At 34.0% G+C, this 127,621-nt stretch overlaps 14 protein-coding genes, 1 long non-coding RNA gene, 2 other non-coding genes and 1 pseudogene across 22 annotated transcripts; 10 read left to right on the top strand and 8 right to left on the bottom strand.

Moving 5' to 3' along the window:
* Positions 1-37,245: 37,245 nt before the first annotated feature.
* Positions 37,246-41,624, top strand: LOC106358270 (auxin response factor 5). Of its 2 annotated transcripts, none has more exons than XM_013798014.3 (13): positions 37,246-37,594; positions 37,705-37,966; positions 38,209-38,324; positions 38,420-38,518; positions 38,609-38,665; positions 38,742-38,897; positions 38,958-39,042; positions 39,124-39,379; positions 39,457-39,579; positions 39,667-39,878; positions 39,945-40,996; positions 41,070-41,260; positions 41,354-41,624. In XM_013798014.3, exons 2-13 carry the CDS (start codon positions 37,840-37,842, stop codon positions 41,478-41,480), a joined length of 2,601 nt encoding a protein of 866 aa, XP_013653468.1. In that variant the 5' UTR covers positions 37,246-37,594; positions 37,705-37,839; the 3' UTR covers positions 41,481-41,624. The 2 variants fall into 2 exon arrangements, with proteins under 2 accessions (XP_013653468.1, XP_013653469.1); XM_013798015.3 differs by having other exon boundaries at positions 37,286-37,541.
* Positions 41,625-43,950: 2,326 nt separating this feature from the next.
* LOC106358269 (protein RCC2-like) lies at positions 43,951-47,599 on the bottom strand. The gene is made up of 16 exons (XM_048736807.1): positions 47,133-47,599; positions 46,967-47,028; positions 46,812-46,879; positions 46,615-46,736; positions 46,415-46,538; positions 46,259-46,310; positions 45,768-45,885; positions 45,657-45,687; positions 45,553-45,576; positions 45,346-45,470; positions 45,175-45,256; positions 44,967-45,089; positions 44,829-44,882; positions 44,675-44,747; positions 44,564-44,597; positions 43,951-44,482 (listed from the first exon to the last, which is right to left on the bottom strand). The coding sequence occupies exons 1-16, from the start codon at positions 47,323-47,325 to the stop codon at positions 44,154-44,156; spliced, it is 1,614 nt and encodes a 537-aa protein (XP_048592764.1). The 5' UTR covers positions 47,326-47,599; the 3' UTR covers positions 43,951-44,153.
* Positions 47,600-49,736: 2,137 nt separating this feature from the next.
* On the top strand, positions 49,737-50,543 carry LOC125576140 (glutathione S-transferase T3-like). Its single transcript, XM_048735524.1, has one exon. It carries the CDS (start codon positions 49,737-49,739, stop codon positions 50,541-50,543), a length of 807 nt encoding a protein of 268 aa, XP_048591481.1.
* A 2,315-nt stretch (positions 50,544-52,858) lies between these two features.
* On the top strand, positions 52,859-55,544 carry LOC125576535. Of its 4 annotated transcripts, none has more exons than XR_007314955.1 (7): positions 52,859-53,418; positions 53,510-53,574; positions 53,652-53,750; positions 53,962-54,198; positions 54,463-54,514; positions 54,596-54,682; positions 55,085-55,544. It is a non-coding gene; the product is annotated as an uncharacterized LOC125576535 (long non-coding RNA). The 4 variants fall into 4 exon arrangements; XR_007314953.1 differs by having other exon boundaries at positions 52,862-53,418; positions 53,498-53,574; XR_007314954.1 differs by lacking the exon at positions 53,652-53,750 and having other exon boundaries at positions 52,871-53,418; positions 53,498-53,574; positions 55,085-55,211; positions 55,315-55,544.
* A 1,785-nt stretch (positions 55,545-57,329) lies between these two features.
* LOC106356455 (aldehyde oxidase GLOX-like) lies at positions 57,330-59,601 on the bottom strand. The gene has a single exon (XM_048736806.1). The coding sequence runs from the start codon at positions 59,496-59,498 to the stop codon at positions 57,678-57,680; it is 1,821 nt and encodes a 606-aa protein (XP_048592763.1). The 5' UTR covers positions 59,499-59,601; the 3' UTR covers positions 57,330-57,677.
* A 10,798-nt stretch (positions 59,602-70,399) lies between these two features.
* Positions 70,400-72,293, bottom strand: LOC106356454 (aldehyde oxidase GLOX-like). The gene has a single exon (XM_013796213.3). The coding sequence runs from the start codon at positions 72,276-72,278 to the stop codon at positions 70,608-70,610; it is 1,671 nt and encodes a 556-aa protein (XP_013651667.2). The 5' UTR covers positions 72,279-72,293; the 3' UTR covers positions 70,400-70,607.
* Positions 72,294-84,451: 12,158 nt separating this feature from the next.
* Positions 84,452-85,511, top strand: LOC106358263 (V-type proton ATPase subunit c2-like). The gene is made up of 3 exons (XM_048736805.1): positions 84,452-84,686; positions 84,770-85,055; positions 85,174-85,511. Exons 1-3 carry the CDS (start codon positions 84,608-84,610, stop codon positions 85,304-85,306), a joined length of 498 nt encoding a protein of 165 aa, XP_048592762.1. The 5' UTR covers positions 84,452-84,607; the 3' UTR covers positions 85,307-85,511.
* Positions 85,512-85,669: 158 nt separating this feature from the next.
* On the top strand, positions 85,670-85,742 carry TRNAE-CUC. Its single transcript has one exon. It is a non-coding gene; the product is annotated as a tRNA-Glu (tRNA).
* Positions 85,743-85,801: 59 nt separating this feature from the next.
* LOC106356451 (endoglucanase 2) lies at positions 85,802-88,740 on the bottom strand. Its single transcript, XM_013796209.3, has 6 exons — positions 88,389-88,740; positions 87,525-87,808; positions 86,843-87,277; positions 86,627-86,765; positions 86,363-86,529; positions 85,802-86,285 (listed from the first exon to the last, which is right to left on the bottom strand). Exons 1-6 carry the CDS (start codon positions 88,630-88,632, stop codon positions 85,953-85,955), a joined length of 1,602 nt encoding a protein of 533 aa, XP_013651663.2. The 5' UTR covers positions 88,633-88,740; the 3' UTR covers positions 85,802-85,952.
* Positions 88,741-91,546: 2,806 nt separating this feature from the next.
* Positions 91,547-92,030, top strand: LOC106356450. Its single transcript, XM_013796208.3, has one exon. It carries the CDS (start codon positions 91,642-91,644, stop codon positions 91,873-91,875), a length of 234 nt encoding a protein of 77 aa, XP_013651662.1. The 5' UTR covers positions 91,547-91,641; the 3' UTR covers positions 91,876-92,030.
* Positions 92,031-103,513: 11,483 nt separating this feature from the next.
* On the bottom strand, positions 103,514-105,229 carry LOC106386666 (ER lumen protein-retaining receptor erd-2.2-like). The gene is made up of 6 exons (XM_013826483.3): positions 104,910-105,229; positions 104,623-104,822; positions 104,360-104,500; positions 104,182-104,262; positions 103,960-104,093; positions 103,514-103,868 (listed from the first exon to the last, which is right to left on the bottom strand). Exons 1-6 carry the CDS (start codon positions 105,133-105,135, stop codon positions 103,820-103,822), a joined length of 831 nt encoding a protein of 276 aa, XP_013681937.1. The 5' UTR covers positions 105,136-105,229; the 3' UTR covers positions 103,514-103,819.
* Positions 105,230-105,879: 650 nt separating this feature from the next.
* Positions 105,880-107,766, top strand: LOC106358262 (annotated as a pseudogene).
* A 2,045-nt stretch (positions 107,767-109,811) lies between these two features.
* LOC125576797 lies at positions 109,812-109,902 on the top strand. Its single transcript, XR_007315221.1, has one exon. It is a non-coding gene; the product is annotated as a small nucleolar RNA Z161/Z228 (small nucleolar RNA).
* Positions 109,903-111,402: 1,500 nt separating this feature from the next.
* Positions 111,403-113,552, top strand: LOC106389650 (ferredoxin--NADP reductase, leaf isozyme 2, chloroplastic-like). The gene is made up of 9 exons (XM_013829968.3): positions 111,403-111,700; positions 111,834-112,083; positions 112,164-112,297; positions 112,374-112,452; positions 112,529-112,620; positions 112,709-112,786; positions 112,866-112,928; positions 113,010-113,244; positions 113,326-113,552. Exons 1-9 carry the CDS (start codon positions 111,596-111,598, stop codon positions 113,391-113,393), a joined length of 1,104 nt encoding a protein of 367 aa, XP_013685422.1. The 5' UTR covers positions 111,403-111,595; the 3' UTR covers positions 113,394-113,552.
* Positions 113,553-113,702: 150 nt separating this feature from the next.
* LOC106389651 (probable 3-beta-hydroxysteroid-Delta(8),Delta(7)-isomerase) lies at positions 113,703-115,187 on the bottom strand. Its single transcript, XM_013829969.3, has 4 exons — positions 114,898-115,187; positions 114,631-114,771; positions 114,244-114,352; positions 113,703-114,147 (listed from the first exon to the last, which is right to left on the bottom strand). The coding sequence occupies exons 1-4, from the start codon at positions 115,040-115,042 to the stop codon at positions 113,880-113,882; spliced, it is 663 nt and encodes a 220-aa protein (XP_013685423.1). The 5' UTR covers positions 115,043-115,187; the 3' UTR covers positions 113,703-113,879.
* Positions 115,188-115,746: 559 nt separating this feature from the next.
* On the bottom strand, positions 115,747-120,310 carry LOC106389652 (kinesin-like protein KIN-6). Its single transcript, XM_013829970.3, has 18 exons — positions 119,758-120,310; positions 119,490-119,692; positions 119,283-119,409; positions 119,097-119,191; positions 118,872-119,007; positions 118,534-118,599; positions 118,388-118,450; positions 118,237-118,287; positions 118,059-118,141; positions 117,870-117,972; positions 117,740-117,785; positions 117,492-117,634; positions 117,186-117,362; positions 116,708-117,105; positions 116,509-116,599; positions 116,292-116,422; positions 116,128-116,209; positions 115,747-116,025 (listed from the first exon to the last, which is right to left on the bottom strand). Exons 1-18 carry the CDS (start codon positions 120,238-120,240, stop codon positions 115,930-115,932), a joined length of 2,574 nt encoding a protein of 857 aa, XP_013685424.1. The 5' UTR covers positions 120,241-120,310; the 3' UTR covers positions 115,747-115,929.
* Positions 120,311-120,420: 110 nt separating this feature from the next.
* On the top strand, positions 120,421-122,091 carry LOC106386032 (DNA-directed RNA polymerase I subunit RPA12-like). Of its 2 annotated transcripts, none has more exons than XM_013825923.3 (6): positions 120,421-120,555; positions 120,950-121,077; positions 121,174-121,214; positions 121,560-121,628; positions 121,718-121,774; positions 121,843-122,091. In XM_013825923.3, the coding sequence occupies exons 2-6, from the start codon at positions 120,960-120,962 to the stop codon at positions 121,915-121,917; spliced, it is 360 nt and encodes a 119-aa protein (XP_013681377.1). In that variant the 5' UTR covers positions 120,421-120,555; positions 120,950-120,959; the 3' UTR covers positions 121,918-122,091. The 2 variants fall into 2 exon arrangements, with proteins under 2 accessions (XP_013681377.1, XP_013681376.1); XM_013825922.3 differs by having other exon boundaries at positions 120,436-120,550.
* A 1,706-nt stretch (positions 122,092-123,797) lies between these two features.
* Positions 123,798-125,031, bottom strand: LOC106356446. The gene has a single exon (XM_013796203.3). It carries the CDS (start codon positions 124,597-124,599, stop codon positions 124,018-124,020), a length of 582 nt encoding a protein of 193 aa, XP_013651657.1. The 5' UTR covers positions 124,600-125,031; the 3' UTR covers positions 123,798-124,017.
* Positions 125,032-127,621: the final 2,590 nt, after the last annotated feature.

Here is a 127,621-nt window from a genome sequence, read left to right as displayed (position 1 = left end):
TGAATTAACATTCTTAGCAAGAATATACATGTGAGTTCATATATTATAGTGAAATATATGCAACAAATTATAATGCTTAGGTATTTGCAAACATGATTGTAAAACATGTAGAAGTAAACCTAAACAACAAATAAAGGTGGGTCAATCAAGTGCATGATATGGAGGGTAGGGTGCATCCCCCTCATGCGGTACGTACACACCCCACTTGTTGGGTTTAAGAATCTTCCAATCTATTTTCAATTTTGCCTTCTTATCACCAAATCTTATTTGCCTCTGCATATTATTGCTTATAATAATAATTGCGTGACCATTCATCACTTACTTATTTTTTGAACAACAATAGATGGCATTAGGAAAGGTTCAGTACAAAGTAGCAGTCCCAATACAGTGCGCTCTTCGCTAGCAAATCAGCAACAATACTGAACTCTCTACGAATAAAGGAGAAATAAACAAGGGAGAAAGTAGAAGATAGAGATTCAATATCCATGAGAACTTCGTAGAGCTCTATCGGATAGATGTTAGAATCGATAGCTCGGATGATCTCCTGAGAATCTGATCGAAACCAGACGTTGGTAAAGGAATATTGGGTGGCTGCAGTCATTGCTTCTATAGGCGCCAATGCTTCCGCCAGTAGAGGATACCTCACATTAGGTGTAGCGATTACACCTTTAATGGAGTATTGTGGTTGTCCCGCATCTAGAACCCAGCCTAAACCTGCCTTTGAAGAGACTGGTGACCAAGAAGAACCAGGAGATGACATCAGTAAGTAGTCTGGTAAAAGTTAGTGAAACAGTACTCGACGTTTGGGAGAGAAACTGGGGAAAGGATTCAAGATTTGTGAAGTCCGGGAGGCCCTGAACTGGAGCGTGTGACCACACCTGCAACGCCAAAGGACATTGGCAAAACAGATGTACCACTGATTCAATATCCCTAGTGTGGACAAACAACAGAAGTACAGATTCCTCGCGATTGGAGATTAACTCCTAAAGGTAATGCACAGCCCTATGCAAATTTTCCACAAAAATAACTTTAGCTTAGGTAGTGTATCTTTTCCCCATATATGTCGTTGCCAATTGGAGTCTGCTCTCATAGGTAACGGTGCATTGATTGATCTTGGATTCCATTAATGCACAGTATCTAGACTTGACTTCGTAGGACCCAGATTTTGTCTTCTGAATTAAGAAGATAGCAGGGGCCAGTGCTGGAAGGGTGTCCTCCACTCTTTTCCGGTTCCATACATTGGTTCCTCTTATCAGGAGGTCTGATACCATTAAATCCTGATCCTTTTTCCTAATCAGTCCAAAAGGGATTAGCTAAGTCGAAGAAGAGATCCAAGAATCAGACTACAATTTGTCCTCACTTACTATATTGCAAAGATATACATATATGCAAAACATGCAGCTTAATACTATTTTGATTAAATAATTCGAGCAAATCGTACATAACTCATCAGGCTACTCAGCTTCAGATAGGCCATTCAATATTGAAAATATTGATTGTAAAAGTTATACAGAAGTCTATGAATTTTACCAAAAGGATGGCAAACTAATAGTAACAAATGGAGTTGGTACTTTTGCATCCCATATTCAATTTTTGGAATACAATTTTTTGTAAAATTGAAATATTTTTTGTAAGGAATACTGAAAAAGTATGAGATAAATATAATTTCACTGTTTAGATAAAAACAAATTTAGGTAGCTATACCATTCGATTTTTTCCAAATAATAACCATAGTAGTGTTTGTAGTTGGTCAAATTCGATCATTTATTTAAACCACTCATATATATTCATGCTTTAAAAAAATTCACGCTAAAAATTTACCTTGCATTTGTATTATATTGCCTAAATTGGATATTGGGTTCAACTTTAAGATTAAAAATGGAAAAAGCTATTCAAAACAAATCCTGATTTTTGTAGGCCATCCAAGAATCCTACAATTTGACTATGATCATGATATTAACATTTCCCATATAACAATAAAAGAAAATGTTAAAGAGTCAATTTAATCAGCTGATTCGAGTAAACAAAGTTTTTCTATCATTTCTTAGTCAGATAATTAGTTGGTCTTCAATGGTTTCGAGATTAGCTGCAGGCCATTCTCTCTAGCTGCTGCAGTAGCAGGCACGTATCGAAGGGAAAGAGGAGTCAGCGTAAAGTTACGCTATTTACGATCGATGTATATTTCATACTCAAATTTTCTCTACCACAACATAGTATTAAAATGTAAAACAATATACATATGAATGGGATGATATAATTCAACTACTTATGCATCAACAAAAAGGTAAGGTTGAGCACGTGAGCTATTCATTCTCATATATGTATTTCAGGCCTTCTTATACAAAATATGGAGAAAACGAAATGGGAGAAGATTTGGTGAAAAGCATAACTCAGTTTCTACTATGATTAACTTCATAGACTAGCAGGTAAGAAACCGCATTTCCAGCATGAATACACGACATGATTCAGTATATGGAAAGGCCATAGCAACATAGTTCTCGCTAAGATAAATTTCTTCTGTTTTTGATGTAACAATAGATTGATATGGCTCAAATTTTTTTAAATAGTTTCAGTAAAAAAAAAATTATTGAATTAATTTAACATTCTTTTTTTCAAAAAAAATACAAGCCAAATACTCTTTAACAAATAAGAGGATATGGTATATACTCTAGGAATCTCTCAAAAAAATGAAAATGTTAATATCTAATTATTTTCTTTAAAAAATCACTACATAAATAACATGTGAAAGATAAGTTTCTCACAAAGTTATGAGAGTTTCTCAAATAAAATTACTCTACTATTTTCACTGTTTTATTTATTCTAATTGTAAAACACTATATGAAAGACCTATTGCAGTAACAAAAAAAAAAGACCTATTGCTTATGCTCTAAACAGCACTAGAAGGAGATGTGTTAGGCTTCTGCTCAAATAATAGTCAACAGACAAGGGACACTCTAGCTTACTCAGAGGGTTTACGCACGAACAAAAAAGAGGGAAAGGAAACACTGCGCTTAGCTGTCTGTACCTACGGAACGTCTCCGTCACTCTGCTTTTTTTTTGTTATATTTTAAATAGAAATTTTCAATTTCCCTAAATGATTATGTATTATCGCTTTAAGTATTCTTCTAATTTGTTTTCATTATGAGTCGGTGATTAGCTATATCATAAGCAGAGGGGATGAACCTAATTAAAAGTTTTAGTCTTCCTCTTATCTCACAAGCTAGGAAATAACTAATCATAGCTTTCACGGACCATATGACATTGATTATTATCAATTAGGAATAACATTGAGCTCTGTAAACTCTGTTTCTCTCCTGCAAACTTATTTCTCCTTTTCTTCCTCTGTTTCTTCTTTGCGTAATGTTTTTTTTTTTTTTGTAATCTTGTAATGATGTAATAATAAGTTGCTAAGCAACAATGATAAATGGTATGAAATCTAACATGATTACCAAACAGAAAACATTGAGTTCGGTATCTTACCCTGTAAAATATAAGAAAATAGATAAAATGTTTGTAAAATTATAACCTAACACAGAATTACGTAACCAGAAAAAAGACATTGAGTTGACAGTTTGCAGCTGTGTACGTACTTCATCAAACCTTAATTGTGTTCTTGCTGCATCTCCAATCCCACTCTATTTTTTTCTAAGAAAATAGAGTTTAGAATTAAAATATTTCAATAGTACTCTATTTTATACTCTATAATAGTATAAATCTATTTTTTACTCTATATATAGAATAATTTTTATATTTTTTGTTCATCAATTTATTTTTCACTCTAAAATAGAGTATCATTAGAGCAACATCCAACTTTATTATAGAATTACTCTATTTTAAAGAAAAAAATAGAGTAAACAATTGAAAATGATGTTAATAGTATATGATTATACTGTGAATAATGGAGAAATCCTTAATTATCAGTAATTAAGTGGTCGTATGTGTGGTTATAGGTGGCACATGCCATGTTTACGTTTAGTGAAAGGAATTGAGAGACATACTTATCACTAAGACATTGATCAGGATTATACCATGATTAACTCTAGTTTCTTAGCTGGAGTTCTTAGCTTCTGTTAAAAGACATTCTTAGTTTTTCTTAGATTCTAATTAAAGAAAATTAAAAATCGTCTTTTAAACAAGAGATATAAAAACTGTTTTTTAACTGAAAAATGTAAAAAAAATAGAAAAAATAAAAAATATCAAATTATTAGTTAAAAACTCCTACTAAAAAACCGGATTAATTATGTCCGCTTTGTATTTAGGCAATCACCTTTTCCGCGTTTTCTAGAGAGTTTCTAAGGCTTCGACAAGTAAATTGCTTGTTTAATGATAAGAAACTTATTTTTGTTATTTTATAACTTTTTGTAACACTAGATTTTATTACATCACGGGACGTAGAATGGAAAACAAAACAGGCCAAAAGTTAAAAAGGACAATTTATATTGTAAAAAGAATGAAATGAGGAGAGCAGTGCAGCCTTGCATCGCTATTATACAAACAACGATGTTCTTTTTTTTGTTAAAATTTGGGACAATGATATGTTCTTTTGTAGATAAATTATACGTATTATTATTTTTTTAGAGAAAAGCATTTTTAATATATACATTCATAACTAGAAAATTATTTCCATACTGCTATTAGTCATAATTTAAAGAATCAGTCATATAACATACGTAATTATTGTATTTAATCATCTGTTGTAGACTACCACACTACAAGAAAACGTAAGCTTAACGAGGAAATTTAACGAAGAAAAATAATCTTCGTAAATGTACGTTGATTTTGTGAGGAAAGTACGTGGAAAAAGAAAAGCATCGTTATTTTGTCGTAAGGTCACGACAAAACATATTCGTCGTAAAGACAATGTAAATTGACGTGGCTTTTACGAGGAAACACTATTTCCTCGTATATACGACGTAAATTTCGCGAATTCTTTACGACGAAATATTTTACGTTTACTTAACGAGGAAATTTTGAATCCACCAACTTGGCAGGTGGCTCACGTTTTTTTTTTGGCCATCCAATTAATTTTCGTCGTAATTTCATAGTAAAATTACAACTACCAGATTCGAAATTTCCTATAAATATGGATGTTTGAACATCATTTTAAACACACCAACAACAAAAAACGTGAAAGAAAAAAAATGGCTGGCTCTGGGACTATTTACGAGTTGCGGAATTGGATGTATATGCATAGAGATGCTAACGGGAGAGTGACGAAAGAATACCTTGCGGGGCTGGAGACATTTATGCACCAAGCAGATTCAACACCGCTCGCCCAAGAAAGTGGTAAGATGTTCTGTCATTGTCGGAAATGCAACAATTCGAAATTGGCAAACCGTGAAAATGTTTAGAAGCATTTAATAAATAGAGGTTTCACGCCAAATTACTATATCTAGTTTCAACATGGGGAAGGTTTTAATTATGATCAGAATGAAGCTAGTAGTAGTAATAGCAATTTTCAGGAAGAACCGGTTAATCATCATTTGAATAATGAACATAGTTACCATCAGGAAGAGATGGTAGATTATGATAGGGTTCATGATATGGTAGTTGATGCATTCGTAGCTCATGATGAAGATGAAGAACCTAATATAGATGCAAAAAAGTTTTACGGAATGTTAAACGCGGCGAATCAACCACTTTACAGTGGTTGTAGAGAAGGTCTCTCTAAATTGTTGTTGGCTGCTAGAATGATGAATATTAAAACTGATCACAATCTACCTGAAAGTTGCATGAACAAATGGGCGGACTTGTTTAAAGAGTATTTACCAGAAGACAATGTGTCTGCTGATTCTTATTATGAGATTCAGAAATTGGTTTATAGTCTTGGGTTGCCTTCGGAGATGATAGATGTCTGCATCGACAACTTCATGATCGATTGGGGAGATGATGAGAAGCTAGAAGAATGTCGATTCTGCAAGAAGCCACGATTCAAGCCGCAAGAACGGGGACGTAATAGAGTACCGTACCAAAGGATGTGGTACCTACCAATTACAGACAGATTGAAAAGATTGTATCAATCAGAGCAGACTGCTGCAAAGATGAGATGGCATGCCGAGCATACTCAAACGGATGGTGAGATGACTCATCCATCAGATGCAAGAGCCTGAAAACATTTCAACAAAGTACATCCAGATTTTGCTAGCAATAGCCGGAATGTGTATCTCGGATTATGCACAGATGGATTTAATCTGTTCGAAATGTCAGGGAGACAATATTAATTGTGGCCAGTCTTTCTTACACCATACAACCTGCCACCGGAGATGTGCATGAAACGGGAGTTGATATTCTTGACCATATTGATACCTGGTCCGAACCATCCAAAAAGGTCCCAGGATGTTTTCCTACAACCACTGATAAAAGAGTTGAAGGATTTGTGGTCAACAGAGGTGAAGACGTACGACTGTTCAACGAAGACGAATTTTACGATGTGAGCTATGCTTTTGTGGACCATAAGTGACTTTCCTGCATATGGGATATTGTCTGGATGGACTACACATGGGAGATTAGCTTGTCCATATTGTAATGGAACGACATATGCGTTTCAACTGAAGAATGGTAGGAAGACAAGTTGGTTTGATTGTCATCGTCGATTTCTTCCCATTGGCCATCCTTACCGAAGAAACAAGAATTTGTTTAGGCACAAAAGGGTTGTGAGAGACACTCCTCCACCATATCTAACTGGAGAACAAATTAAAGCACAAATCGACTACTACGGAGCTAACGAAACAGTTCGTTGGGGTGGTAATTGGCATGTCCCTCGTAATATGCCTGATTCTTATGGTGTTCATCACAACTGGCACAAGAAGAGTATATTTTGGGAGTTGCCATATTGGAAGGATCTTCTTCTGCGCCACAACCTCGATGTGATGCATATAGAGAAGAATTTCTTTGAGAACATCATGAATACAATATTGAATGTCCCAGGGAAGACAAAAGACAACATAAAATCGAGGTTGGACTTGCCGGATATTTGCTCAAGAAGCGAGTTACATATTAAAAGCAATGGACAAGTTTCCGTTCCGATATTCAGACTGTCTTCAGAAAAAAAGTCGGTGTTGTTCAACTGGGTGGCATCAGAAGTGAAGTTCCCCGATGGGTATGTTTCAAATCTCTCTAGATGTGTTGAAAAGGGTCAAAAGTTCTCCGGGATGAAGAGTCATGATTGTCATGTCTTTATGCAACGACTACTGCCCTTTGCATTTGCGGAACTACTTCCAACAAATGTACATGAAGCACTTGCAGGTTCGTAGTGTATTATATCACAATAATTTTATAACGGTCTAGTTTGCAAAATAATATATGACTAACAATGTGTTTAATTGTTTTTGGAATATAAAAGGCATTGGAGCAATTTTCAAGGATCTAAGCACACGCACTCTTAAAGAAGAAGTTGTGGAACAGCTTCAGGAGAACATTCTCATCTTATTGTGCAACTTGGAGAAGATATTTCCTCCTGAATTTTTTGACGTCATGGAGCATCTAGCTGTCCACCTCCCATATGAAGCATTGCTTCGTGGACCTGTACATTACGGATGGAAGTATCAGTATGAGCGAGCCATGAAATATTTGAAGGGAAAAGAAAAGAACCTCGCCAAAGTTGAAGGTTCTATAATTGCTGGAAGTTTGACGGAAGAAGTTTCTCATTTCACATCGTACTACTTTGCGTCAAAAGTACGTACCCGGAGAAGAGCTCCAAGAAGATATGATGATGGTGGGGTTGCGCCAACATATGCAGTTGCTGGTGTTCCAGACATCTTTAGCCAGATTAGACGACTCAGTGGGAAGTCTAAAGAGGTTTGGTGGTCGAGTGAACAAGACGCTCATAGTGCACACACCTATATTCTACTCAATTGCGAGGATCCATTGATGCGTTATTTTGAAAGGTAACATATATGGACACTTCAAAACACATATAATTAATTATATAATTGCAAGAGATTCATTCCTATGAAATGTGATTAATTTTACAGCCTATTTGTTTCTCAAGTCGAAGAAACATTTCCTGGTATATCCACAAGTGACGTAGACAAAAGGAAAGATCAGCACTTCATTAAGTGGTTGCGGAATCAGGTATTATAACTCAAACTATTTTTTCATACATGATTTGTATTTTAATGTTCTCTTTATTTTTGCAGGTTGATTATGACGACGATTCAGATTATCCTAAGTGGTTACACGAAGTAATTCAATCTCCACTTGTAAAGGTCACCACATCACAGATGTATTTCACACAAGGCTACACTTTTCACACATATGAGTATGGTAGACAGCGGGCGACCAGTAACTATGGAATATGTGTGAAAGGGAACGGGAACGGGCCGATGCTTCACACTACGGGCCAAAAACCCCACGCCGGTGTCCGTTTGGAAATGGTAATTAAAAATTTAATTATATTAAATTTTTAGTAAATTTTTATATATATTGTAACAACTTTCTTAAATGTTTTTAGGCCAAAGAGACGGGAATTCTCCCGTCTCTTATGCAACTTTACGAGAGGACCCACAAGAACAAGGCGGACCGATTTATAGATGGCAAGTCCGAGCAAATCTACAACGATTTGGCTGCTCGGGTTGAAGAACGCCAGACCCAGCTGACCCAGCAGTCCACTGATGGATTACCCGTCACCTTATCCACACCTGAAGTGGATAAGCTTTACGAGGAGGTAAATTTTCTAAAATTTTATTTTTCTTAAATATTCATTTAATTTAACTTTAAATTTTTACTAACAAAATTTATTTTTTGTTTTTAAGGTTGTCCCTAAAAAAAAAGGGACGGACGTTGGGGATTGGTTCCGTCAACGATGTTCCGAAAGCGACATCGTCTTATGTTTAGCGACGGGATGATGAAGTCTCTCAGCTGCGTAGGGAGTCCGAAGAGCTGCGTAGAGAGTCTACTCAGCTGCGTCACGAGTTGAGCTCGACGCAATCTGCGTTCACAGCTCGTGTGGGTGGACTCGAGGGCTTCTTGGACGTTGTAACGGCCACAAATCCGGAATGGGAGACTTTGTTGAGGACCATGCGACAACAAAATCCTATCCCAGGTGAGTCACCAACCGACGACTCACATGCCGAGGCGGATGTAATGGCGAGGAGTGATGAATTCTACCAGGCGATTAACGACCCTTAGTTCTTTTTAATTTCGGTTTTTGTATTATGAATTCAAAACTTATTTATATATAAAATATTTTGGTTTTGATTTTTTTAGAATTTTAATTTTATTAATAATTTAAATAATTTTAATTATATTTTTAATTATAATTTTTTATATTTCTGTAAAATAACGAAACGAAGTAAATTAGTAGCTAATTTTGCGGCTTCTTTACGTGGAAGCTTAACGTGGTTTTTACGAGAAATTGTTTACAAGGAAATAACGTGGAAATCTATCAAGGTATTTACGTTTACTTTACGTGGAACGCTGTCAAGGTATTTACGTTTACTTTACGAGTATTTATTTATGTTGGTTTTACGAGGAAAGTCTTTCGTGGTATTTACGAGGAAACTTAGCGACGTCCTTACGTGGAAGCTTTACGTGGTCTTTACGACGAAATATTCCCCTTCGCTTTTACGACGAAATTATTTCCTCGCTATGTTACGACGAATTAGCGAGGATATATGCATTACGACAAACATATAAGGACGAAACGGGTTTCCTCGCTAATTCCTCGTAACACTGCTTTTACGACGAAGTCACGAGGAAAACTGCATTCGTAAAACTTGTGTTTTCTTGTAGTTCCAGCTGATGAAAATGTTAAGATATACTCTTTTAAAGCCTTGTTTACAAAAAAAAAAAGAAAAAGATATACTCTTTTCTGTTAACGATAATGTTTAGCTAACTTTTAAAGTCGTAACACTGATGAAAAATGAGTCGAGAAGAATAAACCGAATTTCTGGTGTAAAGAAGTAAATTGATCCCTGGGTTCAAGGAAATATAATTATTTAAATATTTTTTTAATGTAATGATTTAGTTAACGATTATAATGCACTGTCCAACATGTTTGATATAACTTAAACTCTTTCTGATCTTAAGATTGGTCTCACTTGATTTTATTTTATTTTTTTACACTAGATTTAAGAATGGAATGAAAACAAGCCGAAAGGTTAAACATAAAAATTAAAATCAGAGAATAACAGCCTTGAATCGCAATTATACAAATAAGGATTTATAGAATTGATTATAGGGGTGGAGGATTTAAATAGGCACTGACGTTTGTGATTTTTATAACTAATCAACTAGTAAATGGAGTTAGCTAAGACAAAATAGAATAAAATAAAAATTGACAATCCAGTTGTGTGCAAGAAAAATAACAATTTAATCAACGATAGCATTATTTGTTTCATCATCCAAAGTCCAAACTAGGCCTGGACATTTAACTTGGACCTGAAAATCCGAACTTGAATCGATCCAAAAATACCAGACCTGAAATCATACCGAAAATTTACAAGGACTTTTTATCTAAAAAAAACAGAACCGAAAGGAACCGACTCGAGTAGACCCGGACCCAAAAAACCGATCCGAATAGATCCGACCCGATAAGAATCGATTTGTACCCGACTTAAAAACATGTATATCCAAAACTATGATTTTTTGTGTTCTATATTATATTTATTATTTTATGATTTAGTTGAAATATCTTTTGTTAACAATATTTGTTTTATTTTTTAACATTTTTAAGTAATATGAAACTTTAAAATGTAAAATTTAGAGTTTAAAATGTTTTATTTTAATTATAAATAGTTTAAGTTAAGTTATTTTGTAAAATTTTAGATATATATGATAAATATCGATTAAATTTGATGGTATTTGGGTATGTCATGTCCTTTTCAGATCCTAAATACCCGGACCCGATATAGACTCAAAAATTACTAATATTTTATAGACATTTAATTATAGATCCGAACCGATCCGGACCCGAGAAGTACCGATTCAAACTCGAACATGAAATTTACAAGTACCTACTGGATCTAAATGTTTAGAACACAAAATATCTGAACCCGGGAAAAACTGGCCTAAGCCCGTTTCGAAGACCCGAACGCCCAGACCTAATCCAAACTATGTAATAAATACCTGATTTTGCAGGCGATACTAGTTTTTTGCTTAAAATGAATTAATTAGTTAAATAAATTTTCTTGTTTAAACATTTATTTTGTCAACTTCTTGTTTAAACATTACTCTATATATTTCTGCGGTCAAACAAAATTAGCAAAACTTAAATGTATATACGTAAACAAAAATATAGACCAAACTTAGAATTACAAAAATGTGAAAAATAGAACCAAGTTTCATCTGGGAAATGGTTAGTGCTTTTGATTGAGTCGTGAAGTACGTAAATGGGAAGCCAGTTCGTAGACCAGCTCATCAAAATTTAGTCTACGAAAAGTGAAAACTATAAATTTCAAAAGGCCTCATTTTAATATGGTTCGAATAAATAATTAATAATTAGGTTTTCCATTATCCATAAACTTTGAATATTTTGAATGATTGAAAAATATATTAAATAATTTGTAATCACCTGGTCAATTTTTTTTTAGAAGAACCGGATTTTTTAGTGGAATAAGATTGAGTAGAAAGTTATAAGAATGAGCAATAAAGGATTTATATTTACCCAACATGTGTAAACAATTTAAACAACAAAAGCCTTTTTTCAAAAAAAAAAAACAATTTATCCAACAAAATAAAATAGGAGTTCTAAACAATATCAAACGATACATAAGAGAAAAATGATTTTTCCATTTGTTAGAAAATTCCGTTTTTTTTTTTTGTCAAAGAAAATTCCGTTAAAATGTAGAAAATATCAGTCATTTTATTAACTCTCCAATAGATGAATATATATATATATATATATTACGTATAATACATGTATGACACGAAACTATACATATATTGGAGAACAGTGCGTTGACAAAAAAAAAAAGTTGACAAAAAAATATATTTAAAAACAGTGCCGTTTGTGGCCGGCGGCGGACAGTTAAATATACAACTCATTGATTTGGTTATACAGCTACTTGCTAATAGAGATGGCAATTGGGTCTTCCCGTCCCGTCCCGTCCCGCCCCGCCGCGGTCTTCAGTTCAAACGGGTCTCAGCGGGACAGGCCCGCGCGGGATGCGGTCTTGTCGAGGGCTGACCAATCCCGCCCCGCATAGTACTTGGGCTTTGCGGGTCGGCCCGCGGGACATCGGTTCATCATACCTGCATAAACGAAACAACATGATCAGACATAACTCACTTGCGTCTGGACACAAAAACTCTTGTTCGGTTATCAAAACTAGTTTTTTTTCATTAGCTCTAAACATCAAAACATGCACGATTGGTTGTCCAGCTATAGGAAACAAAAGGCTTTGGAATATTCAGGGACAAGATTTAGAAACACATAATCAAGAAACATAGCAACGTCTTGCTTGTTTCTTAACAAATCAGATGCCGCAAACGTATGTAAATTTCTTATTTGTTATATAGACGCTTGACACGTGCTGAATCATTCACAAATTTAACTTAAAGTCTAACAAATCAAATCCTATGAGACTAAACTATCAAGCAACCATTCAGACTCAGATCAGTATACTTAATTCATACAAACCTGATTTATCATAACATTTCAAGTCTAACCTGATTTATCATAACAGCTCAAGTCCTAACAACAATCAGTATTCTGTACGTAAGCAACCATTCACAATAAATGCAAACCTAAAGTCTATCAGCTCTTATCACCAGCTCCAGATTTAATTATCATTCACGTAAGACATATTCTCCTCTATAGCAGAGATGTACTATCTTCCCCTCTCCAGTATCTAAGAGGAAAAATAGAAGCCGTAAGAGATCAAAGAAGAGAAGCCATAAGAGACATGCTTTCTAATCGCCACTTCTCTCAGGTTATTTTGTCGGTGAGAGTTTGAAGACTGAAAGTGACGATGTCTTTGCGGACCCTGCGCGTCCCGCGGTACAAACCGAGCCCATCCCGCTTCTGGCCTAATCCCGCACAAGCTCAACCCGCTAGGCCTGCTAAAAATTCGGGCCTGAGTCTTTGTAACCAATCCCGCCCCGCAGTAAGTTCAAACGGGCCGGGCCCGTGGGCAGGTTCATGTTTTGCCATCTCTACTTGCTAATATGAATTTGACAACGCAAAAAAAGGACCAGACTTTGGGCCTGACTGGTTCAACCGCAGCGGTTGCGGTTGCGGTTGCGGGAGTTTGCGGATGCGGGTGGTTGCGGTTTTTAGCGGTTTTAAGAGATTTGTACGACTGGTTCTACGGTTAGAAATTGGTGCGTTTGCGTGATACTTATGACTGGTTAACTACCAAATGCAGCAGCGGTTAAATAATAAATTAACAATATTTACATTTTATACAATTATAAAAATATCAAAAATAATAATATTATTATAAATATAGAAGTTATATTTAGAAAGTTACAGTTTAATTTTTTAAAAAATATAGAAAATATTTTTATTTTAAAGTTTTATAATATTAATTAAAATATAATAGATATATTTTAGCATTTTTATAATTCCAATTTATTTTTTTTATTGAATATTTTTATTTTTGTATTTATATTGTTTTTGAAAAAAAAGAAATTTTTTTTATCCTCCCGCAACCGTCCGCAACCGCAAACGCTAGCTGGAACCAGCTTTTGAATTTATGAGGTTCAGAGCGGTTTGGAGCGGTTTGAGCGATTGTTGCAAAACGCCGACAACCGCTACCAATCGCAAAAGCTGCGTTTGCGGGTGGTAGCGGGAAAACCAGTCATACCACCCGCAAACGCAGCTTTTGCGATTGGTAGCGGTTGTCGGCGTTTTGCAACAATCGCTCAAACCGCTCTAAACCGCTCCAAATCGCTCCAAATCGCTCTGAACCTCATAAATTCAAAAGCTGGTTCCAACTAGCGTTTGCGGTTGCGGGCGTTTGCGGGAGGATAAAAAAAAATTATTTTTTTTCAAAACAATATAAATACAAAAATAAAAAAATTCAATAAAAAAATTAAACTGAAATTATAAAAATGCTAAAATATATCAATTAAATTTTAATTAATATTATAAAACTTTAAAATAAAAATATTTTCTATATTTTTTAAAAATTTAAACTATAACTTTCTAAATATAAATTTTATATTTATTATAATATTATTATTTTTGATATTTTTATAATTGTATAAAATGTAAATATTGTTAATTTATTATTTAACTGCTGCTGCATTTGGTAGTTAACCAGTCATAAGTATCCCGCAAACGCACAAATTTCTAACCGCATAACCAGTCGTACAAATCTCTTAAAACCGCTAGAAACCGCAACCACCCGCAACCGCAGCCACGCGCAACCGCAATCGCAACCGCTGCTGTTAAACCAGTCAGGCCCTTAGGGTATGACTGATTTTCCTGTTATTATCCACAAACGCAGTTTTTACGGTTGGTAGCGGTTGTTGACGTTTTGCAACAATCGCTCAAACCGCTCCAAACCGTTTTAAATCGCTCTGAACCTTATAAATTCAAAAGCTGGTTCCAGCTAGCGTTTGCGGTTGCGGGAGGATAAATTTTTTTTTCCAAAACAATATAAATACAAAAATAAAAATATTCAAACAAAAAATTAAATTCGAATTATAAAAATGCTAAAATATATCTATTATATTTTAATTAATATTATAAAACTTTAAAATAAAAATATTTTCTATATTTTAAAAAAAAATTAAACTATAACTTGCTAAATATAACTTTTATATTTATTATATTATTATTATTTTTGATATTTTTATAATTATATAAAATGTAAATATTGTTAATTTATTATTTAACCGTTGCTGCATTTGGTAGTTAAACAGTCATAGTATCCCGCAAACGCACCAATTTCTAACCGCAGAACCAGTCTTACAAATCTCTTAAAACCGCTAGAAACCGCAACCACCCGCATCTGCAAACTCCCGCAACCGATGCGGTTGAACCAGTCATGCCCTTAAATGTAAAAATGGGCTAACCAGTAGAAGTAGATTAGTATTGTGATAATAATCTAAGACGGGTCATGGCACGAATCAGGATGCATTGCGGGTTGACTAGCGGGTTTTAACTTTCAGCTCACTTTGATGATCAACGTCTTACTTAATCAAAATGTACTTTCAAGCTTCAGAAAAAGCTTCAGAGCTAATAACGACGATGAAAAAAGTGATGAGTTCCAAGAAATGAGAAAAAGATTATGAATGCCCATAAGAAGCATAGTACGTAGACCTCTTTCCATATTTATCTAGTTGCAAGCTCTGCCCTCCATTATATTTCATAATAATATAGCATTGCCATTATTTGAAAATAGTTATTTGTTTTTGTTAGTAAGCTAGAAAATATATGATTGGGTCTCATATGATTGGAATTCAGGAATTGAATGACACCAATATTTCATGAGATCACAAGCAGTTACTCCCTCCTTTGTTCATAAATATATGATATTTAGATAAAAACACGCATATTAAAAAAAATTATTTATTTATCTAGAAAATATCATTAAAATTATAAATTAATGTTATTCAATAAATTACAAAATAAATTATCAAATATTATTGTTTACACAATTTTTAATAAAATAAAAAATTACTTATAATAAAAACATCTTATATATTGGAACATCAAAATTCTTTAAAACATCCTACATTAGGAGTATGTAGTTGTACCCACATGGTAGGAGTCTACGGTTACCCGTTTAATGAATTTTTAAGCCATTTTTTCTCTGCACCAATGCTTATGAACTCACCAGTTTATTTGAGTTGCAAACCGTTTTTGTATCATTATTAGTTTTTGTTTAATTCTTCAATTCTCTCAAATGTCATGTAAAATGTCTTCTTGGCGTATTTACGAACTCGTCAATTTCTCCTTATTGCTTGCTGCTCTGTTTTTTTTTGTCTAAGCTAGTTCTCTTTATCTCAAGATGGTATAACTGTAACAAATAGGTTTGAGGAGGTTCCACAGTTCATTTTAGAGCTTGATCTCGAGTTAAACGGATCTAACATGTATGACATTTTGATCTTTTGTGCGTGTGGTTTAATATAAAATTGATTTTGTTTTGTTTCAGCAAACCTACAAAGAATCTATAACCAAAGTCTTGTCGGTTCGGTTAAAATGCTCTCCCCCATAAAATCAATTTTATTGTCACTCAAACTCTAAAAACGTGGAAATGAAATAGTCTTTTCACAACTAGCATTCAAAAGAAACCATATCATTGTATAGTTAAGTTATACCAAGGAAGATGCAATAGAAAATTTACAAATATTAAAATGATATTAAAATGCACTTTGAATATTCAAATCATTGAAAAAATGTTATACTGAAGGGATCAATCATACCCACAGTTTACAAATAAAAGTACGACTCATTATTATCTGTACGAGGAGGTCCTTTCGTTTATATTAGACGATGTTTTAACCAGAGTATCAAGATTGTAGAAATTTTAATAATTAAAAATCAATTAACCTGAAGATAACCAATTACAGATCTGGCATGGACATGAACGTGATCTATACCAAGATATAATCAGAATCGCCATTTGATATCCTATTTTTAAGAAAATGAAAAGGTTTAATGATAGAACACATTGGGCGACTTAATCATCATGAGAATCTAATCTCATAACCAAATCAAAGTTACATATATGTTTTATAACTTTTTTTGGTAGCTACTTTGTGTTTGTATGCTGATTAAAATCTTATAAATCATGTTAGTTTTCAGTCTTAACCCAATCATTGTATCGTAATGATTAGAAATGATTGAATGTTGAACATTTCTTTTGGCATTGGCACCAACTATATTAACTAATCCTTATTTTCTCTCTTCTTTCTTCAACTTCTCCCTTATTAGTTCCGACATGATTGAATATAGAGCAATTTGAAAGTACAAGACGAGTCTGTTACACATAATAATACATACACGTACAATACATTTATTTATTTCACAAAGTACTACAGCAGAATATAATGAAAGTTTATATTTACATAGATAAAGTGTCTTAATAACTGTCTTCTGAACTGACTAACATGTCACATTCCAGATAGAGTCATTAGCCTAACACGTTTCTAGATCAAACTACTCCAAGAACCCTTATGACCTCCTCATGATCCCTAGCCCTTATGCTTTGTGTCTACTCTAATTCAACACCAAAGTCTTTATGCTTACGGCCTTCTCTTGAGGTGGTACCTATCCCAAAGCACGTCTCTATCTACTTATACATTTAGACTTCGTAGCTTATCCTTGCCAACTTCTCAAGGAAAAGATATTCACAAATCTTCCTTTATGAAATATTTCCAAAACTTCATCAAAACTTTTTGGTAATTTTTTCTTGATGATTTACCCTTCTCCAAGGTAAATCATAGCTTTCTTAGCCTCCAAATATCTTATAGTTTAGCTCTACGTCGACTTCAAGTCCAGTCTTCAAGTCAGCTACACAACTTCACTTCAGCTTCACTTCACGTAAAACTTCTTGTATGACTTCATGTAGTACTTTACGACTGGTACATGGACACCTTGAGGAGTTATTTTTCTTCATCTTCTAAAACTCAGTCGTCACTGCACTAACAATCTCCCCCTTGATGATTGAGTTCTAGAATATAGCACCCATACACTGCTTCGGCGCTCATACACTGCTTCAGCTCAACCACCATGCTTCCTGTTGTACTCTGTCTTCAGTCTTCCCTCTTGCCTTCAGGATCACACCAGTAACTTAGGTGACCCGCTTTGATACCACTTGAAGGTGCAAGACGAGTCTGTTACAAAGAGTAATACATACAAGTACAATGCTTTTATTTATTTCACAAAGTATTACAACATGATATAATGAAGGTTTATCTTTACATAGATAAAGTGTCTTAATAACTCTCTTCCGAATTGACTAAAATGTTACATACAAGACAGAGACACTAGCCTAACACATTCCTAGATCAAACTAACCCAAGAACTCCTCTGGCCTCCTCATGACCCCTAGCCCTTATGCTTTGTGTCTACTCTAATTCAACACCAAAGCCCTTATGCTTACGGCCTTCTCTTAAGGTGGTACCTATCCCAAGGCACGTCTCTGTCTACTTATACATGTAGATTGTGTTGCTTATCCTTGCCAACTTCTCAACGAAGAGATATTCACAAATCTTCCTTTATGAAATATTTCTAAAACTTCTTCAAAGCCTTTTGGAAATCTTCCCTTGATGATTTACCCTTCCCCAAGGTAAATCATAGCTTGCTTAGCATCCAAGTATCTTGTAATTTAGCTGTACGTCGGCTTCAAGTCAGCTACACAGCTTCACTTTACGTAGCACTTCTTGTATGACTTCATGTAGTACTTTACGACTGGTACATGGACACCTTGAGGAATTGTTTTTCTCCAGCTTCTAAAACTCAGTCTTCACTGCACTAACACAATTAGTATACACATGAACCAAAGTTCAGTTGCCAATTTTTTTATAATAATTTTTTTTGAATGAATGTTAAATTTATTTTTAGAAAAATTGTTCTGCACAATGGTTGTAACAGCAGCCGACGATAGTTTTGCCTAACCGAATTTTAAATCTGAATAAAATCAAATGTCATCAGAAAGATTAGAATTTTGGTCCTTACCCATGTTCTAAAACGCGGACAACTCGGGCGTTTAATCGGCGAGTCAACGTTGATCGGCCATTAACCGCGTCGAACTGAACAAAATCGCTCAGAAACTTGGATCTTAAAAAAAAACTTTACTTTTTTAAATTTTGATGCTAAAATCAAATTTATAGTTGAAAACATATTACAATTGAACAAAAAACACACATAAATAATCTAGAATCGCGAAGAATCGTAAAAAAAATGGTAGGAGGCGGAAATTAGGGTTTGCAGATTGAAATTGGAGAAGATTAAGATAAGGATATTTTAGTAATTGAATGTTCATTAAAGACATGAATTAAAAAGTAAAAAAATCTACCCTACTTTGGGAGTTGAACCCGGGTTTAGAGCATGTCTAGTAAGAGTACTTACCACTAAACTTCAATATATTCTTTGTTTTTGTTGTACGAATACTAATATATATTATAAAACACTTAAAATTAATTCCCAATTAATCTCCGATTAATCTTCGATTTTTTCTTAAATCGCTAGGCCCGGACATACCGCACGCGTTACGCCTAGCGCGATTTCGAACATGGATCCTTACCATGTCTTCTTCCATTTATTTCTTTCCAAATGGTGATATTGTTGCTTACCTCTCATTGTCATTTACTAATTCAAATGCTGTACTACAATTAGGATTGAACCAGAACTTGTCCAGAAATCAGGTACTAGAACATTGTTTTCAGTTCAGGTTTGAAAAATGTTTAGTTTGTTTGTAAAATACTCAAGTTATCTTTGTGGAACAAACTTTGCTGAATCGATCAAATGGAAAAATCAACGATAGGTGATATCGTATAATGATGTAATTGACACTGACAAATGAATCTCCTCTGTGAAATTGAAGAGAAGGGAATACCCACTTCTCACTGACTATATATTCGTATTCCATACGGTAAGAAGCAAATTAAAAACAAAACAAAAAATTGTTTCAGATCTTCCAGATTAATCATGATCATATGTAAAGATCTTAAGGGTCTTTAACCACCATAATATTTAAATATCGTATCAAATATGTCTGCGTAAAAGATCTTCTAAATCTGGTTCCATAACATGCATACAGAGACACACGAGACAAAACTTGCTAATAAACTATTCCAAAGATTTTCTCTACCCAAAAAGTTTATTAATATTTTTTTAACTTCTACAAGCATTTCACATTGTATTGTCATTTATACTCCATTATCATTTGAGATGAATATGGAACCGAAACACTCGTAGAAAAGGCTTTTTAAAATGTAACTAGATTTTGACCCGCTCTTCGAAAGCGCGGGTTTGTCTTCGTTAAAAATATTGTTTTAAATGAAGTTTTATAAGATGATGTGTATGAACATACTCATTTGTAAGGAATATCGATTAAGAAGGAACATTTTAAAATGTATTATATACGGAGCCGAGCTAACGTGTTTTTATGCGGTGTTCGGTTTGAAAATGGAATTTGTATATTTAGTTTTAAAAATATTTGTAAACTGAACTAAAAATATATATGGAAACAATTCCACTTATAAATAATTTTCCTTCATATTAACTATCAAAATACAGAAAAATCAATAATATAAAATATTATTTGTTTTTGATTAAGAATCTAAAATTTTTAAAACAAAATATTGTTAGATGTTTAACTATTATGAGATGGGCTTTTGCTTTAATATATTTTTATGAGATGGGCTTTTGCTTTAATATATTTAAATTATTTTGTTTGTGTAATGGGTTTAAGCCCATCAGGTTTTAAATTATAATAGTTCTGGACCTTCTGGTGGTGGTTTCTAATTTTTAAAGTCGTCCAAAGTCCATCACGTTTTATGTGCATCATTTAGGATGAGTTCCATAGATTCACCAACACCTTTAACGAAAAATCTCCATGAATGGAGGATTTTCACTTGAATGCACCAAGCAGTCTTGTGCAGTTTGATTTTATTCAAGAAAGAGAGCTGCATATTGTTTGCCATTGTTTCGTATCAATATATTTTACGATGCTATGAGTTAACACAAGCTGTATTTATAATAGGAGTGATTTCCGTGGTTGTAGGGTACGCATATTTAGGGTTGAATATTAAGAAGATCCAATATGATTTTCTAGTTGGATGTATAAGGAATATTATTGGAATATAAATTTATAGGAATTAATGTTTATCCAGTTAAAGTAGGTAGCATATATTTTTTGCACACAAAGTTATCACGTATTGTAGTTAATACGAAACATGTATATCAAGTATTCTAAAATTTCGGATTTAATGTAATTAAAATCGTTTTGAACAGATTTTTTTGAAAATCCAGTCAGTTAAAATACATTAGAGAAATTTATGCTAGCAAATTATTATGGTTGTTAGTACAAAATTTGTAAATTAATAAAATAATGATTAAATCCTTTTTAAAATTAGTAACAATATTTGGTAACATATTCTAACAATAGTCAGGAAAACGTGGTTATTATAAAACTTATCCGATTTCTTAAAAACAGATTTTAACTTTGATAGATGAGAATGAAATAATAAAAGATGGACTGAGTATATAACTATTTAAGCACTAATGTTTTGGCAGATTGAGAATGAATGTGTTCTTTCATTGAGGTTAGGGTATAATATGCTCTCTCAATTGAATGAGAGTATTGACATCTTGTCGTTTGGGTCTAAAAGAGGAATAAATGTGATATGATTATTGTACAAATCTGTGAATAACGTATTCATTCACTCAATGAATGAACTATATAGTGTATTAGTGTCTTGTGTATAACATGTATTGTGTTCTACTTTATCGTGTAGAACATGTTTTGGTCTGTCAAATATAAAGTTGGTATATTAGCGGTTTATATGTGGCGAAATAAGTATGTTAGGTAAACGTACGGTTATAATAGTTAGTTAAATATACAGTTATAATTTGTTATTAGATTAATAGATGGTAAGACCAAATAAGTGTTACTTAAATGAAAGGGTGCAGTAATTTTGTATAGGTAGATTTTTTCAGAATGTTTCTCTTTTAATAATAGAACTAGATGATAACCCGCGCTCTGCGCGGAGTGATTTTTTAAAAATACGTTGTATTTAAATAGTATACTTTGCTATGAATAACTTTTTTTTTTACATTTGAATCTTAGGAGTAGACACTCGGGTACCATTTGGTTCGGTTCGATTTGGTTCGGTTCGGTTTGTTATGATCTTTGCGAGTTCGATTTAATTTGAATCTTTGCGGGTTTGGTTTGAGTTTGGATTCGGATATCTCATTTAACTTTAAAAACAAAATAAAATTCATATATACTTTAAATATCTCAAAATCTAAAAATAAAAATAATATATAACATATAAATTTGAATAATGTATGCCAAAATACCTAAACTTAAAATAAAATTTGGTTTACCTTAAATATTTGGATATGAAATAAATAGATATTTTAAGTAATTTTGGTATTTTGAGTATCCTTTAACTATTTTAAATATGTACTTTTAACTATTTATATATATTTTTAAGTATTTTGGACAACTTAAAAACATCTTATATATTTTGTATATTCTTTAAATATTAAATTTAAAAATAATTAATATATTGAAGTATATAAATATGGTTCGAATATATTCGGATACCCGAAATAGTTTGTTTCGGATCCGGTTCCATTCTGGTTCTCTAGATACCAAAATTTTGAACCCGTTCGGATATCTAACCAATTTTGATTAAAGTTCATTACTACCTTTCGGATTATATTTGGTATGATTTTTTGGATTCAGATTTTTTGCCCAAACCTATATTTTTTATTGTAACAAAATTTTAAACGAAATTGATGATGATTCGTATTGATTTTGAGTATGCAATCATTTTTAGGCCAAAATACATTCTTCAATGTACGTGACCCATCTAGTTAAGGAAAACAATGGACTGAACTAAAGAAAACATTACCATTTCAGATTTTTAATCGACACTTTCAAATTATTCATTTTCGGTATTGTGACGAAGAGAAAGGGAGTAAAGGTCACGAAAGCAAATTTGTTGTGCAATCCATATTCTCGCTAGGTGATTTCAATAGCTTCTAAATAAATCTTTGTTGTATCGACTGAGATTTAGTAATTTATAGACGTTTTAAAAAATTCAAAATATAACATATAAGAAAAAATCTAATTTTTTATTATATAGTTAATGTGATTGTTTAATTTATTTTAAAAATATAAACTTTCAAATATGAGAGAATCTCGTAATAAATAAATTGTATTAAGTTGTTATCAATTATTTGGTGTGCAAGTCAAGTTAGTATGAATAATATCTTGTTAAGAATCTTGTAGATAAGGATTATATTTTTGAAATATTTGCTGAATAATATCTTTGTAATTTTCTTGTAGATAAGGATTATATTTTCGAAATTAGTAGTTACAAATATTTTTTAAATAAATAATACATGTAATTCCTAACTTATACTCTCTTTTTTTTTAAATAGATTTTTATAAATAGATATCATATTTTGACACTTTTGAAATTATATTAAGGAAGTTTATATAATGACAGGTATCTCTAAGTCTCTAAGTCATGTGTTCATAATGGCATGTATCTCTAAGCCTAATACAAAATCAATCAACTTAGAGCCAAGTAACATATATACAAAATGAGGTGTAAAAAGAGTTATCATATCTAGTCTATTATAGAAGCAAAGAGGAACCAAACATATACATGTTCGGTATAGAGAAAATTATATGATGTTGATAAGAGAAAATTATAAATCAACTTAGAGCAAAGTTTAATCTATTGTAAAAGAGGTCCAAGTGAGAGTTATTGAATTGCTAGTATAATTGTAAATATACGGTATAGTTTAATAGAGTAGATAGAACATAATTCAATAGAACATAATTCGTTTGGTTGTTATAATATAATATATTGTTGGTTTAATTTAAGTTATTTGGTTTTAATTTTATTGTATAATTAATTGTAATTAATAGGATATGGTCCATAAATTATGTAACACACTAACAAACTTGAAACAGTCCAAAACTTAAATGATAACTTTAATGGTAGATAAATTTAGGACTCTATTTAATAGAGTAGATAGATAGGTACTTTTCCCATGGACTTTGAATGAATTCCGTATTGTATAAAGTCTATTAATCAAATAATGGGCTTATTTTGGGCCCCGTTTTTTTACATTGTCAACAGTGAAGCTAGAAGAGATTAATCAAATACAATCGAATCTTGTTGAACCAGCAATAAGAACAAAATATATATATACAAACAAAACCATTAAAGCACATCTCTATAGTTTTGTTTTTACTTCCAAATGTAGGTCTACCCCTTGGAAGTTTACGACCTTACGTAATTACTTAATCTAGAATCTAAAAAGGATAAATAAGTAGTGGCGATAGGATAAAACTAGGTTAATAATTAGTAAGCATGGAAATAAAGAGAGCCATGGCAGATCTTTAAGTATTTGACTAAAATATCTAATAATGTGGTCAAGAAACATAATTGGCCTACCAATAATACATACCAAAATGCCTATTCATTGCAACTAATTCACCCCTCCATCCACTAGCTGCTCACTTTAATTAAACCACAGACAAAAATTGCATCTCCTACACTTAATTATTACAATTATTATGATTTCTTTACATGTGTTTTGACTGTTTTCTGTCTGTTTAAAGTAATAGCTTATAATTATCAATCATACTTTGAACTTTATCCATCACATTTTACTGTGAGTATGTACTATGTAGGCACTGTAGACGGTAAAATTGAGTTTTATGATGGCCATGGACGAAAACATACAAGTATATCGCTTTATACTATTTATAAAAAATACTGTAAAATATTTAATTACAATAGTTTCAAACTGATGCACGAGTTAAAATTTGCATAGTAAATCGTAATAAAAATTATCCATATATAATATATTTTTATTTTATTTTGACAACATTCATATGTAATTATGAACGTTGTCAAAATACATTCATATGTAATTTTACACCAAAAAAAAACATTATATGTAATTCTATATTCCAGCTTCGAGTCTCGTTATTCATACTAGAGCCGGTGTCCGCGCTCCGCGCGGATTACATATTTAATTAAAATATGTTAATATTTGTGTTAATAAATTCCTACCCGTTTTCCTGGGATTAAAACAATGGTGAAGAGGTGCATGTTTGTATAGAAAACAATCATCATCTAAGAATCTTCATCACAAAAATATTTTTTTTTTTGCCAAAGCATTTAATTATGCCTATATGTGTTTTCTAGGGGTGAATGACGAATCTGTTGATACAGTTGGGAGCAGAGTTTTTTTATTAAGAACTAATTGTGGTTTCTTTCATAATTTGTATTTTTAAATAAAAAATATATTTTACTAATAATGTTTATATTTTTTTTATTAGAGTTTTGTAACTATAAAATGAATAAAAATATCTTTATTTAGTACTTATATAAAATTATATAGAGATAGATTATTAATTTATGATTATAATGAGACTATATATTAATTTGGAACAAATATTAAGCAACTCAATTAGATTCTTGCAAACCGGGGGAAAAGGAGTGGCCGGTCATGTCGTCTGTATTTTTACCTTTTCTCAAGTTTTTAAAACGTTTCGTAGCAATAAATAAAAATCAAAACGTAGCATTTCATTTACATATATGGAATCTTATCAAATAAGATATAACCTTTTTTTTTGTGCGCTTCAAATTTAATAAGATGTAAATAGTCAAAAATATAAAAAAATATATATATATATAAAACATAATTTGTATTTTATATTTGTTTTATTAAAGTTTTGATTAAAGTATTAAACTAATATATCAATACTAATAATGTTTTTGATTCAAAAATGTACTTGTAAATTCAAAATACCTCCCATAAGGCGGAGGATCTTTGGCGGTTGGTTTGACCATGGTATTGAGGAAAAATTAATCCTTAAACAAAGGAAAGAATATTTAAATATTAGGCAAAGTGAAATGGTTTGATAATAAAACATAGTGAAAAAGGTCCCAATGGATAAAATCGAACCATGAGATTAATTACAAACTAAAATCTTATAAAGCCAAAAAAAAAACTAAATATTTTATATGACCGATAGATGTGAACTACAATTATAGTAGCTTAGCAGGCAGGAACTATTATATTAAATCAAAAAAATTTGGCGGAGACCAATAGCTAAAGACGGAAGATTGTCGGTCTATGTTTAATCTTAACCAATTAAAATCTTATATGTTTGTTCGCACATATTATCAATATGAATCTATTATTAAAACAATTGAAAATAAACAGTGGAAGGTGAGCCAAACCCCACGTCCCCAACCGTATATGGACTTAACTATCCAACTCTTAAACATATCACTTACGCCAAGAAATTGACAAAATTGGGACTTTCAATATTGACTTACACAAAATCTTGAACGGTTGGCGGTGGTGGTTTTTTCAGAGTGAGAGGGGATGCATATATGGTCTTGAGATTAGAGTTCTTGGTCCTAATGGTAGAATATATGTTATTTAATTTTCAATGAAAGCAGTAGGATTTTTTGCATAAAATATAACGATTTCCTAAATTAAATTGTTCACCAGCTATAAGAATATTAAGTATGGGGCAAGTTAAAGTTGTAGAAATCGATTTTGATTTAGGATGTCAAAGATGTGGTAGCTAGAAGCCTAATAATCAACAATCAATGCATGCATTTTTTATTATGATGTAATGTAACTGGAATTGAACCGGGTTAAACCGTGACTCTTCACATATTTTAATGGTTGGTTTTTTTTTTTAAAACACAGTCCAAAATGACATGGCATAATGGTTGGTTCTGATTATTTTGCCCATGTGGCAAGGCTTAGGAAGCTAGGATTTAGCTCTTTTTATATAGTAGGATTGGCATTATAATACATGAAGATAAGGAATATCGTTCCTTTAGTTAAAATAATACTAATAATAATAAAGAAGGATATGGAATTAGAAAACAAAAACAAAAATATCAGAAGAGACAAATAATTGGACTCTCCTTTTTACATAACTTGATTCAGAAATATATTACAGATAAAAATGTCGGCTTCAAACCCTACAAAGCACCCACAGTGTCCATGTTTTCTTCACATCACGCCTCTCTCTCTCTCTCTCTCTCTCTCTCTCTCTCTCTCTCTCTCTCTCTCTCTCTCTCTCTCTCTCTCTCTCTCTCTCGTCTCTTTTTTTACGTGCCGTATAGTATAGATCTTTAACAAAAAATATACTGTAGTATATATGATCTATATTCAGTAGTTTATACGTATGCACGGATAAGTGCATCCGTATATCGTAGCATTCACATGTTTTTATTATTTGTGTCAACTAACATACTATCATTATTCGTTTTGCTTCTCAGTCGAAATGGATAATATGTATGAGTGATCGATGTGTAAATGGTTTGTGCATCTAATATATGATCGATGTGTAAATGGTTTGTGCATCTAATATATTAAGAGTTATTTTTGGGTTCACCCCCTAGAGCGAACCTTTAGGTTCACCAACCAATAGAAAGTTGTCATTTTAGATCTAGTATCTTTTAATTAAGAAAACAAAATAACTTACCAAATTATATTATGCTTTTAAAATAAAAAATAAAAGATTAAATAAATAAAAATAACAAAAGTTCTAAAAAAAAGATTATTTAAAAAAAAAATATTTGTTTTTAAGATTTACAGTTTAGTGTTTAAGATTTATAATTTAGAATTTATCCAAATGTTTAATGTTTTTCCAAGGGTTTAAGGTTTACCTAAGGGTTTAAGGTTTACCCAAGGGTTTAGAGTTTTCCCAAGGGTTTAGGGTTTAGGATTAGAGTTTAGGGTTTAGTGTTTTGTTGACAACATGTTTAGTGTTTTTCCAAGGGTTTAGGGTTTACCCAAGGATTTAGGATTTATCCAAGGGTTTAGAGTTTAAGATTTGAGTTTAGGGTTTAGTATTAGAGTTTAGGGTTTAGTGTTTTGTTGACAACATTATTTTTTTTTTGAATTCGTTTTTTCTATATTATTTTTATTTATTTTTAAATTTTATTTTGAAAAGATAATATAATTTGTCAAATTATTTGGTTTCCTTAATTAAAAGATACTAGATCTAAAATGACAATTTTCTATTGGTTGGTGAACCAAAAGGTTCACCCTAGGGGGTGAACCCAAGAATAACTCATAAATGAAAACATAAGTCATGACTTCTTTTCATGTGTGATTTTTTTAGTTTGGACCATTCCTAAAAAATATCATATTTTACATAAGTTCATTATTACATCTTTTAATATTTTTATCTTTTTATTTGAAATACAAAGAATATATTTAAAATGTTTTAACAAAATCTTTTTAAAATCTTCTTAGAATCTTTTTAAATTTACTTTTGAAAATTAGTTAGTTTTAATTTAAATTATCATAAAATATAATTAGAAATTAAAATGGGATAATTAGTTAATTACTCCAATAACAGTTTGATTTTTGATAATTGCATTTTCTATTTTATTTTTTGAAAAATACACTTCCTTAATTGTGAATTGACTTTTTTTACCCAAATTGGATATTTCAACAATTAATAAATAAATTCGAAATTAGAATATAAATTCGAAGTTAATAAACTAATATCATTAAAATTCATTATTTCTTAGTTTTTATAACTCATGACACTACGTTACTCTCTCTTATCCTCTCCTCTTTAGTCTTTCAGTAGTATACATACTTGAATAACATTTGTTCGTTCTACCATCCAATGGTTCCTGAGATTGTTATGAAATTGGCTACGGGGTAAAACATAAAGCAACTTATTGGCTATGTCTTTGTGATGACTGAGAAATTTGAGTTGAAATATGTTGATGATATTTGTGGCAATCAATTGGAGAAACTTTATCTGCCACTAGTGTACTTCTGCCTTGGTTGTAAAATAAATTTCTTATATAGCTTCTTATTGTTATGACTTGACGTCGAGGATGCCTTACTATCTAGATGTTTTAGCTGGCGATGAGAAGGTTGATACATGCATTGATTCAAGTTGGTTGTTCTTTTCAATTCACTAGACGTAGAATGTAATGGACGTGCTTTAATGGAGGCTGATCAAGCATTAGCTTGAGGACGGGTCTAGTTAAAATAATTTTGGGGCCAATGTCGTAAAGAATCAATTAGCTTAGATGGTAAAAGAGTCTACGTCTAGTCTTGTATATGTCAGGCACGGCTTATGTAAAAGAAACTCGAATCTCCAATTTTTTAGTTGTTTCTCATTCTTAAGCAAGCTCTGCCTCGTTGTTTGTGTCTGATTGCAAATATTTGATCGGCAAGTTGTGAAATCTGACAGCCACTATTAGTCTTGCTAAACCAGAGAACTTCCTTCGTAACGATCACTTCCTTTAGGCTTCTAGAAAAAAAATTCTTACAGGTTTTAACCAAATACATATTATTTTCTTTCTTCATTAACCAAATTCATATTCAGCATCATAGAAGAAAAAACATAAGGTGTCCATCTAAGCATTGATTCCAGTAGTGCATAGCTAAGTTCTAACTCATTACCCAATCTATTGATACCAAAGTCTTCATGAACCATCTGAACCATCTCGTCAAACTTCAAGCCTTCCTTAATGGTAAATAATTTACTTCCTGCTCTAGTATTCACCATAAATTTCCATGATTCATTATTCATTTTCCACTCTCCTAAAACTCCAGCCAAATGCAATATAATTTTTCTAAAAGAAAAAAAAAAGAACTATTGTCAGTAAGAAACTGAAATTTGATTCATGAATTAACAAACCTCTCTTAATGAGATGAGATGAAGAATCTGGGAAAGGAAAAAAAATCAGAAATGGAGAAGATACTGAGAAGGAAGGAGACGAGATGAGTCTTGGGTTCTTTATTTTTTTTCAAAATAATAAAATAATTTAAGATAATTATTAAAAAGATATTGAAAAGATATTGTATAGATATATTAAAAAGGATAATTGGTAGATTCTCTAAAGATTTTTTAAAAACTATTTTAAACAATATATTAGAAATTGAATAATATTAAGAATGGACAATTAGGTAAATTTATATATATATAAGTGTATTTTTCCAAAAACTTAAATAAGGGTGTAATTTTCAAATTTTATTCTTATTTGAGTGCATTTCTCCAAATTTTCCCAATTAAAATTGAATATAGTTTTGGTTTATAAACGAAATTTTAAATAAAATGAAATTAATTAATTTCAAAAATATATTTACTAATAATTTTTAAAGATTTTGTTAGAAATAAGTATATATTTCTATTTTAATTTTTTCAAATTTGTTTTCTAATAAAATAAATATCAGGATTTTTTTATGAATGATATTTTTATTTGGACCATCATTTAAATTTTCTATTAAATGTATATCACTAATGCTAATATATATAATATTTTTAATTACTTTAATCATAATATCTTTTATATCTTTTAATTTTTTTAAAAAAATTAAAATTCTAACAAATCTCTTGAAAAAGATTATAATAAGATCTTAATTGTCATAAATTGAATATAAATATTTTCAACTAATTTTGTAATTAGTAATGAAATGTTACTAAAAGAATAAAATTATATCCTATTTTATCAATTTTATAATAATATCTATCATTTTAAAATAAAAACGTTATATTGAACAAAATATGATAAAATTATTTTAAATTGATAAGTTAACATATTTTATTTTCATAAATATAAAATATTTATGCTAAAAATATAATATGTTGGTTGAACGGGTTAATATTAGTAAACTATATAATACATATATACAAATTTATCTTATCTTAAATTTTTTAATATACAGTAATTTATTATATAAAATTAATAAATATTAAAAAATTACTAAAAAAATCTAGCGATTTGAATTACAGATCATGATTATAATAAATTAAATACAAATTTTTTTTCATATATGTTGTTTCATGCATTAAAAATTTTAGTTTAGTAATCAAACGCAAATTCAATAGGACTAATATATAATAAGCAACATATATATGTGATGATTTTAATTTACAGCATGAAAACTATAAAATTATTATATTTGGCATAATTATACAAATATTTAAATATGTGAGTAACATTAAAAATATATAGTAATTATGTAAAACAAATATCTATATATATAAATGTGAAAATATATTCCCGCACAGTTGTGCGGGTGAAAATCTAGTTATAAGTTATGATTGTTCATATATTCTCTATTGCTGATTATTATGATTTATGTATTTGCCTTTTTCATGTTGGCATTATTACGCATTCTCAATGTAATAATACAAGCCTTCCTCTCTTGGTCCCTTTTATTCCCTTTAAAAAATCTTCATCACTTTTTCATAACTTTTAATTATACAGAATGGCCACATTCATATAAAATATAAATAATATAGGAAACATGACTAAATCACAAAAAATGCCTATACAAATTTTAAGTTTTTTATTTTGCTAGAATATACAGATTTTAAGTTGGAAGCCGTTTTCCTAACATTATCTTATTTTCTAATAAACCTACGACATACCACTTTACCAGTGATTTTAATAACATTGTAGTGGAAAAGTGTTATGTGTTCATCTATCATGTTAATCTCAAAAAAAAAAAATTATGAGCCGTTGTATTGCAATGTTACTCTATAAAAAAGAGTAAGTAGTGCAATTTCAAAAAGAGAAGGTCCAGATTCTAATATTGAAAAATGGGGTTGGGTCGACATCCATAGATTGACTAAACCTGAACCTAAAATGTTACTCCATAGATTCTGTATAAGACCCACTGGTCCATAACTGTATGCTCTACTCTATACGTACCAATAGCTCATAAGAGACGTCCTGTCACTCCCATTATTTTGGCTTTTACTTTAATGATTTTGGGGTCCATCTATATTCCAATTTTATTCCTTATTCTTTTGCTATCATAAATATTCACCTATTTAGTGATTAGTATTTTTTTGAGAAAGAAATTAGTAATTAGTATTGCACTATTGTGGGAGTTTATTTGGAAAAAGTTCTTGATTTTTTATAACATTTTAATTAAATAAATTATTAGTAATAGTGCAAAAGTGATACGAGTCAGGATAAGGTAAGTAAATTATTTGTGGTAATTTAATGTTTTGGAATTTGGATAGTAGTTATGGATTTATTTTCACGGATAAGAAAATTGCACCTTAATGTCCAAGTGCCAGAAAACACGCGGCATAATTACTCCTACCGCTTGTAATTTTTTATTCAATGGTTTGTGGCGATACTCGTTGATTGTGTCTATAAACGACGTCGTAAGTACAATACTAGCAATCGTTCGTATAAGTGACACGTTTGCAGAATCGACGGTTAGGAGAGATCTTAGGGAAGTTGAGAAAGGACGTGAGGTGAACTACGACGCCGTTGAAAGGCGTGAGGCTCGATTCTTACGTCGTTGCATATTGACCGTCCGATAGAAATCATCGATCTACATAGATGCGTGCGCGAAGCACATGCCGTTATGAACCGTTTCCGATGATCATCACGTGTCCTTAAGGGAGTGGCTTACTTGTTGCTAAGTCCGTTTGAGATGTTTCTTTGGAAAGGCAAAGAATACAATTTAACCTTATATCTAGTGGTAATAAAAACATTTATTATGTATTTTACTATTTTTAATAAACGAGCTTATTAATGGTGTCTTTATTGGTAGCACTTAATTAAATAGTCCAAACTCCAAAGCTATTAATTTAAAGGACACAAATCCTAATAACCCAAAAGGTCGTTTGGGACCTTTTATCGGAATTTGATATTTTTATTTTTATTCTAATCAATTTTAAAAGGAGGACTCACTAAACGGTGCACATTAAACACATGTTAAGGAAAACATGAAATGGGAGAATAAAAAGAAAAACATGAGAAAACAAAGAATGTTTTTGTCTGATTTAAAACAATTAGATAATAAGAATTTGAACGGTTAAGGAATATGATAATCACGAAGATGGCATGATATTATAGTTGGAGTGGGTTACTTGGCGAAAGACCAAATAGGATTTTCATACATTTGGAATATGACGTGGGTTATTTCTCCAAGCATTACCAGATTTTTCGTATTTTCATTTTGATTGCAAGTTTGCAACCTTATTAACACGTTAAAGTTCCAAAAATAAAAATCTTACGAATAAACGGGTAAGATGATACTTAAATAACTCATCTTTTTGGAATATTTACTTTTATTAGTTCTACCAGAATTAACGAAAATTCAAGTGTCTGTTTACAAACTTGATTTATACAAAATTTTCTAAATCAACATATTACATCACTAGTTTCGTTCACTCAACCAACACGTTCCGTTAGAGCGCTCCAAAATCCTTAGAAATCAATTAACCGATCTCCCCCGTCGATGATAACTACTCAAATGATGAAGTTTACTTTATTTCCTGGGATGCTGGTTCTTTTCGTGTCATCAATGGAGTGGCCGGCCAATGATGATTTCTTCAAGCTTGCTTGCTTGTTCAAAAAAAACGTTCTAGCAAAAACAAAAAGGAATGGTCTTGCCTACTTCAGAGCATCTCCAACCCTTCCCTATATTTGCCTCTAAATGCTATAATAGAGTAAAATCAGTTCTAAGAGCATCTCCAATGTAAAACTCCATTTTTTCCTCCAAAATAAAGTAAAAGTGAAAATAGAGTAAAATTGCTCCAACCCTACTCCATTTCCCACTCCATAATAGAGTTATGAACAAACAAAAAAGAGATTACTCTATTTATGGAGTAAATTTCATTATGGAGTGAGATATGGAGTTGGGTTAGAGCATTCCTTACTCCATATTCACTTTTACTCCATTTTAGAGGAAAAAATGGAGTAGGAATGGAGATGCCCTAACTCACCCTTATTTCTTCTCCTAAAATAGAGATTACTATTTTTTCCTCTATATTTAGAGGAAAAAATAGCATTCCTCTATAATAGAGGCAAACTTTTTTATTTACAAAGTAGTTCTCAAACTTTTTATGATTGTAACTAAAATACTTGTGTATGAAGAAATACAATTCTTACAATATAAAATCACACATTTTTGTTTACATACTAATTATTAATTTTTATAACTATAGTTATAATTAAAATAAAAATATTATTATTTATTTAAAAGTCAATTATAATTAAAAAAAAGTTATTATTTTATTTAAAAGTCAAAGACTTTTTATTTAAATATTAATCAATACAACATATTAAAACAACTTAATACTCCAAAAAAATATATATTTTGCAGCACAACAAGAAGCATGTAGAAAAGATGTAGAACATGCATTCGGAGTTTTACAATCACGTTTTGCGATTGTGAAAGGCATGTACGTTTTGGAAAAAAAAGTACTACATGATATAATGACTACATGTATAATTTTACATAATATGATTATTGAGGACGAGCGTGATCTCGATGCACCGATTGGAATTGGAAGAGAAGCTCCACCTCCGGAAGTCCAAATACCAGATAATGAAGATAACCGATTCCAAGAGTTTTTAAGTCGATTCAGAAAAATCAAAGATAAAGAAGCTTATTTCTCATTTCGGAATGCATTAATTGATCATTTATAAGAAACATTTAGTAATAATGATTGTTAGATAATGGTACTTTGTTTTATTTTTTTTGTCTAATGTCTTTTTTAATAAAATGTTTAATTTAAATAATATTGCAATTTTATGAAAAAAATTCAAAAAATATAATGAATGAGTTAATTTTCAACATTTACAAGTTAGAGGTGTAAAATGTAAAATAAAAAAAGAATATTCCAAGAATATTTCTTTTTAGAGGAAAAAATAGAGGAATACATTGGAGAGAAACTCACCTCTATTATAGAGTTCCTCTATTATAGAAGAAAAAATAGAGAAATACATTGGAAATGGTCTTACTATGGAAAGACGAGAGGAAGAGCGCCGAGGTAAAGATGTGAACTGTGAAAGTGTGAAGCGTAGAATCGGTGCCGTGTCCGTCCAAAATGTATATATCTTTTAAACTATATCTCTCTTACTCGACCATTGATTTGCCGTCCACTTCACGCGTGCCGAGCGGTCAAGATTTTCAGACGCAAAAGTATCATATAATGTTTTCACTTTCCATCTCACTTTTTGTTGTTGTTGTTTTCTTATTTCTAATACTTGTTTTTTTCTTTACATGTTGACATTCTATATAAGGTTTAAGGTTGCGAGTTTGCATAATAAGACTAGTTTGGGTAAAAAATACTTCATCCATTTCAAATTAAATATTGTTGTAGTATAATTTTATTTTCAAATAATTATCGTTTAATAATTTCATTTCAATTTTTTTTATTAATTTATCTTTTGTGTCTCAAATTAAACTCAGCTTGACTATAAATATTATGCAATTCTAGTGGTCAAACAAGGAAAAATTTGAACATTTAACTAGTTTCATAATTTGTATGCAAAACACTAGAACGACAACTAAACGAAGGGAGTATTATTTGTCAATTGTGTTGTATTTTTGAATATTTAGTAGCTACAAACTGCTGCAAATATAAAGAGAATATTGTATCTTGGATGATGATGGTTCGATAAATAGAGCTAAAATATAACTCTATATGTTTCATATTAGATAATGTTTTACATTGATGCAAATCTATTTTTCAAATAATATTCAAAATTTTAATTTTTAATTTTAATGAAAATGTTTTTTTGTTTGAACTTTTGATGACTTAGTGAAAATGTTGGTTACACATATTTTGATAATGGGTTTGATTGGTAAGAGCTGTAATTTTTTTTTTAGCTGTAAAAATATTGCTGTGATTTTTTTTTGCTTTTAGCTCTAGATTCTTAATTTTTGAATGTTTTTAAATTTGGGTTGCAGATATTTGTCTATGCAGAACAATTATAAAAACATGAGTTTAAAGAAGTGATGTGGACTTTAACAAAAAAAAAGGTTGTGAATTTAAGAAAAAATACAAATCAAGATTGGTGGTGATTTAGGGCTGTATGTTAATTGTGGTTGTAGAGAGCATTTACAGCAATAGCCAATCACATCCAATGATTATCTAGATATGTGAAAATATCGTCTATTATAAAACAACAAAAATGACATAAAATATCTTATGGGATTTGCTAGTTGTTACATGATCCTGAGATGGTCCAAATTGTATGCCAAAGACCAACATCCACAGAACTTGTTCGTTACATGCTCCTGATATTCTCTGAAGTCGACAGAACGTATTAATAGGAAATGGACATGGGTTTATGGAGATTTAAGTCAAGCTTTGTATCACTATCACCGTAGGATAAGCATCATTCATTTTGAGCATGTTTATGGCAAAAGAGTATTATGATCAGCACATTTGTTACTATCTTATATAGTGATATATGATGTCTATATTTTTTTATGTTAGCTCCAGTCCTGAAGAGATACGACTATAGTGTGTAAAATACGTTTTATTGTTTTCTCTAATCTTTGATAATCTGTATTAAAATCAGAAGATAATGCGTGCTCAATTTTCATTTATATATGAAAACGTAAATTTAATGATATGAAAAAGCGATATAATTTCGTATCATCCTTTAACGAAAAAGAAAATATCGTTTCATAACAAATCACACAATCTAGTACAATCACTACATGTCAATTATTTCGCCGCATAAAAACCAAAAGAAAAGTCAAAACAAAGATGTATAAAAAGTGACCAAAAAAGTCTAAAGATGTATTAAGCTAAGCACACACTGGCGCACTATGTACACCTTGCACACTCACACACAATTACACATGTGTTTGAGGAGTTGTATGTGTTAACGGGACAAAGTATGTTGATACATCTTCACAACCAAGATATTCACCTGTCTTGTATGTAGACGTTCAAAAAATAATTCGTAAAGGCCATTTCAGTGCTAATACAAGAATTCAATTTTTTTTGGAGATGGTTTTAGACTCTTTAGCACATAAAAACTATGCAATTCTACTAATAGATATTATCAAATACTCTAGTAATCGTATAACTTTTCTAACAAAAGGAAGACATCTTTGAGTCATAACTTGGAAAGAAAAAAAGAGCACCAGCTCAAAAGGTTGCAAGATACACTTCCTCTCTTCAACCTCTTAGGCATCATGCTAATATACGCTTTTCTACCATACGCACTTTCTCTAAAATCTTCCAAAGCCTGACAACTCATGCACGTCCCCTCAGGCATCATGCTAATATACGCTTTTCTACCATACACTTCCTCTCTTCAACCTCTTAGGCATCATGCTAATCTTTCAAACATCAGCATGAAAAATAAACTTTTTGAAAAATTATATTTTAGCTGTCATAAAGCTAAGCAAGTTTTCATTTTTGGCTTAATTTATTTTGTATAATACACATATAAATTCAGGTTACAAAAATCAACCAAAGCTGTTGAAAAAGCAAAACACTTTTGGAAGAAAATACTATTAAATTTTGAATATCTATGCAAATTACATTGCAGTAATATATTGTCACAATGTCACTCATGGTACGTATTTTAAGCTTTGCTATCTGTCTTATTACATAAGCATTTAAAGTACTTGTACAAACAACTACGTTTCTGTGCGTATCAGAGATTACGTGTGCTCACTACTCTACTTTATTAATTTTTGACGTAAACTGTTTGAAACATAAATTAATGTGTATATATATAAACTTCAATAACAAAGATATCTTAATTAATGTGAAAACAAATAAAAATAAAAATAAAAATATTATTCGTTTGGAGAGTCTAAAGCTGCAACGGCATCGCCATATACAGAAAGTTTAAGCGCAGGATAAGAGCATGCACACTCTTTCCCATTTCCAAGCAAAAAAACAACTATACATACACACTTATACTTTATATACATCTAGAGAGAGAGAGAGAGAGAGAGAAGAAAAATGTGGGATTTTTCAGAGAAATAAAAGAAAAGAAAGTTTTGTTGTCTCTCTCTCTCAAGACCTTCTTGTTCTTGTTTGCATCTGGAAACAAAAGAAAGAAACTGTTGTTTCATGATGGCAGCTTTGGTTTCTCTTCTTCATTGAAGGGTCGAATTTGATCTGAGGCAAGAGGCCCACAAGAGAGACATGCTTGTCTGTGTGTTGTCCCTTTAATCTCTCTTCTGTTCTGTTTTTTTTTGTCATGTGTAAGGAGTTTGTCCTTCGAATTTGGAGTTTGTCTTTAAACCAAAATAAAACCAGATTTCATGAAATGGGTTTGTCTTTAATTCTTCTTGTTTCTTGATTTATCTTGTAGGGCTCTTTGTCTCTTCTTGGGTAAAAAAAAAAGATATAATGAAGAGTTTGTAAAGAAAAATAGTCTAAGTCTCGCTTTAAAGCCTAGCGTTTGAGTGTGGGAGAGACAAAACAGAACATAAATAAAATTCTCTGTATGATGGCTTCATTGGCTTGTGTTGAGGACAAGATGAAAACAAATGGTTTGGTTAATGGAGGAACAACAACAACCACTCCTCAGTCTACTCTGCTTGAAGAGATGAAGCTGTTGAAGGATCAGTCAGGTTTTCATCTTCTTTATTCCTAAAATATTTTGACTGAATATTCCCTTTTTGAGAAATTCCATTGCAACATTTCCCTTTGTGGGTTTACTTTTTTTGTTATGACAATAAACATACAAAAGTTCAAACTTTTTTTCCTGTCAAGCAAAAATCTAAATCAACTTATAAAAAAAAGTTAGGCTAAATGACACATTGAAATCTTGTTTACTTTTTTCCCTGAAAGTTTTGGTTTCTTACATGTCCAGGAACGAGAAAGCCTGTAATAAACTCGGAGCTATGGCACGCTTGTGCAGGCCCTTTGGTTACTCTCCCTCAAGTTGGGAGCTTAGTGTATTACTTCCCACAAGGTCACAGCGAGCAGGTAACTTTTTGTGTGTCATTTAGACACATTTATAGATCTCTTGATTTTGTAAACTCCTGTCCTAAAGGTTTGATTCTTCTTCTGTTGTTGTTTAGGTTGCTGTATCAACCAGAAGATCAGCAACAACCCAAGTTCCTAATTACCCAAATCTCCCTTCTCAGTTGATGTGCCAAGTCCATAATGTTACCCTTCATGTATGCATGCCATTTCATAATCATTTTCATTTGCTTTTGTTTGTAATCAATCTTATGTTGATTTCTCTTGACCATTGTTTACTCTAATAGGCAGACAAAGACAGTGATGAAATCTATGCTCAGATGAGTCTTCAACCTGTTCACTCTGTAAGTTTCACAGTTCTTGCAACTTCCATTTGATAACTCATCTCCATATTTTGAATTGAGTTTTGTGTGTAATCAGGAGAGAGATGTGTTCCCTGTACCAGAGTTTGGACTACTAAGAGGAAGCAAGCACCCATCTGAGTTTTTCTGCAAAACTCTTACTGCAAGTGATACAAGTACACATGGAGGCTTCTCCGTCCCACGCAGGGCTGCAGAGAAGCTATTCCCACCCTTGGTGAGTCTTGCAGCCTTTGCTCTTTTCACTTCAATTTGCTGCTAATGTTATACATTACAGGACTACACAGCACAGCCGCCTACTCAGGAGCTTGTAGTTCGAGATTTGCATGAGAATACTTGGACATTTCGCCATATATACCGCGGTAAAGACTAGTAGACTGCTCTCTCTCTGTATAGATTCAGTTGATATTTGAGCTCAGATTCTTTGGTTTGCAATTTCTCAGGACAACCGAAGAGACATCTCCTTACAACGGGATGGAGTTTGTTTGTTGGCTCAAAGAGACTGAGAGCTGGTGATTCCGTTTTGTTCATCAGGGATGAGAAGTCTCAACTGATGGTTGGTGTGAGACGAGCTAACCGCCAACAGACAGCTCTCCCGTCATCAGTTCTCTCAGCGGACAGTATGCACATCGGCGTTCTTGCTGCCGCGGCTCACGCAACTGCAAACCGCACTCCTTTCTTGATATTCTATAATCCAAGGTTAATCTCTAAATCCCTTCTACACTTCTCACATGACTAAACAAGAGAGCTTATGGTGTGTGTTTTGTTTTTATCAGAGCGTGTCCAGCGGAGTTTGTGATTCCTATAGCCAAGTACCGCAAGGCTATATGCGGCTCTCAGCTCTCAGTTAGTATGAGGTTTGGGATGATGTTTGAAACTGAGGATTCAGGGAAACGTAGGTAATAAGTGATTTCACGAACCAACAACCTAATCTGTTTCTTTAACTTAAACAGACTTGGTTGTTCATTTTTTCCATCCATGTGTAGATACATGGGAACCATAGTTGGAATAAGTGATTTGGATCCATTAAGATGGGCTGGCTCTAAGTGGCGTAACCTTCAAGTCGAATGGGATGAGCCTGGATGTAACGATAAGCCGACTAGAGTTAGTCCATGGGATATTGAAACACCTGAGAGTCTCTTCATTTTCCCTTCTCTCACCTCAGGACTCAAACGCCAGCTCCATCCATCTTACTTTGGTAAGTTACAAAAACATGTTTCATCTGATTTGCAAGCATTAAGTAACTTTGTTTTGAAATGTGCAGCTGGTGAAACTGAATGGGGCAGCTTGATCAAACGGCCTTTTATCCGTGTTTCTGACTCCACAAACGGGATCCTGCCTTACGCATCATTCCCTAACATGGCTTCAGAGCAGCTTATGAGAATGATGATGAGACCTCACAACAACAACAACAACAACCAGAATGCAACAACATCTTTCATGTCTGAGATGCAACAGAATGTTTTAATGAGGCAGGGAGGTTTACTAGGAGATATAAATATGCAACAACAACCAATGGTGCAGATGCAGCCAGAGAGCAAGCTAACTGTGAACCCATCTGCTTCCAATACTAGTGGCCAAGAACAGAATCTGCCAACACAAAGTATGAGTGCTCCTTCAAAATCCGAAAACCCGACATTTTCTGGTTGCAGCTCTGGGAGAGTCAGTCATTGTAATGAGCAGCAGACAATGGACCAGGCTAACCAAGTGTGTAATGAGGAGAAGGTTAACGAGCTGATGCAGAAACCAGTGGCTTTGTCTCCATGTCCTGACATAAGCCAACAGATATACCCACCAACAAATGGTTTCTCTTTCCTGGAAACAGAAGAGCTGTCATCACAAGTCTCTTCCTTCCAGTCTCTTGCCGGATCATACAAGCAGCCATTAATGGATTCCTCAGCTGTTGTGTTACCGGACACAACAAACTCATCTCTCTTTCACGATGTGTGGGACAATCAGCTCAACGGTTTGAAGTTTGACCAGTTCAGTCCCTTGATGCAACAGGACCTTTATGGTAATAATAGCACAAACAGCAACATCCTAGATCCTCCTCCACTCTCAAACACAGTTCTTGATGACTTCTGTGCCATCAAAGAAACTGATTTCAATTGTTTGGTCGGGAACAACAACAACAACAGCACTAGCTTCACCCAAGATGTCCAGTCACAGATCACATCCGCTAGCTTTGCAGACAACTCTGGAGGAACCGGTACGTCTTCAAGCAATGTTGACTTTGATGATAGTAGTCTGCTGCAGAACAGCAAAGGCTCATGGCAGCAGAAGCTTGCAACGCCTCGTGTTAGAACCTACACTAAGGTAAACAAAAGACTAATCTCTAGTTTTTACGTCCATTAAGCATACATTTGACGTGGAACATTGGTTCTGTAAGGTTCAAAAAACCGGGTCAGTTGGGAGGTCAATTGATGTGACAAGCTTCAGAGACTACAAAGAGCTGAAATCTGCAATAGAGTGCATGTTTGGACTTGAAGGATTGCTCACACGCCCACAAAGCTCAGGGTGGAAGCTTGTGTATGTTGATTATGAGAGTGATGTTCTGCTTGTAGGAGATGATCCATGGGAGTAAGTCTTGATACTAATCAAATTAAGAAGCTAAACTTCAGTTTCTGTGTTATTATAGTTTTTCTAACTTAAAATACATAAACTGGTGCGCAGAGAGTTTGTGGGATGTGTGAAGTGCATAAGGATACTGTCGCCAACAGAGGTTCAGCAGATGAGTGAAGAAGGCATGAAGCTTCTGAACAGCGCTTGCATTAACGATCTCAAGACTTCTGTTCCATAAATTTAGCAATTAAAAGAGGGAAAGAAAGTGCTTTTTTCCTCGAACCGGTAGAAGAGGAATCAACTTGTTGTAAGCATTTGAAACTATCTTAATATTATTATGTAGTAGAGTGATGAATGATTAATGAATCAATAGTTTAAGACAGTCTGAAACTGGAATATTTTGTTGTCTTTAAGATCAAAACTGGACAAAGAAATCATGTCCGGAAAAAAACAAAACAACACCAAAGCAAATGAAATATTTGCCATTTTCTATCTGTTAAAAACAAAAGGCAACAGCAAACACTTTCTCAGTAATTGATCAAAACATAGGAGGAGAGGAGATCTGCTACCCTTTGTTCCCGGTTGTGCTTGAGACGCAGACCACCGTTAGATTCTAGGAGAAGAATCTTGTTTCCCATTGGAACCAACAGGCAGTGAATGTCTTTTCTTGATGGAAACTTCTCTTTCTTAAAGATATCAGGGATTGATCTTGGTGAGCTAGGTTCTTGAATCTTAGCTTTCGCCTACTATGTTGGCTTCATGAACCGGGGAAGAGAGTTCTTGCCTCCTCTGCTTTCTCTTTGCTTCTTGGTCATAATCCAAAGAATCTCTTCTCCCGCTTTTATGGTTCTTTCCCTTCTTGTTCTGTAGTAGTATTATTAGTCTCATTGGTTCGGGCTTGATATTACGCACAATGATATAATTACAAACATACCAATTTTATATGCAAAAATATAATATTTTCCACATCAATTTAAGATATACAATATTAGCAAAATTTTGTATATGTATGTATTTTGTCAAAATTAAATGTAAAAGTGTCTTAATAAATAAGAAAAACTAAGATAACATTAGTAAAGTCAAAATGCAGTGGATACATAAATGTTTGAAATTATAAGTAAATCTGTTAATCAGTGAAAATGACTAAGTTTCCAAATTGTTGAGATTATTCATGTTTAATCATGGTAAAATATCATTAGTTGAACAATTGAAGGTTGACTCATTAAGTAGATTAATTAATAAATTAATGTTGATATTTTATGATTATAGTCATTTCAGATTAAATAATCCTATCAAATATGAAAACATAGATCATACTGAATGATGAAATAAATTACAACTTTTGCACAATTTTTGATAAATAGATAAATGTTATATTTGTCTATTTATCTATTTTTGCACAATTTTCTTCATTGTGTTCTCTATAATAGATAAATGTTATATTTGCTTCTATAAATAGATGAATGTTGTTTTTCTTCTATATTTAAAGGGGAAAATATAAGCGAATATAGCATTCCTCTATTATAGAAAAACACATTAGAATAAAAAATTCATTTTTATTTTTTTCCTCTGTTTTAGAGATATATATTATAGAATTGAGCTTAAAATACTCTTAGTTTGATGGATAGTTGATGAAAGTTAAAAAACAAAAAATTAATTAGTATTTATTGTTCGATCATGAAACAAATTAATGTTGATATTTTTATGATTATATTCATTTGGGTTGTTCTATTAAATATGAAAAATATAGATCACTGAATGATGACATAAAGTACAATTAGCTTTGTATTCAATATGTTGTCTTTTTCTTTTGTCAAACAATTTGTTCTGGCTATAGTTTTTTGTTTTGTCTTTTTTTTTTTGTCTGTGTATTCTGATTTGACTATTTGGTTTTAAGCAAAGTTGACCTATTTATCACTGACTCTTTGGTTCTGAACATGGTTATCATTCTCTTTGTCACTCACCTTATGCATCTGGACAAGATTAACATTTCTTTTGTCACAACCATGATTATACATAGCCTTGTTCATAGACAAAAACATCAATGTACCCATTTATTTTCTTCTTGGTTTTTAATCTTATTGAAAAGACCTGCAAGTGTAAAACAACAACTCATTGTAATATTGGCATGCTTTTTGCAACGTGTCATTTACAAACTACCGCCACTTAAGGCAGCCTTTTTGTTTTGTGCAATTAAGACATGAACACATGAAATTTGATTTTAAAAAAAGAATCACATGAAAATGTGGGACTATGTGAAAATGAAATCAGAATAGAAAATAATTATTTTAACATTGTAATAAAGTCATATATAGTTAGTAACACTGCCTGATCTCACCTTACTCCTTAGAAATTCTTTGTTTTCATTTATTCTATTTTTTTTGGTATGGGATTGTCTCAACTCTCACGTATGCAGAAAAAGTGGACACGCATACAAACGAAGCCGTAGTCGGTAGCAAAAAGTTGTGTGTGATAATATAAGCTCAGGGATTGCGTGTGAAGATGAAACAAACCATTCATCACGACCAACAAGAACTTAAAGTATGGCTAGTATCCATATTTAAAATCACTAGTTGCATCTATCTCAAGTCAAACATTTTGCGGACTGATTCACTGTTTTCTCGCACTCGGCGACATTTATATAATCTTACAAGGTTCCCATCTGACCTGAGACTAGTCGATGATCAATTGAGTTCTGAAAACTATAATAACGGAAATGTTGTCTCTAGAAAAATAAATCATTCGATGTGGTTTACATCAGAATACAAAAGCCGATCAAAGTTCTCAGCCTAAACAAATGTTTGATAAAAATGTTTCTCAGCCTCTCATTGTATTAAAAAGAAACAAAAAAAAAACTGTTAAAAAAGAAATTAAACCACATCGAGAGAAGTCGGAGTCAAAGTAAGTTTTTCTAAGACTTGCGTGGTCTTCCTCTTCCCCGACCGGTCTTCACCGGCGAAGCTTTTCCATTACCGGTGCGTCCGCCGCGACCACGTCCTCCACGGCCACGTCCTCTGCCACGAGTGGTCTGTTTCTTGCCATTGGCTTCTTCTTCTCCATCTTCACTATAGTCACTGTCACTGCCTTTAGCTTCCTTCTCCTTGTCGCTGTTTTCTTCGCCACTGTCTTGTTCAGAGTCAGACGAAGCCTTTGCTGCTTTCCTCTTTCTACCTCTTTTGGCAGGTACTTGTTGCTTTGTTGTAGTTGCCACAGTTTCTTCTTTGGGTTGTTCAACAGTCTCTGTTCAAAACAAAAGAAACACGTCAGATAATATGATTAAACTCCCTAGGGGAGAGAGCAAATTATAATGCGAGTGTATACCTTCTAATGATCCTTTCCCGTCGTATATCTCGAGCTGCAAGACGTATAAACCGCATAAGGAACCAGACGAGGGATCAATCAAATAAGAAATGATTCAGTTTCTTTTCTTACCTGCTCAAGACGATCAGCGATATCTTCTGTTCTGTCAACTATGACCATAGAATGGCAAAACCCGCATGCCACACTGCATAAACCACACACAATGGATTAAAAAAAAAGGTTCCAACTAATCATCTCTGGGGTAAACTCTTGAGGACTCACTAACCCCATTACATGCATTCCCTCGAGTATATCCACCTTCTTAGGCGCCGCAGAGGATCTAAAACGAGGAAGAACAAGCACAGTGAATAGTCACACGTGGAGCTTAAACTATAAGTTAAGTTATATATAGTGAGGCATTTACTTTTGACCGTGGGGACCATAACCAAGTTCACCATACTGAGCATGACCCCAGCTTATGCAAGAACTATCCGCACCAACAAAATGATGCATGCTTCCTGAATCCATCCAACGCAAGTTCCAACCACTTGCATAAAGGAATCAATAATTCGTTAAAAATCAATCAATCATCAAAAAAAGTAACAATAAGAATCTTGACTTAGAAGACAAACCTTAGATCCATCATAGGTTTAGGGTACATCCAATCATCACCATTGTTCTTGATCTTTCCCCACATATATAACTGTCCTCCCCCTGAAAAAATTCAATTCAAATTTAGATAATCTGGAACACAAGAGGTAAAAGAGAGAGAGAGAGAGTTCAGATTAAAAAGTCAACTTTACCCGCAGTACAAGCAGAGTTTGCAGAGCCAGCTGAAACAATGGCATTAGGAGGCAAAACATTATTCCTCTGAAACACATCAATGCGGCGAGGAGACCATTCATCTTTCTGTTCCCTATGTCCAAGCCTGCATTGCAATTCACAACCAACCAACATCTAATCCCACTCTTCAAAATTCTAAAACTCAGAAATGGGCTAAAGGTACCAACCTTCCATATCCACCAAAGCCCCATCTGCAATAATGTTTCAAGGTTAAAAATCGAAAGAGAATATGTATAAAATGATTGGAAGTTTGAGCAGAGAAGCTACTTACGTGTAAACAAACCCATTCTTATCGACAGCGACTGATTCAGAGAAATTTAACATATTAGAATTTGAAGTTAGCTTTCTTGAAAGGCAAAGATTGATAGAATTAAGGTTGTACCTGTATGATTCGCTCCACATGCAACTTTGACAATCGTTTCCCCGGCAAGAGAGGCTATGGCTTTAGGACGTGGCTGAGCTTCGTAGGCGAGTTTAACTGAGCCATCCTTCATATTGAACTGAAAACACACAGACACAACGTTTTAGAGTACAAGGCAGAGACATATAAATGTAAACTATTCATCAAGTTCAAATCAGAGAGATAGAAAATTTTAACATGAGAAGATACACGAGCTCATAAACTTGTTCGGAAGTTTCAGACTAATCCACAAACAATGTGATCCAATCAGTGTTCTAAACGATTTTTCTTAAACGATCAGTACAGATGTTCAAAAATCGGTCTAAGCACAAGCCAAATCAATAATCCTCGCCCTAATTACTGTCTAGCGATTTCTTGAACATTGGATCCAATCATGAAACTATGCTACAACTACAAAAACAGTAGTTGGAAGAAAGCATTGATCACAAGATTTGACTACGAAACAAAATTACCTCGTTATCAGTTCCATGACCAAGTTGACCATATTGTGGGAGTCCAGCGGTCCTATAAACAAACAAACAAAACACTCTAAAATTGAGCAAAGCCATTTAAAGGCAAAAAAAAAAAAAAAAAAGAGGAACAAGAACAAAAGATAAAGAAAACCATACAGTATAGAGGCTCCTTCAGTAGAAGATAACCACACAGTGAAGTCAGCCCCACAAGCAATGCTCGTGACCTCATCAGAGACAACACATGGAACAGGCGACGATTCAACTTCTACAGACACAAACCCTGCAATAGAAAGATTTCATCATATAACGGTTGTAATAAGACTGCTTTAAAAGACAATCAGATTACTAGCATATACCGTTTTTGGCGGTGCCTAAACCCAACTGCCCATGCTTATTCCATCCAAAAGCAAACGACCTGCCTTCCTCGCTAACAACAACCGTATGGTTCCTCCCTGCTCCGGCCTTCACAATCTTGTACCTTCAACAAGAAACACAATCCCCTCAACAAAGAGTTAGAATCAATCCCTCTCTCAAAAAGGAAACAGAAACTCACTTGGAGAGTCCAGACACAACCGTTGGCCTGTCACGTTGGATCATATCACCATGACCTAACTGCCCTTTCTGAAAACACACGACACCAAACCAATAATCTCAGAGAAGCCTATTTAAAGAGAGTGGAAACAAACAAACAAACAAAAGAAGCACTACCTCATTGCGTCCCCAGGTGTAGCAACGACCTTCAACATCCAACGCCACACAATGACACGACGCTATAATAAACACACACATCATAAAGTGTCAATCTTTGCTTCAACAACGCACAGATCTAAAAAGAAAAACAGAACCCATTAAGAGGGAAACGAAGGATTATTACCGCAACCAGATGCGACGAATCGAATGTTGACGCCGAGGAGAGGCCTTAAGCGAGTGGGAGAGAGCAAGTTGCCTTCGACACCTTTGCGTCTTCCAACGATGTCCCAGGAAGTAGCGCCGCAGAACAAAAGCTCACCGCCCTTCTCCTCCGAGCTCTCATCCTTCTTCTCCAAGGTTGAATTCGTCGCTGCCATCGAGAAAGGTTTAAACTTTTTTGAAATTGAAAACGGATCTGGAGACGGGTAATGGAGTTTGAGGCTTTGAAAGTGGCGGGAAAGCAACGGCTAGTGAGCTGGGGGCGACGACAAGGATTGAATGTAGAAGAGGGGAAAGAATGGGGAGACAGATTCAGAAACCCTAAACGGATTGAAAGTACAGAAGAGCTACGAATGGAGTAAAAAAAAAAGGGGTGGGTGAAGATATAAAGTAGAGGAGGAGGGGAGATATAAAATAGAAAAGGGATTAAATTGTGAGATTTGCATTTACCAAGAATATATCATCATTTTTAAAAAAAATTGTTATATATCATTCCTCTTCTTCCGCTTTTGCTTTTTTGTGTGTAACGTTTGTCTTTATGAGGAAAGGGTAGTAAATACAAAGTTTATTTCGTAAGAAAGGAATAAAAACATATTTTGTTCTGTAATTTTCTGAAACATTTTTTTGTTTTGTTTTATCATATGCTGACATGATGACATCAATAAAGTATTCGCTGGTACCAAATAGTTTCATTACATACAACAAACTCATCCCATAATAAAAGCTATTTTGCTGATGGTACCAAAGGAAGACAAACATATTTCTTTATTTGTTCTGTATTTTCCTGAAATTATATTATTTATTTTCTCATATGATGACATAAAAAGTATTCACTGTTGCGCCAGATTGTTATACAATGCCATTTTGCTAATGATCTTTTTGAAATTCACATAAATATTCAATAGAGATGCTCTACTTTGTAACGTAAGAAAATAACTAGAACAAAAGTTTCTGCAAATAAATTTACAACAATAAATATACAGTTACAACCAATTTATTTACAACATAATTTTATAGCTACAATCCAACCAATTATTCACATTATATACTTATAAATCATTCAGAGTCGTGGAAACTTCAATTCGATTTCCAATCAAGTACTTTTGTACACTGACATTCAAATCATAATCAATAACACCAATACACCACCATCTTATGAAATCCGTTTTTATTTGTTTATTAGTGGGAGACTGGTAGTTGATTCAAATCTAAGAGCACCATTAACCAGGTTGCTTAAGGGGTGGCTTATAGATTTTTGGAATTAAAAATAAAAGAAAATGATGTAATTAGGCAAGGGACGACGCTTAATTAAGCGAAAGAAGCGCCGTGGTTTATGGACACGTGTTAGCCATTGAGAGCGTGTCTTTCTCTCTCTCTCTCTCTCTCTCTTTCTCTCACGAAAGTCTCTTTTTTTTTCCTCTCTCGATGATTCCGCCTCTCCTCTTGTGTCTCTCTCTTGGCGAATCAACGTCAATCTCCTCTATCTCGTGTTCTCTATCGACGGAATCAGTCGTCGTTGATCTCTCCTGGATGGAATCCGCCCCAATCGGCGTGCCTATCGCTCTCCCCGATGACTCCGTGATCTCTTCTGGTGATAGCTCCTCAAAGATGATCTCTCCTCGACGTGATCACTCGAAGATGATCTCTCCTCGTCTCTCTCTCTCTGCTTGGACTCCCCGATGAATCTCTCCGTGACTCTCTGTGTCGATCTCCTCGATGATGATGAAGCAGACGAAATCTCTATCGCCGGGCCAGAGTAAATGAAAACGAAAGGTAAATCTGTATCCTTATTTGTTATTTTGATTAGTTGTTGTGTTGGTATGTGCCTCATGATTTGTCTTTGTCTTTGTTGCTTCATATGGATGGATCAAAGAAGATGAGAAGGCCATATTGACTGTGATTCTCGTCTGCAATAGAGGTAAAAGTTCTAGAGGATTTGCTCTGTTAAAATGATTGAACGGTTGATAAAAAGCTTTTACAATGCAATAGAGATTTAGGATTTGCTTTGAATTCATATGGTTTAGGTTCTGCTTTGAAATTGAATTGGAACTGAATTGAATCAAGTGTGTGTTTGTCTGTGTGTTTGTCTTTTGAGCTGCTACTGATTTTTGTTTCGTTTTTATATGTTTGTCTGTTGAGCGCAATGAAACAAGATAGTTGAGGAAGGAACGTCAAAGCAGATGACGAAGGATCGTCAAATCAGAGGAGGAATACAGGTAAATGTCTTCATGAATTATTCTCATTCAATGCCTTTTGTTTGAGTTAGGTTAGTAATAAATAGAAGTGATTTGTGTCTGTATGAAAAAGAAGTGGTGAGTTAAATGAAAAAGTAGTGGTTGAGTTAAATGACTTGCTTTGAGGATGATAAAGTGTTTGCTTTGTGTGTGTATTACGGCTGTGATAGAGTAATTAATAGAAGGTAGATATATGTCTAATTCGAATTTGTTTGTGGTTGGGTGTTTTCACTTCTTCAATGCGAGTGTTCATTTCTTCTTTAAAACTCTTGCCTTCTCTTCCAACTCCAAACAGACTCCTATCTATTTTTTCTCTCTTCTCTTGACTTTGGAAAATGGACTTTAATCCATTTAGCGAGTCTGCTAACTTTGTTGACTTACTTACCAGTCAACAAAATGTTGCATCGCAAGCTCCCTTCTTAGGCAGTGGTGGCAGTGGTGCAAACACTGAAGCCATCCGTAAAGAAAGAAGAGCGTGGACCCCAACCGACGATGTAGTACTCATCAGCTTGTGGCTGAACACGAGCAAAGACCCTATCGTTGGGAACGAGCAAAGGTCTTCAGCATTCTGGAAAAGAATTGCTGAGTATTACAATGCTAGTCCGAAGCTTGCTGGGTGTGAGAAGAGAGAGGCAGCTCACTGTAAGAATCGCTGGCACAAGATTAATGACGTAGTTTGCAAGTTTTGTGGAGCATATGAAGCTGCAAACAAAGAGAGATCGAGTGGGCAAAATGAGACTGATGTCCTCAAGCGAGCCCATGAGATCTTCTTCACAAACCATAACAAAAAGTTCACCCTTGAGTATGCTTGGAAAGAGTTGCGTAATGACCAGAAGTGGAGTGAGCTGTCTGCGTCAAAAAAGAGGAAGTGTGAGGACAGTGAACATTCAGCAACTGAAGGAAGTATTCGTCCCGAGGGTGTTAAGGCTGCAAAAGCCCGTGGTAAGAAGACGATGGAGGGGGGAAAGGATCTGGACGCGTCGTTTGAGACTATGTGGATCATCAAGCAGCAGGATCTTAAGATGAAAGAAAGGGTGTCGAAGATGAGGCTTCTTGAGCGTCTCCTTGCAAAAGAAGAACCCCTTGCTGATTATGAAGAAGCTCTGAAGAAGCAGCTCAGTATTGAGTTGATGTCTAATTAGATGAAGTCTATTAAGTCTCGGTTTTAATCTTTGTTTGTTGGTTAAGTTTCCTGGTTGTTGTATGTCACTGTTTTTGATCTCTGTTTCTGTTTTATTTCATCGGCTTGTAACTTATGTTTCATTGTCCTGGTTAGTGATGTTATAAAAAGGTTTATGTTCTTGTTTTAATCTCTGGATGAGTGATCATTTTGGCTGAGTGATCTTTTATGTCCAACAGATATATATGTTTTATGTGACTGTTTTTGGATGAGTGATCGTTTTGGTGTTGTTCTTCTTCAGGATGGATCGCTTGAAGATCATGGTGCATTGTAAAGTGTGGACGAGTCACGGACGTGTGTACTGTGGAAGAGTCACGGACTTGAAGAGTCATGGATGTTTGATACTCAGTTTCACGGACTTGTGTTGTGTAGTGTTGTCTACTCTTTTGTTGTCTTGTGTTGTGTAGTCTTGTCTACTCTTTTGCTTGTTTGAGTAGTGTAGTCTTGTCTACTATTTTGTTTGCTTGTGTAGTCACGGATTATGGAGATACGTATTCTCCTTCATGTTCTCTATAAAACAACTTCTTGTTCTCTCTTTGTAACCATACAAGCAATTTCATGTTCTCTCTATAGATTGATCAAAGCCATTTCATGTTCTCTCTATAAAACAACTTCTTTTTCTCGAGTTTATAACAGTCTCTTTCACACCAAAAACAATTACCACCAAACTTGTTCTTGTTCTTTCTTTATCAAATCTTTTTTCCGTAGCCGTCTCTTTATCAAATTTTTTTCCCGTCTCTTTATCACAATACCATTTTCATATGGCATCTTCTTCTCAAACCCCTCTAGATGATACATTTGATGATACATTTGATGATGCATTTGATGATGCATTTGATCAAGTCTTTGATCAACATTTTCAAAATCTTACCATTCGTGATCTAGAACGAAAGAAAAAGAGAAAAAAGCGAGCTTATATCGAAAGAAATCGTGAAGAAGGCAATGTGCGTTTATGGAATGATTATTTCAGTGATACTCCAACGTATCATGAAAAATATTTCCGACGACGTTTTAGAATGAACAAACCATTGTTCCTGCACATTGTGGATCGACTCTCTAACGAAGTTGACTTCTTCCGCCAAAAGAAAGACGGTCTCGGAAGGTTGGGTCTATCAGCACTCCAAAAGTGTACGGCAGCCATTCGTCTATTGGCGTATGGTACTTCTGCGGATACGGTCGACGAATACCTCCGCCTTGGTGAAACTACAAGTCGGTCATGCTTGGAGAATTTTGTGGAAGGTATTATACATTTATTCGGTGTTGAGTACCTAAGAAGACCAACACCGGCTGACCTTCAACGACTACTTGATATGGGAGAGTACCGTGGATTTCCCGGGATGGTAGGAAGCATCGATTGTATGCACTGGGAATGGAAAAATTGTCCCACCGCTTGGAAAGGGCAATATTCGCGTGGTTCGGGTAAACCAACAATCGTTTTGGAGGCGGTTGCTTCATACGATCTCTGGATATGGCATGCGTTTTTTGGACCTCCAGGTACCTTAAATGATATAAATGTTCTTGACCGCTCACCTGTTTTTGATGACATAATAAATGGTCAAGCTCCGCAAGTGACTTACTCTGTCAATCGTTAAAAATCCAGCACTTTTTTGGGATAAAGTCAAAATTGGAAAGATTATGAGAGCATGTATCATACTCCATAATATGATAGTAGAAGATGAACGCGATGGATACACGCAATTTCATCTTTCCGAGTTCCAACATGCAGAAGACAACGGAAGTTCACATGTGGATCTCAACTTTTCTACAGATATCCCTTCAAATGTCGCCAATATGATGGGTGTTCGAACTAGAATTCGTGATAGACAAATGCATGAACAACTAAAAGCTGATTTGGTTGAACATTTGTGGAATAAATTTGGATATGATGAAGACAACAATTGAGCTCGGATGTTTCTTTCAAATTATTGTCGATTATTGTACTAATCTTTGTTCTTATGTTTTAATAATAAAATTTATATTCTAAATGTTATGATTAAATATGTTTTATATAATAAATAGATTTAATCTTATATAAAATAATGTTAAATAAATTTTTTTAAGCAACCCATAATAAGCAACTTGCATTGGAGGTTAAAATATAAGAAGTTGCTTAAAGAGGTGCTTAACACCCATTTAATACTAAAAAAATGTATAAGCACCCCAATAGAGTTGTTAGGGATAATGGTGCTCTAACTAATACTAAAAGGGATATATGAGGAGTAGCCAGGCTGTCCACGTAGGCAATTAAAATCATCCAATGAGGAACTGTTTTTTTGCCACGTCACACAGGTGTTGGGTTGTTTTATTTTCTTGATCCGTAAATTGTAAAATTTGGCCCAAAAGCCCAATCCAAAAGAAACCCTACAGCGATAAAGTTGAGACGATGAATCTCTTATGCCTCTCCTATCTTCGTCGTTTCCACTTCTTCAACTGATCGTCGATCAATCCACACACTACTCCATTTCTGTGCAATAAATCCTGCGAAATCTCCTTTATGGCTCCCTTTCGCCTTTCTACCCCTAAGTTTCTTTATAATTCTTTTTTCCCAGATTTATTACACACAAAATTGTGTGTATTCTCTAAGGCTATGAATTCTAACAGCAAATCCACTGTTTGCGGCAATCTTATCTCGAAGAAACCAAACAGAAAGAGCGGTGTCTCCTCCGCGGAGCTGGTCAATCGTACCGGCAAAACCGGTGTCTCTCCGCCAAACGGCAAGGCCGTTGTGTTCTCCGACGTGCCGATCAAACATAGCGGCGGAACCGGTCAAATGAAAAAGTACTATACTGCCACGTCAATTTATTCCTTCCGCTGCTCTCATGCATCTTGATGTTCAGGTACGACCTTTGTTGGTTAGAATCTAAAAAGCACTATATTGGTTTGTGGGTTTCAGTAAAGTTCAGAACTTTGCTTTAGATTTGTATGCAGGAGATTGAGTTTGACTTGGAGTCGAAGGGAAGAAATATTTTTCAGGAGAAGGAGATAATTTAGAGGTATATACATAAATGTTTAATGCTTGTGGCTTTTAGTTGGGAAATGCATACGTTGAGTGTTTCTTCCTGTTCTGCAGTAACTGAGATATAAGAAACTAAAGACTTAGCTTACTTCACGAGAAAAGCTATATGGCAAATCTGTACTCTTAACTTATCAACATCAACGTTTCAACTAGGTTTGTAAATTGCATCTGAGATCTTGCTAAGTCAGTCTTGATGTTAACAAGCAAAGTCCAAGTGCTATCACTATTTGTATCCATTACAGTCCTAGGATGGTATCTGACAGTATATATTCATATATTACAATATTGCTTCACAATGCCAGTCTTGAGCTTAGGTTGTTGACTACTTTAATGTTGGTATTGGACGTGTTTCTCTGTCTCCCAGAATTCAAGCATTGGCATGGAGAAGTCAAAGCTAATTTAGCAGCAGCATGCCTGATCCCATTCTTGTGTTCTAAGGTATAACCTATGATGAAGGGGAAGACTTCATTTTGCAGAGATCCTTTGACTGGCATTGTGAAAGGGACCAACTTAGACAAGAGATGAAGGTCAGAAAAGTCTTCTAAGGAATCACTTTCCTCCAATTAAAAAATTTGGAAGAAATCGTGTACATGCTTAGGAGGTAAATATGAATATCATTAACATTGGTGACAGCAATTTTTTTTTTCCAGAAAAAAATAAGCTTTTTTTCCCAGAAAAAAATAGGCTTTCTGTTATGTATTCTCTATGATGTGATTCATGGGAGAAAAAGCGAATCCATGCATAGTGTGACAAAGTTATATATAGAGGCACTCAGTTAAGCCCATTCCCAGAGAGAAACTTGCAATAATTTGTAGTTTAATTGGTTAAAATGTATGGTTTCATGACGATCTTGCTCATGTTTCAGGCTCTTTCTTTGCTAATGATGCATAGTGTGGAGTTTCTGTTCATGATGACAAGTAAGTGATGAATTTCTTATTGGTTAGCCTGAGATATTCTCTTTTTGAATTGTAAACGCTCTTATTCTGTTTGGCTTGCAGGAGACCTTGAGTTATTAAGCATGTCTGGTGCTCTTGAGTAACTGAACTATCATGGAAAGACATCCTTTCCAGAAGATAATTATTCAGGTGACTAGAACCAAAATCCTATAGTAACATCTTCTTCTTACAAGCTTGAATCTCAGAGTTCTTTCATTTTGTTTAAACATGGAAGTTGATCGATCCCTCATGACTTCCTTTCCGAAATATTTGCAAAGGCACTCTCTGAGGCCATGTACCATGCGTCAATGCATGTCAGCATGATGGTGTCAGTGTTAGTTTGAATTTAGAGAACCATGAACTTTTATTTGCAGATATGATCAACTTTAGAATCTTATACATGTTATCACTTTTATTTGTTTGCATTTGAAATCTAGATTTGTGCCAGTGTCTCATAAAGTTTTCTGACATGTCAAGAGTCAAACAAAAAGTATAATAATCTGGTGCAACTTCCAACCTTGGTCTGATTATTTTGTTATTGATTGTTTCTAGATCATCAAGAATGACAATCTCGATGAGCTAAAGGAACCGGTAATGGCACGTTCGGTCCAGTGCATCATGGGAAATGGAAAGAACCATATTGCGTTCAAGAGGATCCACAGACCAAACTAATTAGAAAGTAAGCTCATTTTTATTTTAGTAGTCAAACAGATGCCAAGAACTTGAAAAAGGTATACAAAAACATGTATTTATTCCCATTCATTGTTTTGTGTCTATCTGAGAGACTACGTTACAGTAGCTGAGAGAATGTTAAAGATGATAGATATATCATTCATCTTTTATTTTCTATTGTGCTAACTAAACACACGTGGGATGATCAATCTGCCTGGAATCGTCCAAGAATTTGTTTTTTCGCTTTTACAATGAAATTTCCAAAGCAGAGATATTGGATATTATCATTGTATTCAGATTTGTAAACATGTGTTACATATACATTTCTTTGTTTCTAATATATAAAAAAAAGGTGTTCACAGAAATAAACGAACCTCTAAGAGAAGTTATAAACTGATGAACTAAAACCTTCGTGTGGTCAATTGAGAAAAGAAAAAGGCAAAAAAAAGGGGAGGCATTCAGACAATTGAAGTTATGACCTTTAACACCTAAAATGAGTTCTACATCTCACAAGTAAAGAATTAATGTAAGGACAAATAAGAAGGAAAAATAACAAAGCAAAGATTAAACATAAATTACACCTGATAACTAAAAAAAACAAAATTCACAAACTAATCAAAATTCCATTATGGCATTCTCTATCTTCTTTTTTCATCCCATCTCTTTCTACCATCTCTCTAAATTTTTTTTTAAAATAACCCCAAAATTAATCTACTTTTCCTGCATTTAGACTTGTAGCCATATTAGTTATTTTTGGATTAAAATTTGAAATCAATCTTATAGTAACACATGATATGTTGAATAAGACAAAGATTAGATTTGATATTTCAACTATAAATATATTTATTTTAAAATTAAAAAAAAACTTGAAAAATTTGATGTCTACATTTAGGCTCAACATATATTTTTTATATAATTTTCAGTTCTAAAAATATATAAGATATGTACGGGTATTTATGAAATTAGACTTGGTTTCAGTCCCATTATCTCGACTTTTTATTTGGTTTGGATAATAATGTTGAAAACCAATTAATATCTGGAAAAAACGGTTCCAATCAATTTCAGGTTTACCAATTGGTTTGGTAAATTATGATAAATATACAAGATAATTTGAGTTTTCAGATAAAATACCAGGTAATATTAGGTTTTCATATAGAAATTTTGGTAATATATATTCCCCATATTTAGTGTGGTAGTCATATTAATGTATGGATTAAAAAAATGAAAATCTGTTATATAACAACACAAAATGTGTTAAATGGAAAATGTTAAAATTTTATATTTCAATTTAAATCAAACAAAAATACAAACAAGTTATAACTTAAAATAGATATGCGAAACATTTACAAAATTTAATACAAATTCCAAATAATACAATTAGCATACTGGGACAAAAAATTCAATTTTAAAAAAAATTAAAAGTATATAATCCGCGCGTAGCGCGGACACGGACCTAGTTGACAGTAAACGAATCAATTAAGCCAACCTCGTTATCTAATCATTCATCGCCAAACCGTTTCCTTTCACCATGATTAATCCCAGTCTATTAACTCGGTTCTTAGTTTTTCTTAAATTTTAACTAAGAAAAGCTAAAAACCGTCTCTTAAATAAGAAAAGCTAAGAATCATCTCTTAAATAAAAATCGTCTTTTAACCGAAAAATATGTTAAAAAAGGTGTCAAATCATGAGTTAAGAACCTCGGTTAAGAGATCGAAGTTAATCATGCCTTTATATAATCCAGTATTTAGGCCAACTCCATCGGCAGGATGCAGAGGAGTTCTAAACTTATTAAAAAAAAATTAAAAATTTTTTTTGTCAGAATAATATCTTGCATGCCAACTTCATAGAACTTTTTAAAAAACTCTAAGAGCACCTCTAATGCGAGTTCTACCCATTGGAATTCTAAAAATTCATGTATATGTATATGTATAAATTGTATATGTGTATATAGTTGTGAGGTCTATTATTTTGGATGAGGTTCTTCACAAAATAATAGACCTCACAACTACATACACATATACAATATATACATATATATACACATGAACTTTTAGAATTCTAACTATTGGATGTGCTCTAATTGCTTTTTAATTGAATTAACTTTTGGTACAAAATACAAAAATTAAATAAAAAATAAAATCATTATCAAAATATTAATGCTTTTATGATTAAGAACTTGATGTAGGTTCTTTGCCATTGGAGGTGCTCTTAGCAAGTTGTATATTAAATCAAGAACGTGCTTTCATGTAATTGAGACAAAAGTTAACTAAGCACTCTTTTTCAGTTCATGTTTGTTCTACGTACTACTTCGATCTCTTCGTGCACTACTAGTCTTGAATTTCTTACACGCCAATCAAACTATGATATGTATTCCGTCAGGAAAATAGTTATCCATCATCGAACCGAGAAGACAAATTCTTATTAAAAAAACATACACAACTTGAGCAGAGAAATGAAGCCAAATGAATATGAATTACTGTAACCTTACCCAAATACCTTCACTTGGAATGTTTTGATTCACCACAAACATCATATAATAACCAGGCGGCGCTATAATCGCCGATCTTGGAGTCCTCACTTGAACCTCAAAGTTCCTCGACGTACCAAACAAAACACCAAAAACAGAACTTGTTCTCTTAACGCTAACATTGTCCAAAACCAAAAGCCTCTGGTTCATCGAAAACGAATGTGAAGTGAACGATGGAAACACCATAGTCACTTTAACTGGACCCTTGACTTCTCCAGCAACTTCAAACTCAACCTTCAAGTTCATCCCGTACGTAATCGTTGACTGCGACTTAGGAGACGTAATCTTTGGCCGAAGTTTAGCAAACTCCGGTTCTAGGTAAGCCGGAGAGAAAGCTTCCAAGCTTAGCTCTGTCGGGAAAAGCACTCCGGTGAAGTTGTAAAACGCGTGAGGGTTACTTCCTCCGACAAGAACTCTCCCATCACGTAGAATAATCGCTGTAGAGTGATACATTCTCGGTATTGTATTGGGGTTAAGCGACTCAAACCTAGAGTTAACCGGATTCTCGGGATGGTACATGTCCGGTACGAATACAGGTTCACGACCAAGCTCCCATGCAGCTGAGCCAGCAGAACCACCGTTGATAAGCAACACATCTCCGTTAGGTAAAAGCGTCATGTCTCCCATGACTCTAGCACGTGGCATCTTCTCAACCATCCATTGAGGATTCTCGTCGTTAATCTTGATCCTCGCACAAGTGTCAAGCGCTTTCACGAACGTTCTTTTTCTAGAAGCAAGGATGAAAGATCCTTTCGGTGCACCTCCACACACCAGAACTTCCGCGTCGATCTTGTCCGCTTCAAGATTCTTCAACGGTAATAACACGGCTGAGCCAGTGCTAGGATAGCTCCTAGGATCACCGCCAGGAATCGCCGGATAAGTTTTCACCACCGTGTTTTTAACATAGTCTAGTAATATCGCTCGGTTATTAGCAAATATGAATAGTCTCCCATCGGTGTTGAGAAAAACGTAAGGGTAAAGATTATTCTCTTCTCCTTTATCGCTAGTCTCAGCCAAAAACGGCAGCGCTATAACGTTAGGTGATGTCGTTTTGGGAAAGAACTCGTAGTTGAATTGTCCTCGGCCTCCTATAACGATTTGTTTACCGTCGGGGAGAATATGGTTAGAAGAGTACCATCTTCTCTTTGCTAAGCCATTGTTTATTTCAACCCAGTCGCATTGGTTATCATCACAAGGAGAGAATGTTCTCGCTTTTAGTTCACCGTCCCGGTCTCCACCGGTTTGGACGAGGACACCGTCCGGTCTAACCGAACCGGAGGAGCACCATGTGTTGGATTGTACAGTTAACGGACGGACCTTGTTTGATGCAACGTCGTATTCGATGGAGTGAGCTGTGCAGTCCATTTTGGAGACGGGGTCTTGTGGGTTTCTACGGCAGTTACCGTTAGGGAGAGAGATGTTCGATGGGCCGAAGTTGGTTCTGTCGAACATCACCACACGGTCGTTGCTTAGGAGTTGCATGTGCATGGCGGAGATTCCGACGTTGGAGAGGAGGAGATCCCATTTTCCTCCGGCGGCGAATGTTACGTGACATGTTAGGAGGAGTTGGAGGGATGTTAGTAAGAGATTATAGAATGTTGTGGCTCGGGCCGCCATTTCATACGTCCTTGTTTGATCTTTGTGTGTTTTGTTGTTGCGTGTGTTGTGATTTAAATGGTTTGTGGCTACTTCGTTTATATAGTAGTCGACGGGAGTTGAAACATCATTCAACGCTATTCTATATGGTAGTCTAACAAGTAACATCATTCAACGCTATTCTTCGTTTACAGATATAATTTGTTAGTTCCAAAACTATGAAAGTCAAATGTATTATTAATTGAAATTTCATTATCTTTTTGTTTTTGTTTCTCTTGAGGTACTTTTTTAGCAATTTTTTTAACTGAAAATGGTTAAATCCGAATTTATTAAAGACACATACCTAACCTCCGGAGAGGTACAACTCACAGATGGATCCTCTCCTGGATATTCAAATGGGCCGTAAGCATGGACTCATATCCGCATGACCACATGTGGAACTAATAATTTCACAATAGAGGAGAGTCGATCCCCCAACAAGGCAACTCCTCCTCTAGAAACTTTCTTGAGGTACTTCTAACATCTCTTCATTGCATATTTCAATAACATTATCTTAGTCAGCTGAAGGACCCTAAGATCGGATTGCCCTCGACTGGATTCGTTTGAATATGAACTCCGGAAAGGAGAACTGATGGAACGTTGGGTCGCACAAGGGTTGCGGATGTTCCCTTGATATTCCCGACTTCAATGGCGCTTGATATGACTCACAAGTCCGCCAAGGAAGATCTCGAACTGGTTGCTTGATATGACTCACAAGACCAACTAGTTGAGAAGTGAATTGCTCGGATATGACTCACCAAGACAATCGAAAACAAGTTCTAAAGAGAACAGAGAGTTTAAACTCAGAAACTTAATCCAAAATGATCTGATTTTATTAATGGAATGAAACACTTATTTATAGTACAAGTAGGAGACAAAGGGGCTACTTGACTAGAAGTTTGAAAGACAAATCAAATTAAAGACATTTGACTAGAATTTTGAAAGACAAAGAAGAAAGACTCTTCAATTTGCGGACTGGTCAAAGTGACCCCTCGGCTGGTTGAACCGCGGCCAAGAGCAGGACGGTCGCGGGCCGGTCCGTCTGTTCCGTCTTGTCCGTCTCCTGAACCATCTTCGACCATAAGCGTCCCAAGTCTTCTGAAAGATGAAGAATCTGTGCCTTAGAGGGATTTGGATGATCAAAGTGCATGAACTGATCAAATGGATCGATCAGTTCGTCAATACGGTCGGTACGTTCCAAACGTGCGAGAAGAGAGAAGTCGCGTCCAGTTCCTTGTTCGGCTCGGCCTAAGTTGCTTCTGGCTTGACCGTCAGTCTGAGATTGGCGAGTTGTCCGAGAGAGAGACGATCCAGTACGGTCAGTTCGGCTGATAGGTCGAGGATCTAGTCTAAGCTCCATCCCGTCCATCCGTGGATCGATCCGGTACACAGCTCGGCCTTGGTTGGGACGATGAACCTCGGTTGGAATGTCCTGATCTTCCTGATGGTCGAGTTCCTCGGACTGAGGCACATCATTCCCTCCCTCTTCAAAAGGATTTGTCCACAAATCTGGATTATCTGCCAGAAAAGGAGATAGATCAGAAACATTAAAACTTGAAGAGATTTCATACTTACCTTCCAAATCAAGCTGGTAAGCATTATCATTGATCCTTCTAAGAATCCGGAATGGACCGTCGACTCGAGGCATAAGTTTGGACTTCCTTTCTTCCGGAAATCGTTCCTTCCTCAAATGAACCCAAACCAAGTCACCTTCTTGGAAAACCAACTCCTTTCGCTTCTTGTTGGCATATCTTTTGTATCCCTCGGTTTTGGTTTCAATGTTGGCTCGAACTTGCTCATGAAGCTTTTTGATGGTGTCCGCCCTTCTTTTACCATCTGTACTAACTCTTTCACTCAAAGGTAAAGGTAAAAGATCAAGTGGAGATAAGGGATTAAAACCATAAACAACTTCAAAAGGAGAGAACTTTGTAGCTGAATGCATAGCATGATTATAAGCAAACTCAACATGCGGCAAGCAATCTTCCCAAGACTTAAGATTTTTCTTGACCAAAGATCTAAGCAAAGCAGACAAAGTTCGATTAACAACTTCGGTTTGACCATCAGTTTGCGGATGACAAGTTGTGGAAAACATCAATCTCGTTCCTAACTTAGACCACAAAGTTTTCCAAAAATAACTAAGAAACTTAGCATCACGATCAGAAACAATGGTCTTAGGTATTCCATGCAATCTCACAATTTCCCTAAAGAACAGATCAGCAACTTGTACAGCATCATCAGTTTTATGGCAAGGAATAAAGTGAGCCATTTTCGAAAATCTATCGACAACCACAAAGATAGAGTCTCGGCCATTCTTAGTTCTAGGCAATCCAAGAACAAAGTCCATAGAAATATCAATCCAAGGATGAGAAGGAATAGGTAAGGCCGAGTACAAACCGTGATTGGATGCCTTGGCTTTGGACTTCTTGCACACCACACATCGGCCACAAATTCTCTCTACGTCCTTCATCAAGCTAGGCCAGTAGAAATGATCATACACGGCCTTGTATGTCTTCTTGACTCCAAAGTGTCCCATAAGACCTCCTCCATGAGATTCCCTGAGAAACAGTTCCCTCAAAGAACATTGGGGCACACACAAACGGTTATCATAGAAAAGAAAACCCGAGTTTCGATAATACTTGCCATAAGCCACTCTGGAACACTTGTTGAAAATTTCTTTAAAATCCGGATCAGAAGCATATAAGTCTTTGATAAATTCAAAACCGAGAAGTTTTGTTTCGAGGGCTGAAAGAAGAGTATACCTTCGGGACAAGGCATCAGCCACAACGTTTTCCTTACCTTGCTTGTATTTGATGACATAAGGAAATGTCTCAATGAATTCAACCCAGCGGGCATGCCTCTTGTTCAGCTTCTGTTGACCCTTAAGGTGTTTCAGGGACTGATGATCCGTGTGGATAACAAACTCCTTAGGCCAAAGATAGTGTTGCCATGTTTGAAGAGCTCTTACCAAAGCATACAACTCTTGATCATAAGTTGGGTAGTTGAGTGTGGCGCCTCCAAGCTTCTCACTGAAGTAAGCAATAGGCTTTCTATCCTGCATCAAAACTGCACCAATACCAACACCCGAAGCATCACATTCGATCTCAAACGTTTTAGAAAAGTCAGGAAGAACAAGTAAAGGAGCATTAGTCAACTTCCCTTTAAGGATTTGGAAGGCTTCTTCTTGAGCTTGTTCCCATTTGAACCCAACATTCTTTTTAATGACTTCGGTCAATGGGGCCGCTATGGTACTGAAATCTTGGACGAACCGTCGATAGAACCCAGCAAGGCCGTGGAAGCTCCTTACTTCACTCACGTTCGTTGGACTTGGCCAGTCTCGGATGGCTTTGATTTTCTCCTCGTCCACTCTAAGTCCTTCAGCACCTACAACAAAACCTAAGAAGACCACATGATCTGTGCCAAAAGAACACTTTCCAAGGTTAGCAAACAAATGTTCCTTTCTAAGAACTTCAAGGACAGATTTCAAATGTTTCTTATGTTCATCCATGTTCTTGCTGTAGACAAGAATATCATCAAAGTAAACTACCACAAAATGACCAATGAATGCTCTCAAGATATGGTTCATCAATCGCATGAAAGTGCTAGGTGCATTAGTAAGACCAAATGGCATGACCAACCATTCATACAATCCTAGCTTGGTTTTAAATGCAGTTTTCCATTCATCACCTTCTTTCATTCGGATTTGGTGATAGCCACTTTTCAAATCTATCTTAGAAAAGACACATGAACCGTAAAGTTCATCAAGCATGTCGTCTAGTCTAGGAATGGGATGCCTATACTTTACCGTAATGTTGTTGATGGCACGGCAGTCCACACACATGCGCCATGATCCATCCTTTTTGGGGACAAGTAGAACTGGAACGGCACAAGGACTGAGGCTTTCCCTGATGTAACCTTTCTCCATAAGGTCTCCAATTTGTTTCTCAAGTTCCTTGGTCTCCACCGGATTGGTTCTGTAAGCTGGCCGGTTAGGTAGAGACGCACCCGGAACAAAGTCAATCTGATGTTCAATCCCTCGTACTGGTGGTAAACCCTTTGGGTTTTCATCTGGAAAGACATCCGAATATTCCTGCAAGACATCTAGCAAATCACTCGGAACTTCCGGTGCAAGGTTAGAAGAAGTAGAAGCCATCAGAGATTCTTTGTACACAAGTAAAAGAAATGGCTTTTGAGAGTGAAGAGACTTCTTAACCTGACTTTGTTTGACAAAGAAGTTGGAGTTCCGGACTGAGGACTCATGTTTGTCCGGTTTGGACTCTTGTTCACGGTTCTTTTTGAGTTGGAGCTGGTCTTGATGGACCTCCAAGGGCGAGAGTGGTACAAGCGTGATCTTCTTTCCTTTATGGTCGAAGGAGTGCCGGTTTGTGTAACCATCATGGACGGTTCTTTTATCAAACTGCCATGGACGTCCCAACAGAACATGACAAGCATCCATGGGAAGAACGTTGCACACAATCTCGTCTTCATAACGACCAATGGTGAGAGGGATCGTGACTTGCTCCTTAACATACTGTTCACCAGTTTCATTGAGCCATTCCAACCTGAAAGGACGTGAGAGAGGTCGAGTAGCTAGACCTAATTTCCTGACAAGAGTATCACTAGCAACATTAGTACAACTCCCACCATCAATGATCAAAGAACAAACTTTTTCAGAGATTAAACAACGAGAATGAAAGAGATTCTCCCTTTGTTCCTTTTCATTGGTTTTGGGCTGAATACTCAAGGAACGTCTAGTGACCAGTAGTGGTCCGTGAGCTGGATAGTCAAAGCTATCTTCATCATCAAAGATCGGCTTAGAATTTGGATCAAAGGTCGGGTCATGGTCGTTGTCCGTGTGGTCGTTCGCGGGGCCGTCCGTTTTATCGAAGATGGAATCGTTCCATGCCTTCCTAGCCACAAGTAATGGTCCGTGATGGGGGTAGTCAAAGGACTCCTCTTCCTTATCAAATATAGGACCAAGATCCTCCTTGTCTTCTTGTTCATCCTCGGACTCAAATTCACCATTTTCCAAGAGTATCATCACACGCTGGTTTGGACAGTTCTTGGCATAATGTCCTAGCCCTTGACATTTGAAACATCTAATGTCTCTTGCTCGGCTTGAGTCGTCTACTGCTTTTCCTTTGTCATCACGAGTGGAAACATTAGTTTTAAAGGCAGTATGTGTTGTGATAGGCGACTTACCTTTGTCTTGATAGCTTGGCTTAGGAGCATAGGCCGGTTTAGGAGAATAGGCCGGCTTAGAAGTAGTGGCCGGTTTTGAGAAACTCCTTCTCTTGAGTTGTTGCTCGATCAAGATGGCTTTGTGTAGCATCTGTTCCACACTTCCATACTCTTGAAGCTCCATACGATCTTGGATGTCACGGTTGAGGCCTGAAAGAAAGCGAGCCATAGTGGCGTCCAAAGGTTCATCCGTGTCCGTTTTGGTAATCAAAACTTCCATCTCTTGATAATAGTCTTCCACAGATTTGGTTCCTTGAAGCAAACGTCTTAGCTTCTGGTGAAGGTCGCGGTGATAATGGGTTGGCACAAATCGTTTCCTCATCAACAAAGTAAGCTCATCCCATGTCTCAATCGGCCGCTCACCTGTTCTCTTCCTGTGGGTCAACACTTGATCATACCAGTTAATAGCATAGCCAGAGAATTCAGTGGCCGCAAGCCTTACTTTTCTAAGTTCAGAATAGTTTTGACAATCAAAGACATGCTCAATTTTTCTTTCCCACTCTAGAAAAGCATCAGGGTCGTTTTTACCATCAAAAGGTGGAATTTTCAATTTCAATCCGTTCAAACTATCATCAGTACGATTGTTTCTAGCAAATGGATTGACATCACCTGGATTTCGAGTTCTATGACCTCTTCTTGGTCGGTAAGCGGATCTGACCTCGTCCTCTTGGGCGTCCTCATCAGGAAACTCATCATCTGACCGGGTATTCCTTCGCGGCTGATTGGTTCTTGTCCTTGATCTAGGATGGGACTGGCTTACTTGAAGTTCGTCAAGCCTTTGATGGATCTGCTCTAGACCTGTGTTTATAAGGTTAGAAAAAGAATCATTCAAAGCTCGCATCTGAAGATTAGATAGTCCAGCAACTGAATTTCCGGGACGGTTTTGTTCTTCATGGCTACTCATGGTTCCTGAAATTTCTTTAAACACAAAACGTTAGGATTAAAACTCACACTCTCAAATGTTTGTTCCTCACCCACACACGTGTTTCTCTCGATTTAAAAGTGATCACTCAAGTTTCCACTCAAAGTTCTATGAAGAACAGATCTCGGAATCTGGATGGCCAAACTTAAGCAAAACACACGGGAACTTTTAAAGATAGAAAGATAAGAGATTTGTTTTAAAAGAATCCGTTTTAACCTCCTCAAAGGCTGGATTTCTCCTCAGCCAGCAGGCTTCCTCTTCCACCACCAATCCACAAAGTAAACTCTTTCTTTTTTTTTTTTTTTTTTTTTATAAGTGGATGGTAATGAGGGGCCCGGATTCAAGATAGACAGATGAAGAAGTGTTTAGAAGAAAATGGAAGATGAGAAGATGGATCAAGGTAGAGAATACCAGAAGAGTGGCTCTGATACCACTTGAAGGACCCTAAGATCGGATTGCCCTCGACTGGATTCGTTTGAATATGAACTCCGGAAAGGAGAACTGATGGAACGTTGGGTCGCACAAGGGTTGCGGATGTTCCCTTGATATTCCCGACTTCAATGGCGCTTGATATGACTCACAAGTCCGCCAAGGAAGATCTCGAACTGGTTGCTTGATATGACTCACAAGACCAACTAGTTGAGAAGTGAATTGCTCGGATATGACTCACCAAGACAATCGAAAACAAGTTCTAAAGAGAACAGAGAGTTTAAACTCAGAAACTTAATCCAAAATGATCTGATTTTATTAATGGAATGAAACACTTATTTATAGTACAAGTAGGAGACAAAGGGGCTACTTGACTAGAAGTTTGAAAGACAAATCAAATTAAAGACATTTGACTAGAATTTTGAAAGACAAAGAAGAAAGACTCTTCAATTTGCGGACTGGTCAAAGTGACCCCTCGGCTGGTTGAACCGCGGCCAAGAGCAGGACGGTCGCGGGCCGGTCCGTCTGTTCCGTCTTGTCCGTCTCCTGAACCATCTTCGACCATAAGCGTCCCAAGTCTTCTGAAAGATGAAGAATCTGTGCCTTAGAGGGATTTGGATGATCAAAGTGCATGAACTGATCAAATGGATCGATCAGTTCGTCAATACGGTCGGTACGTTCCAAACGTGCGAGAAGAGAGAAGTCGCGTCCAGTTCCTTGTTCGGCTCGGCCTAAGTTGCTTCTGGCTTGACCGTCAGTCTGAGATTGGCGAGTTGTCCGAGAGAGAGACGATCCAGTACGGTCAGTTCGGCTGATAGGTCGAGGATCTAGTCTAAGCTCCATCCCGTCCATCCGTGGATCGATCCGGTACACAGCTCGGCCTTGGTTGGGACGATGAACCTCGGTTGGAATGTCCTGATCTTCCTGATGGTCGAGTTCCTCGGACTGAGGCACATCATCAGCGACCATCAAGAAAAGAATAGCATATCTTATTTAGCGCCGGTAAGAATTCATGACAACTAAATTTATTTGCCTATTTTAGTTAGAATCAAAAGTATAACGTTTTTGTGAAAAGTAAAAAGTAAAACATAATACGAATTTAAGAATATAAGTTGATTTAAGCATATAAATCAAAATGTTACCAATCATGAATTAGTTTTAAGATTTTGAAATTGTGTTTGAGTTATAATTAATTATTGTTGAGTTATAATTTTGAGTTATAGCATTTGTAAAAATGATAACTCAAATCTTAATTCTACATCAACAAAAATCTCATGTATTAAGATTTGAGGTAAAGAAAATTTTGGGTTTGTCAATCAACTACCCACGTCTGCTTTTTAAATATTGCGAATTTTAACAATTTACAATACATAATCATGTGGCCGTATACCTTAAATTTACATTAGTTAATACAATATGGTTATATACTTGTTAACCAAAGTTTTTCTCTAAATTATACCAAAAAGCTTTTCTAAAATCATATTTTCATTTTAATTAGTTAAAAAATTCTATTATTTTAGTTGTTAATTTTCTCTGGTTATTAAAAAGTTATGTAAATAAAATATTTTTAGAAATTTCACTTTAATAGTCAATTAAAATTTTCAAATAATTTTAACTTTTAACATTGATGGGTAATAAAAATTTCATGTACATAAATTATTTTTATATGTACAGAGCTTTATATATATCAACATCCTTAGTAAATTTTAATTTCTGTATTTTATTTTTAAAATATTTTTATTAAAATATTATTTATATTTAAAAATAATATATACTGTAATTTATACATCAAAAATGTTACAAACCAACAATACTGATAAAATAGTAACTTAGATTTTTACTGCAAATTCACCACATAAATCTACATTTTCTACTACATATATGTGTGCTGATGTTTTGCATTCACGTAGCCAGTGATAGATTCGTGGAAACTAACAAATGAACCCATATTTCGTTTACTATTTTTTTTTAATTATTCTTTCATTTTATTTTGACATCAACTAATTTTGGATGCATGATTGCATTTATACACACTTATATCACTATTACAGATATACAGAATATGATTTTTCGTGGAAGGAACATTATAGATTATTGGATTTACATTATGGAGGGATTTGATACATAATTATAGATTACTTGAGATTTTTTGGGATACTTCAAGGTCAAGTTAAATTCCATTTCTTGTGGTTCGTTGCATGCTAGCCATTTAAATTGTTGCTATTTTTATTGTTATAAATGAAAGAACACACAATAACATGGTAAACAACCGCCTGTTAATTGTTAATTTCTTGTGGTTCGTTGCATGCTAGCCATTTAAGTTTTGTCACAAAAATAACTCTCACCGAGAAAATGACCAAAATAAGTTTTTTTGAAGGATAAAAAAACATTTTTATCATAAGGTTAACTAATATATATTTATGATTTAGAGTTAAATGGTGGAGTTTTGGCAGGGTTGGACCTGAGTTTTATGGGCCCCAAGCATATAATACACTTTTAGGCCTTCAGCGACTTGAACATCTGATTTCTTCAAAGACCAGTAGAACTGACTTCGCTTTTGTCGCAATTATTGGTCCTTAATATAATTGTAAACTTTAGGGCTCCAAACATATGCTTGGTCAGCTTTTAGTCAGGCCCGATCCTAGGTTTTTGATATAGGGTTTGAAATTTGAAAAAATAAAAATGAAAAATTTTAAAATTAAAAAGAGTTATTTTGATCATTTTTATAGTTATTTTTGTGATAAAAACTTAAAAATGATTATTTAATAGAATTGCCCTAAAATTAAACTAGTTCCAACAGTGTAATTCCAGTTTAATTATATTTTTAAAAGTATATATGATAACTTTTTTTTTTTTTGCTAAAGCTGTAAATATCATAAAATGAATAAAAATTGTTACAAAGAACTAACTAAGCTCTGATTCTCCCTGGCAAAAAGAAATAAAAAACAGGTAGAATCACAAGATTGCTCACAAAAGTAACCACAACTCACTAACTATCTCAACCAAATGACCATTAGTGAGTCAAAAAGCTTCCTGCGCCTCCTAGCCGAGATTATGTTTCGAATCTCCTTATCAATGGTATTGAACACAGCTGCAGGGGGGATGAGATTCTGATTATGATAACTTCTTCACACAAAACAAATCCTTAGATGTTTACCTATTTGGTAACATCAACTTCACTGTTTTTATGGCCCCGTATATGTAAATGAATATTCCTTCTTTGTTGCTTAGATGACAAATATCTTTCTAATTTGATTCGTTTCAAACATTGTTTAAATCATATATGATATGTCGTGGAACGAACAATTTTCATTATTGGCTATTACGTTATCATTGGTTTGACTTACTATGTTATTTCGATTATTTGTGATACTAATTTGATCGGTAGGCTGCAAGGACAAATATGGGTAATGCTGTGTCAACATCAAACATGCAACAATTGATTATACAAGTCAAGTCTGTTACGTTTTAGTCATTCCAGGGGATGTTTATCCTGGTTCGTTGCATGTTAATTATTCTGGTCGTACCATGTTTCCTAGTGATAAATAACTAATTAACAAACACAGAACATAGCCCTTTTTTCAAAAAAAAGAAAAAACAAACACAGAACATTCATGAACAGTTGAACACATACATGGTATTTGCTCCAGCGGTGAATTCATGAACAGTTGAACACATAAGTAAGAAAGAAAGACATAAAGCGCTTTGGGCGTGAATTCTCCAAATTTATTTTTGGGTTACTCCCCAAACAACCTTATAGCTTGATCAAATATATAAAACTATTTTTCTGTCTAATATATGATGTGAAACTTGAATTGCCGATTTCTTCTAACACACTAGTCTTAAAGTTTTATACGTCAATGAGAATATGACATACAGAGAATGTTTTTTCTTGGCTAAGAGCATCTTTAACCCATAAACCCATTTTGGACACTTATTTTTTATTCTTTTTTTACCTGATTAAAAAAATAAAAATTAAAAACAAACCAATTGCGGGCTGCCACGTGTTAGTGGAGCCTGCAAAACAGAGCAAGACTCGGTGCTTAATTTGGAGTTTTTGGCAACGTTTCTTAGTATATTATGGTGGAGTTCACCCCTAGGCATCCTTTTAAGCACTCCAGTTAATGGTGCTCTAAGGCCAGACATGAAAAAGGAATAACCAATGAACTAATAATCATCGAGTCGAGAGCACACATTCTTATTAGATAAATACTTTCAAATAGCAGTAAATCATATTTGTGAAAAATTAGAATGAAAATATTTAAAAAAAAATAAAATTTGTCAAAAAAATATATTTGAGCTTAGGGTTTAGTGATTATAATTTAGGGGGTTAGCATTTAAGAACTAAAAACTATTATAATTTCAGTAGTTTGTTTTTTTTTTCTTGCAAATTAGTGCTGTTTTGATAATTTTAATTATTGAGTGCAATTTCTTTTATAAACTTTAAAAAGTGTAAGAGATTTGCCATTTTTACTACAACAAATACAATTTTTTTATTAACCAAAAAGTGAAATTTTGTCAATCAAAAGATACACTTCACCCAAGTAAACTTTACAAATTACAAGTCTTCAAATAATTAAAAAGTCATGGTTATGTTTTTGTATTAAAAACATACACAACTTGAAGAGAATAATCAAGCCAATGAATTCGAATCACTGTAACCTTACCCAAATACCTTCACTTGGTACGTTTTCATTCACCAAAAACATCATATAATAACCAGGCGGTGCTATAATCGCCGATCTTGGAGTCCTCACTTGAACCTCATAGTGCTTCGACTTACCAAACAAAGCACCAAAAACAGAACTTGTTCTCTTTACTTTAACATTGTCCAAAACCAAAAGCCTCTGGTTCATCGAAAACGAATGTGTCGTGAACGATGGAAACACCATAGTCACTTTAACTGGACCCTTGATTTTTCCAGAGACCTTAAACTTCACCTTCAAATTCGTCCCATACGTAATCGTTGACTGCGACTTAGGAGACGTAATCTTCGGCCGAAATTTAGCAAACTCCGGTTCTAGGTAAGCCGGAGAGAAAGCTTCCAAGCTCAGCTCGGTCGGGAAAAGCACTCCGGTGAAGTTGTAAAACCCGTGAGGGTTACTTCCTCCGACAAGAACTCTCCCATCACGTAGAAGAATCGCTGTAGAGTGGTACATTCTCGGTATTGTATTCGGGTTAAGCGACTCGAACCTCGAGTTAACCGGATTCTCGGGATGGTACATGTCCGGTACGAATACAGGTTCACGACCAAGCTCCCATGCAGCTGAGCCAGCAGAACCACCGTTGATAAGCAACACATCTCCGTTAGGTAAAAGCGTCATGTCTCCCATGACTCTAGCACGTGGCATCTTCTCAACCATCCATTGAGGATTCTCGTCGTTAATCTTGATCCTCGCACACGTGTCAAGGGCTTTCACGAACGTTCTCTTTCTAAAAGCGAGGATGAACGATCCTTTCGGTGCACCTCCACACACCAAAACCTCCGCGTCAATCTTGTCCGCTTCAAGATTCTTCAACGGTAATAACACCGCTGAGCCAGTGCTAGGGTAACTCCTAGGATCACCGCCGGGAATCGCTGGATAAGTTTTCACCACCTTGTTATTAACATAGTCGAGTAGTATCGCTCGGTTGTTAGCGAATATAAATAGATTTCCATCGGTATTGAGAAAAACGTAAGGATAAAGGTTATTCTCTTCTCCTCTATCATTAGTCTCGGCCAAAAACGGCAAGTCGATAACGTTGGGAGATGTCGTTTTGGGAAAGAACTCGTAGTTGAACTGTCTTTGACCTCCGATAATGATTTGTTTACCGTCGGGAAGAATATGATTAGAGGAGTACCATCTCCTCCTTGCTAAGCCTTTGTTAATCTCGACCCAGTCACATTCTTCGTCACTACAAGGAGTGAATGTTCTCGCTTTTAACTCTCCGTCCCGGTCGCCACCGGTTTGGACAAGAACGCCGTCCGGTCTAAGAGAACCGGAGGAGCACCATGTGTTGGATTGTACAGTTAATGGACGGATGGTGTTTGATTCAACTTTGTATTCAATGGAGTGAGCTGTGCAGTCTATTTTGGAGACTGCGTCTTGTGGGTTGTTACGGCAGTTACCGTTGGGAAGAGAGATGTTTGAGGGTCCGAAGTTGGTTCGGTCGAACATCACGACGCGGTCGTTGGGGAGGAGCTGCATGTGCATAGCGGAGATTCCGACGTTGGAGAGGAGGAGATCCCATTTTCCTCCGGCGGCGAATGTTACGTGACATGTTAGGAGGAGTTGGAGGGATACTTGTAAGAGGGCATAAAATGTTGTGGCTCGTGCTGCCATTTTCGGTTCTTGTTTGATCTTTTGTGTTTTTGTTGTGTTTTGTGATGTAAATGTATCGTGGCTTCTTCGTTTTTATAGTGGTCGATGGGACATCATTAAACGTTATTTTATGTAGTAGTTTAACAAAAAATAATTGTATAATTATTTATTTGTTCCAAAAATGAAAAGTCCAATGTTTTGCTATATTAATTGAGATTTCGTTATCTTTTTGTTTTTGTTTTTCTTGAGGTACCTTTTTTTAGCAAATTTCTTGAGGTACTTGTATCATCCTTTCATTGCATATTTAAATAGCATATCTAGTCAGCGACCATCAAGAAAAAATAGCATATCTTAGCGCCGCTGTATAAGAATTCATGACAGCTAATTTATTTGCCTTGTTTAGTTAGAATCAAAAGTAAAACCTTTTTTTTGAGAAAAATCAAAAGTAAAACTTAATAGGAATTTAAGAAAGTACTCTTCACTAATATATGTGTGTTGATGTTTGTGCATTCACGTAGCAAGTGATAGATTCGTGGAAACAAACAAAATGAACCACATTTCGTTAATTAACTTTATTTGCTATTTCATTTTGATTTGACATCAACTATTTTTTGGATGCATGATTGTATTACAGATATACAGAATATGATTTGTCGTGGAAGGAACATTTTAGATTATTGGATTTACATTATCCTGGAGGGATTTGATACATAATTACAGATTATTTGAGACTATGTGAGATACTTCAAGGACAAGTTAGTTGTGGAGATGCTGTGTTTGACATCAAACATGCTATTAGGGACATAAGTCCCACATCGGATATTAGAAAAGATCCTTAGTAATATATAAGATAGATGAGCCAATCTTTTTATCACCAATTGGTTCTGGTTGGAAGCATATCTACCTTAACATGTTATCAGAGTCCGATTGTTAACATGTTATCAGAGTCCGATCCAAACAATCCAACCCGATCCATTATCGATCCAGTCTAAAGACGCCCCATCGATCCTTATCCAACATTATGAGATTGACGCTCAAAGAGCCATCATCTCGTATAATATATATATATATATATATAAGTTTAGAACTCCAATGGATAGAACCCTCTATTGGACGTGCTCTTCGGAGGATTGGCTCATCTGTTCTCCACTTGATCTAGCTTAGATGGATAGACGACAAAAAAAAAAAACCCTCCATTGGAGGTGCTTTTACTGTTATTTTTTTTGAACCATTTCTTGTTTTGGGTCATACTTTTGCATGAGCCATTTAATAAATTTTCAAATGAAAACCAAAAATTTAGATATCATAGGTGTGCGTTTAGGTTGTTGTGTTATTGAAATCATAGGTGAGCTTTGAAGGTTGCGTATGCGAGAGGATGCTTTGGGTTTCAAAATGGAACGAATCCTGATGAAACAAGTGGCGCTTCATGTATTGAAGAGAATATGTATTAGCTCATGTACATTGAAGAGGACTCAAGTAACATAGGTTGCACGGGTACGTCTATCACTAGCCGTCTCACGTACCGGAGACGTTTGGGAAACGGGGACGGCATTGGGACGGCTCGGAAACGTCCCTATGATTTCTCAAACAATGAGGGGACGGTGTTGTGTATAGGGGACGTTTCGGAACACGTGAATTTAACATTTGGACTTATCAACTGTGTGATATTAGTTGTGAAAGATTAGATGCACAAGGTAGATAGCCAACTTTGCTATAAACTTGAGAGTTGAGAATCTAGAATTTTTTTCATTTCTTTTATAGCTAATTAAAAGCTGCTGAAGAAAATATAGTATATAGGTTGAGGAAATTATTTAACTTTTTCTATAAAAACATATAATTACTGTCACATTCTCTTGCCACATATTATTAGTTTTATTATTTTACAAATTAGCAATGATTTGAAAGTGTTGAAAGTTTCTTGCGACTTTCGCAATATATTTGTTTTTGTTGCAAAAAAGTTGCAATTTAGTGATTTAATATTTATTATAGTTGTGATTTTGCAATAAATATGTAATGAAACTGTAACAAATATTTATTATTGCAAATACAATTATCATAAGAAATTATTAATAAAAATGGACGTTGCAATTTTTCTTGTTGCAATATGACTATTTTCTGCGCATGGTAACTTTTAACAAAATATCCATGCATATAAAATATTCTTCCTTATTGCTTAGAAGTATATTTTTAAAAGCATACATGATAACTTCTTCACACAAGTTTATAACAAATCCTTAGATGTTTATCTATTTGGAAACATTAACTTCAATGTTTTTATGGCCCCGTATATGTAAATGAATATTCCTTCCTTATTGCTTAGATGTCAAATATCGTTCTAAATTGTTTAATTATTGGATTCGTTTCAAAAATTGTTTAATTATTGGATTTTATGTTATCCTTGGTTGACTTGCTATGTTATTTCGATCATTTGTGATACGAATTTGATCGTTAGGCTGCAAGGACAAATTAATGATGGGTGTGCTGTGTCAACATCAAACATGCAGCAATAGATTATACAAGTCAAAGTCCGTTACGTTTTAGTCATCCCAGGGGCTGTTTATCCTGGTTCGTTGCACGTTAATTATTCTGGTCGTCCCATGTTTTCCAATAAATAACTAATTAACAAACATAAAACATTCATGCATACATACAAGGTATTTGCTCCGGTGGCGAAAACTTAACTACATGTAAAGATATATACCTCAGTTTCCAATGATGCAAAGTTAAATTTATCATTACATTTAATTATAATCTCATAAAATTTCTTATTATAGTGAAGATGCATTAGGTGCACAAAAAAAAGGTGCACAAAAAAAGAAAGAAAGTGAAGATGCATTTTTGTAATTTTATTCTAATACAGTTAATTTAAATTATAACTAACTTTTGGTATTGAAAATTAGCCATTTATTTTTAATAGTGCATACGAATACAATATCCATACATTTTTTACTCTAGACTACATATACATTATATTGGCCATGTGTATGTTTACATTTACGAATTAATATTCGTATTTCCGTATCACCAAATCTAATGATTGTTAAATCATGACATTCTGTTCATGAATGCGGTTAATTGACTCTACATTTTTTAATTTTGCTAATAGTGTGCCTCCTATTTTTGCGTCATCACAATTTTCATATGTACATATGCATTTTTTTTTGGTAAACCATATGCATTTTTTTTAATTTGTAATTATTAGATTATGTATCAAGAAGCAATAAATAAGAAGATTTAGTTTTCGGAGCTGTTCATTGTACTAATTCAACTTCCATGCCAGACATATAATTTCAGCTGATCCTACGTACTCCTCTGATCTCCATCATGCAGTAGTCTTAAACTTCTATACATCAATGAGAATATGATATACAGAGAATGTTTTTTTTCTTAGCCAAGGCCATACATGAAAGAAGAGTATCCAATGAATTGATTATCATCGAGTCGAGAACACACATGCTTATTAGATAAATACTTTCAAATAGCAGTAAATCATATTTTGTGACAAAATCAGCATGAAAAGAGAAAAGTCTCATTGATGTATAGAATTTAAAAAAAGAAAAGTCTTAAAATAACATTTAACTTAGAAAAAATATACATTATATATATGAATTTAGGGTTTAGTGATTATAGTTTAAGAGCTACACTTATAGTGAGTATGCTCATCTCAGTATCTTAACAGTAAAATATAATTAGTTTTTATATCTATTATTATTTTATTTAAGTTTTAATTCTTAAAATAAAATTAACCATCAAAACATGACATGTGTTTTTGTAGTACATATATTGCTTTGAGATACAAGTTTTCGTATTTTTTGGTCTCTCTCTATTTTCTGATTTTTTTTAATTATTTTTTGGTGAAAATATTATGTCTAAAAAAATTTCATTGGAGATGCTCTAACGGTTGTGGTCTCGTGGGTATTTTTACATTCTGTTTCTGATCGAAAAAACAGAGCATTTTAAATTTTTTTATTTAAGTCGACAAAATTTAAAATACTTGATAAAACTAAACTACGAAAACATTGCCCTATTTTAACAGAACTTTGTCTTCTGATATTTTTGTCAGATGTGATATTGGCTTTGTCGGAGAAAAAACTTATAAGAATTAAACCCTTTCGATTTTTTATCATGTGGTTTAGCTAGTTTATACATTGATAAGTTATTAGAGATATCCGGATTCAAAGATGCCCCATTACATTTTACTTTGTGGTCATACGAATATAAAGCTATGTTTTAGACATCATTTAATACTCTAATTTTTTTAGCTACACTTCTAATTGAAAATTAGTCTATATCATTTCTATAAACTTGAAATATCTCCGGGTTAATCAAAAAAATTTATTAGAAATAATCACTATTTTGCTTCGGAAAAGGCTTTTAAACAATTTATTAATATTGATATTAAGTGGCTTCTCTCTTTACGATACGTACGTGTTAAAGTTTATATTGCTTATGCCTACGTGCTAACCATTACTCCCTCAACGCATACAGCTTAGACACGGTGGATCATAAGTCATAACATACCCTCTTAAGAGTCTAAACCATTTTTTAAATTAGATTAACATTTGACCCAAAAAATATTAGATTAACATTTTAGCAAAAAATAGAAAATAGATCAACATTCAAAACTATTATTTGCATAGGTGTAAAATCGTTATAAGACAGCGAAATATATATGTTCCGGGCTGGAATAAAAAAATAAAATGAACTGCTTAAAACTAAAATCTTTTTGTTTATTACTTCTTGATACATAATCTAATAATCTATACTATTAAAGCAGGATCCTATTGTCATAATTACCTTAGGGGTATGTTTCCTTCACTAACATTACATGTTTCATTAAGGGCAATTAAGTAATATTAATAACAAATCTATATTGTGTCATTATTTTTGGATCCAGCCCAAATCAAATCTTTCTTGGGCCATTTGGGCCTATTAAAAAATCAGATTCAATTCTCACTTTTTTTTTCCTTTGGGCCATTGAGTCCAAGTTCAAATATTTTTTTTTCAACTATTCTTAATTATTATTTTTTTCTTTTCTTAATATAATTTAAGCATTCATAAAAATAATTGAATTTTTTTATTGAAAAGTATAAATCTTTATTAAAAATATATAATTTTTTAATTAAAATATTAACCCCATAATAAAATTAATTTATCAGAGTTATACCAACTTAATTCATTAAAAAAATAAAGTTTAATTTTTTTAACATAAATAGTCATTTAAAATGAAATACGATAAATAAAGATAAAATTTTTAAGTCTTTTATAAAATAAAACAAAAATATATGAAAATGTGACATTTACTAAATATTTGTCAATTGAAAAAAAAACAAAAATAAATCCGCGCTTTGAAAGCGCGGGTCAAAATCTAGTTACAGAATTAAAACATGTACATGTACATATGAATAATGTGATAACGCAAAAATAGGAGGGACACTATTAGAAACATGAAAAAAATACAGACGACCGCGTTCGTGAATGGAATGTCACTGCACTGGTCAGTCTTTTTTTTTTTTTACATCCATCGATCACTGGTCAATCATTAGATTTGGTGATACGGAAATATAAATATTTATTCATCAAAAACATATAAAATGCATGACATAGTCTAGAGTTTTTTTTTTGATAAAATACATAGTCTAGAGTTCAAATATGTGTATCAATTTACTATAAAATAAATGAAAATATATATAATATATAAGTATGTACATAGTCTATAGTGCTAATATATGTATCAATATTTTATGCAGTACTATAAAAGAAATAGGCATATTTCATATACCAAAAGTTTATTTATGGGATATAACTGAATCTGTCTTGGAATATTATATATATAAAAATTTCACTTCGAATGGTTACGAGGATTACAAATCTTTTTTATAACCGAGTGTCATAGTTTCACCGTAGTGGTTCAGATTAGAGACTGAAGCGAGTAAGGACACTGTCAGAACATCACCATGTGGTTCACTATTATCAGTCTTTAGTCTCGGATGCTGAGGGATCCATATGTAAATTCTCCAGTGATCGGATTTTAAATTCAAGTGACAAAACTTACAGCCATGAACCTTTTACCACCAAAGGTAGAAGTCCTCGTTAAGGATTACAAATCTAGTGCGAGGATTACAACTCTAGTGATAAACTTAACTTTGCATCGTTGGAATTCGAGTATATATGTTTACATGTAGTTAACTTTGCACCGCTAGAGCAAGTACTATGTACTAGGTTAAGACCCGCGCCTTGCGCGGCATGAATATTATATATATAAATTATTTTATATATTATATGTTTATAACATATTATGAAATAATAAATATATATTGAATAAAAAAGTCATTATCTACTACTTATATAATTAAATTGGTGCGAACATATAAATAAATTTTATAAATCGAAAAAATATTTTTTCTATTTGATATGATATATAATTAAATTTAAATGATAGTAACATATATGGTATATTTTAATATTAATATTTATCAGATGATGCTTTTTGCTCATATTTTTTTTTATCATTTGTATTTGTTATAACAAAAAGTCTAAATTAGTGATAACAGAATTTGCAATGTGGAATTAATGGTTTAAGTAATTTATAATATTTAAAAAAATTAAGTTGTCAATATTTTTTCAAATTTTTTATCAAAAAAATGTTCAAAGTAAATTTCAAAATTAAGATATTTATGTATTTTATATGGCATATAGTTTAATTTAAAATGATACATATATTTATATATCTTTTATTTTTGATACTTATTAAATGAGACTTTCAACTTATATTAGTTTTTAATTATTTGTATCATGTCATAACAAAAGTTTTAAATCACAGATCACAAAATTTGAATGTGGAACTTTTAACAGTTTTAGTAATTTATACTCGTTTTTATAAATTCAAAATATAATATATAAATAATTTTTTTAAATTTTTTATTATATGGTTACTATAATTGTTTAATTTATTTTAATAGCTTAAAATTAAACAAATATAATTATAATACACACTTATTTTTATCAAATCTTTATTATTCAAAATCATTAATTGTCATATATACTTTAGTCACATTAGGCAATTCTGTAATGTTATTTAGGGAAATAATGAAGCACATTAATAATGTATTTACTTTGGTTTAATAAAAAGCTTATTATATATTTAGATGGACCAACCTATTTCTCTAAGGATTCTAAGAATCATTCTAGTGATGACATGTGACTACAAAAAATGTTGCAATGCTTCTCAAATAATATATAAGGGATATGTACATGTGTACTATCTCTTTTCACTTTCCTATATTTATTGATTTTTATTAATTGAGAAACTTTTATTCCGCTTTCCACGGATAAAGCCATCCGCATTGGTCACTTTATAGATCAGTCTCTCTTGTGCTTAGAAAGAAAAAGAAGGTAGTCTTTCATCTAATAAATCAATTAAAAAGAAGTATAATAGAAGGAGAATGAAAATTTTTAACAATCGATCGCATGAGATCAAACATTTTGAAAACACCCAGGGACTTTTTTGAATGGTTTGATCTTTCTAAGAGCATTTAATTTTAGTACATAAAATAAATTATTCTGAAAATAGAAGTATAATATGCTGGGAGAGATGGTGGAGAAACCCGAAAAAGCAGATCGGTTTGAGGGCTCCGACGTCCGGCCGGCGCGTGAGCGCGCGTACCGTCGCCGGAGCCTCTCGATCTTCCACCGAGTGATTTTCTATGGCTTCTCATACTTATCCTCTCCCTATCGCCTTGTCGAAGCTCTGGTCCGGGCCGTGTCCTTTGTCATCACCTCCGGGGGTGATCCGTCACCAGTGGAGGCGCTGAGTTTGGAGCAACGACGTGAGCGGGTGGAGGTTGGGGGTGGTGAAGCCGGTAGTTTCGAGTAGTCTTAGTTTTCTGGGAGGTGGAGGCTTCTAGAGCTCCATCAACGCCGGCCTTGTTACCGGGAGGCGGAGGCTTCCTCTGCTCCGCTTTCGCCGGCTCTTGTCTCCAGGGTGTGAAGGTTGTTCTGTGCCTTGCACCGCCGGCTAGTGGTCTTTTATTTCAGTTTTTAGGTTGCTTTCTTAGTTTCTAGCGATGTCGGGTTGGTTTGGCCGGAGGAACTCTCGTCGGAGGATGATTGACGCTCCCCGGTGGTAACTGGGTGATGGTTTGCGGTAAGCTTGAACGTCGGTGGTGGTGTTTAACAGTGACGGATTTGCTCTCCTTGCGATTGATGCTATCCGATTTTAGAAACTCCGTCTTGAGGGCGTTAGCGGTGATGATGTTGTGGAGCTTTGAGCTTGGGTGTGTACCGGTGGATCGATCATGGGAGATGGCACCGGTGTTTCGATTGTTGCGGGTTTCCGGCGTGGATCGAAGCGGTTGAGCGTGAGAGCGGCGCCTCCGTTTTGGTAGCTAGGGATTCCGTTTTTTTTTGGGCTTATGGGCCATGTTTGTGTGGAGTAGGGATGCTCTTTGTTGGGCTTTGTAATAGTTGGGCTTGCTCCATATCTATATATATAAAGAAATGTTCGCCTCTCTCCCGTGAAGCCACATCATCAATTCGTGCGTTCTGGGAGTGACACGTGTCCCATTTTATATTTAGAGCCAAAATAAATGAATGCAGTTAAGGGTAATTGAACCCAGCACCTCTAGCACTGGTAATTTCTCTTAGAACCACTAGGCTAAAGGCACTTTTTATAAATATTTGGCCGCGAAAATACTTATTATCGTGTCAGCTAGAAGCCCATGCTTCTTCTGCTTGTGGCCAGGGCCGACACTGAACTGACGTCAAGATGAAGGTCGTGAAGTTAAAAACTTTGCTCCAAACAGTTTTGCAATGTTTCCAACCTTTATAACTTGATGCATACTCCCTCCGTTCCTAAATGATTTATGTTTTAGAAAAATATTTTGTTTCTAAAAGATTCATATTTTACATTTTCAATGTATGTAATAATGGAAAATTGTAAATTTCAGAAACATTAATTGTGTTTACTGAATTTTGATTGGTTAAAAATCATAGGAAATCACTAAACACAGAAAATCATACATTTATTATCAAAATTTTAAGTGTTTTCTTAATAAGTGTGAAAATTTTAAAACATAGATTATTTAGGAACAAAGGGAGTATAATATATATCAAAATACATTTGTTGTACACGCTTTTATTAGTTTTGCTTTTAAAAGAAAGTAGTTACAGTTATAAATGTTTTATGCCAGTGAAGTAATGGTTAAAAAATCTCTATACATATGTCATTTTAAAATAACACCCAACTTTTATATATAGTCAATACATATGTCCATGTTATATTCTAGACTAAATATTTTCTCTTTTAAAAATATAGAAAACAATTTTTTTAGTCTACAAGCAAATGTTGTAGAGCAAGTATGCATTATACAAAATAATATATATTTAAAATCCATACACAAAAACATAAAATTTGTTATATGCCTCTTTCTGACACATGCACACTCCACTATGAATAAGAATTAAAAAAAAAACAGTATTGTCATCAAACTTTATCACAAATCCACATTTGTACATCTATAATTATGAGTTGTACAATTAGTTAATTTGATACAATACCAAAGCAAGAATAATCGAAAAACAACTATACCACCGCATACTAATAAATAAGACATAACAGATAACCAAATTCTTGAATCTTAAAACAAATTTCAACTCGAGCATTTAGTGAATATCAAATTAACTAATATTCCGCCCGTAGGGCGGACCTACCCTAGTTTTAAATAAAATTATTGATGGAAAAAAAAAAGATGGTGGAGAAACCGAATACTTCAAATGCTTTAAGATCAAATTTATCGGCAAGTTCCTAGGGAATTGAGAAACCGATTAGGAATTAAAAAATGAGATGTCATTCAAATAAGGTAAAACAAATCTTTTACTTGGTTAAAAAAATAAAACATAACTTAGTTATTATCATACTAAACTTTTTATTTTCGATACCTACATAGTTTTATATTGATGGAGTTGCTCTTATATATCAAACAAACTATCTCATAAATAAAATATTATTATTTTGTGTAATTTAATTAATAATTAAATTTTAACCCGTAAAAATAAAGTGAACAAGTCGCCGTGCAACATATTAAAAGTATCTCTCACGTTTTGTTGAATTTCTTTGATGAGATCCTCATGTGCTTCTCTCATCAGCTTTTACAAAGTTTTATACCTTTTTAGCATTTAGATATTGTCTTACAAATTTTAACTGGGATTGCCTTAAGGGCATAGTTAGTGGTGGGTGTCTGTAACTGAGTCTCTAGACATTATATTTTTAAATCAGTCGTTTGTGTAATTAAAATTTAAAGCTTAAAGTAATTATGTACTTTTTAAAGCTCAAAAAGAGTAGATATGTACCAATGCTAGAATGCCAGGTGGACTTATGGTGTCTCATCAATTTGGAAGAGTATTTTCACGGAGAAATGATATTTCCTTTTTATTATCTCTCACATTTTTTGTTATTTTATTATTATTATTTTCTGAGAAAAACTCATGAGAAAAAACACACCGTTGATATTCTATAGCATTACGTCATATTGGATTTCTAACCACTTTAATATTGATAGTTTTTTATGTATTTTAGTTAAAAGTTGAATTTTAAATCACAAAACTTCATGTAACCCCGTAGAAAATAACATGTGTAAAATAATATCATTTTTTTTTTGTTGAAATTCTCTGCACTTTACTTGTTTCTCTAACACAACTTTTTAAATATATTCTATGTTTTTTTGGTAAAATGTTAAATTACTATATCAAGTTTTAATTTTTTTTACAGAAACACAGAGAAAACAAGAAGCAGAACGCATAAATGAAATTAAACAGAGCACCTAGAGATAAGGAGACTCTATTACGACAGACTATGGTCCTAAAGGCACATTGGAGTAAGCGTAGCGTCGATGGCCCAAGGAAAATGTATGAGCAGAGTGAGACCCCAGTTGCCGCGAGTACCTGGAGAGAAAAGCGGCTCAAACCTTGAAGCAACGAGTAAAACCTACAGTTTCTGAGAACCTCAAACATCAATACTTTCACCAAGAAACACATCACAGAGCAACCAACTCATTCAAAATCGCATCACCTTTAACACGAGGAGGAATCCACTGACAAACGGTGCCGTCGTTCGAGACAGAGAACTAGAGATTGCTGTCACCTACCCTCCAATCTCGGAACCGTATACACCCATTTAACCCACTGCACACGCAGAGCAGTGGGACATGTCGAGCACACCTCTCCGGAAGATGTCATATCTACAGATTATTTGTTCTGAAAGTATCTTCACTTGATTTTACCTTTGTTATCAAAAATTAGTTTTATGCCCTGTTCGAAAACGCGGCCGCCTAGCCGAATAGGCGACCGCCTAGACGCTCGACGGTAGAGAACCGTGGCGCTTTAGACCAATTCGGTCCATAAAATCGGACCCACATAAAATCGGCCGCCTAGTCTGATAAACCGGACAAAACCCGATTTTTAACCGATTTAATTCCCGTGTAAATTTTAAACTGTCGGTGAGCTTTGGGTTATCTAAAGCCCACATACACATTAGAGCAACAGAGAAATATGTATATTTATAGAGTACTTGCCGAGTAACTTTTGTTTGTTCTCTCCGTTGTAGGATATTGTCAATTCTTAGATTTTTGCATTTTTAATTTCTTATTTATTGGGGGGATTTTTAAGACAAAACAAATTTAAAATATGTCAAACGTACTACTAGTTCACTTTCCTTTCATGAAATAAACATTTTAATACTATGTTAGATGAAAGGTTGCAGTGGAATTACATACTATTATAATATTTTTGATGAAGTCTGTTTAATATTTACACATGTATCATATGTATATATATTTTTAATAATGGATTTTGTTAGAGATAGATAGTAGTATAAATTCAATATACAGATATTATGTTATATTTGCACCATATATCTAATTTTAATATTAAATTAAATAAAATTATATAAAAACTAGGCCCTGCGTATACCCTGCTTAATCTCCGATTTTTCGGTAACTCGCTAGGTCCGGGATCGCCGCCCGACTAGCGCCTAGCGTAGTTTCGAACATGGGTTTTATGTAACTGTTACAAAAAAATCAGTGATTTGTTGAAAATATAACGAAAAAAGAAACTGCACTTTCCAATTGTTCAGGCATCATGAATGCACAACGACTTGTACCCGATAATAAATTGGTATGGTTCGGTTTAGGTGGAGAGGTAACTAATTTAAGTACGGTTTAATTTGACACGCCGGCTTACACGCCGGCAATTTACTAAACCAATCATTGTCGACATAAGTTTGATCTCTCTCTCTCAAATCGTTTCTTCGCGATCGGATCTCATCGGAAGAGACGCACAATTCACGACGAGCGATGGCTTCAGGTTTCAGCGGCGATGAAACTGCTCCCTTCTTCGGATTCCTCGGCGCCGCCGCCGCTCTCGTTTTCTCCTGTAACACCAAATCCTTCTTTCAGCACATCTCTAATTGAATGAATCCACGGTTTGGGTTTTTGATCTCATCCGTTTTTTGTCAGGCATGGGAGCAGCGTACGGGACAGCAAAGAGCGGGGTCGGTGTGGCGTCGATGGGTGTGATGAGACCAGAGCTTGTAATGAAATCGATTGTTCCGGTCGTTATGGCTGGTGTGTTAGGTATCTACGGTCTCATCATTGCTGTCATCATCAGTACTGGAATCAACCCAAAGGCCAAGTCTTACTATCTCTTCGACGGCTACGCTCATCTCTCTTCCGGTCTCGCTTGTGGTCTCGCCGGTCTCTCCGCCGGTATGGCTATTGGCATCGTCGGCGATGCCGGTGTTAGGTAATTGAAACAAACTAGTTCAGAAAAAGATTGGATCTTTCGTGTTAGAGATGTTGTTTAGAGCTTAAAAGGTTGAATCTTTTTTTTTACTTTTATGTTTGGTCTTTGTGTGTTGCAGAGCGAATGCACAACAGCCAAAGCTGTTTGTGGGAATGATTCTGATTCTCATCTTTGCTGAAGCACTTGCGCTGTACGGTCTCATTGTTGGTATCATCCTCTCTTCTCGTGCTGGTCAGTCTAGAGCCGAGTGAAGTCATAAAGTCTTTTCGTTATGTGCGAAACCCTTGTCATGTTTTTTATATATTTCACTTCTTTTTTTTGTGGCACTGTGAGTTTTTTGCTTTTCTCATGAAAAAACAAGCAGACATATCATTTGAATTTGGTTCTAAATATTTTTTTTTAATTTGCACACTGTAAGAAACACACCAATAAGTAATAAATATGATGATTCAGTGATTTTATTCTTTTAGAATTTAGACTGAAACCATGGCTTATTGTTTTGATCATTCATCTATTGATATGAAAAAAAACTGATTGTGTATGCTTGACATTTTCTTTGATGTCAATTCATCGATTATATTGATGATGGTAGAAACGCACCCAATGTTCACCTATCCGTTGTAGTCTAGCTGGTCAGGATACTCGGCTCTCACCCGAGAGACCCGGGTTCGAGTCCCCGCAACGGAGTTTTTTTTTTGCTTTCCCTTTTTTAGTCTGGTAGAACATGTTCCGAAGAAGAAGAACAGTGAACAAACAGGAGACATTTACCATTATACCATATGCTATACAAAACCACATACATTATTCAACCATGTTCGTACATATACATACATAGATAGAATAAAACAAATAAGATGTCTTAATGTGATTCTAATTAAAACAACTTCAATAAAGATCTCATTTAAAAGATTCTACCGATGAAGATCTAGTAACCAAACTAGACAAAAGACCAACCACAAGCGCACTGTTATAAGTACTCGGCTCATTCTGCATTGAATTGTTCCTCGCATCAATAAACGTCTCGTTCAGAAACGGTCCACCAACAAGTGCACCATAAGCCACGTTAGGGTTCGGTTCCTCCGAGTTAAGCCACTTGAATCCATCTTTACATCCTGTGTTTGCATCACCTGGTATCGAAGCTCCTCGATGATGCACAAACTCTGGATATTTATCACCATAACCCACCAAATAGCTCATTGTCTCTGGATTCTTCCCTAGCATGTAATCAGCCTGCAATGTGTAAATATGAAACTATATAGTATATCTAAGAGGTTATGAGTTTAGCTTAATGGAATATTATAAAGAACCTGGGATCTGGCGAATTTTCTGAGATCTGATGGTTTAAAGGATGTGTCACCACAAGATAGTTTATCAACACCGGATGTGAGCATGTAGTCACTGTAAAGTGTGGCTAAAAATGCTGAGGACACAGGATGTTGCAGTGCATTCCATTCAGCAACCCATATAAGACCACCTTGAAAAAAAAAATCAACAAATATTCAGAGAATTATATGAAATTCTACATCATGAGTGAAAGTATGATATAATGAGAGATGTAAGAGAGATTATACCATCAGTTCTACTAGATGTAGCTGTTGGAGAGTCTGGTATGAGCCCACACATGACAGCTTCTGCTGTTTCTTTATAACCTTCAAGTCCTTTGCTTCCTGATAGGCCCTTTTTGAAGAAGGTTAATCTTGATAATAGTACCTGCAACGGTATATATAAATCAGTAAATGTTATGTAAGAACATAATGATTTATAAGAAAGTGCATTATCTCTAATACGTGTGTTCCTGGAAGCTTGTTGTCCCAACTAAACCATGTCGGACTTCCAAAATTTCCAAACTCATCTCCATTTTTAGACACAAAGTCGAGGTATGTTTTGTCCTCTGTCGCATGGTACAACCATGAAGCTGCCCAAAGAAGCTCATCTCCGTAGCCTGTGGAGTTGTAATAACTCTGAACCTCAGGTATGTTGACACTGTAAGATGCCCTGTTGTTATCGGCGAAATCGAACAACTGCTTGGCGTGTTTGAGAAGCGTGCCTGAATATTTGGTATCACTTTCTTTAAAGACTAGAGATGCTGCAGCCATGGCTGCTGCTGTTTCTGCAGCAACCTCAGTCCCTGGAGTATCTGCATCAATCTTGGTGAGAGTTCTCTTTCTTGACATTGTTTCTGGCCTATCCCAACATTTATGATCAGTCTCCGGATCTCCCACCTTAATAAAAAATGAATAATATGAAAATGGCCGGATCTATGATTTTAGAGGCCATAAATATTTTTATTAAAAACTAACAATTTTTTTCAATATAATTTCTATAACTATATATATAACCTCCAAAAAAATTTAAGACCCAAATCCTATGTTTCACTGGGATATGTCCAAATCCGATCTTGAAAATGAGTATTCTAATGGTTTTGAAACGTGACAAGTTATGAAAGATTCATCATCTTGATCATTGTACCTGAATGTAGAGGACGTTTGGAGAAGGATGGGCATTGATGAGGAAATCGGTGGTCCACTTTAGAGAGTCTTTAGCAGGATCAAGTTGGTCGAGGGAGTCCATGTGGTCGCCGTACTCGAGAATGGACCAGGAGAGAAGAGTGGCAGTGAAAGCCATAGGGAAGCCAAACTTCATGTGATCTCCAGCATCGTATAAACCTTTGGAAAGGTCAAGACTCGCTTCACTTCCATCTTTAAGACCTGAATCTCCTCTCCAAGGTATTTTGTTGTTCTCCAGCTTACCAGCTTCATCAAAAAAAAGCCAAGAATCATGCGTAGAACTAAGTTTAGCAAAAATCAAAACCAAATAATCACATTAAAGATGTAACTTGCGTTATAAGAAACCCCAAAAATTCAAAGTTTGTAACTAATAAACAGAGCCGGTCCTGAGAGCATGATTAATGGAGGTTCTTAGAGTGGGGTTTTTAGCGGAATATAATAAACTATTTCTTTAACTATTAACCTAAAAAGCTAAGAACCAGCTCTTAAATAAGATATTTAAGAGCCGGTTCTTAGCTTTTTTTTAGTTAAAAGTTAAGAAAAAAAAGTTAAGAAACAGTTTTTTATATTCCCGTAAAAACTCCACTCTAAGAACATCTCATTAATCATGTTCTGAGATTTCGAGATAAAACATTCGTTCTAGCCTTCACAAATTTTAGTGGTTAATATGTATAGATCATTTGATTCCCAAATTGATAATACAATATACATACTAATCGTATAACCTTCATTTCGTAATTGTTTCAAACCTAATTTCACGAATGAAATTAAAAATAAAATAAATAAATGAAGGAGGAAAATGAATCAAGAATGGAGGATGAATTACATTTCTGAATATCGAAGAACTGCATGGCGATCTTGAGAGCATCAGCGTACTTCTTATCAGTGGAGCCAGGAGCGACATCATCGGAATGGTTTGCTCTATGTCTGATGGTGAAAACGACGGCGAGCACTACAGCGATCACCACGATGATCCCGAGGAACCAACAACAACAACAACATCTCGATCCTGATTTCGCCACCATTTTTTCTCCTCCTTTGGATCGATCCCAATGTCTATGGACATGCATTTAGGGGATTGCTAGATTTACGGATTACAATAACTGATTTTCGCTAAAAATAGGAATATTTTGGAAATGTGAGAGAGAGAGAGAACGGACACTGATCAAACCAGTAATTACGCGGGATGATGATATTTATTTCAGACATTTCGCTGTTATTACTGAAGTACCCTTTCTTGGAAAGGAAGCATTGTTGCCAGTACAATGTCTCAATTGGAGGTTGCGTTGATTTTTGATATTTTATCATTTTTGGGTGAAAAGTTTAATACTTTCACCTGTAAAATTCATTACGAGTCAGCTTCAAAGACATTGTCTGATTTTTTATATATAATTGTTATGGGAAACACATACTCCTATTTCTTAACAGTTGAAACTATAGTCAGTCCAAACCATGGCGTTTGAGAAAAGTAGCTGCTAAAATTGTATTATTTGATTGTGCCGATTGACTTTAACCCATCAATATGCAGTCCAGATCCATATCTTCGGTTGTTTTTTGGAGTTCTTGACATTATATCCATAATTTTGGTCAGGTGTAGAGTTATATTCGGGACAACCTTTCCACTTTACTACTAGACTATCATCATCAGTTTGATTATAACTTTAGTTGTTGTGATGATCTGATACTTTATCCTATTTTAGAAAAAGACGTAATCTTATCTTATTAAGAAACACCAATAAAAAGCTAGCGGGGATCGTAAGTTGGATTTAGGAGTAGCAGCAATGAGATACGGAATCAAGTAAAGTGGAATCAATATACATATCGTTCCTTGGATTCAAGTGTGCTTCACTTGAATCCCGCTAGACTTTACTTACTCTGTTGTGCACATAACTTGAAGAATTTTATATAGTCTATAGAGTTATATATTTCATAATCATTTGTGGTTTGATGTTGCTGTTTACCACATATTCTGTTGATTATTCCTCTTTATCAGGTGTACGTGAAACAACGGCTGGATGGTTTCTAACAAGAGCACTTGTGTATGACTCTCTTCTCTTCCATTGAGGTAACTAAAACAGAGAGAGAGAGAGTGTGTGTGTAGTACATGTAATCCATTGGAATTCTATCTCACTGCATTTTCCTCCTTTTCACAAGGAACTACAAATGTTTATGGTTCTTTCTTTAGACCGTATTTTATTTTTTCGATAAGGGTCCTAAAAACTGGACTAATTCCGGAGACCAGAGACAAGAGCCGGTTGTTTAATCTCCTCCCAACGGGAATCGAACCTACAAAGCCAAACTTCCACAAAACCACTAGGCCAACCCCCTTGGTAGTCTTAGACCATATGTTGCAAAGCACGAAAATGAAATTGACCGCTACTTGGTTGAGCTAAGGACCAAAGCAGTAGATATGGGCAGTGATATACTGTAGAAAGGCAGTGTGCTATGGACAAACAAGATTGACAGAGATCCTGGAATTGGCAGCTCTTCAATCAACACCAAAAACAACTAAGCATGCATCACTTACGTTTTAATTATCTTCCAAAAGTTTTATGATACTACACATGTTTCTGATTTTTCATATCTAAACATAAGAAAAGAAGCAGATTCCACCTGAAGAAAAGGAACAGAAACAACTGGATCTTAAGGTGGCGCGCCAAGCAGCTTCTGTCCACAACAACCCAAGAAACCAAGAGAGGCAAAACACAGCGTGTGACAAACCAAACTCACTCCTCTCCTCCACAATCATCGCCTTCAACTGCCCCTAAACCAAACGCTGATTCAGCACAGCCATCATCAACAACATAGGTTTTACCAGCGTCAGAGATTGTTGCAGCACACCACCTTCTGAGATTCAGCGAGCGTCATCTTTAAAAGAGACAATAATGGATGAGAAACACTAAGAATAAAAGTCACTCGTGGGAGTATGAGAAAAGCTCTTTCAAGTAAAAAAAAACATTCCACTGCCGGGCGTTGAACCCGGATTTCATTCAATTGATTTCATTCAATTGATTTCATTCAATTAACCTGTGTGACAGCAGATCTGTTGCACTTGTTTTGCGTTGAAATTTATATAACAATTTAATAATAGCAGCAATTCTTATCTCTGTTCAAAAAGAAAAAATATTTTCCGCTGCCGGGCTTCGAAACAATGATTTCATTCAATTGATTTAAAATTAACCTGTGTGCTACAGCGGATCTGTTGCACATGTCTTGAGTTGAAAGCTATATAACGATACAATAACGGCAGCTTTGTATCACTTAAAAGGATAAAAATATCTTCCGCAGCAGGATTTCCAACCCAGATTTCATCAATTGAAATTTAACCTGTGTGTTATTACTACTTGCTATGGATTGTTGATAATGCTTCCGATCAATTGCCATCTATCATCATCTCTAATTTATATATTTTAAAATATTAAATTATATTTTCTCTACCTCTCACATGTTTCAACTATTAAAATTTATTTTTGTTAAGACAATATCAACATTTTTCTTGGTAAAAAAGAAAATATCAACATATCTCTATCGTAATATGTCATCCCAAGTTATTACCATGGTTTTCATCAATAAGAACATAACTTACTGCTATCGATATCTGCAATACATGTTTAATTTGTAGGATGGACATATTACTGATAGTTGAACAAAAAAAAAAGAAGGACATGATATTACTGATGTCATATTGCATGCGTCATGCTGAGGAGTGAGGCCTCAATAATAGAGCTGAGTGGTAGGTTGTGTGGCTACAGCATAATACACATAAATAAATGTTGTTTCGAAAGATATATACCGTATTACCATTGGCTTTCCCTTCTTCACCGTTAGATTCCATCTCTCGAAGATAAGATCAACCAAAACTATTATAGTACCGTCAATTATTGTCATTAAAGTGATTTGAACGTGAGAAGTGATTGTTTTTTTTTTGAACACTTTTTTTTTTTTTGAACACTAGAAGTGATTGTTTTTTCATTGGTTGATACAATTAACCATGCCAGTGCATTGTCATTTTACAATAAAATCCAAGAAAATATGCTTTTTGCGTCTCTGACTATAATTATCCACTTTTAGTTCATTTTATGTATGAGCACTCTGAACAACAAAGAGTCCAAGAAGACAACAAGAACAAAACCATGAGTGATCCAAGCGGCCAATCTTCAACAACAACTGTCGGTGGAGACGGCGGTGGTGGTAATAGCGGCGGCAGCGGTGGAAGCGGTAGCTCGTTTGCTAGTCAGCCGCAGAGAGCAAAGGTGAGGAAGCAAGTGTGGGCTGGAGTTCTCAGTATCTCTTCCGCCTCCTCTAACAAATAATATTTTCACTTTTGGCAAAAAAATGTTGGTGGTAATTGTAATGCTTTTGATCATTGTTCTTGTTAACTTAACTGTGTATAAATAAGCTAGCGAGATCATGACCATCATCATCATTACTGTAATGAGATATTGAATATATAATTTTGCTTTCAACTCTGCTGCGAATTTAGAAAACCCTACAAAATTACCAATATTATTGTGTCTAGAAACATTTCCGTTCGAAGATATTAATCTTAACGTTAAACTAATGAGATCTTTGATTAAGGTATACAAGTCTGTGCAAAACATGTGAAAAAAATAATTTCAAAAAAGAATGTGCATTACTGATATAAAACACCAGTTTGAAAGTAATTTCAAAGAAAAAACAGACTATTCAAAATATTATATGGTCTGTGTTTGAATGGAATTTCTATCCACTTGCTCTTATCTGTCATCAACAAATAATTATACATACCTCCCCAGGACCCCAGCTATTTATTTCACAAATAATATATGAACTATCATTTGTAATGGTTTACAATCGGGTGTCACGTAATTTTAATCGGACTGGTGATCAGTATATAAATTCCAGTTCATAATATTATCCTGCAACCTATCATCTATGTATCTTGATTTTGATCTGCATGTTTGTTAAACGCAAGATTTGTTTGGATTTCCGCAAAGTGCTTGCGCGTTTACCATACATCCCTTCCATGAAATTCACGTTAATGTAATCATGTAGACGTAATTTAGTCGTATATATGTTCACCAAAAAGAAAACAGTCATATATAGGCATCCTTATGTATACATGAAGTTTTTTTTTATTAAAACATATATGTAGGGTTAGTCGTTTAGGTTCTTTTGATTTATAAGATTTTCCAAAATCTGCTCTAGCTAATAATTTGCCAAAATCTGCAAAACTTTCATCAAATGACAAAATAAGCAAATTTCACATATACAATCTTTTTTTTTTTGAACTGCACATACAATGTTAATCAAAAATATAGATAATTGTCGCCATATGAACTTAAAATAGACCAACCACGAATATTTTGTAGCCTTTTTAGCCTACTGAAAATTCATTGGGCTGCTATGTTTGAGCAAACCACAGGTCTATAATTCACAACCAGCTAGATCCTTTTTGTAATCGGGCTTTTAATGAAAAATTAATTACTTCCTCCGAGAATTGACATCGAAGAATGAGCCGAGCACATCATTCCCCACAATTTACATAAATATTTAGTAAAACAATAATATTTCAAATATAGTTGGAATATTAAAAAATAAACAAATACATACTTTTCTTTTTACTTTTTTTTTACCAATTAAGTCTCACCACTCATGTTTTTTTTTTATATTTTTTTAACTTTAAAAGAAAATGCATTAACTATAGACTAAAGGGAAATTCTCTCGAGTGGATCATTTTTAAAATTTTTGTTACAAAAAAATCTAAAAACAAAAAAAAATGACTAAAATAGATTTCAATTAAAAATGCGAATGACCCTTATACTCAAGATATATAAATACAAGTCAATAAAAAATTATCTTTATTATAGTTACGAATTTTATATATTCAAATTTAAAATTTTTATAAAAAATTATTTTATAGAAATTTTTTTTTTCAATTTTTTGAAATTTGAAAAAAAAATTGAAAATGTTTTTAAAACTTTTATTTAAAATTTTTAATATCTAATTTTTAGTTTAAAATTTTTTAAATCTCACTCCCAAAACTCCATCTATTAACTCTAAAGTTTAAGTCTATATAAGTTAGACTTATTCTTGGGTGTTCACCCCGAAAATGAACCTCTAGATTCACCAACCAATTGAATTTTATTATTTTATATTCGATATCATAAAAAAATATATTGTCAAGTTATATATGTTTTTAAAGTAAAAAGGTAAATAAATAAATAAAAAATAGTAATAGTTACCAAAAAAAAATAAAAAATATATATTTTTAGCATCGTCACCAAAACACTAAACTTTAAACCCTAAATCCTAATCTCTAAACTCTTGGGTAAACCTTTGGGTAAATCCTAAATCCTTGGATAAATTCTAAACTCTAAATCAAAAACACTAAACACTCAAGGGTTTAGGATTTAGGGTTTAGGCTTTAGTGTTTTAGTGTTTAGTGCTTTTGATTAGAGTTTATGATTTATCTAAAGGTTTAGGGTTTACCCAAAAGTTTAGGATTTAGGGTCTAGTGTTTTGTTGACAACGATAAAAATATATTTTTAAAAAATTCTTTGTTTTTAATTACTATTATTTTTTATTTTTTGTTTTACCTTTTTATTTTAAAAATATAATATAATTTGACATTATTTTATTTACTTTTCTAAAAAATATCGAATATGAAATAATGAAATCTTATTGACTGGTGAAACATTTGGTCATTTTAATTTTTGGAGGCTATATTTGTAACCAAATTTTTTTAGGACTATCATATTTTTCTAGACTAAAACATTAATCTTTCATATACAAAAGCTAAAACATCAATCCTTTGTATATAAAAGAAAATATTTATTTAAATTAATTAGCTTGCTAAGAATAACTTTTTAAAAATAATTAAAATAAATAAATAGAGATTTAACCTGTTTATGTTTAAGAAAAAATCAAAATAACATTTTTTTTATTTTTAATTTTTTTAAATAAAAATTACATCATTCTATCAGTCAATCAAAACATGACATTAATAAAGGAATTAAATAAAACTTAATGAGTATAACCAGATTAATATCATAAAATTGGATCTGAGTAGTCAGTCTTATCAAAATTATAGATCATAATTCAATGGGTCTCAATAAATTTGAGTTTCAAACGACATTTTGAAATGAGCTGGATTTCCCATTTTTAACATCTCTATAAAAATCAACACAATTTATACTCGGACCTTACAGTGGTTTTTCTGATTGACTTTACTTCGTGCACATGGAACTCGGAAGCAATCCGGATCTTGATGGACCCACAGGATGCGAAACTTATAGAAAATATACCACTGAGTAGGACTGAGAGAATATATAGGAATGGATGGCACTTTACAAAAAGTAGAAAATATATAGTTAAATCAAGATATCAGGTGGAACGGATTTATCCAGATAGGGGAAGACCACCACTTTTGATAGGCCCCACAGTTGACGTCTTGAAGGTCTTTTGTTGGAAAATACGGTGCCCACCAAAATTAAAACATTTCCTATGGCAACTAATGATATGGTGTATTGCGGTTAAGAAAAATCTACAAGGGAGAAGGATTCAAGGGATATCTGTTGTGCAAGATGTGGAGCTCATGAGGAATCGATAAACCATGTGTTTTTTGAATGTCTTCTAGCACTCCAGGTTTGGGCTCTCTCGAAGATACCATCAAAACCTGAAATCTGTCCCACAAGTTCTCTATTCACAAACATGGATCATCTCTTCTGGAAAATTATACCATAGATGGAAGATCATCAGTTTGCTTGGATTCTATGGTACATATGGAAAGGTTGTAATAATAAAGTTTTTGGTAATCTGGATATTGATCTCATGGATACGCTTAAATTGGCAGAAACATAGTCAACATTATGGACTGAGGCCCAAATGTTGAATGTACATAGGACAATACCACACGTTGCGGTTACGGTTCTGCCGTCAATTCCAGGGCGCTGATGTTTCACAGATGATTCCTGAAAAGAGGGTCATAGTTTTTCTGGACAAGGTTGACTCAGCACTCTAGAAGGATTTGCTGGACTGTTGGGGGTGAGGAATGTTCGGGGTAGCCTCTCTCTTCTTCATGCGGAAATGGAAGTGCTACTATAGGCAATAGAATGCATGAAAAATTTACATCAATTCTAGGTTACGTTTGCAACGGATTGTTCTCATTTGGTGAAGATAATTTCGACACCAGAAGAGCGGCCAGTTTTTGCAACTTATTTGGAAGAATTCAAGGTCCTGAAAGAGAGTTTTCTCCGAGCAGAAATCATCCACGTTCCAAAGACACAAAATTCAATGGCGGATAGTCTAGTCCGTAGTGCTAGGATGCAACCGTCTTTCGTTGTCCACATGGATGCAGATCATCCAGTTTGGTTTACAGAGTCTATATAAGTATATATAAGTTAATGACAAAAAAAAAAATCTCTATACACCATTAAACCAGTCGAATAGTCTTTATTTAAATCTTCAGCTTTGATAGAATTAGTCAAGGAATGATAAAATAACTGGCATTATTATCCAAGTGTTGTTTAATCTCAAAGTAGAAGACATAATCATCACGGTCTTAACTCCTAAGTTAACTTTACCAACAAGTATAACCTCCTCAGCCATTAATCATTTCACCAAAAGCATCCGTTCTTCTTTGCAAAAACATAACTCAATTCTACAATCAAGCTCTTGTTTTGTTCTCTGAGCAATGTATGATGATCACTTTTAGGTTTTATTTTATTTTTGTTTTGAAGTTAATTTTCTGTCTAATTCCAAATCTCACTGACTAAATAAAACTAGGTCAAAGCCAAAGTGTACACATGATGCAGGACCACAAATGATTTCAACACCTGATTGTTACTTACTAGCTAGTACTGCAACTTTTAATTTCTCCTTAATAACATATATAATCAGCTCATGATTAACCATTGATAAAAAAAATGATTAACCATTGATCAATTCTCGGCTTCATGTTTCTTCAGTGTTAACCAAAAGCTCGATCTAAAAAATTGAATTTCAACATAAGTCCATGTGATAAAATAAGGTACTTTAAGTTTTTTACAATTTAGGCCCTGCATTTTTCCCTATATTTTAATTTAGTTTGGTTGTCAAAACTTTAACTTAAATAATGGATGTGGCTTTAGAAGTAATAAATTCATGAATTAGTGATTCTAAGAAAAATAAATCACACTAAACGTAAAATCAGCTATTTTGGTTTTGAAAATTTTAAAGAAGATTTTAGGACTTCAGAAATTTTAAAAATTTGATTGGAATAAAATAGGATTTAGAAACTTTATAACCAAGTTAAAGCCTTTAAAACCAAATCTACATCGCAGCCTTAGGCCTGACTGGTTCAAACGCAGCGGTTGCGGTTACAGGAGTTTGCCGATGCGGATGGTTGCGGATGCGGTTTCTAACGGGTTTAAGAGATTTGTACGGCTGGTTCTACGATTAAAAATTGGTGTGTTTGCGGAATATTTATGACTGGTTAACTACCAAATGCAGTAGCGGTTAAATAAAAAATTAACAATATTTACATTTTATATAATTATAGAAAAAAATCAAAAATCATAATATTATAATAAATATAAAAATTATGTTTAGAAAGTTATAGTTTTAAATTTTTTAAAATTATAGAAAATATTTTTTATTTTTAAAATTTTAGAATATTAATTAAAATATAATAGATATATTTTAGTATTTTTATAATTCCAGTTTAAAAAAATTTATTGAATATTTTTATTTTGTATTTAAATGGTCTTTTTAAAAAGAAAAAAAATTATCTTCTCGCATCCGCAAACGCTAGTTGGAACCAACTTTTGAATTTATGAGGTTTAGAGCAGTTTGAAACAGTTTATAGCGGTTTGAGTGATTGTTGCAAAATGCCAACACTCGCTACTAATCGCAAAAGCTGCATTTGTTGATGGTAGCGGGAAAACCAGTCATACCCTTAGTTAAAAGTGTATTTGATTTCTAGACGTTGTTCTATACATATCATATATTTGTTATTAACTTATTATCTATATTATATAAAGAGGGCAATCGGGGTTCCAGTCGGGTTTCGATTCAGATTCATTCGGGTTTTGGGTTCATGAATTTTAATTCCATTCGGATATTATAAAAATTCGGGTCAGATTCGGTTCGGTTTCGTCAGGTTCAGTTTGGATTTGTTTACATGTCTAAAATCCGCTTAAATCCAAAACAATTTTGGTTTCAGATATTAATCCGGTTATCGATTCGAGAAATAATAAGTTACTAGGATAAGATCCGCGCCTTGCGCGGGATTAAGTTATTCTTTTTATTATATTTTGGAGAATGAAACAATAGTTTGGCTTCATTTGGATTAGGGGTGTTCAATCCGAATATCGGGTTGGTTTCGGTTCGGTTCGGTTTTTTTCGGTATTTCGGTTAGTAAAATATAATTACTATTCTAAAACCATATTTACTTTGACTTTAGTCTTTCACATACTTTTGAAAGATTTAAACTGGACGACTAAATTGATCAGCCAATCTTGTTGCTTTAGATCATTAGTATTTATATATATAATTAGATTATTTAGTTTGAATATTTATTAAATAAAAATTCATATGCGTTATATTTTATGATCATTTATAACTTATTATAACAAAAAAAAAATCTATTGATCAAAAAAATTTCAGAGTGGGAATATTCAAATTTCTAATAATATATAAACGTTTTGAAAAATTCAAAATATAACATATAAGAAAAAATATAAATTTTTTATTATATATTTAATGTGATTTTTTAATATCTTTCAATAATATAAAATTAAAAAAAAACTAAGATACCAAAATTGTTATCAAATATTTATTATTCATAATAATTAATTTTCATATATACGTTAATCATATTAGGTAATTTCGTAGTTTCTAATTAAGGAAAGTGCAAAAACAAATTTGATAGATTATTTATCAATTCGATAGTTAGTTTAATAAAAATATAATGTAAGTTAAGATAATTCAACCTATTTTTCTAAGAATAGTATATTTTATATAGTCATTTATTAAATGAGAATTTATAATCATACAGTTCTATGATCATTCATATCATTTTATAACTGACTATTTAAATCATCGATAACAAAATTTTCAATGTGAAATCTTTAATAAGTTTATAATTTATAAATGTTTTTGAAAATTCATTGAAAGTTTTAATATTAAAATATTTATGTAATCTTATGGTATATAGTATAATCTATATATATATATATATGTGTTTTATTTTTAAATGATATTTTTTACTCATATGGTTTTAAAATCATGTGTATTTTCGTATAATATTAAATAAAAGTTCATATTAATACAATTTTATGATCATTTGTAACTTATTATGACAAAAAAATAATCTATTGATCACAAAATTTTCAGAGTGGGGATCTTCAAATTTCTAATAATTTATAGACGTTTTGAAAAATTCAAAATATAACATATAAGAAAAAATATAAATGTTTTTATTATATATTTAATATTATTTTTAAATATATTTTAATAATATAAAATTAAAAAAAGAACTAAGATACAAAAATTGTTATCAAATATTTATTATTCATAATAATTAATTTTCACATATACGTTAATTATATTAGGTAATTTCGTAGCTTTTATTTAAGGAAAGTGCAAAACATTTTTTGGTACGTTATTTATCAATTCGATAGTTAGTTTTATAAAAAGTGTAATATAAGTTAAGATGGACCAACCTATTTTTCTAAGAATAGTATATTTTGTATAGTTATTTATTCAATAAGAATTTATAATCATACGGTTCTATGATCATTCATATCGTTTTATAACAAAATATTTAAATCATCGATAACAAAATTTTCAATCTGAAATCTTTAATAATTTTATAATTTATAAATGTTCTTGAAAATTCATTGAAAGTTTTAATATTAAAATATTTATGTAATCTTATGGTATATAGTGTTTAATCTATATATATATTTATTTATTATTAAATGATATTTTTTACTCATATGGTTTTAAAATCATGTGTATCTTCTTAAAATAAAAATGTTAAACCATTGATCATTAATTTTTAACATAATAATTTTAATAGTTTTAGTCATTTATTGTCGTTTTTAAAAATTCAAAATATAACATATACGAAAAAATCTAAATTTTATTTTTATAGCTAATTTGATTGTTTAATTTATTTTAATAATATAAAATTAAACAAAAAATGATGGAGGAGATATAAATTGTTATCAAATCTTTATTATTAAAAACATTAATTGTCATATATATATTAGTCATTTATGGTAATTCCGTAGGTTTTATTTAAGGAAAGAAAATAACATATCATATCATTATATCATATAGTTTGACCAACTTATGTATCTAACAACATATAAAAATCGAATGTGGACCTACTTATTTTTCAATTGAATGTAATTGACTACCTAATTGAGTGCCACCTATGCATTGGGGCCTCTTTTAATTAATGCAAAATTGAGGTTACATCTTTTCAAATGTTCCTCAATTAATATATAGGGGATACTTGATTAGACTTAATTAATACTAGGTGATAACATGCGCCTTGCGCAGGGTGAATAGATTTAAAAATATAATCACTTTGAATATGTTGATATTAAAGTTATAGAAAGAAATATTACATGTTATAAAATATGGGTTTAAACGAAATTTAGTATGTCAATATAAATTCTGTTTTTTTTTATAACTTGTATATTTGTTTTATTTAATTGAAATATTTTATCATGCCAGTAAATCAATAAGAATAAGCAAATGTTAATATAAAATAAATTATGAAATGACAATTTGAAACCCTTTGCATGGAGTAAATAGATTAAAAAATTGAATATTGACTTTCAAATGAAGTGAGCTATCCATGTTAAAAGTAAATAATTAAACTAATGGTAATATATCGAGCTCTTTAACTAAGTGGTTTAACACACATTGTTCATGTGATGCCTAAGCTCTTAGCTTAGATATATATAGTCACAAAATATGATGTTTAAACGCATTTTATTTTGGTGAAATGAATATCTTTTCAGCATAATTCAATCATAAAATCCTTGATTTCTCCTTTCCAAATTTCAATTTTTGGAAAGTATTATATGCAAGGAAAAAAAATTATGAAACAATATATTAATCATGATATTTGACCATAAACTTAATCATTTCAAAATTTTAAATTGACTCATAATTTATCTATCACCATTTATGATCATTTCCTAATTACAAAGTCAAGGTGCTTAAATTAAGAGATTGACTGAGCATCTATATGGATTTCTTTTTTGAATGAAATTGGAGATTAGTCTCGATTTTACATCAATGGACTTTATAATAGAGAGCAAACAATACTTGCACACGCAAACTTTAGATATACACTTACTAAGTAGTATAACTGTTTGAGTAATGAATAAAGCAAATTTAGATCAGTTTGTCTTCTGTTACTAATAATAGAAAAGATAAACAATTTCTTAAAACATATAGAAAAAAACATTGCCAAAACCATTAAAAAAAGATTATCTAATATTATGATTGGCGCATTGCCTTTGTTAAATGTGTGATTAGAATTAGTGATTACAATTTCAAATATTCACTTTCCAATCATCCATGTTGAAAGTGATTTTTTTATGGAATATTTGAAATATTGATTATTAAAAATGTTTTAAAATGTTTTTTTAATATTAGTTTCCGTTCATTATTGATTTCTTATTCATATATTCATATAAAATATTATCTAACATGTACCCATATAAAACTATTGTAATTTAAAAACTATTTGAAATGTTGATTATATAAAACATGGGTATTGATAAAATTAAAACTATAATCAAAATCATAAATACATGGACATAATAAAAATGTATACTTTGCGAACATTTAAAAGTTGTTTGACTATCTTTTTGATGACATATATTATTCTTCATATGAAAATTGTATATACATAACTTAGTATATTTGGAATTTATAATGCAAATATATTTAAAATTTGAAAAAAATAATTGTTATATTGTGAAACGTAATTTATTAGCAAATATATGAATATACCATAAATGATTCGTAACATACAATAGTATACAATATATTCGAAACTAATTAATATGATCAATGGTAATTCATGTAATTAATCTAGTAAACTAATCCTTATTAGATAAAAGGGCTGAGAGTGATTATAGAACTGCCACGTGTAAATGGCACTCTTGTAAATCACACATAAAGACAAGGTTTATTCTTAATAATGTTCCTATTTTAATATATAAGGGATTCCATATAAGACATATCGTCCTTGAACTATAGCTTACAACAAGAGACGTATCATAATTCATGATAAACCAAAGCCATGTACAAATGAGAATCATACATAATGAAATGTAAACAAATTAAAATTAACAATTACCAACTCTATAAATGTAAAAAAAACACTATTTAAACTTAAAAACAACAACATTATTTAAATTTCAGAAGCAAACTTATTCATAACTAAACTTCAAATGTAATTATAAAAACATAAAAACATTAATATTGACCAAATACCAAAATATACATTAAACTAAGTATTAAAGTTAATGTTTTCATGAAATAGACAATTATTTTAGGTACTCAATAATATTTTAGTGTATTTTCGATACATTTTAGATATTGAGATCTGGTTTGGTACAAATTCTTGTTAAAATTTTGAATTTCAGATTTTTGGATATCCATTTGAGTTCAAGTTCGGATAAAAACCCATAACCTGAAATACCATAGAACAAAACTCATTCGATATTTATGTTAGGTTTGGATAAGTTCGGATCGAGTTTCGTTCAGTTTTTGAGATGAAAACCCAGCCCTAATTCGATATCAATTTTGATATAAAAAGGATTCACTTTGCCGAAGACAAAGGAAGCCCATACAAATGATTTCTTCACATGCAACATCATACATCTCTCAACTAATGTTTTGCAGGTCGTTTAATATTAATCCTTCAAATTTCCGTAGGGACCCCTTAATTATGTATATAAAAACATATATATAATTTTAAGAAGAAAATATAGATTAATCAAGAAAAGGCCTAACAACCCCTTTACTATATGTCTATATGTATGAACAAGTCTATATATACTAGCATCATAAATTCACAAATCAAACAATATCATATGCCAGACATACTGCAAGAAACTTTATAATATACACCAACAATGCAAAAGCCATCTCAAAGAACTCTTGATACACACTCAGACTCATTCACCATTCATATAAACGAACCATCTAATCATCATCGTTATCATAATCACAACAACAAAACCTTCATAGCTTTCTCATCATCCATGAAGATCTTCACCAAATTCCGCAAAATTCTCATGAAATTCATCTTCACCATTCCATCCTCCTCTTCCTCTGCCATTAGGCGCCGTTGCAAACTCGCCGACTCCTGCAGTGACGGTGAGACGCCGAAGATATCATGCAGTAATTCATACTACTCCTCTCATTCTCACTATAGTGAAGCTATCTCAGATTGTATTGACTTTTTCAATAAGTCATCGATTAATAATAATAATAATAATGTCTCACCATGAACGTGAAGACCAGATTGTTCATGATCAAAACTGTCTTTACGTTTACTCAAACTTAAAAGACACGCGATGTGATCGTGTTCTTTTACTTCTTCGTGTTTGTTATTCTAGATATATAAACTCGGTTGTTTTCTTCTTGTGCTCTTGTATCAACACGAGTTATACGTTTTGGACAGTTTCATCATATATCTGAATATGGTATAATACTTGAGGCTATATATTCCTTTAGCATAATGTATACACGTATGACTGCTTTGTTTGTGTATATGTGAGTCTGTGACACAAAGCGTCATGAATTAAATTAAATTAAATTAAATTATATGTGTATCTTCCCATAAACATATTACAAACTGTTTGATGATGAAGAAGAGAAGGGAGCTATATTAAGTTTGCGACTTTCAAGATTAATTCTAGCAGATATGTCAACGGTACCAAGTAGCTTCTCAGTTTCAGCCAATAAACTGTATTCACAGGCTCTGCACTTTCTACACTCAATCAGCCAAAACGGAGTTCACACTTTAGAGAACAATATGGCGATATTCATCTCATTTTAAACTCAAAGCTTCGTGTGAAAAACTATATAATCTCCGACTCAAAGCGTCATCACCAATGAAATCCGAATTAAACATTATTATGGAAAACTAACTCTAGTAAATGCATCTTTGCTAACAAACGTATTAAATTAGATATCTCAAAATCTATAATCATGAAAACCTCTGAAAGCTCAAAGCAATCAATTTTGCAAAGCTTCTTAGACCACACCAGACGGGAGACGAAGGACGAGCTGTCCACCCATTAAACTGTTCCCAAGAACAGAAAAAAGTTCCATACTGTTAAATAATCAAACCTTTTCAACAATAGTGTCTATATATAAAATAAAAAGTTATTTACCTCTGAACATAGTAATAGCAGAAATCTGCAAGAATGAAGGTTTGGATGATTTCAGAGAGAATGACCATGAAAGGCCATAGTCCATAGGTTCCATACCCTAATGCGGTCAGTAAACCCCCTCTCGTATCCAACACCTACACCCGTTTCAAATCATCTTTCACAAGCTGCAACGAGTTAAAAAATAGAAAGGAGTTTAATAATATTTGTGTGTAATGCAAGAACCTCAAGGATCCAGTGTGCACAATTCAAGAACCTAGCGATTCCCAAAGCGAATACGTAATGTGCTGTGAATGGTTCCACGATCTGATAATAAAGACATAAACATTCGAGGAAAATTCAGACACAACTTGTTTTGTTTTTATCTAATTTTAATATACGAGCACAAAAATAAATAATATACCTTAGTGTTCTGCATGACTCTTAGCTGGGGAAGAACTGAAACAGCTTCAAGATAAACACAAAGTGCCCAAAAGAGCCTGTTTATGATGTGGTGATGTGTTGACGGGTGTATGAGGAAAGATACAACAACACATGGGACTACCTGAAAAGTAAACAAACAAAGAGTTCTCACAACAAATCAATAAACAATCTCATGCATAGAGAGTTTAAACGAAGAATTGTCTTTATCCTCCATGTACGTAGAGTTGGTTTATATTAACTTACAACGTAGTAGATTACAAAATTGTCTTTGTCCTCCATGTACGTAGCTCTAAGCTTGAGACGGATCATATAGATGACCCAAAGAGTGGTGAAGAAAGCAGCAGAATCAAGTAACGTGTGAAGACCAAACTCCATTACAAAACTACAATACAATCGAACCCCGAGATACAAAGCCGTGAGCTCCTGCGTCTTGAGAGATAACCCTGTTGAATATCATCAAAATGCCAATATATCATTAGACAACTAAGATCATGTACAAGGATCAAAATAAAGGATCAGAATCAATGAACCAGCGCAAGTCCTCTCCTTGGTGAGCTTGTAGATAAGAACGGAGATTCCCGTGGCATGGACGGCCTCGGAAGCCAAGAAAAGGTATTCTTTGTCATGGACAATCACCCTGAGGAAGACGAGGACCGTCATTGCTGAAACCACAGCGAGAAAGGCCTTTACTTTCGGCGGCTGCCGGCGAATCCACGACATTGCGTACTGAATACGACTTTTCAATTCCTTCATCATTACTCCAGATCTCTCTGTCTCTATAGGTTTACGTTTTCACCGATCAGTGTAGTGATTAATGATTGTCACACAAGTAACTTGGTCTTCGTTTTCATTTGAGAATGAATCTCTATATTTTCTTAACGCAACCATACAGCAACTCTATGTCTTTCGCGGAGAGGACACGTGGGGGGAAGCTAGAGATGCTGTTAGGTAAGAGAGACTGATGATAGTTTTTGCAATTGTACGTCGTCTCTTTTCAGTCTCCATCTATGTTATTACCCTAAACCGGTTTGGTTTTAAACATGAACCACAAATCATAACCAGACCATGCTCCACTCTATTCAATTGGGACGAGGCCTGTAGTTGTTAAAACAAAACCAAACTTGTTGAACCGAACCAAGCTGAAATGTTCGGTTTTTGGATCAGTTCGGTTAAGAGATCCGGTTTGATCCGGCAATTTTTTAAAATCGGTTTTTCGGGCCGGTTTGATTTTCTAAATTTTTTATTTTAAACCAAATAATACTAATCTTGACCAAAATTTCAAACCAAAGTTAAAAAACGAACTGAGATAGCTGAATTAAACCAATTTTTTTAGAAATTGTAACCAATTTTAACCGGAATTTTACCTAATTCAAAAACTTCGGATAGTTTGGTATAATATTTTTTGAAATCGAACTAAGTGAATACCAAATTAAATTTTTTCATCTTAATAAAGCAAAATTTTATCGAGTAGAAATACCCGAACTCCAAATTATACCACCAAAACTCAACTAATCGAACCCGCAGGGCTGCATGCCTTTTTTTTTTTGAACGAACCTTCGTTTAAATTATAAAGAGTTTACATAGCCACAACCGCAGTGTGAGCAAGATCATACAAACCGGCTTTAGCTCAGCCTCAGCATTCAAAAGTCTGAGTACGAAGTTAAAGGAGACAGAAGACATACGAGTATCATAGATGATCCCTTAAACGGACCCGCACGCCTAAAAAGCTTTAAACGGACACATTTGAATGGAGGCCCATTAAAGAGCGTGTGTAAACCCCTCTCTCTCTCACACACTCTCTCTCTCTCTGCTTCATCGATTCGAAGTAGAACTTTTGTGATGGGTGTGAAATCGGTTAGTCGAGAATCATCGGATAGGAAAAACTGGGACAAAATATTCAAGAATTTGGTCAAATGGCTACAGATGAAACAGGACCAGATCGAGTCGCTTCTAAAAGACAGGAAGAGCATCGAAGACAAGCTCAAGACCAAACACCAAAACTGGATCTCCGATGTCCGAAACTACGAGGAACAACTCTCTCTCGTAATATTTTCCCTCTCGATTCCTTGTTTTGGGGGAAATAAAAGTTAGGGTTTTTAATTTCTTGATTATTTTTTTCTTTTTATACAGATGAAGAGAGAAATCGAAACGATGGAGATGATGCAGTTCTTTGAGACCTCTAAATCGAATCTCTTGTCTGTGTTAAAGGAAAAAAATCATTCTCTTTGCAATTTGAAATTAGGTAAAGTTCGCACCTTTATGACAGAACAACAGTTTCATCCTTTTTTGCTTATTTGTTTTCATGGGGAATTTCAGATGAGGCGGTGGATGAGTTAAAAGACTTCAAGGCTTTGTTTGATTTCCTCACTCTGAACACAAGTGTAAAGTCATAAGCTTTTTTTGTCTGTTTTTTTTCTTTTTTTTTGGTTTTGGAAATTAATACAAATGTGTAAATATGCAGAAAGATAATGGCGACACGGAAGCTGCGGAATCATTGGAAGTAAAAATCAGGAAGCTGAAGCTTGAGTATGAGAAGCTTGCTTCTGAGAAGAAGTGTGAGGTCTCTGATCTTAGACGAGAGAACGGGTTCGCTTTGAGTCAGTTCAAGTGTATCCAAACTGGGTTTACTGATAAGTTAAAGAGGAAAGATGAGGAGATTGCTCAAGCAAACGCTAAAGTTTCGACTCTTTTGTCTTGTCAAGAGCAGCTTCAGTCGTCTAATCTCGAGCTTGAAGGCTAAGGTTGCTGAAATGGAGGGTGAATTTGCTAAGAAAGACGAGGAGATCTCAAAGCTCTCAAGGGATGTAGAGTCTTTGAAGAAGTCTCGTAGCTTTACACCGGTTTTAACACGATGCACAACGCGTGGCAAAGGTAGCAATGGTAGTAGTAATGTGGGATCTGAGGTAACAAGAAAGAAAGAGAAGTGTGCTGCTTCACCACCGAGTGATAAGGTAGTTATGAGTTTTGAATATGCATGTTTGTGTTTTTTTACATGTTGGTTTTACTGAAGCAGCATCTTATATTTTTGAATCTTCATTTCAGGAAATTAGAAGCTCGAAGAGGAAAAGAGTGACAGTTTCAGAAACTCCAAAGCTGTTCACTTCAACGTTTAAACTTCCCAAGTTAAAGTCTCCATCTTCTGGAGCCAAATAAGATTTTATCTTTGTGACTGCTTCTGCTAGATTTAGGATTTAGAGTTAATGATCCTAATGTAATCTATCTCTGTATTTAGGATCATCCTCCCTCTGATATATAGTTCTTGAGTATTTTCCACTTACCCGCAGCATAATCTAGCAGCTGTTTAACTTTTTTTCTGTGTATTATACGTCTTGTAACCAAGATTTTATTTGAAGCGGCTTTAAATAAAGAGTTTTCACGGTTGTGACATTTTGTCAAATTTTTCTACTACCTTTGTGCGTTGTGACATTGGTATTGAAAGCTCAGATGAATTTTGAACTTCATAAACAGACTCCACACTGTTATTTACATCTCTTATTGTTGTGAATTTCTGCATCATTTACTTCAGATTGTTCTGTTTGTCTAGAACCCCTTTTTTTTTATTTTTGACATGAGTTTGATGGAGGCTGGGTTGCTTCCAGCTGCAGAGGCAACGAAAGTTATTGAGAAGAAGTTGCAAAAGACTGGAACGTTCAGTTCTCCAGCAAAACCTGCAGCTTCTATACCCCAAGAACCAGCTCCAAATCAGTGACCGACAACAAGGAAATAAGAAAACCTTCATCTGAAGCTGTGTCAGGCACAAAGAAACGAAGTGACTCAAAACCAACCACCAAGAAGCGGAAGAAAGATTCTGAAGACGACAGACTCGCGTGATGGTTTATTGGCTAACAGAGTACCTAAGAAGACCAGTGCCAAGTAGTTAGAATTAATTTTAAGAATAGACATAAATCACTTTGTGTGGTTTGTAAGTATCTAATTGTTTTATAGAAACTTATTTTGTAAATTCTCTCAACGTCGAATTCTTTTTAAGAGTAGTTTGCTGTTTCTAATGTTGTTGGACTCAACATGATGTATTGTATGTCACACAACCCCCAAGTTTTCAGTTTAATTTCTTCTGTTTTGACCCCTTTTAATTTTTAACTTATATACATTAATATAAAATATATTTTGTATATTATTAAGATAAATATGTAGTTCAAACTTGATATTATCAGTTACTATAAACACGTTGGCAAAATTCAATATAAGAAGTAAACCTCAAAATAGTTTTTGTATTTACTACTATCTCTTTTGTTTGTCAATATTTCTTCGTCGCCATTGATAACTAATTTGTTCTTAACTATTCTTGAATTGAGTGTACACTTGAAAACTTATATTATGGAAGTTGTCAATGATGACCATTGTACTCGTTACAGTGACCTTATTGAAAAAGAATTCAACAAGTCTGAACTTGAAGTTGCTTCAATCATGTTGAAGCTTTCTCATCCTGTCGTTTATGAAACTACGTCTTCGTCATTTGTCGGGGGAGCTAATAAACCTAGAACTCCCATTCTTCGCCAACCGTGGTTAAGAAAATCAGATGTAAGTAATTTTGTTTACACATATAATAATTTTAACCTAATTGCTGAAATTTTTGTTAAAAATAAGATATATCATAATTTTCAGACAGAAAAAGAGGATTTTTCCATTCCTGTGATGGAGGAGCAAGCCGTTACAGAACGTCAGAGAATGTGTAGAGAAGCTAGACAGAAAAGAATTGTTATACGTAGATCCAAGAGGCTCAAGCTTCTCTCATGCCAGAAGAAAACTTTGTCTCTTGATTCATCATCTTAAACTGATCACATGCATCAGTTGGATCTTTCTTTTTCCTATATATATATATATATCAACCAACTTGTTGGCCGTGACCCGTGCACATCTGTTGTGGTTTTGTCTATTTCTTTTTTTACTCTAAACATCTCTTGTATGTTACTTAATGATGTTATTATTTAGTTTAGCCAGACAAACTTTGATTTTTTTTATATATAAACAAAATATAACAACTTAAAAAGAAGATTTGCTCGTCGACTTGTTTTGTGATAATTTGTCCTGTTAAAAAAAGTTCGTGAGCAGCTGACATCATGTTTTGGAGTCCAACAGTATTTGCTGAGTTAACTCGAGAACTGTGAGCCACGTTTACGAAACCCAGGTTGAAGAAAACTAGTCAAATGAGAAGAAGGCCCAAAATGTAGATAATAAGCCCATTACATTAAAGTGATGTCGTATCGTACGCGTTAAATAAAAACCCTAGAGTGGCGGCTTCATCATCCTTTAAAAGGCCATCGAGCCTTCATTAACTGTATCGCCTGTTTGAAAGCTTGTTCTGTCTCGTCTAGTCTCTAGTTTTGTTTTTTCTTAGGTCTGAAGTTTGATCTTTGTTTTTGTGTTGCAAAAGAAAACTGCTTACTTTTCGTGTATGTGAAGAGAAGATGAATATTCAAATGATGAGATTTGATCTAAAATTCTCACGACGGTCGTCTGAGACTATGTGTCGATTGATGTACCGATCGCTTTTCTCTGATGAATAAAACTTTTTCTTCATTATTAGATTTTCTTCTATGCTAAAGAGATTTATCGCATTGGTCTGGTAAATCGTTGGTTATATACCACCAGATGCATATGCCAAAAAAAGAATTCCAGTGAGATTGATGATCATATAGTTGAACAAAGTTATGAAGATGATGCCTCCATTAAAGTATGACAAAACAATAAAATAACTGTATCTGTATATTTGGATTAATGGAGTGACATTTTGTATTGATAACCGTTGGTTCGAACGCGATTATTTGCATATTACTTTTGGGGAGGAATTAATCAAAAATTTAACTGAACAGGTGGTAATTCATTAAAACCTTTGTGCTCTCTGTTTCATGCTTGGTTGTATCCTTGAGTGTAGTGTACGTTAAAGTTTGTGAAACAACACAGAATGGTGTAGTGGCAGTGATATTATTTAAAGATTAATTGCATTAGGTCGGGGTAATTTTTGATGAGTTATGTATTACTTTTGACCAAAAAAAAAATGTTGAATTACCAAAACGATCATCATATCCAAGGACCTTAACGATCATCACTTCAATCTTTCATAAGTATTTAACCTACACTAGGATTGTGAGGTGAAATGTTGTATTGTTAATCATTGAAAACGTACTCGATAGAAGTAAACAATCCATATCAAGAACGTAAAAGATGCTAACTAATAAGAGTAATACAACAAGGTGAAGATGTGAAATGCTTTGGTTTGAGCTTAACTATATAAATAAGCCATATAGCTCTAGCGGTTGAAGTGCTTTACTCTTTTTGTGGGCAATAGTGAATCTCATGCTTCTTGGTTTTAACTAGCTTACTCTTCTTCCATGACAATGGAGGTAACTAACTAGTCACCTTTACAGGCCTTAGGAGAAACAAAGTAGCTTATGATCTCATTTGTTTGGAATAAGATGAGACTGTGTTTTAGATTTTTATTGAATCTCTCGTTGATTTTGCCGCCCAACCCCTTGTTGGTTATGGTCCATCGTAGCAACAGATAAACAAATCTTGTTAATTTCAACTACTTATTCAGTAATATTATCATGGCACACTCTTACACGATCATCCGCGTGGCGTACTTGTGTTTTGTACGTTCCCGGAACTACATTGCGTTAATCCGGTTCGGTTTTGTGGTTTGTTTACTTTTACAGCATACGTTATTTAAACCGATTGATTAACCAACTAAATTGGTAAGAAAATATATCCTCTATACATTTACATTATGTTCAAAAAAAAATCTATAGACGGCAATTAGAGACTTTATCGGGAACCATTTGATTATTCGGCCGTCTAATTAGACCGAATTTATATAAAATTGTTCATAAAAAATGGTCTAGTTTAGATCTGATTTGCCAACTAGGCGTCTGCCACCTAAACCGATTTTTTTAAAACAAAAATACTTATTAACGAGGACTGACATGTTTGTAAACTATGTTGATGTGTTATATGGTACACAGAAGATATTTAAAGAAAAAAAACAAAAGAGATATATAATAGCTATAGCTTCTAGTTCAAAAGAACCGTAACCACAACTTAGATCAAAGGAAAGATACACTCTTCATCAAACCTCATCCACCCAAAACACATACAACAAATGTCTCGCAATCCATCTCTTATCTCTCTCTCCTTATGATTCCTTTTCTTATACTCCCTTGAAATCTTCTCCTACATTTTCATTTTCATCTCCTCTCCAATGGCGTCTACTCTGAATGCTGCTGTCTCCCTCACCTCTTCAAAATCTTCTTCCCTTCCAGCTACAAGCTGTGCCATTGCTCCTGACAGGATCAGGTTTGCCAAGGTATTATTGTCTTAACATGATTATGATTGACTACCATGCAGCAAAAGTATGTGTAGCTTAGATTCTAGAGATACTTTGTATAAAGTTTGAGTTTCATCTTGGTTTTGATGTTGTTGTTGTTGTGTTACTGAAGGGTGCTTTTAACTACAAAAGCAACAATGTGGTGACAAGCAGAAGAATGGTTTCAGTAAGAGCCGAAGTCACAACAACAGATACTCCTCCAGTGAAGAAAGTAGAGAAAGAGTCAAAGAAGAACGAGGAAGGTGTGATTACAAACAAGTACAGACCAAAGGAGCCTTACACTGGCAAAGTCCTTCTCAACACCAAAATCACAGCAGATGATGCTCCTGGAGAGACCTGGCACATGGTGTTCAGCCATCAAGGTTTTTTGCATTTGCTTTCTCTTAGCTTTTAATAGTTCTAATGTATGTATGATTCTAATTATCTTGATTGTAATTGACAGGAGAAATCCCCTACAGAGAAGGACAATCTGTTGGTGTGATTGCAGATGGTATTGACAAGAACGGGAAGCCTAACAAGGTCAGGCTTTACTCCATTGCAAGCAGCGCTCTTGGAGATCTCGGCAACTCTGAAACTGTAATAGACTATATCTCTTGTCAACTTGTTCTACAAGTTTTGTGTGGTTTAGCTGAATGAACATGTTTTGTTGCAGGTTTCTTTGTGTGTGAAGAGGCTTGTTTATACTAATGATGCAGGAGAGGTTGTTAAAGGAGTCTGCTCAAACTTCTTGTGTAAGTATCAAGTGGAATTAATGTACTTGTAGTTTAAGTTCTTTCACTTATGTATGTACATTTTTTTTTGTTTCAGGTGACTTGAAGCCAGGAAGTGATGTCAAGCTCACTGGTCCTGTAGGAAAAGAAATGCTTATGCCTAAGGATCCAAACGCTACTGTTATTATGGTCTGGTCTCTACCATCAACCTCAAGTATCTTTGACATGCTTATGATCAACCTAATAGAACTTTTTTTTTTCTTGATGATGACTGCAGCTTGCCACAGGGACAGGAATAGCTCCTTTCAGGTCTTTCTTGTGGAAGATGTTCTTTGAGAAACATGATGACTACAAGGTAACTGAATACTCTGGTCTTTGAGTTTAACCAAATATGTCAGAAACCTAACATCTTTTGAAAATGTTGATTGATGCAGTTTAATGGCTTAGCTTGGCTGTTCTTGGGTGTACCAACCACTAGTTCATTGCTCTACACAGATGTACTACATACACACTAGTTCCTATGGGACTGTAAAGAAACCAAATCTCATGTTTGTTGTTGTGTGATTGAATATCTGCAGGAGTTTGATAAGATGAAAGCAAAGGCACCAGAGAACTTCAGGGTTGATTACGCGATAAGCAGAGAACAAGCAAACGATAAAGGAGAGAAAATGTATATCCAAACCAGAATGGCGCAGTACGCACCTGAGCTATGGGAGTTGCTGAAGAAAGACAACACGTTTGTGTACATGTGTGGGCTTAAGGGCATGGAGAAAGGAATTGACGACATCATGGTCTCATTAGCTGCTAATGACGGTAATAATAAATAATAATACTCTTAAAAGATTGAAACCAATCAAGTGTAGCTAACAACAACTTTTTTGTGATTGGTTTTAGGTATCGACTGGTTTGATTATAAGAAGCAGTTGAAGAAGGCAGAGCAATGGAATGTTGAAGTCTACTGATTTTAACATTCCATAGTGTCATCTTTCAGATCCAAATTTCTGTAATCTGAACATAAAGTTTATGTTTTGGATAATACATTATACTGAAAAGGGGTTCTTAAATCTTTTAACATTTCATTCATTACCATTACTTTGCTATAATATAAATTGGTACATTGATAGAGAGTTGTCCTCAATTAACAGCAAATTGTATATTATGGTAGATAACCAAATCCAATAACTATTATGGTTTCTTAGGAAGACACTTGAATACTACTCAGAGTAGGCTCATGTTTCCAACCCCTTGTTCATTGTTATAACATCAATCAATAAACATGAAACCAAATTCAATTGCCAAAGGTGAACAACAGTCTAATGATGTTCTCAAGTAATGAGGAAACAACTCATTGCAGAAAACAAACTCTGCCAAAAGAAAAACCTTTGCAGAAAACATCCAAAGCCACAAAAGAGACCATAGACTAGAATCTTGTAAAGAGTTTGCATTTTCTAACGGATTTTCTTCTTCATCTTTGTCTCCACACCATTGGCACTTTCACAGATCTTGTTCCAGCAACGGTAAGAAATGAGCAAAGGAATCAAAACCCACCATCCATTAGCCCCAATGTAGTAAGAGTAATAGTAGAACGAGTTTGTAGCAAAGTTATCTCCTTCCAAGAAAGCAGTAATGAAATAGACAAGACATCCGTAGAGCTGGCCTAGCGAGATCGCAAGCTGAAGCACGTAGCTGTACGACTTCCCCTTAGAAATAGCATACCTTTTTCATTTATCCAACACAAAAAAAGTCAACTAGATTAGTTAAGTTTGAAGAAAATGTTGACAAAACATGAGAAGAAGGTTGCCACTAACTTACACAGCAAGAAGACAAGCAGGGCCTTCAATAACAGCAGTGATGCCTTCAACAGCTATAACTGCAGAATCTCTGCCTGCGTATCTCGAATCACCTTTGCTGTATTCTTTCCCTATAAGAACAAACACATATAGATATACGTCAATATGCAAGCCATATATTTTTTTAAAGGTCGCAGTTTATTGTTTGTTTTACAGTTACACAACTTATCACAGAGCGACTAGTCATAAATTGTTATTACAAATAGCTAAATTAGTTATTTAAAATTCAAAAAAATTATGACTTGCAACGGACAAAGGAACAACATTTAACATTTGATCCCATGTCGCAGCAACCGAACAGGGCTAGTATAGCTTTGTCTAATTGGACAAGAAGAAGAAGTTGACTTACAAACTTCAGCGAGATAACAAGAAGTGTTGTCCTTGTAAAACTCAGGGGAGAAGACGAAATAGCCCTCAAGAACCATGTGAGTGAGACCCGTGAAAGCCCACCAGCACATTAGCAATCTATCAAGATGCGTTTTCTTCCTCCCTGTCACCACAACAATAGAACAATTATCTAACTAGTGAATTCGATTAAGGCTTAAACTATATATGTTCACTAGATTACTCCCACTAATCAGAGAACAATGCAGAGAAAGGGGGAATTGGAAATTACCGAGTAGAAACCAGACGAAGGTGACGACAAAGAGGGAAGCACCGAGGTAGACTGCGAGGATGCTTGACATGGACATGGAGATGGGAACGTATCCAGGCAGTTTCAGATCCCTCGGAACGTAAGGATGCGCCGCCGCTTCCTCCATTTCTCTTTCTTTCACTTTGGGATAGAAGGTAGAACGAAACAGGTCTTGTGTCTCTCTCTCTGGTCAAACTACTTTAATATATATAAGTGAACTCTAGATCTGATAGAGAGAGTCAGTCCCTCTTTCAGAGTCGTCTCCCACTACGTAACTCGTTTTTGTTTTGTTCCGCCAACTTGTACTTATTTCCTTTTCTCAACAAACAAGTTACTTTATTTTATTTTATTATTTTACCTATTTGTCAGAGATATGATGAGATCTATAGGCACGTCGAAACGAAGATAATGTGTTAGGATTAAGGACGATGGGTAGGTGGGCACGGATGAAACCCACATATATGCAAAATGAAACCGATGCGATAGAAACCAGCTTTTTTTTCCTAATTTTAAAAATGTTATCTCAATTATATATATAGTTGCAGATTTTGAAACAGAACGCTCAATCTACCACCTTTTTTTTTTGCTTGCTTCTGTGTGTTTTCTGCGACCAACGATCTGTTCACTGTCGTCCTCTTTATCTTTATATGAAGCCCATGGCATTACATGTGCTATTTGCTGACACGGTTTAGCGGTCCGGTTTACGATCCCTCATCATATACCTTACTGAGTTCATGTAACATGTTTCCCTTTACTTTGGGAAAAGTAGTTTCAATCCTATTAATTGAAAACTATAATATATGCTAGAGTAATAGTGGTTTAAGAAATAAATTTTAAAAAGCTAGACGTTTTTTTTGGTGTTAAACTATTCCATCTTGCGTCTAAAAAAGCTTAGACCATTTATAATACATGTTGTAGTTTTGCTACCTATTTCAGAAAGTTTTTTTCTTTATACTACCTTACCTTCATACAATAAAAGGTACGACAATATTACTTTGATACGAGTTTTTCTTGTCAGAGATGGAGATTGCTTGTAAGGAGACGGAGGAGGGTGACACTCCCTTGGCTTCTCGGTTGTGTTACTATTGTCTTCTTTCCGCCTCTGGTCCCCTGACAAAAGTAAATTTTCAGAAACGTTAATCACGATCAAAACTTTCGACTAACATTGTCAAAGTTGGATTCTTTGTTTGCTGGTTTGGTTAGTATGTATACCTTTGGCTCGGCCACATCATCCTCGATCTCTAACGTGTTTATTTCTCTCGTTAACAACACTGATGAAGCTGGTTGAAGCCTCCTGTTACAATGACAAAAAATGTTTTTTCTACTTGAGTAAGCATGAAAAGAAGAGACATATAAAGATTGGCAAAAGAATAAACCTTCTGGGTTTCTTCTGTTCGTTCCTCTGTTTTTTAGTTGATGCAGGTTCTGCTTCTCGGGCAGGGATTTCAATTTCACGACCCTGAGTTGATTCTGATTTCTCTTGATCACGAGTCTCGGCTAATTTAACCTACACATAGAAGGAAAACAAAATATAGCTTGTGTCACAAGGAAGAGAATTCATAAAAGATTTGTGGAGAAGGAGAATGGCTGAACCTGTGGTTTCTCAATCTGCTTATCTTTGATCTCCAAGTCATTCATTTCCTCAGCTAGCAATCTGGATGAGGCTGGCAACAGTCTTCTGTGTCTGCAACAATAGACCAAAGAGAATTGAGACTGAGAGAGGGAGGGAGAGAGTGTGTGTGTGTGCGCCCTACAGCTGAACACAATGTGCTGATCAGGAATCACTATTTACCTTTCTTGTTTCTCTGAATCTGGAAATCTTCGGGATACTGCAGACTTTGTTTGAATGTTGGACAGCCGGTTGTTGATGAGACGAACTTCAACTTGTTCTGGTGAAGGTGTTGGATCAATTTGATCGTCACATTCTTGCCCGTTTGCTAAGTCTGGTACCAAATTTTTGTTTCGTACAGGAGACTCATTGCATCCTTCTGCAGTGACTTCACTTGTTGAATCGACAAGGTTGCAAGGATCATCTTGCTTGGCACATTTTTCCTCGTCCCAGGAGATTTCTTCGTTTCCTAAGCCAGGTACTACACTTTTGTTTGGTAGTGAAGACTCATTGCGTTCTTCTGCGGTTGCTTCACTTCTTGACTCGATAAGGTCGCAAGGATCATCATCACCGACATTCGTCTGAAAATGTTATGATTAGCATTGATGATCTTTGGTAGGGGAATAAGAAAGTGAAAAATCAAAATCGTATCCAAACTTACATTCTCATTAGCCAAACTTGTGTCAACCTCGACCTGATGGACAAGTGCTTCTACCTCAGGTAGACATGGTTCTGCCAGGTTTGACTTAAGATTGATCAACTCAGCCTCTAATTCCCGTGATTTGAGTTGTTCGTTTTTAAGCCTTTCCTTGAGACTGCAAATGTCACCTTCTGCAACCTACGGTAATAAAATAGATTCATAGATATCAAACATCCTTCAACTGTGATATGATATGTCACAATATCAAGGAAAGAAAGCTCCAGCACAGACTGTTGACAGTAAATAAAGGCAAAGGCAGGACACTACTTTTAATTTCTCGTTGTACTGCTTCAGGACATTCCACACGACTTTAGCAAAATTCCGCATGATGATGTGCTCTCTCTCGTTGTTATCCTCCAGTTTTGGAGATGATTTGTACGTTTGATGAGCTTTCTTTCCCTCCAAATTCACTGGTGAACAATATCATTTTAGACATCCAGGACGCAAAAGGAAATAAGCAAGAAACTGAATACGTGCCGTGCAGTCAATATTTGGAAGAGTTCTCAAAATCCTACCTTCCTGAGTAATTTGGTTTTTCTCTCCAGAAACAGTCTCTGCAATCTACAATGGCAAATGCAACATTTTCAGTATAATGATTTATGCACAAAAAGTTTTCAGTTCTGCTGTAGAGGAAGCCAAAATTACTTGGGAAGTCTTGGGAGCACTGAGTTTCATTTTCTTGTTTTTCTCAACTCTTGGAAATGTCTTGAGCTGCCTCTTGTTGCAAACCTCCTCAATGTTATCAAATCTGAATAAAAACACCAAACGGAAGAACATCAGCACTTGCAAGAGATATGTGGACTTCATCTTCGAGTTCGTAATAACGAACATTACTTGATTTTCATGTACGGCGATGCTTGTTTTAAGAGATAGGAGGTGTCAAGATAATCTTCTTCTCCTGCTTTGACTGTTATAATCTGTAAATTAGATAACAGAGGAGACGATAAATTACAATATATAAAATTAGGTCTTGTACAAGAACTCAAGAAAAAATCCCACAGAATAGTCATACCAAAGCCATCCTCTTTTTTCCTTCTAGATAATCTCGCAAGTACCTTGTTAACTACATTAAACCAAAATAACATTAGAATACAGAATGAACAAGACTAAATAGCCCATAAATCATATAAATTTTCATCAGATAGTATTAAGGTAGATGCTACCAGAGAATTTTGATGATGTTTCTGAAATCCTTTCTTTCGGTTTTTCTGGTACTCCAAAAGTGACTACCAACACATAGAGCTGATCCTGGTTAGTTCTTAGTTGAATGTAGGCGTAAAAAGAAGATAGTCAAAATCAATACGCTTACCCGCAAACATTGACCGAAAACCATGGATGTGTTGTTGATGAAATTACTCTCAACCAACCTTTCTCCCTACAAAACAAATAAAACAGTCATACAAGGAACACGTTTAATTTTACAGATGAAGACAACTCTAACTCACGGTTAACCAGTTCCTAATGTGATGCTAAGAACAAGTACTGTTCATCTTACAATCCAGCTACGAATCTTTCCTCCTAACTATTACACTGCATCTGTATTTATAAGGCAAATATTCAGGCATGCCATATACTTGTGGCTTTCCATAATAAACTGCTAAGAAAGTCCATACTCCATATACAAAGTGTACAGTAAAAGAGTATAACCTGATTGCCAGTTCTTTTCTCCCTTTCTGCTCCAGCCAAGTCAACTATAGTCAGCATGGCATCAGTAGACTGCACTTTTGTCTCGTTAGAAACGCCATCGGATGCTGCTCTTATGTTAATGATGCACTGTGAGCGACTGAAAACATTCCCAAAATTAGTTAAGAACATGAAGACATTTAGTTAAACATTGTTGAGAAGTGGTCCAAAACTTTAGCTGCCAAGTACCTTGACTGGCTATTTGAATTTGTTGTAGCTGTAGCACGTTTCAGCATCGCTTGTCCAATTAAGGACTCTGCTTCCTCCAAATTCCGGATCGGCACCTACTTACCAGTTAACACACATGATTGTCAAAAGCCTGAGAGTTTACAACCCTCATATATCCATTATGAAAACTAAAAACCAAGCAGAGACCTCTTTCAAACCCCTGATGGTTGATTGCTGCACAGACAACTCAGAGCTTCCATCTCCAAGTAAATCATAAGCTTTCTCCCCTTTCCCTCGCTCGGAGCATATCTCAAATATCGACAAGTAAAATGCCCTGAAGATAAAAGCAAAGAGATGTAATGGAACAAGCTACAAAGTGTGCCTACCCCCAAACAAAGTTTTGGTCTTTTGTACCTCAAAGACACAGGAGAAGAAGTCTCATCTCTCTTCTTGAAAATCTGACGGAGCGTAAGAGGAACAACACCAGGATCCTTGGGAGTTCCAAAGACAGTGTGAGTCTTCCCAGAGCCGCTAGGACCCAACGCAGCCAACATTCCACTCTTCCCATTCAAGAAATCCTCCAACAAAGGCTGAACCATCTTACCATACACATCGCTCTACAAACACAAACACTCGTCAACAACGCTTCAATTCAAAAAAAGGAAGCTAGATTAGGTCGAACCTGCGAACAGTCGGCAGGGAAAACGTGAGAAAACCCTTCAAAGACCTCAGTCTTGCTTCGTTTCAGCTCTTGCAACACCTGAGGCGGAGTCAGCGTGACAGAGTAAGAATCGTTGAGAGCGATACAAGCCTCCTCGCTCTTCTTACTCCTACTCTCTTTCGCAACGTTTTGCTTCTTCGAAGGGTTTTGCGGCCAGACGTTTCTAGGTCTGCTCTTCGCCACGGCGGTTACCTTGCTGAACACCCTCAAGGGCTTGATTCTCAGGAAGATCTTCAAGCTCTCCGAAGCCGAGGGTTTTGGGGGTTCGGGAAGAGGGATCTGGATGGAGAGAATCTCGTCGATCGGGAACGAAGGGACGTCGTGAGCGTTCGAGGAGGGAGGTGGTTTAGCTGCGGTGGTGTACGGAGTGGCTCTGGCTTTTCTCGGAGGGTTACGGCGGACTGTTACGGTGGAGGGACACGGCATTGGACTGAACTCCTCCATCGTCTCTCTCTCTCTCTCTACTACTGTGGCGGAAAAAAAAGGAGCCTTGCCTTTTTTTCAATTTCAATTTTCTAATTTGATCCCTCTCTCACTCTCATTTCAAATATTGAGATTTGTCATAAAGGCCCATGTTCGTTTAATAATGGGCCTTTGCAATAAAAAGCCCATTACGTAATTTTACTACCTTTTGTTTCAATTTCTTCTTTTATATCCGCCTCGCCGCCGACGAGAACCGTGAGCACATCTCTCGCTCAAAACCGTTCGAAACGCTAACCTCCTTCATCTCTCTGCTCATAAACTTGGTGTTTCAGTAAGGTTTCGTTACATGTCCTAGTTTCTTATTTTTTTTTTCTGTAATTAACTATGATACTTGTTTGATTTTATGTATAACCTTTTATAAATTGTTTTTTTTTTTGTTAATAACCTTTTATAAATTGTTCTGTACCATTTTATTTTATATGATTTTTTTTTACGGTTTTATAGTGTTTCTCTAGACTCTTGGAAACCATTAATGTTTATTTCAGATTTTTTTTATCTAATTTACCGTTACAAAGTACATTATGGTTAGTCTCTAGTTCGTGCTTAGAATAGTTTCATCATCGTTCTCCTGTAGAGTCCGTTGTTCCCATTAAATTTGGTTTCTGTAAGCAAATTGAAACAGAGATGAGTTATGTTGCTTGTTTTGTGTGTGTTTTTTTTTCTGGGAAAGGTTCTTTGTAATGGAGAAGTCTAGGGAAAGCGGGTTCTTGTTCTGTAATTTGTGTGGAACGATGCTGATGTTGAAGTCGAACAAGTATGCTGAATGTCCGCTATGCAAAACAACGCGAAACGCAAAAGGTATACAAAAAAGAAAATCGTTTTTTGGTGTTCTAATTAATTAATTTCTTGGTATTGGTTAATCTTATTGTGATCTAAAACGTCTTTGCTTTTCAGAAATCGTTGACAAGCAAATAGCTTACACTGTTTCTGATGAGGTATGTTTCTTTCCTTTATTCAGCAATGTGGATTCTTGTCTGGTTATATTGTCTGCGTCATGCTTGTATTCTTTATGTGTGTTGTAAATCCATCGAAATTGGTTTTTGTTCCACGGAGTAGTAAAGATATTTAGCTTGACTTACTAGACAGTGAACACATGCATCCCCGCCTTGTCTATGTGATTAATTTCAAACCTGAAAAGAAACACTACTCTATTGTTATTACTTGTAAGAACAATGCATCATGAGTTGTTTAAACCCGTTTCGTTCTCTTTTGCGGTAATACAGAGATATTCCTTATGCCAAATGAGTATGAAGCTCATCATGATCTTTGGCGTTTTGTAGGATATCAGGAGAGAACTAGGAATCTCTCTGTTTGGTGAAAAAACGCAGGAAGACACTGAGCTACCAAAGGTTTTATTATATGACAAAACACACAATCACAAACATATTTCGTTTTTTTTTGTATCTGACTTTTGATTTTTGATGTATTCTCTATGCAGATCAAAAAGGCGTGCGAGAAATGTCAGCACCCTGAGCTTGTGTACACAACCAGACAGGTAAGTCCAAGCTTTTCAAGTTCTTAATGTCAGAGAATGTATTCATCTCGAGGTTTCTTATATTGCAGACAAGATCAGCAGACGAAGGACAAACAACATATTATACTTGCCCCAATTGTGGACATAGATTCACTGAAGGCTGAGATTATTACATTGTCTAGTATGAGATTTCGATTCACGGAGAATACCAGTTTTGTTTCTTATATTTATGTTACGAACTCAATGTTTTTTGTCATCATCACGACATTATGTATTGATTCTTACACTAATGTTACGACCTCAATAGTCAATGTCATAATCAAAACCGACTTAATTTATGTCATCTGAAACTTTTTTATTATTAGACTACGTTCTTGCATGTTGAAGCGATTTTGGTTTATCTATAGCATATTTTGTGATTAACCGTGGATCGACTATATACCAAATTTATATTTTAAACCGAAAAAAATTTAATCATATAAATTAGGGGTGTTCAATCCGGATATCGGTTCGGTTTCGGTTCGGTTTTTTTCGGTTTTCGGTATTTCGGTTAGTAAAATATAACTATCATTCTAAATCCATATTTACTTTGGTTCGGTTCGGTTTATATACCGTCGGTTTATTCGGTTTTATACCAAAAAACATAATTATTTTGTTTGAGATCATATTATATGAATTTTAGAGTCATATTGTCAACACACTCATTTATTAAAAATATATTACATGTTCAAATAAATGAACAAAAAAGTAAAAATGCTTCTACCATCAAATAAAATAATCAAATCTATAACTAAAATCAAAGCTTGAAATTTTGAAAATAAAAATATGAAACAAAACAGAAACATGAAAGAAAGTTTTTCCACTTTTCCATATTTAGTGTTCATTTAAATCATGTTTTTTCAATTGAAAAATTTCTATTAATTATTGTCCATCAAATTTATAATCTTCATATTAATTTAGTGAAGACTAAAATAAATCAAAAAGATCAAAAAAGACTTAGAAAATAAGATGTCTGAATTGCGATGTATTGTTATTTAGTTATAGTTCAAGCATGTTTTACAAATTAAGGTTTTTTATTACTATAAAATCATGGTAATAATTATTAACACAAATTTAACTTATGTAACAAATAGATTTTCATGTATTGTTATAAAATAGATACATATTTACATGTTTCTACTTTTAATCGGTTTTATTCGGTTTATTCGGTTTAATCGGTTATATACCAAACCATATCCAAATCCTACGGTTTTTATAAAATTATATCCATTCGGTTTATATAGTATATACCAAAACCAAACCATATTGTCTATTTCGGTTTGGTTCGGTTCGGTACGGTTCGGTTTTACCATATTGAATTAATCTTAAACAACGTGCTATAATAAAACAAACAGTTCTGGCAAGTTGCAACGAGGAGTGGGAGAAACACTAAACCCAAACCGATCCAAACCAAAGTATATGTTTCAACCATTCTGTTAAAAGTTTAATAAACCTAAGATGGGTAGATAGTTTGGTGTAGTTTGGTTGAATATAATTATATATATTATATTTTTAATAAATAAAAAAACACAACTAACAAATAAAATAAAATAAAAATATGAATTTTGTATTCTATCATTAAAACCCTAAAACTGCATATGATATTTATATCAGGTTCTAAGATAATATTATAAAATTATTAGTTATATCTTTTACATTTTTGTTGTAATCTTTGGTTTACATTTAAATAAGAAGAAATTAATAGTTTGGTATCAAATGATCATTTATTTTATGTTTTATAAATTATATTTCGTAACCAAACTAGAATATAACTAAAAGTCAACTGGAATTGAAGAACACAAAAAAACCGAACCAAACCGAATAAAACACAAATAAACCAAACCACAATCAAATCGAACCAACCGAATAAAACACAAATAAAACCAAACCACAATCAAATCAAACTAGACTGAGGTTAAGGTTTTAAAAACCCAAATAAACCAAAAGAAATCCAAACCGAACCTAACTTTAAAATGAAATGCACACCCCTAATTGCAGCAACATGTAAAATAACAAGGTCTTAATATATTGGTAATAATCTTATAGAAGGAAACAAACATAGAAGAAAATATATTCCGACAACGGGACAAGGCTTATACTTTGTGCCAACAGAGCCTTTTAAGAAAAAGTTATGGCTTAGCAAATCACACAAAAGGAGAGAGTTCTATCTTTTTAAAAACAAGACAGACCCAAGCCCATGGCTTTAACTTATTTGTTCATCGACCTTAACGTAGTTGTAAAACACGACGTAAGTTATTGGTGGCTACGTCAGTTTTGCCGGCAGCTTCCGCGTTGCAACTAAGCTTCGGTTTCATAGAAAACCTAGGCATGGGCAAACTACACGGCGGAGGAGATAATAACATGATTGCTGGACCAGGATAACCATCAAATCCTTCCGGGAAATCACGCTTGTGGCTAGACCGGACCGGAACCGAACCGGTTCGAGTCAGTGTCGGCACAGTTTCAACGTACTCTGCTTTCTTCTGTTGTGTTTGAGACGTTGGTCTTGTTTGAGAGTAAGGGAGACTAGATTTGTTCACACGTGGTCGAGAGCTGTTGACGCGTTGCAGAGGGAGAGTAGAGCTGTTGACACGTGGAAGAGGGAGAAGAGGAGGCTGGGAGTAGCTAGGCGGGGGTGGAAGATGCGCCGGAGAAGATCCCCAAGAAGACGTTGGGTTGATCGGAAGAGTCAAACTTCCTCCAGATCTTGAAAGCGAACCACGAGAACTCCTTCTTTTAGGGTTCTTGTATGGTCTCAGACCCGAAACTTGTTTGCCCGGGGAACGTTGCAAAGATATTGTTTCCATCGATAAAATATGAAAATTTACTTTGATATCTCAAGAAAAGGTGGTATATATTTTTGTTGTTGTTAAAGAAGCAGGTTTAAAAAGAAAATTTTGAACTTAAAAACAAGGGAAAGCAGAGAAAAATAATTCTGTATATTTTCGTGGCGATGATCTACCAAATAATACGATCGAAAGCCCTATAAGTTTATAAAAGTTTCGATGTTTATAATAACAAAAAGGAGAAAACGAAGAGATTCTAATCAAAACGTGTTAACTTTTAAACTTCCATTCAAGATCCGAAGGATCGTTTGATAAAATATACTCTCTAAAGAACCCTAACCTCAAGACAGATGTTGATAAGCAGCACTGGGACGGCTGTTTCCTTATATAAACGAACAAACCAAATAAAAGTCTAATTTTATTATGGAGTTTAATTTTTGTTAAGTATTTATTTATTTGAGACTTAAAAATGTCGTAGTAGATTAATATGATAGCTTCAAGTTTACAATGCACTTGCGCAACACAGCACAAGTCCCGGCAAATACTGTGGGGCGGTCACCGCCTTTTCAATATCAACCGTCGGATCATGAAATAAGTATTACAATAGCCGTTGAGAGAATCTGACCCGTCTAACACGGGATCTGCCTTAGGTAGATCTTGACCATACACGTCGGTATCATCGGTGGCTTTCTTCGTTGATGACCTCATGTGGAGGGAAAGTACGGGCCCCAGTCAATTCTGTCACCGTGATCTTGATCACGTGGCATCACACCAGCCAATCATCCTTGTCGTGAGGTTTTTCCATAATAGGATTGGTCGGTCTTCAACTCTTCACGCATTGTTTGCATGTGCCTGCCATCAAAATACTACCAATGAAGAAGATTTCGAATAGTTAATTTATATGGCGGACACTATTAATATACAAATCATCAAGGATACCACTACGATATTGTTTATCGCGTAAAGATCAGTTTTGTAATGATCAACTATGATAATTTTAATTGAAATGAAAATGAGAGGGTATATTTATAACTAATGTTACCATTTGAACAATTAAGAACTAGCTAGAAATCTAATAAACTATTTAATAAAACTACGTCCTGCAAATCAAAAACTAGTCATTTTCTTAATGATACCTTCTTAGAGATTGAGCCAATCGGCACTGCCAAATCTTTAATGGGTGAGGCTGTTTTTTAATATAAATAGACAATTCACAGCTGACGACTATAACTACAAATTAACTAAACTAGAGATTCTAACCGCGCTACGCGCGGTTTATATGTTTTAAATTTTATATGTGAATTTTACATTTTATATTACATGTAATTTTATAACTTAGTATAATTTATGTGAATTTCTTTGTTATTTTTGGAAGCGAATTCAATAATTTTAATTGAAAAAATATAAATTTTATCATAAATAAATAAACAGGAAGAAAATAATTCCCTTATAATGTACTTAAATATCATTATAGATGATGTTATTAATGTGAGTGTTCCAAAAGAGAGAAGAAGATTATGTTTTTTAATGTAAAATCATTTTTTGAATGTTGGAATATATCTGAATCCATTTTTAATATGTTTTATGGTGTAATATTAAATTTAGTAAATTAAATTTAATAATTTGTAACAAATTAGAAGTATATGAATTAATATACGGAGGCAGTTGACAAAAAAAAGAATAAGGGATAGGTTAACCAAACTAATCCAAAGACTGTTTCTTTTTTTGTTTAAACTAAAAAGTGGTTTGTAGATTTATTTCGACTTGAGCTTGGCTTATATCATATAAATTAAAATTTTATATAGTGATTATTGGTTCATTTTTAATTAAAACAAAGTAAAAATAAGTTAACGATAGGAGTGAAATTACAAATATTAAATTATCATTATGAGAATATAAATATTAAATTATGAGAATATAAATTTAAAATCAAATAACAAAAAATAGTATATAAATAAAAATATTAAAATATGTTAGCATAATATTTGATTCATTTTTGTTATATTTCTTTTGTTTTTTTTATGATTTAAAAATGTTAACTTATTATAGCTTAATTTTTTAATACCGATATCATTGTCTTTTCATATAAAATTTAGACATATTTGTAAGGAAAAAATATTGATTGTTTGATTAATTTTTGTTTCTTCCTTTAAAAGTACGTCAATGGGGAATGGATATTTTCTGTTTATAAAAATGAAAATGTTTTATATAGTCTTCTTCCTCTATTGCTATGTGATCATTTTAAGTGTTATGCATGTAGTATTTCAAAAACAAAATTGTATTTATATATTTATGTTTGATCTGTGGTTAATTTTTTGATTTTTGATGTTTTGTTTACATAATTTTTATTTTTTATAGATTCTAGTTTTTTTATGAGTGAATGCAGAAATGATGTATAGAAGTTGTGCGCTACTGATTTTTTTGTGTTTTGGTTGTAGTTAATTTAAGGGAGTGCATATTTTTGGTAGATATTAAGTGTAAAATTAATTTTCTTCAACTTTCTTTTTAAGGAATTGATACCACTATTAAATACAGTTTTCATATGTTTCTTAATTTTATTTTTTTTCTATTTTACCACTATTTTCATTTTTTATATTGAGTAAAAAATTTATTTAATTATTTTTATTATATATATATATTCAAAGTATGTTAATTTGTGGGCAACTAATTTGCTGTTTTTGTTTGCCATAAGTTATCTGAATCTAAACTTTCTTTTTTTTTTCTTTTTAAAACACTTTATTTTAAAACACAAACTTTCTTTCTTGTTTTAGTTTAAATGTTGGTCTAGTGAACTCTTAAGATGGATTGGTGGAATCTTCTTGATGAATAATCCGAAGTAAACAATTGGATTATTTTTGACAAAAATAATTGAAAGGTTGTATGGGTAATAAATGAGGTCTCAAAGTTTTAAAATTTTTAGTTACTTTATAGAGATATAAATTTAAGACTTATTCTTGGGTTCACTCCCTAGGGTTTAGAGGTTCACCCACCAATAGGATTGTGTTATTTCATATTCGAAATTTTTTAAAAGAGGAAACAAAAT

Source organism: Brassica napus, chromosome A7 (assembly GCF_020379485.1).
Source record: "Brassica napus cultivar Da-Ae chromosome A7, Da-Ae, whole genome shotgun sequence".
NCBI classification, from domain to species: Eukaryota; Viridiplantae; Streptophyta; class Magnoliopsida; order Brassicales; family Brassicaceae; genus Brassica; species Brassica napus.
The sequence above is the reverse complement of the archived record's forward strand: the minus strand, read 5'-3'. Positions and strand labels throughout refer to the sequence as shown.

Bases quoted from the DNA above. Each gene is read 5' to 3' on its own strand.
- LOC106356450 (XM_013796208.3), top strand. From the start codon at position 91,642: ATGTATGAGCACTCTGAACAACAAAGAGTCCAAGAAGACAACAAGAAC.
- LOC106356451 (XM_013796209.3), bottom strand. From the start codon at position 88,632: ATGCATGTCCATAGACATTGGGATCGATCCAAAGGAGGAGAAAAAATG. The intron at 87,278-87,524 runs GTACAATGATCA...TTTTTTATTAAG, and splicing joins CAAACGTCCTCTACATTCAG to GTGGGAGATCCGGAGACTGA. The intron at 86,286-86,362 runs GTTCTTTATAAT...TACACATTGCAG, and splicing joins GAAAATTCGCCAGATCCCAG to GCTGATTACATGCTAGGGAA.
- LOC106358270 (XM_013798014.3), top strand. From the start codon at position 37,840: ATGATGGCTTCATTGGCTTGTGTTGAGGACAAGATGAAAACAAATGGT. The intron at 38,519-38,608 runs GTATGCATGCCA...TTACTCTAATAG, and splicing joins TCCATAATGTTACCCTTCAT to GCAGACAAAGACAGTGATGA. The intron at 38,666-38,741 runs GTAAGTTTCACA...GTGTGTAATCAG, and splicing joins GTCTTCAACCTGTTCACTCT to GAGAGAGATGTGTTCCCTGT.
- LOC106356455 (XM_048736806.1), bottom strand. From the start codon at position 59,498: ATGATGTTACTTGTTAGACTACCATATAGAATAGCGTTGAATGATGTT.
- LOC106358263 (XM_048736805.1), top strand. From the start codon at position 84,608: ATGGCTTCAGGTTTCAGCGGCGATGAAACTGCTCCCTTCTTCGGATTC. The intron at 84,687-84,769 runs GTAACACCAAAT...GTTTTTTGTCAG, and splicing joins CGCCGCTCTCGTTTTCTCCT to GCATGGGAGCAGCGTACGGG. The intron at 85,056-85,173 runs GTAATTGAAACA...TGTGTGTTGCAG, and splicing joins GTCGGCGATGCCGGTGTTAG to AGCGAATGCACAACAGCCAA.
- LOC106386666 (XM_013826483.3), bottom strand. From the start codon at position 105,135: ATGATGAAGGAATTGAAAAGTCGTATTCAGTACGCAATGTCGTGGATT. The intron at 104,501-104,622 runs GTAAGTTAATAT...TTTACTTTTCAG, and splicing joins ATTTTGTAATCTACTACGTT to GTAGTCCCATGTGTTGTTGT. The intron at 103,869-103,959 runs GTAAATAACTTT...TCTTGGGAACAG, and splicing joins TGCTATTACTATGTTCAGAG to TTTAATGGGTGGACAGCTCG.
- LOC125576140 (XM_048735524.1), top strand. From the start codon at position 49,737: ATGGACTTTAATCCATTTAGCGAGTCTGCTAACTTTGTTGACTTACTT.
- LOC106389651 (XM_013829969.3), bottom strand. From the start codon at position 115,042: ATGGAGGAAGCGGCGGCGCATCCTTACGTTCCGAGGGATCTGAAACTG. The intron at 114,772-114,897 runs GTAATTTCCAAT...TTGTGGTGACAG, and splicing joins CTTCGTCTGGTTTCTACTCG to GGAGGAAGAAAACGCATCTT. The intron at 114,148-114,243 runs GTAAGTTAGTGG...TAAATGAAAAAG, and splicing joins CCTGCTTGTCTTCTTGCTGT to GTATGCTATTTCTAAGGGGA.
- LOC106356446 (XM_013796203.3), bottom strand. From the start codon at position 124,599: ATGGAAACAATATCTTTGCAACGTTCCCCGGGCAAACAAGTTTCGGGT.
- LOC106386032 (XM_013825923.3), top strand. From the start codon at position 120,960: ATGGAGAAGTCTAGGGAAAGCGGGTTCTTGTTCTGTAATTTGTGTGGA. The intron at 121,078-121,173 runs GTATACAAAAAA...TTTGCTTTTCAG, and splicing joins AACAACGCGAAACGCAAAAG to AAATCGTTGACAAGCAAATA. The intron at 121,215-121,559 runs GTATGTTTCTTT...GGCGTTTTGTAG, and splicing joins CTTACACTGTTTCTGATGAG to GATATCAGGAGAGAACTAGG.
- LOC106389652 (XM_013829970.3), bottom strand. From the start codon at position 120,240: ATGGAGGAGTTCAGTCCAATGCCGTGTCCCTCCACCGTAACAGTCCGC. The intron at 119,693-119,757 runs GTTCGACCTAAT...TTGTGTTTGTAG, and splicing joins TCCCTGCCGACTGTTCGCAG to AGCGATGTGTATGGTAAGAT. The intron at 117,635-117,739 runs GTAGGATTTTGA...ATTGTTCACCAG, and splicing joins AAACCAAATTACTCAGGAAG to TGAATTTGGAGGGAAAGAAA.
- LOC106358269 (XM_048736807.1), bottom strand. From the start codon at position 47,325: ATGGCAGCGACGAATTCAACCTTGGAGAAGAAGGATGAGAGCTCGGAG. The intron at 45,577-45,656 runs GTAAGTAGCTTC...ACATTATTGCAG, and splicing joins AAGAATGGGTTTGTTTACAC to ATGGGGCTTTGGTGGATATG. The intron at 45,090-45,174 runs GTTTGTCTTCTA...CCTTTATGCAAG, and splicing joins AAACCTATGATGGATCTAAG to TGGTTGGAACTTGCGTTGGA.
- LOC106356454 (XM_013796213.3), bottom strand. From the start codon at position 72,278: ATGGCAGCACGAGCCACAACATTTTATGCCCTCTTACAAGTATCCCTC.
- LOC106389650 (XM_013829968.3), top strand. From the start codon at position 111,596: ATGGCGTCTACTCTGAATGCTGCTGTCTCCCTCACCTCTTCAAAATCT. The intron at 112,084-112,163 runs GTTTTTTGCATT...TGTAATTGACAG, and splicing joins CATGGTGTTCAGCCATCAAG to GAGAAATCCCCTACAGAGAA. The intron at 112,621-112,708 runs GTCTGGTCTCTA...TGATGACTGCAG, and splicing joins CAAACGCTACTGTTATTATG to CTTGCCACAGGGACAGGAAT.